Genomic DNA, 144,179 nt, shown 5'->3' on the forward strand with positions numbered 1-144,179 from the left:
GTGCCAAGGACAGATTCCTGCCATCTTGTCATTATTTTAACTTTCTTTTTCTCAGTGGGGAGGGAGGCTCGGTCTGTAATAAGTGCATGTGTGTGCATAAATGTGCGTATGTTAGCCCTGGCCGGTTGGCTCAGAGGTAGAGTGTTGACCCTGTGTGTGGAAGTCCTGGGTTCGATTCCAGGTCAGGGTGTGGAAGAGGTGACCATCTGCTTCTCTTTCTCTCTACCTCCCCCTTTTCTCTCTCTCTATGCCCCTCCCATAGCCATGGCTCGATTAATTTGAGCACATTGGACTCGGGCACTAAGGATGGCTCTGTGGAGCCTCTATGTAAGGCACTAAAAATAGCTCAGTTGTTAGCATGACCCCAGGTGGGCAGAGCATCGGCCCAAGATGGGGGTTGCTGGGTGGGTCCTGGTCAGGATGCATGCTGAAATCTATCCCCGCTACTCTCACTTAAAAAAATGTGTGTGCGCACACACACAAACGCACACTCTCAAACAGATATACACAAGTGTTCCTGTCCCTCTGTCCTTACCACACATGCACATACATTCTGCAGGATGACTTTTCTCTTATATGATTCTTTGGGGTAGTAACCAAAAACTCAAATTCATTTATTCATTTGGCAAATGTCTGAGCTCCTAATATGTACCACTAGGGTTGGACCCAAGGTGCATGGGAAAGTATTTTTGCAGGGTGCCTATCTACAGAAACAATGTGAGTCACCCCAAATCAGGGCTATTGGGTCTTCAGTGGGAGTAGCAGGGCCACGGGGCAGGCCTGGTTGCCAGACTCCTCCTGTGGGTGTCAGAGCCAGGGAAGGCGCACGACACAGAAGGGCCTGGTCAGCCTGCAAGTCCACTTGTGATGACTGCAGGTGGATATCTCCCCATTGTTCTCACAACTGACCACTAAGACCAGTCCTCAGAACTTGTCCAGAACTGAATCCAGATGGTGGGTACCTCTGCCATCTCTCCCCGACAATGAGGGTTGTATCCCGCTCCAGCCTCCAGGCTCTAGTGTGGCTGAGCCCCACTGTTCTGCCCCAGATACCCCAGAGCGCCTGCAGCCCAGGCCTGCCTCGCCACTGCACCTGCCAACCCTCTTTCCACACACCCTGAGCTCTCACGCCAACCTGCTCGTCCTGGCCATGGAGCCTTTGTCACACTGTCCTCTGGTATGGATGCTGCCTGGTTCAATGCATTGAGCAACCAATGGGACTCGGAGATGCCTCCTCCAGAAAGCAAGTCACAAAGGCTGTGGCTCCCAACTTTCTGGAGGGTGCTCATTTCACCTCCTCCTGATGCCCACTGGTCTTTTAGAGGTGACTCTGGAGCTGGCCTCAGGCTCTCTTGTTGCAGGTTCCCAGATGCCTTGTGTTACCTTAAGCAAAGCAGGAGCACACATCACAATAATCCTTTATTCACTGGTTTTCCCACTGACATGACCTCCAAGGGGATAAGCAGCAAGGCTCCTGACTTTCCGAGTCACATTGAAGGAACAAGGGAGGAGGGCAGGGCAGGAGGGCAGGGGTCAGGGTGGTCCTACTGCAAAGGCCAGGCCCTGCTGTCATTTGACCCTGAGGCCATGAGGAAGGCCTGGCTTTGGCAGAGAAGGGTAGCCCAAGGGACCAGCACATGTGGGAGGGTACCAGGTGTTTTTATTTTTATTTTTTGTGTGTGACAGAGACAGGGAGAGAAGCAGAGAGAGGGACAGATAGGGACAGAAAGACAGGAAGGGAGAGAGATGAGAAGTATCAGTTCTTTGTTGTGGCTCCTTAGTCTCCTTAGTTGTTCATTGATTGCATTCTCATATGTGCCTTGATTGGGGGGCTCCAGCAAATCTAGTGACCCCTTGCTCAAGCCAGCGACCCTGGGCTCAAGCCAGCAATCTTGGGCTTCCAGCCAGCAACCTTTGGGCTCAAGCCAGTGACCATGGGGTCATATCTATGAGCCCACACTCAAGCCGGAAGAGCCCATGCTCAAGCCGGCGACTTTGGGGTTTCGAACTTGGGTCCTCTGCGTCCCAGTCCGACGCTCTATCCACTGTGCCACCGCCTGGCCACTGTGCCACCGCCTGGTCAGGCACCACCAGGCGCTTTTATTTATTTACTTATTTATTTTTTAATTTTTATTTATTTTTTTATTTTTCTGAAGTTGGAAACGGAGACAGACTCCCGGATACGCCCGACCAGGATCCACCTGGCATGCCCACCAGGGGGCGATGCTCTGCCCCTCTGGGGCGTTGCTCTGTTGCAACCAGAGCCATTCTAGCGCCTGAGGCAGAGGCCATGGAGCCATCCTCAGCACCCGGGCCAACTTTGCTCCAGTGGAGCCTTGGCTGTGGGAGGGGAAGAAAGAGACAGAGAGGAAGGAGAGGGTGGAGAAGCAGATGGGCGCTTCTCCTGTGTGCCCTGGCCGGGAATCAAACCCGGGACTCCTGCACACCAGGCCTACATTCTACCACTGAGCCAACCGGCCAGGGCCCACCAGGTGCTTTTAAAAGAAAAAGTAGGCACATGTGGGAGAGAATTTTTTTCCTACTTAAGGGTGTGAAAGTTTGGGAAATGCAGCTCTCAGAAGAAATGGAACATCTCACAGCTCAAAAATGGATTCTGCAAGGATAGGGAGTAATGTGCTGGGACTCACCAAGAGTGTGTGAACACTCTGAGAAAAAGAAATAATCAGATTATGCAACGCCCTTTAAGGTCAGTTCTTAAGAGTGGAGGCTCTTTGGCAGGCCATTTTATCCCTAGAGGGGAGATGGATGGAGCCCATAGCCCTGGGAAGCACTGAGGAGTCGGAGTCTAAACACAGGTGGGGGGCTCTGAGCGACAGTTTAGTAGGTGTGCCCCTCAAATCTTGACCATGAACAAGCTGGGGTTGGGTCTCTCTTTGTGGGTTCCATGCCACCCAGAAAGTCCCCAATGCTTGTCTCTAAAACAGGCAGGAAGAAAAGTACAGCTCTCTCTCTTGCAAGAGACACCCTCAAACGCGCTGAGTCAACTCAGCTCCTTTTCTCATCTGTGAGTTAAAAGCTCAATTCCCACTTCTCTGTAAATGGGCAGCAGGCTGAGGTATGTTTGTGTCCCGTGTGGACTTCGTGTTGTCTACAATGTGACTGAGCTGCCTCAGGTCCTTGCCTCCCCGCACAGCACCAGCGTCCCCTTATAGCTCACAAACATAGGACACGCAAGTGCCTTGCGCTCCCAGCAGTGGCTTGACATTTAATGCTGAATTTACATGGAGGAACGCATCACATCACACTGGGCAAGTGCTCTGGATTCAGCTGTGAAAAAGCACATGTCTTTGCCCCTTGGCTGGGTGGCTCAGTGGATAGAGTGTCGTCCTAGTGTGACGAGGCCAGGAGTTACATCCTGGGTCAGGTCACATGTGAGAAGCAACAAATGAGTGTACAAGTAAATGGAACAACAATGTGAAACAATGAGTTGATGTTTCTCTCTTTCTCTCCCTTCCCCTCTTCTCTTCCTTCCCTTCTCTCTCTCAAATCAATAGAAACAAGTAATATATATATATATATATATATATAAAGCACAGTGTCCTTGCCTCCACATGAGAATGATGAGAATGAGGGAAGATTTCTGGGGTTTATCAGACACACTACTCCACCAAAGAAAAAGTACAGTACCCATTTCTGTATAAGAATATATTATTTAAAAGACAGTTTAAAAATAAAAATTTTGTACAGCATCATGAATTCCTTCTTTTTTTTCTATCAGTGGACAAAACGGTTCTTAGAAAACGTGGTCGTGTGGTGCCAGGTGGTCAGGATCAGCAGATCCGTGCATGGAGGACTCTCCTGCCCAGTTGGCCTGGTCCAGAATACCCGTGGAGGCTCCTGCTTCTTTCAGGCACAGTCTGCTCGGGACAGAAAATGACTACCAGTTTGTTTTTGTTGGGATTGAAATGTGCAGGCGATATTGCAAATGTCACAAGATGAGACACAGAGTATGTTTGAAAAAATGAGGGCATCGGACATATTTGTTGAACATGTTTAGGCAAAATAAAACAGTTTCGATCCCTATCCTGAGCCATTCAGAAATGTGATCTAACTTCAAAATGAAAAGCCAGCATTTACCGGAAACTTCTTAGTTGCCAGCAATCTGCTTGGTTAATTGCTCAAACAATAGTTATGGTATTATCCCCTTTACTTTAGAGATGTGGGCTCTGAGACTCAGAGTGTTTGAGATGCCTGCACACACCACTCAGCTTGTAATGAGCAAAACCTGGATCCAAAGCCATGGCCTCTATTCCTCATAAAAACCAAACCCAGGCCTTAGCTGGTTGGCTCAGTGGATAGAGTATTGGCCTGGCCTGCGGAGGTCCTGGGTTCAATCACCAGTCAGGGCACACATGAGATGCAATCATTTGCTTTTCTTCCCCTCCCTCTCCCCTTTCTCTCCCTCTTCCCTTCTTGCAGCCAGTGGCTTGATTGGTTCAAGCGTCAGCCTTGGGAGCTGAGGATAACTCGGTTGATTTGAGCATCACTCCCAAATGGGGGTTGCTGAGTAGATCCCGGTGGGGGTGCATGCAGGAGTCTGTCTCTCTGTCTCTCCTCTTCTCACTTAAAAAACAAGAAAACAAAATAAAAACCCAAACCCAGGCCCAGCACCTTGAATGCTTTATAACAGAGACTCTTAAATGATTTTTTAAGATACATTTGTGGTGTAACCTGATTATTCAGGCCGAGTAGGCTGGTGTGCATTCTGCATGGACCAAATGAATGGCTAATGTCCACAAGTGCATGGGGAATGATCATAGTAATGCTGGCAAGTACTTGCTGTGTGGAAAGTTCTAAAGAAAGTGTTTTCCCTTAGAAGGGGTACACATGCTAATTACTGGCCTTTTCCTGTTAACTAAAGCATGCCTCCTTCCTTCAAAGCTTAATTCTAATTACTACAAGCAAGGAATGAATGTTTCACTTATTGAAAAATATTTGGTATTCATGATGGCCTCCCTCCATCCCTTCTTCCCTCGCTCCTTCCTACCCCAGGTTCCAACCCTGGTTGCATTTTTGTGGGAATTACGGAGAAACAACGTGGGAGGGCATTACCTTCACTTTTTTTCACATCTCTGCTCTTCTCTCTTGACTTGTTGGTGTGCCCACCTGTTGCGCTGTCTGTCTTCTTCTGTAACCAGGACAGAGCACAGAGAAGGCACAAGTCAGGCTCTGGGAAACAGTTAGTGAGCACTTGTCTGCTTGAGAGCTCCCTGTTGACCAAAGATACTAAAATGTGAAATGGAGACTAGCGTCTATAACCTCATTCTGCCACAAACATGCATGGATGAGCTTTTCAGACAGAGGTCTGTGCACGAACCACTGTCTGGCTTGTGGACAAGCTCACACTGGCTGCAATATACACAGCTTCACGGACTGGTCGTGGTGAGTGCGGAGTCCATGGCCCTTTCACCTCCTTTGCAGGTCTGTCCTTTATGGAGGCAGAAAGGCACCTCAGACAGTCCCAGTGGTCCCCATGGGGCAGCTGGGGCCGAGACTTGGAAACTCAAGGCCTTCATCGAGATGGCTTGAGGATAACCCAGGAGAGTCAGGAGCCTGTAGCTCCCCTGCAGGGGGCCTGGGCAAGGTGACACCTCTTCTTACATTTGTTCTCTGCATCATTTGCTCTTAAGTTTCTGAAGTTGCAGGGGTGCCTGCCTGTGACCTTCTGTTAGAATCCAACCAGAGAGACCAAGATGGCTGGTCTGTCAGTGGGCCTGTAAGCACTTCCTGGGCACTGACCTCATGCCCAGCATTGCACCAAGCAGGCGGAGAGAGACAAGAGCAACACAGGACGAGCCTCAGCAGGACGTGGTGGGAGTTCCCAGAGGCTAAGGTAGGTGGAGGAAGCCTAATTGGGGAGGCCCTGGCTAAGGTGAGCACTGGAGAAGAATTGGTACCGAGCCAGGGTTGGGGGCACTGGCAAAGTGGTGTGGGGCGAGGCCAGTGGGAGACAAGGCATGAGGCAGCAGGGAGACTATTCCAGCTGCATTGGGGCCCCTGGGGAGAGGGCAGGCCACATTTTGGTGGCTGGAGGTCAGGTGAGGAGGTCCTTGAATGGTCCCAAAAGGCAGGGGGCCCTGACACAGAGATTTGCACACCTTAGGGACCTACTTGGCCAGACCAGCTCGTGGGGTTTTGTCGAGAACCTTTAACCCAGCCTGTGAACTGGACTTTCCCTGAAAACAGTATCAATCCCCACAGCTCCCTAAAGCCAGGCCCTGTCTCCCTGACCCCTGGGAGAGGCTGAGCTGCCCCATGTGAGAGTCCATGGCCTAGAGCCGGGACATGGGTGGTGGTTTTTTCTGTGCCAGGAGAAGTGTCTCTTTCTACCGTCCTCTCACTGAACAAGGTCAGCCCTGGGGCAGGAGGAGAGTAGGAGGACAGGGTTGGAGGGGAGGAGGGGGACTGGGCACTGTGTAGAGGGCGAAGACGCTGTGGATGCTGACCCTCAGCCGCATCCTGGATGCGCAGCACTAACACGTAAGTAATTCCCTGGTTTGACGGACCCAGCTTTCCTTTGGGTGGGAGTGCCTGTCCAGAGGGCCGCCCCAAGGGCATGGCCCGAACCCGAGTTATGTGCCAGCCCGGGGAAGCCATGTTTACCTCTGTCCTGGCATCGTCTATTTGCTTCAGCGCCTCATACCGGTCTCTGGATTCCCACAGGGGCTGCAGCATGCTGTCCTCCACAACGGGGAAGAGCTGGAGGGAGACAGACTCAATCAGCTGTCCACTGCGAAGGTGCAGAAAACGTTTGGGAAAAACAAGTGGCAGGTCCTGTGTTTCAGTGGATCACACAGAAAATCTGCCTCCAACCAAGTGGCACTTCTGGAGCCCCCAGGGGGTGAGGCCTGCTACAGAATCCAAGGTGACTGAGGTTCAGTCAATGGCCCTGGAGCCTCTCGTGCCTGCCACCTGCCCACCTATTTCCAGGGTTCTTGCTGTCTTCTGCTCTTCTTCATGGGGACCTGCTAGAAGCCACTCCCTTCCCTCTGCCTCCCCCACCCTCCTGACTGTCCATGCTGCGGTTTCCCAGCTTCCAATGCCAACCTTACCTACTAGGCCCTGACAGCCCCAGGGCCTGGAGCAGACTGCTTGCATCCACCCTCCAGCCGGACTAAGCAGCTCTGTCCTCCTGTTTGTCCACCTGGTGGACAGTCATTATTTTCTGAGACTCAGTGCAGAGTAGCCCCACCCCCCAGAGCCTGGGGACACAGCTCTCTGCCTGGATGCTTCTGTGCTTCACCAGTCACACCGCTGCTTAACTGTCACACCACTGCAGCCCGGGGACTACCTCTGCTGGCCTGCCGAGGAGGCGCCAGCTTGTGGAGAGAATACCATATATAAGAAGGCAGCTCCTAGAGAAGTGACAGTGCTATGGGGTTTAAGGAAGGACGCACTGAGGAAGTTCTGAAAGGTTGGCAGGAACAGCATGGGGTTGAGGCTGGGGAGCCCCATGTGAAGGAAGGATGGACTTAGAGGTAAAGGCTGGAAGAAAGGTGAGGTCTGGGAGCTGTGGGCCATCCTGCAAGACAGAAGTGCTAGGGAGGGCAGGTAACCATGGTCTGGTATTGGGGCAGTGGGGAGCCATGGAAGGTTCAGGAGAGAGGTGGAGGTAGTCTCCTTCCTGGGGACAGCTGTGGGTTGGGTGGAGTGGGGTGAGATGGAGGTGGGGACTGGTTAGGAGGTTCTTCTGAGGGTGAAGGTGAGAGAAGCTGACACAGGCTGGTGTCCTGGGAGTGGAGGGCATGGGTGGCTCCGAGAGACACTGTGGAGAAAGTCTCCATGGGAGCTGGCAGGCGGGCCATGGTGGCTGAGAAAGGGGAAGCCAGGAGGCTGTGGTTTTGCTGCTGGGTGACAGGTCGGGGGAGCAGAAGGCAGGAGAGACGAATGAGGATGTGAGAGGATGAGTTTTGGGCATGCTGTTGTTAAGGTTGGGGGAAACGCCAGGTGGGGTGTTAGGCAGGCAGTTACAGCTTACATGCATTTGTGCACGTGTGCGTGCACGTGTGCGTGCATCTGTGAGTGTGGGTGTGTATGCAGGCATGTGCACAGTGTGTGTGCGCGCAGGTGTGTATGCATGTGTGTGCAGTGTGTGTGCGGGTGTGTATGCAGGCATGTGCACTATGTGTGTGCGCAGGTGTGTATGCAGGTGTGTGCAGTGTGTATGCGGGTCTGTATGTAGGCATGTGCACAGTTTGTGTGTGCAGGTGTGTGCAGTGTGTGTGCAGGTGTGTATGCAGGCATGTGCACAGTGTGTGTGTGCAGTGTGTATGCAGGTGTGTGTGGGTGTGTATGCAGGCATTGCACAGTGTGTGTGTGCAGGTGTGTATGCAGGTGTGTGTGCAGTATGTCCATGCATGGCTGTGCACGCATGTGCTTCTTACTGTTGTGTCATCTAGCACGTGGTGATAGTCGCTCACCTTGGTTACTGTTTCAAACATTGGGATTAGGACAAACTTGATGAACCCAATTTGGGCCGTGGCTTTTGTCACTTTGTCCCGGTCCATGAAAGGGGCCACGGGAAGGCCTTCTGACTTCTCACGGTCACTCTGGGGAGTGCAATAGACAGTAACATTAAAGAAAGAAGTATCCATGGATCATGCTCTCCGAGGAAGAGAACAATGAGTTAGTATGCCACAACCAATCCAACCTCTCTGCATTGTTGAATTAGTAATAACAATGACTAACTATAGAAAAGATGATAAAATCCTGAGTGCTAATAGGGCATTCCTGGGCATGTAGAGCTGTGCTATGAGGACTGAGGGGAGAGGACAGTCAGAGGCTAATTAAGTAGGTCACAAGAATGCTCAGTGGCAGAGGTAGACCACCCCTCCCCGTATTCTCTTGGGGTTCATCAAGCTATTGCAGTCAGTGGCTTATCCTTTCCAGCATTTTCCATGTTGGGGTGGCCTGGCTTTCTGTGTCAGAGTTTCCCTAGGCACCACCCCACACACACCCGGGGGGGGCACTCCTGCCTTTGCAGTTCTTCCTGGTTCAGGTCTCCCTGACCTTCCGGCTCTTGGACATGCTCACCCTAAAAGCAGCTCAATTAGTGGTAATAGGTGGCAGTTTTACATGAGCTTTTTCCAGGCTGTCACTGTCTTTCATGTGTCAAATTACAATCTATTTCCTAGTTAATGTGTGCCTGCTGGGAAGGCTTTCTGGAGGCTGGAGAAATGTCCTCTGCCCTGCCCCCTCCACTAATCCACTGTGGCACATCCATCACAGTTCAAACATGGACCCTGTTTATGGGCCTAAAAGAAGTGATAGGAGGCTTGACTACTATGCATAAAATATTCACAGAAAATACTTTTACCTGCATAAAATATTCTTCTAATAGGCAGTCCACCCAAGGCTCTGCAACTTCTATTGGACGCACCTCGTTCGAAATATCACAGCATTTTATCAAAATCATCTTCAGCTGGAAGGAGAGAGTTGGTGTTAGGTAATGGCACACAGACCAGAACCCAGCACTGTTTGGGCTGGACTCGCCCCAGGAGAGAAGCCAGCAGGCAGGCGGTGCTGGCTGAGGGGGCCAAGCTTTGTGCCCCCTTGAGGGCTCGGCCAGGTCACCTGCAGTGGGTGACCTGGAGGTCTGCATCTAGACTCTCAGCCTCAACTGGGGAGAATGGGGGCATCAATGCACCCTCACAAGATCAGCATGTATTCCTGAGGGACCTTGAGGGGCAGAATAGCCCATTTCATACAAGGATGCTGTGTTTATGAATATACATTGTAAAGTACAAAAGTGTCTTCTTGATTATTGAGGATACAGAAAAAGTGCAGAGTGGCATCATTAGTGATGATTAATGGAGCTGCTGCAGTCAAGCTGCTACATTATTAAACTCACATTGCCTAAGGCATAAGGAGATAATTCTGTTCTTGTTCTAACCAGCCTTGGAACTTACACTTGAACTCTCCAGTCCCCTGTCAATGCCTGAACATACACGAGACCTCCAGATAACCCCCTGATTACTTCTGAAGGACTAAGGAAAGAATGTTCATGTATCCAGACCACTGGACATGACCAGACCTTCTGGGGTCCATCCTTCCAGACAACCTGATATCCAACTGATAACCATTCTGGACTAATCCTAGGGCTAAGAGTGCAGGACTGATTCTTCTCAAGAATGTACTTTTTGCTATAAGAACTTAGCTTTTCTTTCTTCTTCAGGAGACTTCTGGGTTTTTGCCTAGCTGTGTTTATGGTTTGCAAATCCTAAGACCCTTGAATAAATTTTGATCATTTATTTCTAGCTAGAGCTTCCAGATGCTTTTTGAATTCATTTGACAATAAGAAGCAGAGGGTAAAGGAATAATAAAAGTGGATAGTGCTGGGACCCCTGAGTGACAAAGTGGCACATTAGAAATATAGGGTGAAGGGGACTTTCATGTAAAAGAAGGAGGGCTTCGGCTCCCCAACCCCTGAATTGGAGCAGCAACTTCAGTGCTGCCTGTTGACCCCATGGACATCCACCAGGCAGAACCTGATTCCTCCTGCTCCCTCCAGCCCAGAGTTAGGAAAATGGTACAAATGTCAGAGGTAGCATTAGCTTCTGCCCTCTGCTCCCAAGCCCGGTGCCTTCCTTGTGTCAGCCTGGGCTCTCTGCCCGCCCGGGAGCCCTGGCCCAGGCTGCTGTCCTGCAGATGCCTCCTCTCCCCTGCTGCATCCTTCCAGGTCCTGCTCTGGCCCTACTCTCCAGCCCCTGATTGTGGCCCCTGCAGCACAGCCTGGTGTCCAGCCATATCTTGTTTGTGCTGTTCTCCAGGTGGGTATGTTTCTGGCCCTTCCAGGAGACCAGTTCCCTCTGAGCCTGGTGAGGTCTGCTCCCGCAGTGGGTCCCTCAGAGGGAGACGTTGTCAGGCCGAAGGCTTCAGTCAGAGTGTTTCTACCTGAACCAGCTAGATGAGTGCCTTCAGGATGGGCTGCAGCATAAAGGATTTGCTCCAGGCCCAGATGACTGTCACCTGGAATTGCCAGTGTTTGGGGTTAAAGTGTTGGGTGCCACTCAGGGTCTGAGGCTGATTTAGCATAAATGTTCACCTGGGCTGTGGGCCCTGAATCTGCCTGGCTGGTCTTCCAGGAGGGGCACCTGGGGAACTTGGCAAAGGACGGCTGCCTTTAGCTCACTGGTTGGTGAAATTTCAGCTGAACCTGGAGGTGAGCACCACCCCTTAGCCCTTCTCTCGTACCTCCGTAGCCCGGCCCTATGGCTTCCTGGAAACTGATCCAGGCCTTTCTTGTTTCCCCTGTGAGAAGACAGGCCGCAGGCCGCAGGCAATTCAGGGCCCTGCTCAGCAGGCCTCTGGGGAGATGCTGACCTTGACACCAGGCCTGGGCCAGCCCGGGCAGGGCCGTCCCGGAGGGAGCTGAATCAAGGCCTCAGGCTTGGCCACTGGGTCTCCAAGTTGGCCTCCCAGAGGCTGGTATTCAGCATGTTTTCTGGGCTGTGCCTTTGTGGGAGAGCCAACTTTGTTCTCAAACATCAGACTAGATGAATTGCCTTCACCCACTTCAAATCAGGATGAGATGAGGGATGTAAAAATGTCCCTTTTCACTGGAGAGCTTTCCCGGGAGAGGTTCCCGCCAGGCAGCTTTCCCTGGTAAGACGAGGGCCTTTGAAAGCCAGCTTTATTGACACCTCACTCCAAGAGGAGGTTAAGAATTTTGGTGTTTTGGTTTTCAGTGTGAGCTGGAGGAGAGGACTCATTCACCAGCCACCTCTAAAAGAGGTAAAACAAGCCTACTTACAAGGGTCATGTGCTCCTCATTGCTGTAGTCAAAATTCTCCATTTTTTCTTTGAAAGAGTCCATGATCTCCGCATGCCTTGCCATGTCAGTGGCCAAGATTAACGTGATCATCCCCTGAATAGTGAGAGCAGAGCGTTAACACCAGGCGTGACCCCAGCGTGTCCTCAACGAGTGCTGACTGTGGACTGAAGCCCCTGCACACATGAAGCCATTATGTCCTCATGCCAACTCTACGAGTGTGTCTAAGAATTCCTGTCCTCACTTTTAAATTTGGAAACTGAGCCTTGGAGAGACTGAGGCACCTGCCCAGGCAGCAGCTGGAGATGAAAGGCTGGGGTTCAAGCCAAAGAGAGAGCTGACGTCTCTGGTGCTGCATCTGCGAGCTATCAGCAGCCACGCCTCCCAGGACGAGTCAGTTTTGGATGGCAGGCTTAGCCAAGGACAAATGCTTATCACTCGGTTTAGTAATCTTGTCCCTTTCAGATCTTGTTAGAGGTCAATGACCGATTTCCCAAGGGTGTTTTTTTTCCTATAATCTAATCTGTATGTGATTATTTGTATGCTTATTGCTTGGGAAAGATCATAGTCTGATTGTACAGAATGGTGTTCTCTTAGAAACAAGTTTGTAAATGAGGATGGAATGAGTTTTTAATATAAATATTTTATTATCCTGCCCTGTTAATCAAATATTGGTTTAGAAACAACATAATTAAAAACCATGACCATCTGACCATCCATTAATCCATCCATCCAATCCACTCATCCATTGATCAATTTATCCACCTAATTTGTCGGTTGGTTCGTCCATCCATCCATTCATCCATCCATCCATCCACCCACCCACCACCTACTCATCCCACAGTATGTACAAGTACAACCCTGTACTGAGTACGGTGTGCTACTTTTTCAAGAAAATAAAACCACAAGCATCAAATGCAGAAATCAAATCAGCCAATATATATGATCTCAGATGTGTTTTGGAGGAAGGGGGGCACCACTGGCATTTTGAATGTTGCAATTTCCCTGTAAAGATTTAATTGTGCAAGACTAAAAGATCTACATCTGTGAGGAGTTAGCCCTCAAAATATACAATGACAAAATGTCATTAAAAATTGAAACAGGCCCTGGCTGGTTGGCTCAGTGGCAGAGCGTCGGCCTGGCGTGCAGAGGTCCCGGGTTCGATTCCCGGCCAGGGCACACAGGAGAGGCACCCATCTGCTTCTCCACCCCTCCCCCTCTCCTTCCTCTCTGTCTCTCTCTTCCCCTCCTGCAGCGAGGCTCCATTGGAGCAAGGATGGCCCGGGTGCTGGGGATGGCTCCTTGGCCTCTGCCCCAGGCGCTGGAGTGGCTCTGGTCGCGACAGAGCGACACCTCGGAGGGGCAGAGCATCGCCCCCTGGTGGGCAGAGCGTCGCCCCCTGGTGGGCATGTTGGGTGGATCCCGGTCGGGCGCATGCAGGAGTCTGTCTGACTGTCTCTCCCCATTTCCAGCTTCGGAAAAAAAAAAATTGAAACAAATCTCAGAAAAAGTCTGGTTGGAACATCAGTAGAGTGTTTGAGATGGGACTACCCTGTGTGTGTGTCCCCAAGGCAGACAGCATAAGAAATATCCCGGCTGTGGGGTACACGCTTCCTCCAGTCAAGCACCGTCTTCCCAGGGTGGGGGGGTATGCTGAGTCTCGCACAAACAGGGTGTTCAGGTGCTTTGATTCTCCAGGCCGTGTGTGTTCCAGGTTGCTGGGCAGCCATGGGGGCGGCAGCCAAGGTAGTGCTGTCTCCAGGATTTGCTCTTCTACCTGCTTCAGAGAAGGCTTTCCCAGGGTTTGGTAATGGTGGCACATAACTTGCTAGGTGGTTCCACAAACATAGAATAGAGGCCAGAATGCCCAGAGATAGGGAGCGAATTGCACTGGGAATCCGTGAGGCAATGACGACTGTGATTAAGCACTGTAGTTAGCTCTGAACTTTCTGGAAGCGGGGACAAGTGGGGAAACAATGGTTTATGAAGCTGTTTTCTGATGGAGTGAACCTTGTCAGTTCTCCAGAAGGGAGGTGAGTGTTTTCTTAGCACTGGATTCTAGATTATTTATCAGGTGCTCCTTCAAGAAGGCCACAGGGACATCAAATGGCTGGGGTTTTCGTCTGTGGAATGTTAGAGTACGGCTCCTCCAGACACTGATGATGGCTCCTGTACAGTGAGTGTCCCGAGGCTGCCATGTACACAGATCAGGTGACTGAGAAGAAAAATAAGTGTTCTTTCACAGCTATGGAAGCTAGAAGTCTGAAACCAAGGTGTCAGCAGGGTTCTCCTCCTTTTGAGGGCTCAAGGAGAAGACCCTTCCTGCGTCTTCCAGCTCCTGGCAGACACAGATGTTCCTTGGCTTGTGTCCACATCACTCCAGCCTCTGTCTCTGTCACCTCATAGCCTTTTCGTTCATGTACCTGTGTCTTCTGTCTCAATGACACTTGTCATTGGATTTAGGGCCCACATGGATAGTCCAAGCTAATCTTATCTAGAGATCCTAATGTAAATTATAACAGTGAAGATCCTTTTCCCAAATAGGGTTACATTCACAAGGTCCGAAAATCAGGAGGTGAACATAGTGTTTATGTGGCAGGGGTCTGGCTACCACTCAACCCACTATATTCATCCAAGAGAATCACCCTGCACAATTCCCTCTCCTACAAGCATCAGAGGGTGGAACACAGAGGTGTGGTCAGTGGGAAATCCTATGTGAAGGGGGTATTATTTGTGGTGAGTTGGAAGTGTCTGTCTCCAGACAGCTGGCATTCTTTCTCTCCTCCCAAACTACCCTTCACCCTGCAGTCAGAGTGCCCTCCCCACCCCGTGCACCTGTCGGATCTGCTTGAATCCGTCCGCCTGCACGTTGGAGAAGATGTTGCACTCGGGCTGGGCAAGGATCTGGAAGGCCACGGCACAGTGGTGGTTCTCCAGGGGTGAGATGTCATTGTAGCGGACGGCCAACTCTGTGCGGGCATTGATCTGGTACCTAGAGTTGGGGGTGAGGGGAAAGGAGCCTGCATTTGGAGGCACCTCTAAGTCAGGGCAACATGCCAAGGAGTATAAACTGTGCCTGTAGGGGCTGAAAGACACTTTCAAAGGGGCTGATGAAGTGAATTGCCTTCAGCACATGCCAGAAATTCCCTTCTCTTGGATCCCCTGACTCTCTGCTGCCCCTTTAGTGAGATAACCCCAAGTTTTTTGTTTTTTGTTTTTGAGAGAGAGAGAGAGAAACACTGATTTGTTGTTCCACTTATTTATGCATTCATTAGTTGTTTCCTGTATGTGCCTTGACCAGGGATCAAACCTATAACCTTGGTGTATTGGGACAATACTCTAACCAACTGAGCTACCTGGGTAGGGATATCCCCAAATTTTTATAGTCTTAACAGGTAGACACCCCCAGAAATCCCAATTTCTCTGTTATGGTACCCCGAAGGTGACCAGGGGCACCATATTTCCATCGTGCAAAAGGCAGACATTTGGAAGAAGCAACCAGTGCTGTGGACCAGGCCCTATGCTGGCCTATCACTGGGAGTGGGCAATGAGGGAGGGAATGCCCATGGAGTTCCACACCTTGGAATCCACTCTGGCCCTGAGAGATGGTGGCAAGGCTCTTGGACACATTTGAGGTTATCATGCATACGATAGAACTCAATATACAAACACAGCAATTTGATAGAAAGGAGTGATGTGTCACTATGACACTGTGGTCTGGACTTTGGTAGTTAGATGGGGAGGAATTCTGCCTTCACCTCGCAGAGCCAGCAGTGGATCAATGTTTTAGCAAACCCTCAGGTCTAGCTGTGGACTCCTCCCACCCCTCGCTCGTCCGCACTCCTCAGCTCAGTCCTCGCCCTCGTCCTCATCCCTGTCCCTGTGGAAACAGGCTGGGAGGCTGCTTTGGGGGGAGTAAGGTCCAGAGAACAGGGTATTCTGTCCATTTGTGGGCATCATGCCCTGCTTCAGGGGAAGGAGGTTCTGGTACTGCCAGAGGTTCTGGTACTGCCCTAGGCTCTAGGTCCATGCAGGAGTGTAGCCTGGACAGCAAAAGGGTGTGGCAACCTTTTAGGCTTTGGTAACCTTGAAAGGTCCTCCTGTCCCAGGGAAGCCCAGGGTCTTGGGAAAAGTGCCAAAGTTGGAGCTGTGTCCTATGGAACTGGCACTGGGGCCTCGGAGGCCTCCACTGACATCTCCAACTTGGGACTGGTCTGAGTATTGAGCTGAACCGAGTACCCTTATAAATTTTATTTTTTTTTATTTATTCATTTTAGAGAGGAGAGGGAGGGAGAGAGAGAGAGAGAGAGAGAGAGAGAGAGAGAGAGAAGGGGGGGAGGAGCTGGAAGCATCAACTCCCATATGTGCCTTGACCAGGCAAGCCCAGGGTTTCGAACCGGTGACCTCAGCATTTCCAGGTCGACGCTTTATCCACTGCGCCACCACAGGTCAGGCCACCGAGTACCCTTTTAAAGGAAAGGCACCCTGCACATACGTGTTGTTGTATCCTGGGTGGTCCAGATCATGGCAGATGGCTGCGGTCATCAGGATTAAGATATCCATTTGGGAAAACTTCTCCTGGATTAGAGAGACGTAGGAGGGGTAGAACGGGGTGGGAAACGAGTGCTATGGGCAGGATGCAGCCCCCCTCTGCTGCTAGCCGGTGGAAGAGGACCTGCCTACTCTCTGGTGTTGGTGGGGAGGAGGACTGACTTGTTCACTGAATTGGAGGAGCCTTGCTTAGGAGGGCACTGACATCGATGGGCCGGGTGGTTTTCCTGAGAGGGTGGAGAAGCCTCTGGGGAGCCCCAAGGCTGTTCCCTTTGAGTGGGGGCCTGGTCCCTGAGCAGAGCGCAGCCCCCCTTGAAAGGGGCTCCCCCTAGAGACCCACCTGGAGCCCGCAGAGACAGATCATGCTGTACATCATCTGAGCCACGCAGAAGCAGTGTCGGAAGTTGTGGAAAGGGTTGTTCCTGTAGTTGTCATGCACGCAGAGCTGCGAGGGGGGGGGGGTGTCCTGATCACCCTGCGCCTGCTGCCCACCCTCCTCCCTAAGGGCCTTTGTAGGCTATTTTTGTCACTCCTTGCCCAATCCTCATCTAAACCTGAGGCCACCAGTTTTCCTATGTTTACAAGGTCAGGACGAGGCAGCCCACAGAGGACAGCTGGGAAATGGATCTCCCCTAAGTTTTCACCCTGGGCTCGAGGACTCGGTGTCACAGAGGGGGTCTGAGGAGCCCCATGGGGCATGAGGCTAAGGGTGAAGGGCCCTGGCTCCCCAGTCACCACGAGACCTCTATCAAGCCTTTCATACTTCGTTCTGGCAATATTTTCTTTATAAAAGGTCTGTGGCTAACACATTCATATATGAACACTCACACACATACATACGCACACTCATAACACAAAGGCACACTCACACATACACGCACATACTCAGACACATTTACACATGCACACTCACACATGCTCTACCCATAGGCACTCATAACACACACATTCTCATACACACACTTCCAGACACACATGCAAACACTTGCACATGTGCACATTCACACATCCACTTTCCCACAAACATGCACTCAGTTAGACATTTTCACACAGTCACACACACTTGTACACACAAATGTACTCCACACGCCCCTGCTTTAGAACACACTGCTGCACTTGTCCGCCCGGTCCTCACTGTTTTCTTGCTCACTGGAGCAGAAGCTCAGGGAAGAGTGTGCAGCGAGGACACAGAGCCTGGCTAAATGTTCTGACAACTCTCATGGGTGCCCCGCCCCGTGCCATCAGGAAGGTGCCCAGATGGTCAATCCCGTGTAACTTGATGAATCTGTGTTCAAGAGGGGCTGGAGGGAGTTGCCACTTACCAGCCACCTCTTGAGTGTAATGGGGTTGATGCTGAAGTCTCTAACCAGGCCGAGGTCATGGTACATGTGCTCTAAGCAGCTCAGCATCTACGGGCACAGGAGGAGCAGAGGACAGTCAACAGCCCGCAGGCCACCTGGCTCCCATCCTCTCGGGAGACGTCTGCAGGGCAAGCAGGAAGTTTCTCCAGTCCTGTCCCAGGGGTGAACCCTCCCTTCTCCAGGTGCCCTGAGAGTGAACCCTGTTGATTACAGGGTTCAGAATACCCCAGAAGGGATGTGGGATTTGAAAGAGAAGTCAGGGTTCATCGGTCAGCAAAATTCTATGCAAGAAGGAACAGCAGTGATTGGATGAGAGGGAGCATGCTACCTGCAAAGGACTGCATCAGAGGTACTTTTATTTATTTCCACACACACGAGACACAATCTCAGTGGGTCACCATCACAGTCTGAGGATCTGGGACACGGCTCCCTCTAACGCAGACCTGAAAGCGGTGCCTCACAGACAGAAGGGCCCTTCACCTGCCTGAGTGGGGTGAGGAGTTGGGGGCTGATACTTACATCCCAACCACGCCTCACTGTTCCCCCCTGGGGCCTGCTGGGACCAAAGTCATTTTTTTCATGTGTTAATTGTAGGGTCTGGAAGGTGAGCCTGTTCTGTAAGTGTTCCCTCCCAAGCCTTACTTCACTGACTGTCTTCTAAAGAAATCCTTATTCAAGTTGAAATAGATTTTGCTTTTAGTCCCAAAGAGGATTTATTGTCACTGTTATATCCTATTTAAATATTGCTCAGAGTTTTGGAGCTAATTAAGCGAGGGAAGACAGATTAAATTATTTTTAATAAGTGAAAGTTTGACAAACTGGGCTTTGCCTTCTGGGAAAGCAAGTCTTGGATGGAGAACCCAGTGAGATAGAGAGCTGCAAACCACAGGCAATTAGGATGTCACCCGGGGAGGTGGGGGGTCAGAACATGACACCAGTGAGTGCGCTTCTGCCCAGGGTCACACACCTGTGCCCTGTCTCCGCCACATCTGTCAGCTGCTACGGTGCCTGCACAGGACTGAGGGCTGTAGAACGATACCCCTCGCCTCCCCACCCCTGCCCGTGTGCTGCTCCAGGCAACCCTGAGGAGCTGGATGAAATGTTTGCCGTGAAATCAGAGTCAAGAGCTGGAGATGACAGGCAGACAAAACTGTCTGGCGTTACTTCTGTGGTGTCTGTGATGGGTCTGGAGCGGGAGTGACATGGTTGCGCATCTGTGACCAAGCTGGTAGCTGGGCCACTGCAGTGGGTTCTGTGGTCAGACAGCTGTACGATGGGGAGTGTAGAGGACTCAGGAGATGACCAGGGGGCCCAGCCTGTAAGCCCAGCACTCAGTAGAGGCAGCCACGCTGCTCTCCCTAGCCCTGGGCAGTTCTGACAGCAGCGTGTGAAGTCATGGACTCCTGGTTTGTGACAGGGGAATGCTGGGCTGGGCCCATGTGATGCTGAGCATGGCGTTGCTTCTCCTTTGAAGGGAGAGTGAACCACTGCTGTTGTGGGCGCTGACATTCTCAGGGAGTGAGCTCCTTTGTGGCTGGCTAGGTGCAGTTTTAGGGTGCCAGGTGGGTTGTTGAAGTTTACAGGTGTGACCCTTCAGGTGTTCATCTTTGCCGCCCACGGTCCAAAATTTATTGTGTCCCCAGATTTGCCAGAGGTGGGGGGTCCTGTCTTTGGGCATCTCTAGTTTGTCACTGCAGGCAGATGTATACTTTCTGGAAGCACTAGAACCCCTCACCAGTCTCCCAGTGCCGTTTAAGTGTGCCGGTGGAAGCCCCAGGTCAAGGCTGAGCCCACCTGCTGGGAGCTGCCTGGCACCTCTCACCCCAGCCCTGATGGCTGCTATACAAACACCCTGTGCTTCAGAGGACAGGGAGATGGCCGTCCCATCATGGATGTGTGAGTCCTTCAACCTCTCAATGTGAGGGTGAGTCCCCTTTCTGGTCACACAGCCCTGTGCGCAGAGGAGAGAGAAACGGCGGCGAGGGCCCTCACCGGTGCTTTGCTACCGGGGCCCAGGCTTCACCCTTGCTTCTGGCGGGCTGCAGCCAAAATGACTTTGGGGACTGTGATTGTCCTAGATGTGTCTAGTAGTGGTGCTTGTGACCTGCTGGAAGCAGGCATCTGCATGTTCTAGGCCAGTGGTCGGAAAACTCATTAGTCAACAGAGACAAATATCACAGTACAATGATTGAAATTTCTTTTGAGAGCCAAATTTTTTAAACTTAAACTATATAGGTAGGTACATTCCTTATCAATGTGCCCATACGTGGTGTTTTGTGGAAGAGCCACACTCAAGGGGCCAAAGAGCCGCATGAAGCTCACGAGCCGCAGTTTGCTGACAAGGGTTCTAGGCTATTTGTTGTGTCCACTTGCCCAAGGACCAGCCAGCCTGGGTCCCCTGTTCAGTGGGAGCCATTGAAACAAGAGATCCTCATATTTCTCCCATCTTCTCAGGTCCTGTGGCCTCTCATACCCAGCCCATTTCTGATGGCATGCTGATAAGGCAGGTGATGCACACACTTAAAATGCCTCCTACTCTTTAATCCACACCTACCATCCTGCACGCTACTTGGTGTTTAGATGTTTTAGAGCACATGTGTCATCTGGCTCAGTGTTTGCTATGGGACAATCCCTTAAACCCAGGTTGGTTTTTCTCAGGGTGGGTAGAATGGCTAGGGCAGCATCTGTGGGTATCTGGCTGGGACGCTGAGGCTTGCTTCCTCTTTGCTGGAAGAGGAGTGAGAGCAGAAATGAATGCGGCCCACTCAGGAGAGGCTTGGGCGCATAGTCCCCTTTCCCTGTGATCTGCAGGGCTGTGGCCACTGCTGCTCTGGTCCAGTGGGCAGTTTGCTGGGGGCAGCCCTTTTGCATGTCTTTGTTGAGAGAAAGCTGGAAAGAGTCCATAGGTTTTGGTGGCCAGATGTCCATAATGAGGGACTGTTTGTGTTTTTGAGGTTAGGAAAGGGTATGATTGACAGGATTAGGTAACTAGACCAAACAAGGAAAATCTCCATTTTTGGTGTTTTTTCAACAAAAGGAAAATTTACAGATATACCTTGCTTCAAGAAGTGCCTCTCCTTCCCAGTTCCTGCACTCATGCATGTCTGGGCGCCACAGCTGCCTGCGTCAACACCTCCCCCGCACACTCCTCCCACGGAAGCCCGTTCTTGGGGAGGTATTTCCCCACGGCGTGGGAGCTCTGTGGGCAGCAGCCGGCCAGCCGACAGGGTGTTTGTGGGGTCAGAAGATAGCCTCTGGGGACTGACAACGATGCCACAAAAATGCTAATACCATGGGGGGGTTAGCACCTGCAGTCAGTACCCTGGGGTTTTAGGCCTCTTCACTTGACCGCCTGCCCCTCTGTCTGACTCCCCTTTCCTGAGTTCTGTCTCCAGGACCCCATGAGCCTACCAAGCATCAGTTTAACTAAAACCTGGCGAATCAAGTTAAAAACACTGAAAAGAAGAGAGAGGAGAATGGCAAAGGGGAGGCAAGGGGGAGGAGTGACAGTGATGTTCCCATCCAGCCCTGGAAGGCTCTCTCACTCACCTCGTTGGGCTCCCAAAGCCAGACGTCGAAGGTCGGCTTGCGCAGGGCATCTATGGTCTCTGGGGAAAGCAGGTACTGGGAAGGGCAGGAGAGAGCATCAGCCTGGGCTGAGACAAAGGCCGGCCACCTCTGGTGGACAGTGGATAATTTGCCCTGTGCCCCTCTCAAGGACATCTGCATATAGACTTAAAGGCTATATTGTACAAGAATTCTGGGACAGGCAAACTCGAGGGACAGGAATCCTATCAGTGGCTTCCGAGGCAGGGCCAGAACGCCAGGCACAACCACACGAGCAGGAAAGACTGTCTACGGTGACCACCCCTTGACTGTAATGGACGATACGTGATGACACAAGTTTGTCAAAATTCACAATACTCTGCACCTACAGAAGATAAACTCACTGCACTGAAGCTACAGCTCAATAACGCTAACTTGAAAAATACAATAAAGTGAAATCAAGGGAAAAACAAATTATTTGGCATAAGTTCAAATACTGGCAAAGAAGCTATTTAAAGTTTCTTTTCTGGGGAAGCCTGTCCCTAGTTTAGCTGTGGGCTAAAGCAGGTTCTATGCGACACCAGAATTGGGGTTCAATCGTCACAGGAAACAGAAACTGTGATTTTAGATATAAGACAGTCATGGTGTTTTGGGATTAGATAGTGTGGTCTCCCAGGTTTGGGGGATTTTCTATCTATCTATCTATCTATCTATCTATCTATCTATCTATCTATCTATCTATCTATCATTAAGGAACTGCAATAGAGCACTTTATTTTTGACCCAGGATGGGCCACATGACTCCCTGGGGCTGGCACATGAGATATTTGGGTCACATTTTCCTATGGGAAAGACACTAATGTCCATCTGAAAAACCACAGATGACCTATAGTAACTCGGCCCCTACAAGCAAGTAGGAGCCAGAATATTAGCTCAAGAAGGTGCTGACAATCAGCAGGGCCCGAGGCCTGTTCACTCAGCGTACGGCAATGCTGGGGTGGGGGAAATATCCTGAGACCCCTCTCCTGTCCTTGTTTGCAGAACTATCTCCCTTATTCCCAGGGCATTGCTACTTTAACAAGGGCCCGGGGTCTCTTTTAACGAAGAAATCTTTTGTGACAGAAAAGCAAAACTTCTCAAAATAACAATGTATTTATTGTTCAGGGACAGGAGATCCAATAAGGCAGATGTTTAAACATTTACTTAAAAATTTAGCTTTACCTCCTGGAACAGTAAGCCATGGTCTGGGGCCACTTTTGCTAAGCAAATGTCACTGAGAAAAATAACTCTGCCTAAGAATAATAGGTGTGTTCTGCAGCTCAGGGCTGGGGCAGTGGCTGTTTTTGTAAATATGCAGACATCAGAGGCACAGTCAGGAAGCCAGGGTGGCTGAGGGTGGGGGGCCCTGTGCCTTGGGGCTGAGGACACAGAGCGTGTTTCTTCTTACCTTGGGATAAGCAGGGACATCTCGCTGAGGTGTCAACTTCTTGTTGTTATCCAAAAAACTATACTTACAGGGACAGCTGGTCCTACAGGGGAAACGCGAAGATTAGTTTCAGCACAGTCGCTTTAGTCATGCTGTTCACATGAGCAATGGACAGCGAGGACTTCTTCAGAGCAAAAACAACCCCCCCCCCAAACCAAAAGCAAGCCCCACAACCCCCTGTGGTCTTATTTGTTGTGGGAGAATAAGTCATCACTATAGTGACGTCTCATTGCTGACCCCGTGGGACCATGCTGGACCCTCACAGGTAATGTTGGGCTTTTGGAAACATGCCATCTTCAATCCTGATAAGCTTCTAAAATTTTTTTTAGAGGATGAAAGCAAAACACAAAAAATTCAAATAAACAGAAGTAGATAAAGTAAAAAAAGTAAAAATCTAAGTGCCCACTTCACCAACTTCTTTCCTCTTCTATCTCATATCCTGGAAATCCCTCCTGTTGTCTGGGGGCATCCTTCCGGAATACCCAGACATGGATACACACAGACATCCCCTTGTGTTTTTTAAACAAAGAATTGTACAAATTTACTCTTTGTCAACTAGTTTTTTGCTCACTGAACACACGGCAAATTGATTGGGTGTCGCCTCACAGAGCTCAACTTCATTAAAAGCAAACCCTTCTCTGGTGCCTCCAGGTGTGGCCATACTTACTACATGTTATCAATCCAGCCCCCGTGACGAATTTCCAGGACGTCTCCAATATTTCCCATTATATACATGTTGACAGATGCCTCTGCTATCTGGCTCTATTTCCTTCATTACTCAATGTCAAGGCATCCCACATAAGAATAGAACAAAAGGAGCCAGGTGTATTTTGGGCAGAAGGTCACCCTCTGATATTGGGAAGAGTGTGCTGGCCTGTGGGGTCACACCAGGGGCTGGATGTGGAGGTGAGCCCAGAAGATCTGGCTGCTCTGTGCCCCCTACAGGAACCCTAACTTTTTTGGATGTGAACATGTTCTCCATCTTCTTGCTGATGGGGAGCATGGGGGAGGGTTCACACCCCCTGGTTTGAGATTCCCAGGCTGGTGGGCAGAGGGCAGCACATCAATGTAAAATAGCAGCAGCTTGTGCAGTTTGTAAATAAAGTTCCACCTTCTGGGAGAGCCATTTAATGCTGTACAGTAAGAGCAATGAAGACATTCACATCCTTTAAGCTGTAGTTTACTCTGGGGAATCTCTCTTCAGAGAAGAATAAGACGAAAGCAAACATCTCTGTGCACAAAGGTTTTCATCACCATGTTATCTGTTGTTACAAAAACACTGAACCAAAGGAGAAGCTACCTAAATGGCCCCAAATGGAAACTAACTTAAACCATTATGATACAACAACAAGATGGGTTGTTGTGTGATCTTTAAGACAATTAAGAAAATGACGTCAAGTGAGGGAATTTGGGGTGAAAAGGGAAAAAGAAACACTGTATATAGTATGTACTGGATGGGCATGCCGAAATATTCACCAAGGTACGAGGAGGCTAGAACACAGTGGTGAGTGAGTGGACAGTAAGTCTGCACTGTACTTCTGGAAGAGTGCATGAGCTGGATGTGGGTTAAAATTTGACCTATTTATTGCTCACAATGTTGTAAGTGAAAAAAGATTGTGACATTATATTCTTGTTTTTCAAAACTAGATGTCTATACATATACACAAAAAAATCTGAGAAATCAGTGTCTGGATTTCAATTGGGGACATTGTGGCTGCTGCCATTTTGGTGACATCCCCCCCAATCAGTATAGTCTGATGGTTTTACAAGGAGGCTATGCTGCTTGTAAACTCAGAATATAAATCTATTTTCTTTTTAAAAAAAAGAGCCTTAGGTATTATTTTTTTGGCATGATGCTATTCCTCCCCTCACAAAAGCTGTCAGGGTTGCTGTGACAGCTTCCTGTGTAGAGGGGATTTAATAAAAGAGTAATAAAATGAACCAATAAAAGGTACTAATCAAATGATTTCCATTGTCACTCTATAAAGGAGGAATACCATTTACACATTTTTGAGTGGTGATGAACTTGGTCTGTGCAGTTAAGAAACCAGATAGCATCACTGTTCTGTTCTGTTTGTTTTGCTTTTAACAACTCTTTTGTATAAATATCCACACATGTGCACCTAGGTAAGTCGTGTGCATTTCCCAGGAGGGCTGTGGATGCTTCACCAAGCAAGGTGCCTGAACTGCTGGAATCCAGTTGCTTCTTCGAAAATCTCAGCATAGGAAGTGTCTTCTGGGTGCCAGGCAACTTGTGCCATGGCCTCCTCACCTTGCCAGGAGGCCCTGCCTGCTCCCTCTGCACCCTGTTGCCTTGGGAACCAGCATCCTCCAGTTGACAGAGCAGCTGGCATGGTGCCTTTTCTTTTCATCCTATTTGGGGCATATTTTTACTTTCATTTTCTGGGCTTTCAGCCTCCTCTCTCCCGGGGATCAGTCCATTAGTCAAGGCCATTTGTTAGGGATGAAGTGGAGATTATAGACCTCCAGAGCCTGCAGATGCCTCCATGTTCCTGCCAGGGGTCAACCATCAAACTCCACTCTGTGTCCTAAATTCAAGCAGACAATTGGACCTCTTTCCTTGTGGGGGAAAAAAACAAGGGAACCCCCCAGGTGTGTGTCTCCAGGGAGTGCAGCCTGTTCTGGGGGTGTCTGTGAGCTTGCCCACCACCTGACTGCTATCTGCTACCCCCCGAGAGGAAAAGCAGGTCTGGTGCATACAGCTCCTGGCCCTGAGGCCCTGGCAGAGGTGCTGTGTGTGGGTAGGTGGGTGTAGGTCAGCACTTCAAGCTCATTAGGCACTGGTACATGGGTACAGGGTGGGGCTCTAATGGTTGGGTGCCATGTTCTCTCTGCCCTCCTAGTGAGGCAGGGCTGGGTTGACATCGCGGGAAAGAGCTTCTCAGAGGTTCCATTTCTCCCCAGTGCTGTAGGGGAAGTCACATTTAACAAACCTGGTCCAAGGGATGCTGAAATGCTACACGGAACCCCTGCATGATTAAAATGGAGCCCTGCCATCAACAAAGACAGAAGAGAGAGTGCAAACTCCATGTTGTTTTGCTTCTAAGTTTGTTTCCCTGTGAAGAAAAGGAAAGGGCTGTTTTCTGGCATGGTAGAGGCTGCGGGGCTCCTGGCCCAGGGCCTGGAGTGGGTACTGCTGCTGTGGACTCGACCTGAGCCCAGGACACTGGATCTCTTTGTTCTAAACATGTCAGTGATGTTTGAGATCACCTCCCCCCCACCGCCCCCATTCTGTTCTAGACCGAGAGGTCACATTTATCCATCTCTGTGTCTCACTTATGTGGGATGCTGTGAAAACTGTCTGCTCAGAATGTCGCCTTTGGAAAAGGTTAGAATACTGGAGGCCTTCTCTTTAGATTACGGAGCTGTGAGCTCTGGAATGTGGCTCTTGGGAGGGGGAAGCACAGAAGACCCCCCAGGAGCAGCATACCCTCCCTGATCCCACCCTGCTTCTACAGAGGGGAGGGTGCCTGGGACATGGCAAGGGCAAGACCAACAAGGCTGGGGCTCAGGACTCGCTCTGGCTGCTTAGAGCTGGTGACATTTAGTCATTTGAGATGGGATGAGGCTGCAGAACATCTAGTGCTCTGTGGGCTCTGTGGACAAAGCCTGTCTGTGGGGGAGGTGATGCTTACGGAGGTAGGAAGAATCACAAGGGGACACCATTACAGCTCAAGAGACATACCCTCTGGACAGGAGGTTTGTTAGCCCATTGTACAGACAAGGGGCTGAAGCCAGGAGGCCGTGCTCAGGGAGCCTTTAGTGTCAGGCTGATGGCCAGAACTCAAGTTTTAATCCTCTTTTTTCCAGTGCTGCCAGACAAAACTGGAAAAGCCACCTGTGTTGGACACACATTCCCTTTTGAGGCAACCTACCCTACCTGGTCCTGGGCAGAGGACAGCTGTGCCAGGTGGCTCCTCCTAATGGGCAGCAGAGAGTCACTGCCTTTTTGCCACAGTAGATGCGGCACTTGGCCATGGCAGCTAGTCTGAGTCCCACCAGAGAGGGGTTGGGGCTAAGCATGGCCGACAGGGTCTGGCTAATTGGGCAATAGGACTGACCACAGTATGGAGGTCTGGCATGTGGCAATTGGGGCACATGGGCAGCCAGAAGGCTAAGCTGAGCCATGTGAGTCCTGAGCCAAGGGTGACATGTCAGGTCTGAGTGTCCTTCCAGCTGCCAAGCCGGGTTCCAGCCCCAGGGGCTCAGCTTGAGGTTCCCTGAGCAACTCCAGGGCTCTCACTAGGTCATATGAAGTTCTGTTTCCCATCTCCTAAAGAAACTTCCACTGCGGGATGGTTAGGATGAATTATTCATGCACAGTTTTCTGTAGTCACAGATTCCTCTGCCTCGACTTCCTTCAAACCAAATGAAATGAGGCAGCCTGAAATTCAAATTAGCTGCCAAGTGCGTGTGATATAAATGTGACTTGGTCCCTGTAGGACACATACCAAGAGGGCTCTGAGCCATCAGGCTACTCCTGAGCCCAGACTGAGGCTGGCCAGCCTTGCCAGACTATGATGGGACCAAGCTGCGGCTATCCGGTATTCCTTCACTTCTGGTCCCTGGAAACCCTTCAACACACTCACACTCCCTCACTAAGCAGGCTGCACTCAATGTTTTAAAACCAGGGAGAGGCCCTGACCAGGTGGTTTGGTGGATAGAGAATTATCCTGGTACACGTAAGTTGCGGTTTCAAGCCCCAGTCAGGGCATATGCGAGAAGCAACCAATGAGTGCACAACTAAATGGAACTAAGTGGAACAATGAGTTGATGTTTCGCTCTCTCTTTCCATCCTTTCAAGCTCCTCTATCTCCCTTCCTTTCACTCTCTCAAATCAATGGAATTTTTTTTTAAAAGAAAGAACAATGAGCATCTTTAAATAAAATAAAATAAAACCAGGGAAAGCTCTCCAAACTGTTAGGCGATTCTTTGTAAGACAGCTGGGTGCATTTGCAGGGCTGTTCTTGGGTTAATTAGTTTCCATTAAATCCTGTAGAGGCCCTGTATAACCTCAGCAGTACCTGGCGGCAGTGGCGTGGTGTTCTGGGGGTGATGGGCCACGTTATAACCTTGCGGTCTGCTGGCTGGGAACTGGGTGTGAGGGGAATCCTGCAGGACAGGCTGGTCCTGGAGAGCACAGCCCTCAGCACTCACTGTTGAGCATCTCTGGTGTGCATCTGGGGTGACTCTGGTTCTGGTAGAGGGTTCTACTGTACAAAACAACCCACTTTCGAGGGTGGTGTAATGAAGACTTGGGTCTTTTTCTAATGAATTTTGGCTCCCTAGGGACACGTGTGGGTGGACCCCTGGTTTTGCAGGACAAGTGACTTCTGTGTCCAGAACAGTTAGTGACCTTTCTTGCCTGGCTGGCTGCTCTGTAAGTGGGACTTCCGGGGCACCAGAACACTTGTCCCCTGTAAGCCAAGAGCCTTTTCTTTCTGTTGTTCCCTTTCTTTAAAAATTGGTGTCAATTTCTTTCAATCTGGGTTAAATTAATCCTAACACTTTGATCCAGAGGATTATTCCCCTCTACATGCAGTCAGCCTCCCAGCCTCCACCCCATGAATTCTCTTTTAGGATAAGAAAGCTCTGTAATTGAAAAGCAAATCCCTAGAGGAGCAGGGTGCTCCCCCAGCCAGAGCTGGATCAGATGCTCCAGCCCAGCATGCTTTTGGGAAAGCAAAGAGCAGAGCCCCCCTATCCCCACCCCCAATCCACACAGAGCCCTTCCCTCACCCCCCAACCCTCTGCCCAGCGCAGACCTTACCTGTTGTTTCGGGCTGCCAGCTCCTCCCTCATCTTCTTAATATCACTCTTGCATTTCTCAATCTCCACCACTTTTAGACCTTCCACTGGAGACAAAGAGAAACAAGGGGGTTACCATGGATACACAGGGAGGCTCTTGCAAGGCTGGTAAGTGGGGGCTGCCTGCCTGTGTCCCTGGGAAGAAAGCTGACTCAGTGCAGTGGTTTCCACTCCTGCCCCACTGCTAATACATTTGGGTCTCGTCTCCCCACACACCTCCCTCCCCAGTCAGCTCAGCTACAACTGACTGTGATATCGTGGGCCTGTTCCATGGCCAAGTGTGGGCTGTCACTTTCATCTGTGGGTTTCCATAGGACGGAAGTCCTTCCTTCCCACTCTCAGAATCTTGACTTTTCGTGTACCCACGTCTAGCTTTCTCTCTCCATAGCCCTAAAGCATGAGCTGAGGACCCTGACAAAGAAGTTTCTTATCCAAAAGAGAAGAAAAGGGGGGTAATGTGGCTCCCTGGCAGTAAAATGTCATGAGGGCTCAATGAGCAAGACCATAGGTATCCCAGCAAGGATTACTATTTCATGAAGATTAAAACTCTGCAATGGAAGGTCCTCACTGGAAGCAGTTAATCAGAACTTAAAATGGCTGAGGAATTAACATGCCATGTTAACAAGGAGGAGCAGACCCTGGGCTGGATGGCATCCCTGGAATTGCATGGCAGAGGTGTGTCTGAAAAGCCTGGACGGAGTTTTCATCAAAGAATAAGCTGGGGGTTGGGCCTCCAAGCCTGTGTTCAATTTCCAGACATTCACTTTGCGGGGCTGCTCAGGAGCTGGAAATGCTGCCGGGAGGCAGGCTGCTTTGGAAAGGCTTTTTAGATTAGATTGGCAAGAAACAGAAAAGATTGGCTTTGTTACTTTGTAATCATACCTCAATTTTTATGCAAAAAGACATGAACCACGCTGCTACTCTATTCCCCTTTTCATCAAGTGTGGCTCTGAATATGGCTAAAAATAAAACACTGATTTAGAAGGAAAACAAAGTGACTTCAGCAGTTCCTCCTACCCCCAAGGAAGCACTTTAGCCCTAGAGCTGGAATCACAGGCTCTCAAGCAGGTTTTCTAAACATTCCCAGGGGCAGGGGCCAAGTGAGAGCAAGGCAATGTGAAAACATTGCTTCTTTCTGCTTAAAGTGACCAGAATCTGGAGGATCTGATACTCAAATCTGGTCCTGGTGCCTTGCTTCTGTGCCACACCTGGGACACTGTCCCTCCTCTACCAGGACATGGGACCACAGCCTGGGGCTATAAATGCAAGTGGTTCAAACCAGTGAGGTGACTGCCTTGGCGGCCTATGCCGGACATGTTGCCACAGAGCAAACGTAGGGAACTTGGCGTTGGGTATGTCTCTGTTCACTCACTAAGCACACAACCTCCCTTTGGAGTGGGATTGTTCTTAGCTCTTCTGCACCACAGACCTGGTTAGGAAGTCAATGAAAGCCACGGGTCCTCTTGCAAGAAAAGACACAACACACACCTTTCCTGGTTTGCGTTTGGACAGGGGGGGCGCTGTGGGTGGCACTTCCAGACCTTGGACCACACTGTAGGATGATCACCCCGCAGAGGAGAGAACCACAATGGAGCTGTGTCTGTGGGTGCACCAGGAGGACACTGACGTCAGCAAATGGTAGATTCAATGTCAGTGGCAAGAAGGGCCTTGGTCTTACTGACACAGAGAGGGCAGAAAACTCCAGGAAGTGAATAGATTTGGAGAAGAGACCTGGCATGGGGGTGTAGACTTTGATCCGGGACATGAACGGATATGGAAAAGAAATGAGGCTGGCCGTGTAGAGCCTGGGGGCAGCTGCGCCCTGCCAGTCAAGGTCCATGTTTATATTATATTTCAAACATTATTTTATAAAATAATGTGGTGATTGTAGAAAAAAATTTTATAAAAAGTGTGGTGATTGTAGAAAACGGGACATACAGAACATCTCAAAAAGTATTTTAAAATTTATTTATGATCTTACTGGGCAAAACACAGCCCATTTAATAATATACATATTGACATGTATCTTTCTAAGAATTTCTCCCCACCGCCCTGACTCATGTATTCTAATTAGCTATCTGTCTATCTACTCTTACTTTTAAAACTACAAGATTGGGGTCATGCTATTTGTTCTGCTTTCTCATTTTCTTTTTCCCATTATCAGTAAGTCAAGGGTACTCCAGGTGTTAGCAGCTGCCTCCCAGCCCATGGCGTTTGGTGGGTGCGTGATGTTTGACTAGAGTGGATGTTGATCAGATTCCCTGGACATTTGTTGGGGATGATGTTAAAATTAAGCCTTGTGGGCCACACAGTATAGTATCACTACTTTGAATTCCACAGATCCAGCATTTAAGAGCCTAGTTGCCAAGGAAATTAATAGTGAGTAACCAGATAGCAAAAGTCGTGCATTAATCAATGCAAGAGAAAAACAACTAGTCATGGGATTAAAGAGCGGAACAGGGGGGGAGTGGGCTGAGATGCTTCCACAGCTCCTGACTGGCCAGACACTGCTGATCAGGCTCTTGCCTCCCAGTCCTTTCCCAGATACCAGGCTGTCCTTGGAGGATTGCACAGCCTATCTCCTGGACCCAATCCAGCCTTGCTTGTCCCCTGCCCAGCGGAGAGAGAAGGCCCACCAGAGGAGCTGGGCTTCCCCCCTGAAGAGTCCTGTATAGACTCGTGTGAGACTTGAGTTGAGACTCTATGTCAGTTTCATACATGTGGCCCCACTCATCCATTAAACTCAAACCTTAAACAGAGGTGAGCACAGACCAGAAACCCAAACTAAAGCAGAGGCACCCCAGCCTCTTCCAGCACTGGAGGCTGCACTTCTTTCTCCCCCATCAGGCCCAGGCAGGCTGGCAGGATGAGTATACCTGGAAACCCGGCTGTCCTCATGCGGACTTTAAAGGTGGTTCCCTGGGCAAGTCAGAGGCTGCCATCGTGGTGGGGGAACCTTTAAGGATGTTTCTAAGAGAAATGCTGGCTTTCGGGACAGGAACTCAGCAGGCAGGAGAAGCAGAACAGGCCACGGAGGCGGCTCTGTTCTACGCTGGTCTCCATTGGCCTCACTGGGCTCGGAGAAGAGGCCCCTGGGGGCGGCAAAGCCCTCCTTCAGCTGCAGGGCTAGTGAAAGCTGTTTAAAGCCACGTGAGCCATGTTTCAACATTTCCTCCAAAGACTTTTACTAAAGAATTCACATAAAGCACATTTCCCAAGTGATGAGAAAAGCAAGATCTGGTTTTGACTTTGAGTCTCTTGGACTGTTGGCACGATCTGCATGGCCCATGGTTAGATTTTGGTCCAGGCCCTGGGCACAGGGCTGCCCTGTGCACATCTGCAGGGACCCCGGCACAGAGGCCCGTGTCCAGCAAACAAGGAAGGAAGTGAAGTCCCTGTGATGAACCAGGAAGCAAGGTGAGGACATGAGTGTCCTCTGTTTACAAAATATTCTCTAAGCTAAGTAGGACCCCAGACTCCTTGAAAAAGGCAAACATTTTACAGAGACAGAGAGAGTCAGAGAGAGGGACAGACAGGAAGGGAGAGAGATGAGAAACATAAATTCCTCGTTGCAACTCCTTAGGTGTTCATTGATTGCTTTCTCATATGTGCCTTGACTGTGGGACCACAGCAGACCGAGTAAGCCCTTGCTCAAGCCAGCGACCTTAGGCTCAAGCTGGTGAGCCTTGCTGAAACCAGATGAGCCCGTGCTCAAGCTGGTGACCTTGGGGTCTCGAACCTGGGTCCTCCATGTCCCAGTCCGACACTCTATCCACTGCATCACTGCTTGGTCAGGCGAGAAGAAAACCTTTTTAACATGAATTAAGGCCATGGAGAAATTTACATGTGATTCAGGAGATTTATATGTTGAGAAGGTGGGAGAAAAAGCAGAAAATTCCATTTAAAACAAGTCAAACAATGTAATGTGGCCTATACAAGGCCCATGCTAGCTGGATGCCTCTTCGAACTTGAGAGGCAGTACAGCTAACAAGGGCTCTTACATACCAGATGAAGTGTGTGTGTTTATATGTGTATGTATGTGGGGGTGTGCAAGAATATGTGCCTGTGTGTTTACATGTGTGTGCATGTGGGGGTGTATATGCATATGAGTGCATGTGCCAGTGTCTCTCTGTGTGTTTAGATGTTCATATGTGTGTGAGAGAGTCTATATCTGGCTTGGGCCCAGTGGAGCTGGAACAGGCATGTTACGGGCAGTCATCTCAGGCCAGCGGCCCAGGCCAGCATGCTCTGTGCAGGGGCAGGAGTGATCTTCTGAGTAGCTTTGGGCAAAGGATGACCTTTTCCCCAAGTGATCTGCATGAAGGTCTAGCTATAGAACCCTCCCTTCAAAAGGACTCCTTTTTCCCCTTCTGGGCTATCTGCCATGGCCCAGTCAGCCACATCCTTGGGGTAAGGCCCTGCTTTCCTGGGAGGCTCCATGGAACTCATATCCTCTGGGGCTTAGCACAGACGAGACAACCCTGCCACCTCTGGGCTAGTGTGCAGGCTCTTGGAGCCCGGGAGGTGGCAGCCAGAAGCACGAGAAGACCAGCCCAAAGGCAGGTGGAATTCAAGGAGGTTGACAGCCCTTCGGAATTGGTGGCTATCTCCTGGGGGTGTGAACCTTCAGGCCATGTGCCTGATGAGAGGTGGGCAGCCAGGAGGAGGTGTGGAAGCCACTGGGTAGCAGAAGCAGAGGCTCCAAAGTGGGGCTGTAGGGGAGCTATGGCCAGCCTCACAGTTCCTAGACCATCCCCTCCTCCTCTCTACTCTTGAGAGAGGCCAGCTCCCTCCATCTCATTCCCTCATCCTGGGTCTTGGTGCTAGAAACAGCAGTAATTTCCACCTACAAGGCGAGCCTGAGTTCAGAGAAGTGGTGCCTCCTCTAGGTAATCATGTGAATTTGCAGGATTTCTGTGGTTTACCCAATGGCCCTGCAGGGAGATGCCTTCCTGCAGATGAATAAGCCAGTCCTGGAGAATTCAGGGGCTCAGACAGGCCAGGGGAGAAGGTCCTATAGGCTGTGCCCTTTAATGGTCCTTAATTTATGTGACATTTGAAGGCAAAATAAAAACTCTCCTTGGCCTGATCATTATCTCCACGGCCAGATGTTGGAAGCCACCCAAATTGATGTTAACATAGCAGCTCTCTGTAGAAGTTTTAAAAATTCCTTCATGGCCTTTTCAACTTGTCTGTTTTCAAGTAACAGTGGGGTTTGGAGCTGGCTTCTTTGTGGTGCATGGGAGATGGGCAGAGGGCAGGGGGAATCGGATGGAGCTGGAGGAGAGAAGGCAAAGCGGGTAATACCTGCTGCTCCTGGACATTTGCATGCCTGGTGGTGACTGTGACTTTCCCTTCTGTAGACGGGGACTTAGCAGCAAATGTTTTTCATTTCCCGTTCTTTGGCTGAATCCTTTCCCACGTCTGGAGAGCTCCCTGCTCTGTGGGGCTTGGTGAGCTCACTTCCCATTTCAGAACGTGGAAATGCCAACCGCCACTCTAGTGACTTGTACTGTGTCCTCCTGCCAAAGATGTGCTCACACCCTAAATCCCAAAACCTGTGAATGGGCCCTTATTTAGAAAAAGGTTCTTGGCAGATTTGTCAAGATAAGATCATCCTGGATTCAGATGGTTCCTATTGTAAATCCAAAGACAGGTGTCTTTATAAGAGACAAGCAGAAGGGACTTCAGACACAGAGACGCAGGGAAGAGAGGCCCTACAGAAAGAGTTTAGAGTGATTTGGCCATAAGCCAAGGTAGCTGGCAGCCACTAGAAGCTAGATGAGGCCTGGAACAGAACCTCCAGAAAAAACCAACCCTGAAGACTCCCTGATTTGGACTTCTGGCCCCCAGAACTATTGGGGAATCCATTGCTGTTGTTTTAAGCCTCCCAGTTTGTGGTACTTTGTCATGACAGCCCCAGAACACTAATGCACTTTCTCTGGCTTCTCTTTCAGGTAGGTTGTGGGCACACAGTCCCCCTCTGTCCTGATTTAGAGTCTGTAGACCAGGGGTCCCCAAACTACAGCCCCCTGAGGCCATTTATCCAGCCCCCGCTGCACTTCCGGAAGGGGCACCTCTTTCACTGGTGGTCAGTGAGAGGAGCAAAGCACAGTGTCACTCACGTACAGTACTACTTCTGGTGACGTGGGATGCACAGGTCAGGGCTCTGGAAGCGCGTCATATCACTTGTTACAGCTAGCAGTGACAAATATGGAACCGGACATTGACCATCTCATTAGCCAAAAGCAGGCCCATAGTTCCCATTGAAATACTGGTCAGTTTGTTGATTAAATTTACTTGTTCTTTATTTTAAATATTGTATTTTTCCCGTTTTGCTTTTTTTTACTTTAAAATAAGATATGTGCAGTGTGCATAGGGGTTTGTTCATAGTTTTTTTATAGTCCGGCCCTCCAACGGTCTGAGGGGCAGTGAACTGGCCCCCTGTGTAAAAAGTTTGGGGACCCCTGCTATAGATAGTACATGGAGAAGCAGCCTGACATCTATAGCAGGGGCCATGGGGGCCGTGGGTGGCTGAGAACAGAGTGTGGTGCTGGGGTAGGCCTCATACACAGGGGCTCAGATCCAGCATCTCAGCATTCCCACAGGGTCAGCTCTGCTGGGATTTGGGGCATCCTTCCTGCTGCATAGCCCAACCCTGTTCTTGGGCCCTCCTGGTGACCATGAGAACTCCCCAAAATCCTTTTGAAAAAAAACCCTTTTCTGTTCAAAGCAGCCACAACCAGTGTTGGTGGCTGGTTGGTGGCTGCAGCTGCAAGGCCCGGCTGCCTGCAGCCTGCTTCCTAACCTAACTTCCCAGGCCTCCTTGTGGGGGACCCCAGCTAGGAGTGGAGGAAAGAGACATATCACTGAAGGACAAGCAACAGGCAGCTAGAGCAGCCCTGCCTGGACCCTGGTGCTGGTCCCAGGTTTATTTACTTTTCTTATTTGCTGAGTGAACTTGAGCAAATCACTTATATGTGGCTTCTCCATCATCAATGGAGAAAATAAAACTGTTTTGAAGTTTGAATGGCAAAAAATATTTAGAAAATGTCAATGCACTTTGTAAAGTGTGACTGTGACATGTTACAGGTTACTTAGATGAACTGGTTTTTGCACTATCCTGAATTTCTTTTCTTGAAAAACACCCCAAGCAATTCATACAAGATAATGAGAAGTGACATTCAGCCAAGTCTTATGAATATGAATCAGCCGCACAGTGTCTGATGCCGCCACAACCCTAATGGCCTCAGGTCTGAATTTTGTTTGGTTCTCCCCGAAGTTAATAAATACAGTGCCTTAAACTGTTACCCTTTGCCCTGACATTGACAAAGAGCCTTCTGTGTTGGGAGTTGGATAGGGAGTCGTGAGATTCGAGTACAGCTCCTTATTTATGGATTAAGACACAGAGGATATGTGACTTGAGGCTGTTTTCCTTCCAGAATTTTAGCTGTTTGGTCACTGAATCAAGACTTGAATTGACTCTCCTTGCGTACTAGCAGGTTTTCTGCTTTCTTTTATGGTGACAAGGAACGGAGAGGTAATGATAGTAGATATATTCCTCCAGAACTGGCAACCAGAGAGAGTGTGTGGGCGTGTCCTCAGTCTTGTAAAAAGAGACACAAGATAATCCTGTGAAGCTCCTCTCCAGAGAAGTCTAAATGAAGGGCTTCCTGTTTTCATGCTGTTCTATTCTGCATGGAAGGAGTGCTTTGTTTATAAGTTGTTACTGTAACATGTAACAGGCTACCCTGTACTTGTTACTTTTGTTTTAAAAATTAGTTTGATTTTATAGAGAGGAAGGGGGAGAGAGAGAAAGAAACATTGATTCATTGCTCCACCTGTTCATGCACTCATTGTTTGATTCCTGCATGCGTCCCAATTGGGGATCAAACCCACAACCCTGGTGCATAGGGACAACGCTCTAACCAACTGAGCTAGGGCTGTACTTTCTACTTTTAAAATGCTTGGATTAGTCACTGGACAAGCCTTTGTTAACATTAATTTTTAAGCATCAGAAAGAATAGACATCACAATTTCCTTGACCTCTCCCCACTGGTTTACGAGGTTAATTTAAATAAGAGGTTAAAAGACAGATAAGTGAAAAGGAAACAAAAGCCCCACTCACATTCCACTCGTTTCTCTAGCACTGCCAAGTGATTTGCAACTTCAGCTTTGAGTTCGTTGATTTTAAATGCTCTAGACATGAAAAAAAAAAAGAGAAGACAAGACATAAGACTCTTGGCGTTAAAATGGGTTATCAAACAGCTGTTGAACACTGCCAGGGGGGAGGCGTGCAGGTACACAGGTGAAGGGTGGGCACAAAGATACTAGGAGTTGCTTTTAAGGGACTTGTTGTGCTGTTTGAGGGTAGAGGGGAGGAAAGAGAGACACCCTCAGACTATCTGGAGGGTATATTCCCCAGGTGGGAACACACAGCAGTACCATGCTGGTGGGGATGTTCCCTTCCTATACCTGGGAGTGAGCACATGCTCTGGGAAGGGGGTGCTCTGCTTTCAGCTGGGATGGATGGCCTCACCCTGCTCCTTTCCCCCGGGCACAGACAACCTTCAGGGGACCTGGTGTGTCCCTTCCAGGCTCCAACCCAGTCAGTCAAACAGTTCTTGGGCTTTAAGAAACTACCACCCATATGCCCTTTTCCGTTTGCATTCCCCTGGGGCAGTGGGAGGCCATCATGAAATAACTGAGAAACGGCAAGTCAGCAAGTCGTGAGTCTACCACTGGCGGGATAACCCAGAATGAGAAGGACCCATGTCTATGCAGAATCTCCATGAGAAAACCTATTTTAAAAACATTGTTCATTCTTGTAGGCTGAACTTCAAGTCTCAGAAGAACCAGTCGAGAAAATTCTTGCCAACCTGAGCTCTCATTCTCAAAGTGCCCATCTCACACGGTCTTTGCTATAAGGCGCATGCTTCCTGGATCCCACCCAACTGGCTTAGTTGTAGAAATCACAGAAGAATTGAACTTGGAAGGCAGCTCCTCCAGGTAAGTGTCTGCTGGCTGAGACAGCCTCAGGAAAGGCCACAGACACCATTAAAAGAACAAGCATACATCTTTGGAGATTACGGATTTAAAGAGTCTGTACCTTGAGAACTGTTCTGCAGCCTGGGTCAGCACGCTCTGGATTAACTCTTCTTTTTCTACAGACCAAAAAAGAAAGACAGATGGACAAAGGATAGGGTCTGTGTACCAGCATGGCCCGAACTGCTGGCATGAGGAGGAGCTGCCTGCCTTACTTGGACAGAAGCTCTGGCACCCTGCCAGCACCCCAAGACTTCTCCTGTCTACCTCCAAATGCTCTTTCCTTCTTGGACTGCTCTGGGCCACAAACCTGTCTTTTAATGGCCTCTTAGCAGAGTGGCCAGGGCTGTGACCCTCCCATCGTCGGCACCAGCTATCAAATGCAGGCAGGACTGAGTCTCAAATAGGGGATGTTTTCACTTGGTGCCCTGATTCATTTTATGAGGGCAATTACTATGACAAAGCAAGCTCAAGGCATATTTCCAGTGCAACACACGGTGTTCTTGTGGAGGATCCTGAGAGCGGAAGCAGGAGAAAGTCTGTCCCTTTGTTACTTGGCCTGCAAAAGCAGGCTGGGTGATTGGTTTTACAAGGCTCAGGTCCCAAGCTGAATATAACCTGCTTGGTTTCCTGTTTCCTGACTGGCCCAATGCCAGATACTTCACCGGAAGTTGTAGATGCTCACAGACCTGTCTTTTCTAGCAAGTCTATGCTCCTGGGAAGGAGTGATCGTTCCTTGGCTCCAGCTCGCCATCAGTTCATGTCCTAAATCACTGACAGCCTACATGAAGCTTAGTCCCGAATTCATTGTGTTGACTCTATGCCTAACTTTTCACTAAAAACAAAAGAAACCTGTCCAAACAAACAAACAAATCCTAATAATCCAATTGGGCAAGGGGGCTCAAAAGTTAATAATGTTCATACGCTCTGATGTAGTGTCTCCATTTCTGTTTCTAGGAAATCATCATGTATGTGCACAGAGATATCCATCAGTGTTATTTCACATAACGAAAAATGTGGCAACCTGTATATCCATCGACTGGACTGGACATTAAGTAAATGATGACATAGCTGTACTGTGTAATCATATTCTGCTATTAGAAATAACATCTTGGAAAATATTCAAGTCTATTTTTTTTTTTTTTGAGAGAGAGAAACAGGAAGGGAGAGAGATGAGAAGCATTAACTTATAGTTATGGCACCTTAGTTGTTCATTGACTGCTTCTCATTCACACCTATCGCTAAAACAACAACAAAATATTGTAGAACAGTGTGATCCTATTTTTGAAGACATTGGGAGGATACATTCTAAAACAATAATAATGGCTATAGTTTGGTTATTAGATTACACACAAATTTTATTTCTTATTTTTATATCTTATTTCTATATCATATATTTCTATAATAAATTTTTTAATTTTATTAAAAAACTAAAAAATCAATCAAATTGAACTCTGGATAAAAGGGTGTACCAGATGACTCAAGGCTCCCTATGGCTTAAGTATTCTATGACTTGAGAAGAAAAATTACATTTTGTTGTATCTGTTCAGACTCTAAAAGTAAACATGTCAGCTAGAAAACTTTCATAGAGCCATCTGTGGAGCTGCTGGCTGATCCAAGCCCCTAGGCTTCTGAGATACTCACACCTAACCAGGGAAGAAAATTGGTGAGTCCAATGATGAGAACCACCCATGAGAAGGCTTCACAAGCCTCCTTGATGAATCAGCAGGATTTCAGATCACTTATTCTAAAATCTTTGGCAGAAGTAATACATCACATAATCTTCCAGAGTTAATGATCTCAAAGTCTTGAGATAAATTTAGAAGGTCATCAAACAATCGACATTTATAGACTACTCCACCTAACAATAGTGGATCACACACATACACTTTTCAGGTGCCTACAAAGCATGTGCCAAGATAGACCACATCCTGGACCGTAAAGAAAACTTCAATTAATTTAAAAGAACTGAAACCATATAAAGTATGTTCTTTGACCATAAGAAATCAAACTAGAAATCAATGACCGAAATGATAGCAGGAAAACCTTCAAGCACTTGAAAAAGAAACAGTACATATCTAAGAAATCCATGGATCAAAGAGGAAGTCTAGGGAAATTTAAAAGGGCATTAAGCCAAATGAAAATGAAAACCCAACACATCAAAATTAAGCCACAAGATATACTTAAAGCAGTGCCAAGAGGGACATGGACAGCACCAAAAACTTACATTAAAAGAGAGGAAAAATCTCCACTCAATAATCTAAAAGCCCCGGAAAAAGAGGAGCAAAATAAATCTACAACAATAGCAGAAGGAAGAAAAGTAATAACAAAGAGCAGAAATCAATGAAATAGAAAACGGAAATGCAATGTAGAAAATCAATGAAAGGAAGAGCTGATTATTTAAAAATACCAACAAACTGACAAATCTCTAGGAAGACTGACAGAGGGACACAGAGAGAAGACATAGATCACCAAAATCAGAATGAAAACCAGAAGGTCACTACAGACCCTCCAGACATCAGAAGGGAACATTACGGACAGCTTTATGTACATACATTTGACATTTAAGATGAAAATGAACCAGTTCCTGGAAAAGCAGGAACCACCACACTCACCCAAAATAGACTGTTCACAGGTAATGTGAAAAGTCTATAACTATTAATGAAATTAAATTTAGAATTTAAAAACTCTTCCACAAGAAATTTCCAGGTACAGATGGTTTCACTAGAGAATTGTATCAAACTTCTGAAGAAGAAGTAACACAGATCTTAACAATTTTTTTCCAGAAAACAAGATTCATTTCATGAAACTAGTATGAATTTGATAACCAAATCCAGACAAAGGTAACTAAAAAGATAACTACAGACCAATATCCTTCATGAGTACTGATGTAAAAGTCCTTAAAAATATTAGCAAATAGGGCCCTGGCCGGTTGGCTCAGTGGTAGAGCGTCGGCCTGGCATGCAAAGATCCCGGGTTCGATTCCCGGCCAGGGCACACAGGAGAGGCGCCCATCTGCCTCTCCACCCCTCCCCCTCTCCTTCCTCTCTGTCTCTCTCTTCCCCTCCCGCAGCTAGGGCTCCATTGGAGCAAAGATGGCCCGGGCGCTGGGGATGGCTCCTTGGCCTCTGCCCCAGGGGCTAGAGTGGCTCTGGTTGCAGAGCATCGCCACCCGGCGTGCCGGGTGGATCCCGGTCGGGTGCATACGGGAGTCTGTCTGACTGTCTCTCCCCGTTTCCAGCTTCAGAAAAATACAAAAAAAAAAAAAATTAGCAAATAGGCTTCAGCAATATATAAAAATAATTATCCATAGAGACCAAGTAAGGTTTATTTCAGGGAGAGAAGGCCGGATCAATATTCAAAAATCTATCAACGTCATCGACTATATTAACAGGCTAAAGAAGAAAAAAAATATGGTTCTATCAACTAATTCATAAAAAGCACCTGAAGAAATTCAATACCTGTTCATGATAAAGCCCTTAGAAAAAAACAGGAAAAGAGGGGAACTCCTTCAAGCTGATAAAGAGAACCGACAAAAAACCTCCAGTGAGCATTGATGGTGAAACTGACTATTTCTTGCCCGGGACTGTGACAAAGGTAAGAACTGCAACAAGTTCATACAACTATCAATTTATTCTTGCCCAAGGACGTGCTCTTGAGATCCTCATTCCGCGCTGTGCTGGCAGGGCCAGCCAGTGCAGCAAGGCAAGAAAAAGAAGTAAAAGGCATGCAGATCAGACAGGAAGAGATTCACTTGTCCCTGTTTGCTGATGACATAACTGTCTACACAGAAAATGCCTAAGGGATCTGCCAAAAAAGCCTCTGAGGATGAATGAGTTCAGTAAGGTGACAGGACAGAAGATGAACATATACAATCGGTTGTATTTACCTATATTAGCAATGACCATACAGGCACTAACCTTAAACTGCAATACCATTTATGAACACTTAAAAAACAACAACTTAGGTGCAAATTTAACTAAGCATATGCAGAAGATGGGTGCCTAAAAGCACAAAATTCCCATGAAAGAAATCAGAGGGGCTATAAATAAATGAGGAGATCTACCTGGAAGCTTCAACATAGTAAAGGTGTCAATTCTCTGCAAGTTGATAGACAAGTTTAACACAATTTCTATCAAAACCCCAGCAGGATTTCTTTTTTGTAGAAATAGACAAGTTTTCCCAACATTTATATGGAAATAAAAAGGAAGTAGAATAGCTAAAACAATTTTGAAAAAGAAGATAAAACGGGAGAAATTGCCAACCTATTTTTAAGACCTATAATACAGCTACAGTAATTGTGTGATATTAGGAAAGATACTCAGGGATAGACACAAAGATCAGCGGAGCAGGACCAAGGACCCAGGATCATACCCACAAATTTGCACAACTGATTTTTTTTTTTTTTGTATTTTTCTGAAGCTGGAAACGGGGAGAGACAGTCAGACTCCCGCATGCGCCTGACCGGGATCCACCCGGCACGCCCACCAGGGGCGACGCTCTGCCCACCAGGGAGCGATGCTCTGCCCCTCCGGGGCATCACTCTGCTGCGACCAGAGCCACTCTAGCGCCTGGGGCAGAGGCCAAGGAGCCATCCCCAGCGCCCGGGCCATCTTTGCTCCAATGGAGCCTTGGCTGCGGGAGGGGAAGAGAGAGACAGAGAGGAAGGAGGGGGGGGGTGTGGAGAAGCAAATGGGCGCTTTTCCTATGTGCCCTGGCCGGGAATCGAACCCGGGTTCCCCGCATGCCAGGCCGACGCTCTACCGCTGAGCCAACCGGCCAGGGCCTGCACAACTGATTTTGACCATTGTGCAAAAGCAGTTCATTGGAAGGGAGAGTCTTTTCAATAGCTGGTGCTGAAGCAATGGAATATTCACAGGCAGAAAAGCAAGCCTCCACCTAAATCTCACATTTTATATAAAAATTAATGCTAAATGAACCACAAGTGTAAAATATAAAACTGAAACACTTTTAGAAAAAAACGGGAGAAAAGCCTTCAAGATCTTGGGTGATGCAGGGAATTCTTAGACTTGACACAAAAACCACAGTCCATAAAAACAAAAATTGGAAAACTGTACTGCATCAAAATGAAAACTTGTGTTCTGAGGAAGACTGTGTTCAGAGGATGAGGAAACAAATACTGGTCTTGGAGAAAATATTTGAAAATTACACATCCAAAAAAGACTTGAATGTAGAATATGAAGACAATAGTCCTAATTCAACAGTAAAAACCAAAACAACTCAATGTGAAATGGGCAAGAAACACCAGTATACATTCTACTGAAGAGCATATACAGATGGAGAATAAGGTCATGAAAAGATACTGAGCGTCTTTAACCATTAGGAAATGCAAATCAAAACCACAGAGAGATTCACTGCACATTTATCAAAAAAGGCTTACATAAAAAATAGTAACCACCCCGAATGCTGGTTGAGATGTGGAGAAACGGGATCACACACATTGCCTGTGGGGATGGAAAATGGTACAGCCACTCTGGGAAATGGTTTGTCAGCTTCTTAAAAGTCCTAAAGATGCGCCTGACCAGGCAGTGGTGCAGTGGATAGAGTGTTGGACTGGATGTGGAGGACCCAGGTTTGAGACCCCGAGGTCACCAGCTTGAGCGCGGGCTCATCTGGTTTGAGCAAAAGCTCACCAGCTTGGACCCAAGGTTGCTGGCTCAAGCAAAGGGTTACTAGGTTTGTTGAAGGCCCATGGTCAAGGCACATATGAGAAAGAAATCAATGAACAACTAAGGTGTTGCAACAAAAAACTGATGATTGATGCTTCTCATCTCTCTCCGTTCCTGTCTGTCTGTCTCCATCTATCCCTCTCTCTGACACTCTCTCTGTCTCTGTAAAAAAAATTAAAAAAATAAAAAAGTCCTAAATATACAACTACCATATGACTTAGCAACTGCACCCCGGAGCAGAGACATGAAGATTTATATTTACACAAAGACCTGTATGTGATGTTCTGAGCTTTGTAATGGTCCAAACTAGGGAAAACCCATAGGCCTTTCAGTGGGTGAATAAACAAACTGTAGTCTACCTGGAACACAGCTGAGCAGTAAAAAGGGCTGGCCTATCGATACACACAACCTCAATGAATTTCCAGAGAATGGTGCTGAGTGAAGAAAGCCAATCTCAAAGTCATTTATTGAATGGCTGCATTTATAGAACATTCTTGAAATGACAAAATGATAGAAATTGAGAACAAATTAGGGATTGCCAGGGGGGATGAGGAGCTGATGGGGAATGGAAGGGATCTAGGTGTGGCTGCAAGAGAGCAGTGTGTGGGACCCTTGTGGGAGGGAGCATTCTGTATCTGGACTGTACAAGCATCAACAGCCTGACTGGGACATCTCCCTGCAGCTAGCAAAGACATTAACATTGTGGGATAGTGGGTAAAAGCTGCATGCTGTGTATTTTTCTTACAACTGTGTGTGCATATCTTTATTTTAAAATAAAAAGTTTAATAAAACATTTTATAGAGAGAATGGAGGAAAGAAGTTAAGGAGATATTTTCCTTTGGACTTTTGAGGTGGGATCCTTTGAGCATTACAGGATTTTAATGCTTAAATTTCATTTCCAAGTAATAATATTGCTTTTTGTCACTTCATCTCATACCTTCTCTCCTTATGGCACAGGCTAAAGGGCAGACATTCATATTCTGGTGCAGGTAAGACCTACACCTCAGCTGGTGTGTCCCCCCATGCCAACATCTCAGCTGTTTGCAGAAAGGGTCCGGGTTGTGTGCTCACACTGATTGGAGATGTGAGGGCTTCTCTTTAGACGATGCACGGTCTGCATTCTTTTGCACCAGGAAAGGAGCAAAAATGTCTCTGAGCACAAGGGACCCCCCACCCCCCACACATCCATACACAGAGTCCCAATCAGGAAATGGAGGCCTTCCCTCCCACCCCGCTCATCGCAATTCCGGCAGTGGCCACTGTTTCCTCCCAGTGGATTCCAGGACTTACAAACAAACTGTGATTTAATGTGTGTAGAGTATGCCAAACAAGGACTGTGATGAGTGCTGTTTGTATTAGCTGCTGTTGTTAATATTAAATCACTAAATGTTGCTGTCAGCTACAGCTCTTATTATATCATTAAGGGTTGCTGAGAGCCACAGGTGTTATTACATCACTAAGCGTTACTGATAGCTCTTTCTTGCCTTCCCCGGGTGAGTTCCCATTCCCTGGGGATGACAGGCTGAGTCCCGGAGCACCACCTCCAGGTTGAGAAATGACAGCACCCTGCTGCAGTGTCTGGAATGTGCCCTTCAGCCCCCCCCCCCCCCCCCCGTACCTCTGGAACCCTCGGAGTAGGTTTCAATAGCAAAGGTTAGTCATTCCCAACCACTGTGGTCAAACTATGTCCTATCAGAAAAATCCTGACATTATATAGGACCCCCCTCCCCATGCTGCATGGCATATATGTAATTTTAAAAATTAATTTTGCTTTGAGAATTTCTTAATAGCTTTAAGAATAGCCAGCAAAAGCCAGGGGTGCCGGCAATTCAGGGTTGGACGTAATTGGGTCTGTGGGGTCCATCTGGACCTGGAAGTTTTTGGGAAACTGGGAGAATGGAAATGAGATTCTGAGAGATGGGACATCAGCATGGACTAATGCAGAGCCACACAGCTGGAGGCCAAGGGAGGGCCACTCACATGTTCTCCAGAGGAAACTGCTCCTGGAAACAGCTAGCATATTATCCAGACATGTCCCCAAGTCTGGGCATAGAGCAGACTGCAAGGGCACTGCTGCAAGCTCACTATGAAGGACTGGTAGGCACCGATGGCTTCATGAAGGCTAAATATTCAGACCACCAAACAACAGAAGTTTGAATGGGCTCATTGTCAGCTTCTTCAAGTCTGGGCTGCTGTTCGCCTGCTTACACCTGGACTGGCCTAAATTAGCTTGTCTGGCTGGCCTCTTAGGTGACAGGCACCGATAGGCACATGCTGGGGCTGGTAGAGTGTCTCACACATTAGAGTTTAGTTTAATTTCATTCCAGGCTAATCGTGCAAACTGGCAGAGGCTGGGCCCAGTTTTTAGGATGCTGCCGAATCAGCCCAGCTTCAGGCCATGCGTCTGCACAGTCACCTCAGGACCTGACCCCCAGAACAGAACCAAGGGGACTGGAGCCACCTAACCCCTGGAGATGACTGCGGAGTTGCTCTTGGGGTTCTTGAGGTTCATGGGCAGGATGGGCCCCTTCCCTGTGGTATTTACTCACCTGTTCTCATGAGTGCCCAGGGCAGAGTCTACTGGAGTCCTGCACTTCCCGAAGCCTGGAGGCTGAGGCCCAGACTCCGCCTTGGGCTGCTGCAGACAGTTCAAGAAACCCGGCTCTGCCTCTCCCACCCCTTCCAGGAATTGTTTACTTGTTTCAGAGAATACCGTCTCCCCAGCACAGAATGACATGAAAATCTGCTTTAAATGATCCACAGAACAGCACAACCTATAATTCCTGGTCTAAAGATTAGTTTAACATGACGCACTAATTCAGCTGGCCAGCCCGCTAACTGGCATATCGCTTCATCCTGTGCTGCATAGAACAATCAATGACCACCATTCTTTCATCCTCCAAACACCTGAGCTGGCGGGGATGCCTACGTTTCTCTCCCTGGGCAAATGAACGCAAACCTGGCCCAATCTGCTGGCCATCAACCTGCACAGAGGAAAGCGCACAGATGTCAGCACGGGCATTTGAACCCCAGTTTTGACCTTTAAGGATGGGATGAACAACACCCATGGGCATATGTGAGGCACCCTGGAATTTACCATTGGTCCCATCCCTCTTGATATGTAGGCAATGGTGGCTCACACACTGTTGTGTTTTGATGCTGTTAATATGATGAAATGAGCCATCAGTCTCATATGAAGCGATGGAGTGAGCTGTTGAGCATCCTCCAAGAAGTAACTACGTTAACAGATACTCGCCCAAAGCATGAAAAACAAAACACTGCTCTCCCTTCAGGAAGGGTGTTTTACTTTGCATGACGGAAAATAACTCACACCGCTTGGCCCCAAAGAGAGAGGCTCCCGAGGCCCTGATCGGGGTGTGTGTGTGTGTGTGTGTGTGTGTGTGTGCATTTATTTCTGTTCTTTCCAAGGCTCTGCCTAGGGAGGGCTTGGAGGGGGGCTCCCTGTTTGCCCCTCTCTGCTCCTTCATGAGGTGTCACCACCCTCTTCCAGGAGAGCAAGAAGGGCCAAACTCACCTGTTCCATTCTTGCTCTCCCGGCTCCTCCAGCCGGTCGAGGATGTCCTGGCCCAGGGCACAGTCATCGGCAATTCACTGTTTATGAATGTCATAAAATAGATGTGTAGAATGAAGACGTTTCCTTTATAACCCAGGAGCACAATAAAGTTATATGGTTAACAGTGACCTCGCCTCGCTTCTTAAAGGCACAGGATCCCTTTCTATGATCTGTCCTACTGAGAAATCATTCATGTTTATCAGCAGCCAAATGGACAGATGTTCCTGATGATTGGTGTGACTTTGACTAGATGCTGTCAGCCATTCCTATGTGACAAAGGAAGCAAAGTAGAAGAAGGACCCTGATGAGCACATCTGCGATTTTGGAGGGTGTTTTGCACCTGTCTAGGCTGCTCCTCAGGGGATGAAATTGAATGGAGTTTTCCCCTTTCAGTTTTGGAGAGTAAAACTTTGATTTCAGATGTTTGGGTATAATTCTCCCCATGTCCTCTCCTTCTCAGGCTTAGTCTGCAAGCAGAAAAATGTCTGAAAGGGGAGTAGTCTCTGGGACAGCTGGCAATGCAATTTTCCTTTATTGTTTTGCAGATTGTGACAACCATACAATCTTTATTGGGCTTTTATTACGTTCCAGGTACTGTTCTAAGTGGTTTGTATGCGTTGATCATTTAATTCTCCTAATAATCCAAAGTGGCTGTGTGATCTAGAGACAAGGCCAAGTCACAACATGGCCAAGTCATGTTCCCATTTAGGGCTGCAAAGATGTGCAGCCCTGGCTGGGTAGCTCAGTTTGTTAGTGTCATCCTGACATGCCAAAGTTGCAGGTTCCATCCCCGGTCAGGGCACATACAAGAATCAACCAATAGATGCATAAATAAATGGAACAACAGATTGATATTTTTTTCTCTCTTTCCCTTCCCTCTCTAAAAATTAATTAAAAAAGAAAAGATGGGGCAGCAGCACAATTACCCTGGGGAAAGGTCTGCACATACTCCTCCTCCCTCTGAACAAGCCCCGCTATCGTGTGATGAAGGCAATTTTGAGGGAGAAGGACGGGGTATGACATTCTCTTGAGAATGCCCTCAGATGAGTTTGCATTTGAGGACAAGCAGCTGACTGCACATGCTGGCAGGACTTTGTCCATTCTGTGATAACCAGTGTATATCACTGTGACAAGACATCCGTGGGAAAGTTTAATTATTGTGAAGTCAAAGAGGGTCAATTCTGGTTCACCACGTCTGGGCTTTGACAGTACATCCAGTGACCCCACAAGACTAGATTCAAGAAAAATTCTGGTCAGGGTAAACTCTGATCCAATAAACAAATCGATTATGGTACTAATGACAAGACTTTTGCTAAAATCTATTAAAGACTGAGCCTTTTTTGCAGAGCAAAGGTCTTACTCCATCTGTGGACTTTAATGTGTTACACATAATTGTAGAGGCTCTAGCAAGATAAATGAAAAACAAACAAACAAAAAACAAAACAAACCCTAAATGACAAAGACATTGAAATTAGCAGATTGAGCCTCTAATGCCACAATTTAGTCCAAGGACTAAAAAAAAAAAGATGCTAGTAAACAGTAAACAAGTGGGGAATCTCAAGAGAGAAATCTATGAATAACAGTCAAATAATAAATTAGAATTTAAAAATATATCTGAAATAAAAATATTCATTATGGGGCTTAGAGCTGTTTGGCATCAGCAGAAGAGTCAGGGAAATTGAGGACAAATCAATAAAAACTATCCAATCTAGACAGTAGAAAGAAAAAAGATGAAAAAAAAATAACAAAGCTAATCAGTTAAAGGACCTTACCAAAATTTCTAACACATCTGTTAGAGTCTCAGGAGAGGTGAGATAGAATGGTGCATAAAATATATTTGAAGAAATAATAGCTGAAAATTTTGTGAATTTGGTGAAAACCCAAATTCATGGACCATAGAAGCTCAGTCAATACCAAGCAGAATAAACAAAAAGAAAACTAGGGCCACAAATGTCAGGGTCAAACTGCTGAAACCAATCATAAAGGAAAAACATCTTGAAAGCAGTCAGAGGAAAAGGACACATTCCCTGCTAGGAGATAATGATAAAATAAAAGCTGACTTCTCATCAGAAATCATGCAAGACAGAAAAAAACAAAAACAAAACAAAAAAAACGAGTCAATACCTTTAAATATCTTTGAAAAGACAAAACGGTGAATGCAGAATTTTATACCCTGAAAAATTATCTTTCAAAAGGAAGGCAAAATAGACATGCTCAGAGAAGCAAAAGCTAAGTAATTAGTCATCAGCAGTTGTGCAGACAAAAAATGTTAAAATAGAAAAGAAATTCTCCAGGCTGAAGGGGTATAACACCAGTTAGAAGTTGGGATCTACAGGAAGAAATAAAAGTACCAAGAAATGGAAAGCTTGTATTAACTATAAAAAATTATCTTGAAGTTTGTTTTCATAATTTCTTTAAAAGACAACTGGCTGTTTAAAACAAAAATCATAATATTGTATTATGGTGCTTAGAATGTCTGTAGATGGTCAGTTTGAACTTCCTTTCAGTTTGAGCTGCTCTACCAGAAACCATAGACTGGTTTATGAACAACAGACAATTATTTCTCAGTTCTAGATGCTGGAAATCCAAGAGCAAAGTGCCTGCAGATTCAGTGTCTGGTGAGGACCCACTTCTTGATTCATAGATGCTGTCTTTTCACCGTGTCCTCATATGATGACGGGCGAAGGCGTTCTCTGGGGTCTCCTTTATTAGGGCACTAATCCCATTCATGAGGGTAGAACCCTTCAAATCCTACCTTCTGAAGCCCAGCCTCAATACCATTGCACTGGGGATTAGGATTTCAACAGATGAATTTGGGAGGACAACAAACATTCAGTCTATAGCATATATGTAAAAATGTATGGGAGAAATAGCTCAAAGGTTGTGGGGAGGGGGCTCAGTAAAATTATACTGCTGTAAAGTCTTTACTTTTAATGTGAACTGGTACAAAATTAATTATGATTTAAAAACAGGCAAAAGATCTTAAAGGACACTTCAATAAAGGAAGATACACAGATGGCAAGTAAGTGTATGAAAAGATGCTTAACATCCTGTCATTAGAGAAATGAAAATTTGCCTGACCTGTGGTGGCGCAGTGGATAAAGCATCAACCTGGAAATGCTGAGGTCGCCGGTTCAAAACCCTGGGCTTGCCTGGTCAAGGCACATATGGGAGTTGATGCTTCCAGCTCCTCCCCCCTTCTCTCTCTCTGTTTCTCTCTCTCCCTCTCTCTCTCCTCTCCAAAAATGAATAAATAAAATTTAAAAAAAAAATAAAAAAAAATAGAGAAATGAAAATTTAAAAAACAATGAGACACCACTGCATACCTGTTAGAATGGTGAAAATCCCAAACAGTGACAACACCAAACACTGATGAGGATGTGGAGCAACAATGAACTCTCCTTCACTGCTGGTGGGAATGCAAAATGGTGCCGCCACTTTGGAAGACAGTGTGGCAGTTTCTTACAAAACTAATTATATTCCAACCATACTATCCAGCAGTTTTGTTCCTTGGTATTTACCCAAAGAAGCTGAAAATGTACCTCTACACATAAACCTGCACAAAGATGTTTATAGCAGCTTTATTCATCACTGCCAAAACTTTGAAGCAATAAGATGTCCTTCAGTAGGTGAACAGAGAAACTGCTCCATCCAGACAATGGAATATTATTCAACACTAAAAGGGAAGGAGTTATGAAGCCATGAAAAGGAATTAAGGAAACTTAAATATGTACTACTAAGTGAATCAAGTCAATATATACTGTATAATTCCAATATATGACATGCTGGAAAAGGCAAAATTATAGAGACAGTGAAAAGATCAGTGTTGTCAGGAATTTGTGGGGGGAGGGATGAACGGGTAGAACACAGGATTTTTAGGGCAGTGAAACTACTCTGTATGATATTATGGTGGCGGATATGGATAGATGTCATTATGCAGAACATACTATTCAAAGTGTGACCTCTAATGTAAACTACGGACTTTGGTTGATAATGATGTGTCAATGTTGGCTCATTGATTATAACAAATGTATACTAAGTGGACTTCCCCTGAGGCTGGGATGACAGAATGTCTGCTTCCTTCCATTTAACTGTTTTGGAGGTTCAACTAGTTCAGCAAGATTAATAAAAGAAAAAAAAAAGATTAGGATGCAAGAAGTAAAACTGCCTTTATTATCAGAAGATATGATGACATCTATGGAAAATCCTGGAATCTATAAAATAAATACCAAAACTAACAAATGAATGTCAGAAGAAACTATGCCAGCACACAAAAATCTGTTGTGTTTTTATAAACTAGTAGCAAACAAATGGGAAATTAAATTAAGATCACATTTACCATAAGACCAGAAGACAGAAAATGCTGAGGAATATATTTAACAGAAGATAGGCAGGACCTTCATCCTGAAAGCTATAGAGCTTAGCTGAGTGGAGGGATGTACCATGTTCACGGACTGGAATACTTCATAGTGTTAAGATGTTATTGTTAAAAAAAAAATGATGTTATTGTTCCAAAATTAAGTAAATTAAATATATGCAATTCCAGTAAAAAGTTATTTTAGCATTAAGAATTAAGTTATCAATTTATTCTAAAATTTGTAGGAAAAAGGAAAGAACCCACGTAACCAAAGCAACTGAAAATGAAGCACAAAGGTGGAAGACTACCTGATTTCAAGCTCTAGTAATTAAGCCAGTTTGGTACTGGTGACAGATAGTTCAGTGAAACAGAAGAGAGTCCACAAAGATCCCCTTCCATAGAGAAACAAATAATGTTCAATAAAGGTGCCAAAGTGATTCAGTGGGAAAGTACAGTTTTGTTTTTTTTTAACAAGTGGAGCTGTTAACAAGTGGATAACTATGCAGAAAAGAAGGCTGTCAACCCCTTCCTCACAGCACATACAAAAGTAATTTAAAATGGATCATAGATTACAGTATAACGCTATGACTCTAAATCTCCTAAAAATTGATCTTAATGACCTTGGGGTAGAAAAAGGGCTCTTGAAGAAGGCAATACAAAATGGAAAATACAAAACATAAAAAAGAAACTTGTTAAATTAGACTTCATCATATCAAAAATTCTGTCAAAAGTCCTCATTAAGAAAATGAAAAAGGCATGTCACAAACTGGGAAACAACATTTGCCAAACATATATGTGACCAATGAAATATATCCAAAATATACAGAATTTTCTATAAACCAATGGTAAAAAAAAAATACAAGCTAGTTTAAACAATGAACAAAATACTTAGAACAGACACTTCCCCAAATGGGATATCAAAGTAACCATTAAAATATGTTGAACAATAATTGTCACATTAAAAACATAATAAACTATGCTTTTATGTCGACTTGAACATCTCAAATTAAAATCACTGAACACGCCTGGTGCTGGGCTAGCTGTGGGACACCTGGATCACCCACACACTGCTGGCAGTAGTGTGGGATGGTACAGCCACTCATCAGGAAGACAGTTCTTGTCACAGGAACCAGCAACATCCCTCCTATGTGTCACCCAAGATAATTGACATGACCACAAGAAGACTCATGGAATGCTTACAGCAGCTTAGCCCCAAACTGGAAATTACCCAAATGTCCATCACCAAGAGAGTTAGAGAATGAGCTGTGGATACTCACGAAATGGAATGCTACTCAGCAACAAGGAAGTGAGGAACTAGAGGCATGAATCTTAAGAACCTGACTCTGAGTGCAAGATCCTACTCATGCAGGAGCATATACCATTCAATTCCTTCTTGTGAAACTTGAGAAGAGGGAGAAGGAACCTGTGTTAACAGAAGTCAGGACAGTGATCTGTGATGGTGTATGTGGGCTGACTTTAAAAGAAGCACAGGGAGGCCACTGAGCAGTGGTAGAGCGTCAGCCTGGTGTGTAGAAATCCCGGGTTAGATATCCAGCCAGGGCACACAGGAGAGGTGCCCATTTGCTTCCCTACCCTTCTCCCTCTCCTTTCTCTCTCTCTCTCTCTCTTCCCCTCCAGCAGCCAAGGCTCCATTGGAACAAAGTTGGCCCAGGGGTTGAGGATGGCTCCATGGTCTTCACCTCAGGTGCTAGAATGGTTCCAGTTGCAATGGAGCAACTCCCCAGATGGGCAGAGCATCGCCCCCTGGTGGGCTTGCTGGGTGGATCCCGGTTGGGTGCATGCAGGAATCTGTCTCTCTGCCTTCCCGCTTCTCACTTCAGAAAAATACAAAAAAAGAAAAGAGGCACAGGGAACTTTCCCGGGGTGATGGAAATGTCTTTTGTCTTGATTGGGGTGTGGTTACATGCATGTGTACTATTATCAGAATCCATTGCAGGTCTGTGTGTCTCACCGTACAGTTATGTAGGACAAGGATGTGTATGGGTTTTGCTTGGTCCCTGTAAATGCCTAGAGATAAGGGGACTGCTTTGCTTGCTTGCGTCCTTCAGGTGCTTGCAGTAACATTCAAATGTCATTGTTTTTATTACACTAGGTTCTAGAATCATGACAAGTGGATTCTGGTGTTATTGTTGGCCACTCACACTTATGACTGTGAGGGTGTTCTAAGTGATGCTGTCTTTGTTGGCTAAGCCACCCCAAAGGGAGCATGAACACACAACTCCACAAAGCTATAGAAGATGGAAGTAGAGTAAGCACCCAGGCATCACCGGAGGGCAGTTAGTTTTCATTTTATACACTGCACTATTTTTGTTTTAAAAATAATGCAAGTCAGGATGGCTAAGACTATGATTATAAAGCTGTTTGCAATGCAATGGCACTAAAAGTAGAAAATATTATTAAGAAGCTGTACTGTTCCCTGGCTGGTTGGCTCAGCGGTAGAGCGTCGGCCTAGCGTGCGGAGAACCCGGGTTCGATTCCCGGCCAGGGAACACAGGAGAAGCGTCCATTTGCTTCTCCACCCCTCTGCCGCGCTTTCCTCTCTGTCTCTCTCTTTCCCTCCCGCAGCCAGGGCTCCATTGGAGCAAAGATGGCCCGGGCGCTGGGGTTGGCTCCTTGGCCTCTGCCTCAGGCGCTAGAGTGGCTCTGGTCGCAACATGGCGACGCCCAGGATGGGCAGAGCATCGCCCCCTGGTGGGCAGAGCGTCGCCCCATGGTGGGCGTGCTGGGTGGATCCCGGTTGGGCGCATGCGGGAGTCTGTCTGACTGTCTCTCCCTGTTTCCAGCTTCAGAAAAAAAAAAAGAAAAAGAAGCTGTACTGTTTCTCACAAAAAAACATGTTTCTGTTCAAATTTCAAGCATGAACTTCAGCAGCAGTACATGGATGGTTTTAGCCTTAGGAAGCATTTCTGTTCTATTAAAACCTAGCAGTTCCAGAGACACAGAACTTTAACCATTCAAAAATGCCCTGTAGGTCATTGTGTCTTATTTATTTATTATTTTGAAGAAAATTCTTTCAATTTTTAAATTGGTTTTAGAGAGAGAGAATGGAAAAGAGAAAGAGATTCATTGTTCCCGCCATTCATATATTCATTGGTTGATTCTTGTCTGTGCTCTGACTGGGGATCAAACCTGTAACCTTGGTATATTAGGATGACATTCTAACCAACTGAGCTACCTGGCTAGGGTTAGGTCATTTTAAATTATAGCTACCATTTATTGAGCTCTTACTAAGGGGCAGACACTATGCTAAGCGTTTTGCATAAATGATTTCATTTATCCTCATAAGAACCATGTAAGGTGGGTGTCCTAATTCCTATTCTGGGTGGGAGGAGACTGAAGTGCAGTGGGGTTAGGAGCTTTCCTGAGGTCATTTCACCCACTGATAGTGAGAGCAGATGGGTGGCTCTTTGCCCTTATTCTCCCATTCCCCCAGTCTACGGCCCTTAAGTTGGGTCCCTCAAAAGCAGACCGGAGACAAGGAGCTGGGTGGCAGGAGTGTGTTTGGAGGAGGTCCCAGGAAACCCCTGTAGGATGTGGGAATTGAGGCAAAAAAGAAAGCAAGCCCACAGAGGGGAAGTCAATGAGAGGGTTACTGCTGGCACAGCTGCTTCTCATGGCTCTGGGGTCCCTTTGAGCAATTGCATAGACAACACTGGAGAATAAACTGTCCCACCACAGGGAAAGGAAGCCAGCATTTGTCCATCAGCTCCCTCTCACACCAGGAGGACTGTCCTGGGCAAAGCCCTCCGTACTCCGTCCTCGCAGAGGAAGCCCACAGGCAGGCGGAGGATTCCTTCGGGCACATTTAGAACAAATGCTCTTTATTGTCCCTTCACTCAAAACCTCATGATGCTGAGATGCTACTGTGACTCTTTGTGCTTTGCAGTACAGTTTGTTCTCAAACTTCTTTGTGGCTCCTAAGATTCCAGGTTTGAGAAAGATTGAAACTCGCCTGCTTACCCCCACAACCATCTGCTGGGTGTCCCATGAGGATGTCAAAACCCAGCCCTTCACCCCAAGTCCTGCAGAAGGCAGAGCTCAGTCCTTAAGACAGCCAGTTCTACTCACACAGGCTCTAGCTTTTGGTAAGTTCTTTCCCTTATGGAGCCTCCAATCTATTTCCCAGTGGTCCTAGTTGGGCTCCAAAGTCATACAAAATCCCTTTCATTCTTCCTCCAGTGACAATCTTGTGAACACATCTGAGCATGGATGCTATGCCCTCAGGTCTTCTTTTCCTAAAGCTCATCTCTGTTGTATACACCTGTCAAGCAAGGGCTTCCTTGTCTCTGGTCCTGTGTCCTGGATAGTGTCGAGTTGTCAATGTCCTTCTTCCTTCTTTTGTAATAATGTCCTGGAGTCTCAGGGCTCAGCCCTTACTTCCTCCTGCTTCCTCCTCCCTCCTTGGTGAGCTCATCAAGCCCCATGGCTACAAACATGTCACAACCCCATCTGAGGGGCAGCTCCAGGCTCCTCTCAACATGTCTCTTCAACATTGATGCCCAACAGCCTAACTATGCCTAATACACCCCAAACTGAGCTCCTCTCTCCTCCCTGTACCTGCACCAACCTCAGCTTCCACCCTCGTGGGGAGGGGGGGTGCCATTCCACCTTTCCTGTCTCACCACCACTCAGGAAATAACCTTGGCTCTTCCTTCAGAACATACCAGGATCTGACCATTTCTCACTACCTCCACTGCCCCCTTCCTACTTCCGTGGCCTCTATGTGGCCCTTCCAGGTCACACACAATTACCCAGAAAGCCCCCAACCTCATATTCAAATGTTTGAACTCTTAGAAGCCAGAGTAGAGAATGCTTGGTGGTCAGCCAGAAGTCCAGGAGGACCCCAGAGGGACTACACCTTAGCAGTAGGACTGAACTATGCCTGGAGTAACAGTCCTCTCCAACCGTCCTCACAAACCTTAAAAATGGGTCTCAAGGCATCAGACTGACTGGCAAGTTACCTAACTGCCTGCCAGGACAGAGCCCACACTGTTTAATGAGAGTTTAAACATAATCCAGATGATTAACATTGTAATAAAAAATGCAAACCTGGATCTATACAAAGAAATAAAGAAAAAACACACCTGACTGCAGAAAGCAAGAAATGGTAACAGTGTATAAGAGTGTATTATAAATTTTTCTCAAGTAGCACAAAAAATGAGGTGGGAGAAATGAAAGCACAGGGCTGTGAGATTTTCACACTGCTGAGAAGTGGTGTACTATAATTTAAAGACTGATAATTTGATGATACACATTGTAAAACCAAGAAATACAGTAAAGAAGTATAGACTATAAACTGAGTGGAGAGAAAATGGGATTAAAACACACCATCGGCCCTGGCCGGTTGGCTCAGTGGTAGAGCGTCCGCCTGGCGTGCAGAAGTCCCGGGTTCGATTCCCGGCCAGGGCACACAGGAGAAGCGCCCATCTGCTTCTCCACCTCTCCCTCTCTCCTTCCTCTCTGTCTCTCTCTTCCCCTCCTGCAGCCAAGGCTCCATTGGAGCAAAGATGGCCCGGGCGCTGGGGATGGCTCCTTGGCCCTCTGCCCCAGGCATTAGAGTGGCTCTGGTTCCGGCAGAGCGACGCCCAGGATGGGCAGAGCATCACCCCCTGGTGGGCAGAGCATCGCCCCTGGTGGGCGTGCTGGGTGGATCCCAGTCGGGCGCATGCGGGAGTCTGTCTGACTGTCTCTCCCTGTTTCTAGCTTCAGAAAAATACAAAAAAACCCAAAAACAAAACAAAACAAAAAACCCCCACACTATCAAAAAGATGTAGTAAAAGAGAGAAAAATATTTTAAAAGAATGGACAAGTAGAAAATGAGTAACAAGGTAGTAGATTTGAACACAGCCATATGCATAATTACATTTAATGTAAATGGGTTGAAAACTCAAATTAAAAATTGAAATTTACAGAATTCTACCTGTAAGAAACCCACTTAAAATATAAAGACACAAATGTATTGAAAGTAAAAACATGGAAAGGAATATAACATGAGAATGACATATAGGACAGCTGGAGTGGCTCTATTAACACGACATAAAGAAGACTTTAAAACAAGGAATAGTACCAAGGATAAAGGGCACATTTCATAAGGATAAAAGGGTAGCTTCATCAAGAAGACACAACAATCCTAAATAAGTATGTACCCAATAACAGAAGTTGAAAATGTGTGAAGCCAAAACCGAGAGAACTGAGAAAAGAAATAAACATCCACATATAGTGGCTATTTCAATCTCATCTTTCAGTAATCAGTAGAACAAGCAGACAAAAAAGAGTAAAGGTTTAGGAAACTTGATCTATATGATCAACTAAAAACTTGACCTGACATTTCTAGAATAGTCCACCCAATAAAAGCACAATTTACATTCTTTTCCAGAGTACCTAGAACAGTCACCAAGATAAGCCATGTACCTCAATAAATTTTTAAAAAGACTAAAGTTATACAGGTTTTGCTTTTTTAAAAATTAAGTGAGAGGCAGGGAGGAAGAGACAGACTTCCACATGTGCCTCGACCGGGATCCACCTGACAAGCCCCTTACCAGGCAATGCTCTGCCCATCTGGGGATGTTGCTCCATTGCTTGGCAACCGAGCTGTTTTTAGCACTTAAGGTGAGGTTATTGAGCCATCCTCAGCACCTGGGGCCAACTTTGCTTGAACCATTCGAGCTATGGCTGTGGGAGAGAAAGAGAGAGAGAGAGAGAGAGAGAGAGAGAGGAAAAAAGAGAGAGATGGGGGAGGGGTAGAGAAGCAGATGGTCGCGTCTCCTGTGTGCCCTGACTGGGAATCGAACTCGGGATATCTACATGCTGGGCTGATGCTCTACCACTGAGCCAGCTGGCCAGGGCCTAGGGTTTACTTTTGTTCACAATAAAATTAACAGAGATCAACAGCAGAAAGATAACTGAAAAGTACCCAAATACAGTGGTACCTTGAGATACGAACAGCCCAACATACAAATTTCTTTTTTATAATAATTTTATTTTTTTAATGGGGTGACATCAATAAATCAGGATACATATATTCAAAGATAACAAGTCCAGGTTATCTTGTCGTTCAATTATGTTGCATACCCATCACCCAAAGTCAGATTGTCCTCTGTCACCTTCTATCTTGTTTTCTTTGTGCCCCTCCCCCTTTCCCTCTCCCATTCCCCCCTCCCCCCCCGTAACCACCACACTTATCAATGTCTCTTAGTTTCACTTTTATGTCCCACCTATGTATGGAATAATGCAGTTCCTGGTTTTTTCTGATTTACTTATTTCGCTTCGTATCATGTTATCAAGATCCCACCATTTTGCTGTAAATGTTCCGATGTCATCATTTCTTATGGCTGAGTAGTATTCCATAGTGTATCTGTGCCACATCTTCTTTATCCAGTCATCTATTGATGGGCTTTTTTGTTGTTTCCATGTCCTGGCCACTGTGAACAATGCTGCAATAAACATGGGGCTGCATGTGTCTTTACATATCAATGTTTCTGAGTTTTGGGGGTATATACCCAGTAGAGGGATTGCTGGGTCATAAGGTAGTTCTATTTTCAGTTTTTTGAGGAAACACCATACTTTCTTCCATAATGGTTGTACTACTTTACATTCCCACCAACAGTGTATGAGTGTTCCTTTTTCTCCACAGCCTCTCCAACATTTGCTATTACCTGTCTTGCTAATAATAGCTAATCGAACAGGTGTGAGGTGGTATCTCATTGTCGTTTTGATTTGCATTTCTCTAATAGCTAAAGAAGATGAGCATCTTTTCATATATCTGTTGGCCATTTGTATTTCTTCCTGGGAGAAATGTCTGTTCATATCCTCTTCCCATTTTTTTATTGGATTGTTTGTTTGTTTGTTGTTGAGTTTTATGAGTTCTTTGTATATTTTGGATATTAGGCCCTTATCTGAGCTGTTGTTTGAAAATATCATTTCCCATTTAGTTGGCTTTCTGTTTATTTTGTTATCAGTTTCTCTTGCTGAGCAAAAACTTCTTAGTCTGATGTAGTCCCATTCATTAATTTTTGCCTTCACTTCTCTTGCCTGTGGAGTCAAATTCATAAAATGCTCTTTAAAACCCAGGTCCATGAGTTGAGTACCTATGTCTTCTTCTATGTACTTAATTGTTTCAGGTCTTATGTTTAGATCATTGATCCATTTTGAGTTAATTTTTGTACAGGGGGACAAACTGTAGTCCAGTTTCATTCTTTTGCAGTTTCATTCTTTCCAGTTTTCCCAGCACCATTTATTGAAGAGGCTTTCTTTTCTCCATTGTGTGTTGTTGGCCCCTTTATCAAAAATTATTTGACAATATATATGTGGTTTTATTTCTGGACTTTCTATTCTGTTCCATTGGTCTGAGTGTCTATTTTTCTGCCAATACCATGCTGTTTTGATTGTCGTGGCCCTATAATAGAGTTTGAAGTCAGGTATTGTAATGCCCCCAGCTTCATTCTTTTTCTTTAGGATTGCTTTGGCTATTCGGGTTTTTTTATAGTTCCATATAAATCTGATGATTTTTTGCTCTATTTCTTTAAAAAACGTCATTGGAAGTTTGATGGGAATTGCATTAAATTTGTATATTGCTTTGGGTAATATAGCCATCTTGATTATATTCATTCTTCCTAGCCAAGAACAAGGTATATTCTTCCATCTCATTATATCTTTTTCGATTTCCCTTAACAATGGTTTATAGTTTTCATTATATAAGTCCTTTACATTCTTTGTTATGTTTATTCCTAAGTATTTTATTTTTTTTGTTGCAATCGTGAAGGGGATTATTCTTTTGAGTTCCTTCTCAATTGTTTCATTGTTGGCATATAGAAAGGCTATTGACTTCTGTATGTTAATTTTGTATCCTGCGACCTTACTGTATTGGCTTATTGTTTCTAGTAGTCTTTTTGTGGATTCTTTGGGGTTTTCGATGTATAGGATCATATCATCTGCAAAAAGTGATACCTTTACTTCTTCTTTTCTGATATGGATGCCTTTTATTTCTTTGTCTTGTCTGATTGCTGTGTCGAGAACCTCTAGTACCACATTAAATAAGAGTGGAGAGAGTGGACAACCCTGTCTTGTTCCTGATTTAAGGGGGAAAGCCTTCAGTTTAGTGCCATTTAATATGATGTTAGCTGATGGTTTATCATATATGGCCTTTATCATGTTGAGATATTTTCCTTCTATACCCATTTTGTTGAGAGTCTTAAACATAAAATTGTGTTGTATTTTATTGAAAGCCTTTTCTGCATCTATTGATAAGATCATGTGGTTTTTGTTCTTCGTTTTGTTGATATGGTGTATTACGTTAACCGTTTTACGTATGTTGAACCATCCTTCAGATTCTGGGATGAATCCCACTTGATCATGTTGTATTCGATTTGCTAGTATTTTGTTTAGTATTTTAGCATCTGTATTCATTAGAGATATTGGTCTGTAGTTTTCTTTTTTTGTGCCATCCTTGTCTGGTTTTGGTATGAGGGTTATGTTGGCCTCATAAAATGTGTTTGGAAGTATTGCTTCTTCTTCAATTTTTTGGAAGACTTTGAGTAGAATAGGAACCAAGTCTTCTTTGAATGTTTGATAAAATTCGCTGGTATAGCCATCAGGGCCTGGACTTTTATTTTTGGGGAGGTTTTTAATGGTTTTTTCTATTTCTTCTCTACTGATAGGTCTGTTTAGGCTTTCTGCTTCTTCTTGACTCAGTCTAGGAAGGTTGTATTGTTCTAGGAATTTATTCATTTCTTCTAGGTTGTTGAATTTAGTGGCATAAAGTTTTTCATAGTATTCTACAATAATTCTTTGTATATCTACGGTGTCCGTGGTGATTTCTCCTCTTTCATTTTGGATTTTGTTTATATGAGTTCTTTCTCTTTTTTCCTTGGTAAGTCTTACCAAGGGTTTGTCAATTTTGTTGATCTTTTCAAAGAACCAGCTCCTTGTTCTATTAATTTTTTCTATAGTTTTTCTGTTCTCTAATTCATTTATTTCTGCTCTGATTTTTATTATCTCCTTTCTTCGGCTGGTTTTGGGTTGTCTTTGTTCTTCTTTTTCTAGTTCCTTAAGGTGGGAAGTTAAGTGGTTCACTTGGGCTCTCTCTTGTTTGTTCATATATACCTGAAGTGATATGAACTTCCCTCTTATCACTGCTTTTGCTGCATCCCATAGATTCTGATATGTCGTATTGTCATTTTCATTAGTCTGTATATATCTTTTGATCTCTGCACTTATTTCTTCTTTGACCCACTCATTTTTTAAAAGTATGTTGTTTAGTTTCCACATTTTTGTGGGATTTTTTCCCTCTTTTTTGCAGTTGAATTCTAGTTTCAAGGCTTTATGATCAGAAAATATGCTTGGTACAACTTCAATTTTTCTGAATTTGCTGATGTTGTTTTTGTGGCCCAACAGATGGTCAATTCTTGAGAATGATCCATATACACTGGAGAAAAATGTATACTCAGTCACTTTGGGATGAAATGTCCTGTAGATGTATATCATATCCAGGTGCTCTATTGTTTTGTTTAAGGCCACTATGTCTTTGTTGATTCTCTGTTTGGATGACCGATCTAGAGCCATCAGCGGTGTATTGAGGTCTCCAAGTATGATTGTATTTTTGTCAGTTTTTGTTTTAAGATCAATAAGTAGCTGTCTTATATATTTTGGTGCTCCTTGGTTTGGTGCATATATATTAAGAATTGTTATATCTTCTTGATTCAGTGTCCCCTTAGGCATTATGAAATGGCCATTTTTGTCTCTGAGTACTTTTCCTGTCTTGTAGTCAGCATTATCCGATATGAGTATTGCTACACCTGCTTTTTTTTTGGATGTTATTTGCTTGGAGTATTGTTTTCCAGCCTTTCACTTTGAATTTGTTTTTATCCTTGTTACTTAGATGAGTTTCCTGTAGGCAGCATACAGTTGGATTTTCTTTTTAAATCCATTCTGCTACTCTGTGCCTTTTTATTGGTGAGTTTAATCCGTTTACATTTAGTGTAATTATTGATACTTGTGAGTTCCCTATTGCCATTTTATATCTTGCTTTCTGTTAGTTTTGTGTCTTGTTTGATCCTTCTCTTTCGTTTTTCTATCTTTTGTTTTTATTTGGTTGTATTCCATACATCTTTCCTCTGTTGCTATCTTTTTTATCTCATGTGCTTCTGTGGTGGTTTTTTCAATGGTGGTTACCTTTGAGTAATGAAAAGGGTTCCTACCCTGTTCATTGTAGCGAACTATTTTGTGAGTACTTTTGTACTCCATCGTCCTTTGCTACTGTTAATCTCCATCTTCTCCCCCTCTTTCTTTTTGTTGTTGTCACAGTTTCAATTTGGTTTTATTGTGTTCTTCTTGGAGCTTTTACTTGTGGTTCTGGTTTTTTTTTGTTCTTTGTATCTGATTGGAGAACCCCCTTTAGTAATTCCTGGAGTGGGGGTTTTCTGATGATAAATTCCCTCATCTTTTCTGTATCTGTGAATGTTTTTATTTCTCCTTCGTATTTGAAGGATAGCTTTGATGGGTATAGTATTCGTGGCTGAAAGTTCCTCTCTTTCAGGACTTTAAATATTGGGGTCCACTCTCTTCTAGCTTGTAGAGTTTCTGCTGAGAAATCTGATGATAATCTAATGGGCCTTCCTTTATATGTTGTATTCTTCTTTTCCCTGGCTGCCTTGAGAATTTTTTCTTTGCTGTTGGTTTGTGTCAATTTCATTATGATATGCCTTGGAGTAGGTTTGTTGGAGTTAAGAAAACTCGCAGTTCTGTTTGCTTCTTGAACTTGAGGCTTTAGTTCTTTCCACAGGCTTGGGAAGTTCTCATCTATTATTTGTTTGAGTATGTTCTCCATTCCATTTTTTCTCTCTTCTCCCTCTAATATACCTATTATTCTTATGTTATTCTTTTTGAAGGAGTCAGATAATTCTTGTAGGGCTATCTCATTTTTTTTTAATTTTTGAGTCTCTTTCGTCTTCTCTCTGTTGTGCCTCAAGTTGCTTGACTTCTATTTCACTAATCCTCTCTTCTATCTGACCTGTTGTATTAGCTAAGCTTGTTACTTCGTTTTTCAGCTCGTGAATTGAGTTTTTCATCTCTGTTTGATTTGTTTTTATAGTTTCAATTTCCTTGGACATATATTCTTTGTGTTCATTGAGTTGTTTTCTGAGCTCCCTAAATTGCCTTTCTGTGTTTTCTTGTATATCTCGGAGGATTTTTAGGATTTCTATCTTGAATTCTCTGTCATTTAGCTCCAAGGTTTCCAATATATTAAATTTTTTCTCCATAGATTTTTCCTCATCTAGCTGTGTTACCTCTCTTTCTTTTGTAGCAGTTTTGTTTTTTGTTTTTTTTACAGAGACAGAGAGTGAGTCAGAGAGAGGAATAGACAGGGACAGACAGCCAGGAACAGAGAGATGAGAAGCATCAATCATTAGTTTTTTCATTGCATGTTTCAACACCTTAGTTGTTCATTGATTGCTTTCTCATATGTGCCTTGACCGCGGGCCTTCAACAGACTGAGTAGCCCCTTGCTGGAGCCAGCGACCTTGGGTTCAAACTGGTGGGCTTTTTTGCTCAAATCAGATGAGCCCACGCTCAAGCTGGTGACCTCGGGGTCTCGAACCTGGGTCCTCTGCATCCCAGTCTGACGCTCTATCCACTGTGCCACCGCCTGGTCAGGCCCTCTCTTTCTTTTGTATCCATGATATTTGATTTTCTCTTCCTTAATGGCATCTGAGGGTGGTTTTGTTGATAGTATTAATGAGATTTAATAAAGAATAAAAAGTTTAAAAAAATAAAAAATAAAAAATCAGAGTTGTTTTTTTTTTAAAAAATTAATAATGAAATAAAGCAAAATAAAATAAAATAAAAATTAAAAAAAGGAAATTATTACCCCCCTCCTTTTTTCCTCTCCTCTCCTCTCCTCTCCTCTCCCCTCTTTCTTGAGAAAATCTTGTGGTGAACTGTGAATTATAACAAACAATGCCTGTGATGGAGGGCCTGAATTGGGGAAAAGTAATAAAGGGGCAAAAAAAGAAAAAAAAAAGGGGGGTATGGACCCACAAAAAGCAAATAAGGAAAAAATTTGGGTCAAGAATAAAATGATTTGCTTTTAGGTGTTGGTTGTCTAAGAGTTATGATGAGAGGAATAAGAGGAAAACAGAAAAATGGGGGGACAAATTAAAAAAATACTATTGTATTTAGTGGAACAAGAACTAGATAAAATGGAGAGCCAGGGATGGGAGCACTGCTAGTGAGTTAAAAAGGTGAAGTAAAACCCCCCCAAAATGCCACAAACATGAGTTTGAGTCCCAGATAAGATAATTTGTTTGTTATTGAGGTTTGAATGAGAGGAGATGTAAAGGAGAAAGGAAGAAACTAATATAGAGGGAGAAAAGAAAGAGAGAGAGAGAAAAAATGAGGGAACCACTAAAAGAAGAAAAAAGAAAGGATAGAGAGAGAGAGAGAGAGTTAAGGGTTTTGGAGTGCAACCCTCATAGAGAGAAAGGAAGAGGAGAGAAAAGATAATGGGAGATGTAACACTTATGGGTAGTGTAGTTCAAGGAGAGGAGAGAGTAAGACCGGCAGAGAGTTAATCGGCCAAATTGGAGGAGGAAAAAAAGTATCAAGAATGAAGATAAGAGAAACAAATGAACAAATATAATAAAATGGGATAGGTTATAAAGTCTGCAGATTATTCTTGATTTTGAGAGGTTATCTTCTTGCTTTTTCTTTTCTCTCCCTCTTCCTGGTCGGTGACTCTGTACCCCGGGTTCTGCCCCTTTGGCATGCTCAGGTAGAGGTTTGCAGTTGATAAGTCTCTATGGCAATGTCATGTATTGTGCTTTAGTCTCGTTGGCAGTCGAGGCTCATTAGCATTTATAGGCTCCGACAGTGAGAGAGTCCGTGTTCCTGGAGCCTTTCTCCTAGTCTTTCCTTCCTCAATTAGTAGCCTGATAATCCAGCTATGGGGTTGCTGCTGCCTCTGCCTGGATAGTAAGAGGCTCAAAGAGCTGGCAACTCCCCACTCTATTTCCACTCAGCACAGGGCTCTGGGTAAGGCTTAGTCAGAGCTGCTAGCATAATCAGGCGGGCTTTCCACCCACTCACAGACCTCTGGCTCTGCCACTCTGTCTGGTAACACAGGCAGGCGCCCACTTCCGGGGCGCTTAGAGGAAACTCTCGCTCAGTATCTGCGTGCACAGACCAGGATATCCGGCCAGCAGTCTCACGCTCTGAGTGAAACCCCCAACCTCATGGAAAAGTTGCAGCGTTGGAATTGGCTCTCGCTCCGTCCCCGTGCGCGGCTTTTGCAAGGCACTGGGGCAGCCCGAGATTCCGCTTTGGCCCACACAAAGGCCCCTGACTCTGCCCCTCTGTGCGATAACATGGGCGTGCACTGCCGAGGCACTCGGAGGAATCTCTCACTCACTGTCTTCGCGCGCATACCAGGATATGAGGCCAGCGCGTTTCCCTCTGAGTGAAACCCCCACCAACACGGAAAATTTCCACCATTGGAATTAGTTCTTGCTCCCTCCCGTGCACGGCTTTCCCAGGGCGCTGGGGCTGCCCAGAGATTCTGCTTTCGGCCCACAGAAAGGCTTCTGACTCTGCCTCTCTGTGGGGTAACACAGGCACCCACTCCTGGGGCTTAGGAAGAAATCTCTTGCCCACTAACTGCGCACCGACCAGGAGATCGGGTAAAATGGCTGCCCCGCTTGTCTGTCTTTGTTTGGGTTTGGCGCGAGTGTTAGCTTGTATTGCCTGGGTTGCCACAGGATCAGTTTTTCCTCGGCTTGGATCTCCGTGCCACAGCCTGGTTCGGCCGTTTGTGCCGCGGCCTGGATCTATTCACTCCCTTTGCCCGCCTCAGTTTCTATATTCACAGTTACCAGAGAAAGCCGCCCTGTTTAGGTTAGTGAGGAAGGCGGAGCATTTCTTACTCCCTATTTCCTTTGGGGTTTGGTTATATATTTAGCCAATTTTTCACTCGACCATACCTTCGGGTGTATTGCGAAGCATCTGGAGGCTCCAAGTATAGGTTTTTCTGTTTCTGGTTGAAGATCTTGTTGAATTTTGGGGGAGATTTATCGGTATCGCTTCCTACCCCGCCATTACTCTGACGTCATCTCCTTTTTGATACAAGCTGTTACTCAGTCCGTATTTTTGTTTGAGATCCGAGCAAAATTCTGAGATACAAGTCATGATTTGGGAAGCTGCCACTAGTTGGCACGTTGGTGCACGGGTCCAGTATCAGCAGCACAACACCAGCATCTCGTTCTTTCTCATGTGTTACCTGCAGAATCAAGTCGAATTTCGTGCGCTGTACTTGTTCTTGCATCATTTTTGCATTTTTTACTAACTTTTTTTGTGTGCTATCATGGGGCTGAAGAAAGTGAGTGTAAAGGACAGTGGTGAGAAGAAGAAGAGAATGATGTCGATAGAAGTAAAGCAAGAAATAATAGAAAAACATGAGCGTGGTGTATGAGTGATTGAACTGCCAAGGCAATACATCTACAACTTGTACCACCCTTAAACAAAAGGATGCCATCAAAAGCACAAATCCAGCGAAAGGAACTACAATTTCTTTCCCAATTAAGGACAAATATCCATGAAGAAATGGAGAAGCTTCTGCTGGTGTGGGTGAAAGAGAAAGAACTGGCAGGAGATACAGTGACAGAGACTGTAATATGCAAAAAGGCCTGTATTAATTGCAGCGACTTGAAGAAGAAAGAACCATCAACCTCAAAAGAGGCAGCAGAAAATACGTTTAAGGCAAGTCACAGCTGGTTTGAAAATTTCAAGAAGAGATCTGGCATCCACTCGGTGGTGAGGCATGGTGAAGCTGTGAGTGCTGACGTTAAGGCAGCTGAGGAGTACATAGCACGTTTTGCTGCGCTTAATGCAAAGGAAGGCTACATCCCCCAACAAGTGTTCAACTGTGACGAAACAGGATTGTTTTGGAAAAAGATGCCCTGGAGGACTTTCATCACCGCAGAGGAGAAGAAGCTGCCAGGCCATAAACCCATGAAGGACCATCTTACCCTTGCACTGAGTGCAAATGCTAGTGGTGACTGTAAAGTAAAGCCACTGCTAGTGTATCATTCTGAAAATCCTCAAGCCTTTAAGACTCACAAGATTCTTTTATTTATTTATTTATTTATTTATTTATTTATTTATTTTACAGAGACAGAGAGTGAGTCAGAGAGAGGGATAGACAGGGACAGACAGACAGGAACGGAGAGAGATGAGAAGCATCAATCATCAGTTTCTCGTTGCGCGTTGCGACTTCTTAGTTGTTCATTGATTGCTTTCTCACATGTGCCTTGACCATGGGCCTTCAGCAGACCGAGTAACCCCCTGCTGGAGCCAGGGACCTTGGGTCCAAGCTGGTGAGCTCTTTGCTCAAGCCAGATGAGCCGGCGCTCAAGCTGGCGACCTCGGGGTCTCGAACCTGGGTCCTTCCGCATCCCAGTCCGACGCTCTATCCACTGCGCCACCACCTGGTCAGGCAAGACTCACAAGATTCTTAAAGAAAAACTGCAGGTTATGCGGCACACCAATGCTGGGACATAGGTTACACGGCAGTTTTTTATTGAATGGGTAAATCTTGTCTTTGATCCTGCAGTGAAGAAATATCTTCAAGAAAATAAACTCCCAATGAAAGCATTACTAATCCTTGATAATGCTCCAGCCCACCCACCTGGTCTTGAAGATGACATTCTTGATGAGTTCAAAATAGTGAAAATCCTCTACCTTCCACCCAACACGACTTCAATCTTGTAACCTATAGATCAGCAGGTCATTTCCAACTTTAAAAAGTTTTACATAAAGCACTTGTTCCACTGCTGCTTTGAGGTGACTGAGAATACAATTCTTACCCTTCGAGAGTTTTGGAAAGATCACTAGACCATCATGATATATTTATGCATTATTGACATGGCACAGTAAGAAGTTACAAGAAGAACCTTGAACTCGGCAAGAACCTTGAAAAAGTTATGGCCTGATGTTGTTGCAGACAGGGGACTTTGAAGGATTCGAACCAGAGACCGATACTGAGTAGAACTGTTGGAGGAGATTGTGTCCCTTGGAAAGTCGATGGGTCTGGAGGTAGATGAGGGTGACGTAAACGAGCTTGTTGAGGAACATGAGGAGGAACTCTCAACTGAGGAGTTGAAGGAGCTACAGATGATGCAACATACTTAGCTTCTGCAAGAGATTAGTAGTGAGGAGGAGGTAGAGTCGGAGGAATTGATTTCTATGAGTGAAATTAAAGACATGCTGGCAATGTGGGAGAAGCTTTCAAGTTTCATTGAAAAGAAACACCCAGAAAAAGTTTCATCTGGTTGTGCTTCAGCACTTTTTAATGACACTTGTTTGTCACATTTCTGTAACATTTTAAAAGGCAGGCGAAAGCAAACCTCTTTGGATAGATTTTTATTCAAAAGTCCTGCAAGTGAAAGTGCTGAAAATGCAGCCAAAAAGGCAAAAACAGGTGATGATTAAATGAAAAATACGTACTATTAAACTTAGGTTAAGTTTAAAGTTTAAAAAGGTACATTTTTTTTTTACAATTAAGTGTTTGTGGTTTCATTTTAAGTAAAGAAAGTGCAGTTTTAGTTTTGTTTAAAGTAAAGAAATGCAGTTTTAGTTTACATTTAGTGTTAAGAAAGTGCAGTTTTAGTTTATGTGTCTACAGTGCCCGCATCCCTTCCTCTCTCCCTCCCTCCCCTTCCACCATTCACCTCCGTTAGCTGCACTCGTCTGTCTCCAAGATAAGAATACAGTACTAAATAACACTTTTTTCTTTTATTTCATATATTTTGTTATGCATTGGTAAAGTATACATGTGTGTTTCTTAATTAAAAACGTCTTTTTTCATAATTTAGGATGGTTTGGGGATGTTTCACAGGGCTGGAACTGATTAAATCTATTTCAGTTATTTTAAATGGGAGAAATTTGTTTGATATATGAGTTGACTGCCTTAAGAGCTCGGTTACAGAACGAATTAAACTCATCTCAAGGTACCACTGTATTTAAAAATTATATAATATACTTCTAAGTAACAAAAGGAGCAGAGAAAGAACCACAAGGTAAATCAGAAAATATTTTGAGCTGAGTAAAATTGAAAATACAACACTCCAAAATTTATGAGTGACAGCTGAAGGAAACATAGAGGGAAAGCTCTGGCTTTAAAAGTAAAAGATCTAAAATTGATGATCTAAGCATCCATTTTATTTTAGGTAGAAAAAGAAGAGCAAAGTAGACCTGGAGTAAATTAGAAGAAACAAAATAATAAAGACAACAGGAGAAATCAATAAGGTAGAAAACATAAAATAAAGACAACTAATGAAACCTGAAGCTGGCTCTTTAAAAAAAAATCAATAAAATTTATAAATCTCTAGACTAATTAACTTGAAAAAGGGGAAGATAAAAATTACTAATATCTCGGGTGAAAGTGAGGATTTCATTACAATTTTATGCACATAAAAAGAACCACATAAAAATAATCAAACTATGTCATAACAATAAATTCTTAGAAAAGACAGCCCTAACCCCTTAAAATGAGTCCCCAAATAAGTACAAAACAGAGTCCCTGGAACACTTCCAACTTGTTTTATGAGGCCAGATGAATATATTATAGGAAAAGAAAACTATGGACCAATATCCCTCATAAACCTCACAAAATATTTGCAATTTGAACCCAGAACAAAAAATAGATATACCACAGCCAAATGAAGTTTGAACTAGGAATGCAAGATTAACTTAACAATTTAAAACCAATCAGTAAAATTTACTATTAAGGAGATGGAGGGGGAAAAAGTCATGATCTTTTCAATAGAAGTAGAAAAAGCATTTGACAAAATTAAAAAAAATCAATTTATAGTTAAAACTCTCAACAAATTAGAAATAGAAAGAAAATAAGAACCTCTCAACATGAGAAAGGACATTTAAAGAAAATTATAGCTAATGTCATGTTGATGGTGAAAGACTCCATTATCTGTCCTTCACACTTTCCAGTCTTCTATTGTACTAGATATCCTAACCTAGTACAATAAAGCAAAACAAAGAAAGAAAAGGCATCCAGATTTAAAAACATGAAGCAGTTCTCTATATGCGGATGTAGAGAAAAATCTACAAAAAGGTATTGGACCTAGTAAGTGACAGTTTCGTTAGGTCATTATACAATAGCAATTATATTTCTATAAAGTAAAAACTATTGGAAATTAAAAAATTTAGAAATCCATTGATAATACCATAAAACTATGAAATACTTAGTAATTTATCAACACATATTTAAGACACTGACACTGACAACTATACCATATTATTGAGCAACATTAACAGGGACCTAAGTGACAGATATACCACAGGCATGAATCAGAAGACTGAACATTAAGACAGTAATTCTTCCCAAATGGTTCAATAGATTTAATATAATTTCCATTAAGATCCCAGTAGACTTTTTTTTTTGGTAGCAATTGACAAAATGATTCTAAAATTTATTTGAAAATAAAAGAACCCTGGAATAAGCAAAACATTTTTGAAAAAAGAAGAGAAACCCTTGGATTTGCATTTTCTGAACTTAAGACTTAGTACAAATCTATAGTAATCAAGATAGCAGGGCATTGCCTGACCTGTGGTGGCGCAGTGGATAAAGCGTCGACCTGGAAATACTGAGGTCGCCGGTTCAAAACCCTGGGCTTGCCTGGTCAAGGCACATATGGGAATTGATGCTTCCTGCTCCTCCTCCCTGTCTCTCTCTCTCTCTCCCTCTCTCTCTCCTCTCTAAAATGAATAAAATAAAAATTAAAATACTTAAAAAAAAAGATAGCAGGGTATTAATTTAAGGACAGGCATGTATATTAATGCAACGGGATAGTGAGTCCTGAAAAAGACTCACACATACATTGGCCAACCGAGTTTTGACAAAGGTGTCATGATAATTCAATGGGGAAAAGGATGGTCTTTTCAGCAAACATTCTAGAGCACATGGGTATTTGTAGTGACAGAAAAGGACCCTCAATTCTTTTCTCCCCCACTTAAAGGTGGGCTAGGCTTAGGGACTTGCTTCTAAAGAAGAGAGGAAGTAAAGTGTAAAAGAGTCACTTCACAGTGGGTGCATCTGGACAGCACAGACCCCAGGTAGGCCTTTCAAAAATCCACACTCCCAGGCTGATCATGAGAATAACATTGGACAAAGCCAGCTTGGGGGACGTTCTGCAGACTCCTCAAGAATGCCAGCGCCCTACCCAACAAGCAGAAAAGCCTGGGGAGATGGATGACTAAATGCAACGTGGGAACATGCGTTGTCACCGAACAAGCATGTCAGGAAAGAAGTGGTGAAACCCAAATAAAGTACAGTTAATGAGAATATTAAAAAAAAATTATGATTAAGTCAAGAGACTAATGCGCTTTTTATGTATGTTTGTAGTAGAAAAGGTATTTTTGCAATAGAAAAAGTTAGAATTCATTTTTATTCTAGCATTTACTATTGAGAGAACTGAATTGTTTATGAAATTCATAAAGAGTTACTCAAGCACAAAAGTGATTTAGAGCTGCCAGTGCCCATGTGTTGTGCAAACATTGTCACCTTAAAGACAGAAACGGAGGAACAGAGACATCATTGCCTCGCACGCACCATCTAGCTCGATATGGGGGGGGGGGCTTCAAAAGTCTATTCTGTAACCATCCATCCTGCACAAATTAAAATTAACACTGCACCTTGAAAGGGAAAATAAACTTCAGCTCTTGCCTCATACCACACACACAAATGAACTCAAAATGGATCACGGACTTATATGAAAAAGCTGAAACTACAGAACAGCTAAAAGAAAACATTGGAGAAAACTCCATTAAATAGGGGTTAAACTAAGACTTCTTAGGACATAAAAAGCACAAACCAGAAAAGAACAAAGTTGATAAATTAGGCCTAATACAAAATTAAAATTTCTGGTCATTAAGAGTCACTAATAAGACAATGAAAAGGCAAGTTACAGACTGGGTGAAAATATTTATAACATATATCTGACAAAGGGTGTGCATCCCAAATACATTGGGAACACTCACAACTCAGTAATAAGAAGGAAGGAACTCTTAACAACACCAAATCAGGATGGGTTTGAACAGATGCTTCATAAAAGAATAATTATGAATTGCCAGTAGATACTCACTGTCATTAATCACTAGGGAAACACAAAGTGCAATTGCAACCACACACCCATTAGAATGAATAACAGAAGAAAGACCGCCACTACCAAGGGTTGGTGGCGAGGTGGAACAACTGGGAATCCAAAATGGTGTAGGCACCTTGAAAATACTGATACATAATTTTTAAATAAAATGGAACATGTACCTAACCCTTTGACCCAGAAATCCCATTCAATAGAAATGAAAATGTACGTCCCTACATATATGCTCATAGCAGCCCTATTCACAAAGCCCCAAACTGGAGGCAGCCTTGATGTTCTTCAGCAGGTGATTGGATAAACAGGCAGTGGTCTTTTCCGCCATGGAAGACGACTCACTCATAAATAAGGACTGACTACTGATATGCTCAATACACGGGTGAGTCTCAAAAGCATCAGGTTGAATCAAGAAGAGCACCCATATGATTTAATTTCTTTTATCTGATACTTTTGAAAGAACATCGCATCTCCAGTGTCAAGAAGCAGGGCCGTTGCTGACGGAGACCAGGAGTAGAGTGAGGGGGTTTATGGGAGAGGGCACAGGAGAACTTTTTCAGGTGATATAAATGTTGTGTCTATTGGTTTTGGTGCTGCTTACAGTTACATTTTCCAAAGCTCATCAAAATACACACTCCAGTAGGAACATTTTATTACGCATAAAGCATACATAAGTAAGAGTGATAGAAGGTGTGAGAGGAAACTGAATTTTAACGGAACAGCACCCCTGACTGAGACATCTTGAGGGCTGTGGCTTGCAGGTGGCTCACAATCTCATGGGCAGCACAGGCACTGAGTGCAGGAGGACAGGAGTGGACTGCTGCCCAGTGCCTGTTAAGTCCTTGGGGAGAGGGTGGGGGCGGTCCCTGAGGAGCTGTCATGGGCAGAGTGCAAGGATGTCTCTGCCTGTACATGGGCTTTAGATGCTGATGTGTAACTAATATATATGCATCTCATCTCACGGGTAGCCTGGAGCTGTTTTCCTTTCAATTTTTAAAATGATAGAAGGGCCTTACCTGAAAGTTGCTTGATGGCCACAGGCCTCACTTTGTAGGGAGTGCTGCAAGAAAGAAGACAAGTCACTGTGAGATGCTGTCAAAGATGGTCCTAGCACATCTGTCCCAGAGATAAGCACTCTGGTGAATTAGAATTCAGTGGATTAGGTTTGTTTTGTTTTGTTTTGACATTAGTTCCTTTGGCTGTTCTTATCTTCCTCATTCAGAAGAATTCTAAGTAGTTTAGGTATATGATTTCAATGATTAACTTCCCTATATAACGTTCCTATTTGGTCAATAAAACAAATTTTGCCACTGTTGCTGCTCAGGTATAGAGTCCAGCAGGGATGGCAAAATTTCTGCCAGAACTGCCCACGCCCATCCCAGCTCCTGGTTGCTGTAGGCAGGCTCTCTCTCCTTTGCTTGGTCTGAGCTCCAGGTGGCTGCATCTCCCAAGTGTGTAAGAGAGGGTGGTGTTAATGACTAAGTCGAAAATACACTGGCATCTTGGTGATGCCACCCCAGGAATCATGATACACAGACAGAATGGAGACAGAATACTGGTGATGCTTAGGACTGATGAAAGCTTGGTCTGTCAAAGGGGTAAGAAAAGATGAGCCAGTTGAAAGTAGGAAAACAACAGGAATAGGCAATAGCCAATAATAGTGAAAAGAAGGGAGGGAGGGAGAGAGGAAAGGAGGAAGGGAGAGAGGGAAGAAGGCAGGAAGGCAGGAAGGAAGGCAGGAAGGCAGGCAGGCAGGAAAGAAGGAAGGAAGGAAGGAAGGAAGGAAGGAAGGAAGGAAGGAAGGAAGGAAGGAAGGAAGGAAGGAAGGAAGGAAGGAAAGCTAACCTCAGGAGGAGCTGCTGTAAGAGTGCAGGGAAATGGGCTATCACATGTTGCTGGTGGGAGTGGACTGCCACGCCCTTGGGGAAGCCGGCTAGCAACACCAATTAGAATTTAAAATACATAATCCTCTGTGGGTCCTAGAGCAAATGAAGTCTGAAACATGGCTGGAGGCAAAATGACAAAGTGGAAGTTGTCCTATTTTGGGCACATCACAGAGCCAGAGTTCTTTGGAAAAGATAATAGTACTGGGGAAACAGAAGACAGTAGGGAAAGAAGGAGACCAAAGATGAGATGGAATGCCTCCATGAAAGAAGCCACAGGCTGTCCACAGGAGCTGGACTGGCCTATTAAGGACAGGACAGTGTGGATGTTACCCATTCCCAGGGTTGCCAGGAGCCAGAGCTGACTCCGTGGCTCATAACAGCAACAATCCTTTGTCTCAGTGCTGAAGTTGGGAACAAATGAAATGTTAGTACATAGGGACATCTGTAGATGTCATTTTTTCATGGCATTCATGTGGTCATTTCTTCTTTCCGTGCATTTTTCACCGAGTACTCACTGTGAGCAGGTCCTGGGTATGGAATGGTGAAAACCACAAACACGCTCCCGCCCTCCTGGGACTGCCTTCCATGTTCAAGTGCATGTTGAAAGGATGTGCCTTACCACTGGCATTAGAAGAAATACTGTGGGCCCTATCCACAGGGGACAGATGACACAGTAGCTGTCCTGTGGAGGGTCATTCAGTGGGTAAAGATGACCTGGGCAAATGCCACAGGGAACAGGTTGTGCCCATACAGGTGCAGCAGGAATGGGGAGAGACAGAGACATGTGTCCTAGCAACTCCCCCATCAGAAGCACTGATGACAGACACCCTGTGGACTGGACCCAGGGGCGAGCTTATGAAGAGACCTTCCATCGCCACATGATCCTGAACAAAGCCTAACTCTCCCGGTAAAGCCCGTCTCAGCTGAGAAAGAGCACAGAGGGGGACCTCTCAGGGTTGAACTGGGGAAGGAGAACCCCCACTTTGTCACTGAAGCAAAAGTGGGTTTGGGACTGAACACTGAGACTCAGTGTGCCAAGCAGTTGTAGGAACTTTCCAGGCTTTTGAGACAAAGATGCCTGGGTTGAGTTTCTGGCCCTTCAAGATTTATCTTGGCTCTTTGATCCTTCATCCTGACTCTGAACAGTGAGCTGTTCACGTTGCTGTCATGACCGAATTAGCTCCTGGCTTGGTCTCTGTCTAGCTGTCTGTCATCATTCTCTTCCCCAATGACAAAACTGATACAAACTACTCTTGGAATAAACTTGTCTTGAACATTTATTGTATTTGTCTTTTTCAAAAACATTACTGCTGGGTCCCCTCTTTTCCAACATGCTTAGTGGGGCAAAGAGCCCCACTGGGACCTAGGAAGCCTGGCTCATAGGCTGAGGGACGGCTGAGCATGCCACCCTCGCTGGCACACTGTCCCTTCATCCACTAGAACGTTGTGTGTGTGACAACTTGGCTGGAGTGGGGAACCACAGGAGCGCTTATGTGATGACACAGCACCATGTTGCTCTGGCCCCTCCTCTCTCCATGTGTCCTGTCACATGCCCCATTTTTTTCTCACGCTCTGTGAATGTCTGTTTCTCTCTTCCAATGAGGATCCTGAAACAGTTGTGGTAGAAACAGAGGAATGGTATTATCAAGAAGCAACACCTTTGTCAGCTGGACACCATGGGATCCAGAATGGTTTCCTATCCAGAAAGGAGTGTTGGATCAGGAGGCTCAAGGTCCCTCTGAGCATTATCTGAACAAAACTGAGAAGTGTCTATTCATAATTGTTGGGCATTGGGGATAAGGACTGCCTGGGAATCAATCACCTTCCTAAGCAGCTCCAAGTGAGTGTGGAAGCCATTCAGCCCACTGTTAAATTAGAGCCCCTGACTTGTGTCGTTATGTTGCAGGTTATTTGAAATGCTGATCTGGACACTGTTTGACCAGATGGAATAGCAGGAGGCCTGGGGCGGGTGAGGGGACGCTCAGTGGGTCCTTGCCCGGCCGGGGTGGGGGTGAGGGGGAAGAGCAGGAATTTAGCAAAGGGGAGGGAAGTGCCCAGGTATCTATAGAAGGGGAGTGCCATGGGTGCTGGGCTGGGCACTCAAATGTCATGTACATATACACTGGTGTTTTAAGGAGGATTTGAGCCATTCTGATGGAGTCTGGACAATATCCTGTGGCTAACAGGCTCCACTACATGCTGGGTTGTGGTGCACAAAAGCCATGTCAGAGACCTAATTTTCTAGAAGATGGACAGGACTCGACTGAGGGATAACTAGAGGCATAAACCAGGAGTCTTCATGGGGAACCCCTGTGAAATGGTAGGAAATGTGCATGCTCACAGGGCTCCTGCTGGCAACTGAATGGGGAGCCCTGGGAAGGCTCCTGGCACGATTATAATCGTTACCATCTTGGTAAGTGATTAGTCCTGCAAAGGAACCAGCCAAATGAAGCCTCCGTCACTGCCCCCCCTTCCTGCCATTCCGGGTTTAAGTTCAGATTTCTTTTTTTTTTTTCTTTTTTTTGTATTTTTCTGAAGCTGGAAACGGGGAGAGACAGTCAGACAGTCTCCCGCATGCGCCCGACCGGGATCCACCTGGCACGCCCACCAGGGGCGATGCTCTGCCCACCAGGGGGCGATGCTCTGCCCCTCCGGGGCGTCGCTCTGCCGCAACCAGAGCCACTCTAGCGCCTGGGGCAGAGGCCAAGGAGCCATCCCCAGCGCCCGGGCCATCTTTGCTCCAATGGGGTCTTGGTTGTGGGAGGTGAAGAGAGAGACAGAGAGGAAGGACGGGGTGGGAGGTGTGGAGAAGCAAATGGGCGCTTCTCCTATGTGCCCTGGCCGGGAATTGAACCCGGGTCCCCCACACGCCAGGCCGATTCTCTACCGCTGAGCCAACCGGCCAGGGCCTAGTTCAGATTTCTATAGCAGTAAACTAGGAAGACAACCACAGAGGCCCTCATGTGGGTGTGGAGCAGTGTTAGAGACACCACCGGAATAGGACCGAACAGAGGCGCCAGCCACTTACCGTTCAGAATTTGCAGGCATGGTGGGGTCGATGGAGACCATGGCGTCATCTGTGGTGAGCAGGGAGATGGTCGTGTTCCTGGAAGACACGTCCAGTTAGTGCTTCACCTGTGACAGTCTCCCTAGGGCATGCCCTTGAATGGGCCTCGCGTGACAAAGGAGCCCAGAACACAACAGCACAAAACCCATCCAAGGCTGAGGACTCATCCTTCAGACAGGACCCTCCATTTGTAAATAAAATGGGATTGCCAAGTAATCCTAAGAGCTCTGTAGACTTTAAAGTAGAGTCGTCCCTCGCCATATTGTGGTTCACTTTTCATGGTTTCACTGTATTGTGGATTTTTAAATTGTATATATCTAATTTTGTATCGTGGATTTTTTGCTATACAGTGGGATTTTGTGGTGTATAGATATTTTTATATATTATTTTAATTATATTTGCAGTAAAATAAGCAAAATAAGTGTAGGAAAAGTTAATAACAGTGTGGGAAAGGTTTATAAGAGTGTAGGGGTTTATAAAGCCTTAAAATATATATAAATAATAAAATAAATATAAGGTGTCTACCTCACGGATTTCCGCCTATCGCGGGGGTTCTGGAACCTAACCCCTGTGATAGTCGAGGGACCACTGTAATTTAAAATGGCAATTGGAGAAAGTCTTATTTATTGAATTGGAAGATTAAATAAAAGTGGAGTATACTGGAAATAAATAAATCAGCCTTCCTACTTCATTCCTTTGGGAGTCCAACTAAACAGGCACAAATCTCTCCTATAAAACAATTTTAAGTGTATAAATTGAGTCTTCCTCCAACCTCTAATCCTGGGGGCCTCCCATGGGTGGTGTTGCCTAGACCATGTTATGTAAACTGGTCCTTCAGTTGTATATTTTTAAAGATCTGTGAAGTGGGGGTCCTGGGGGTAGCTCAACTGGTTAGAGCATCGTCCCAATACGCCGGGTTGTCGGGTTTGATCCCCCCATCTCATCAGGACACATATAACAATCAACCAATGACGGCATGAATGAATGGAACATGTCAAGGTCTCTCTCTCGCTCCCTCCTTTCCTCTGTCTCTAAAAATCAATAAAAAAAATTAAAATCTGTACAATGGAGGTGACATGTAAATCTCAGGGTTGTTCTCAAGAATAATGTATATATCCCCTATTTCCCCATGTAGAAAGTTTTGGGGTCTAAAACTGGGTGTGTCTTGTACAATGGTTGTAGATTTTTGGGGTTTTTTGTTTGTTTGGGTTTTTTTTTTTTGTATTTTTCTGAAGCTGGAAACAGGGAGGCAGTCAGACAGACTCCTGCATGCGCCTGACCAGGATCCACCTGGAATGCCCACCAGGGAGCGATGCTTTGCCCATCTGGGGTGTTGCTCTGTTGCAACCAGGGCCATTCTAGCACCTGAGGCAGAGGCCATGGAGCCATCCTCAGCGCCTGGGACAACTTTGCTCTAATGGAGCCTTGGCTGCGGGAGGGGAAGAGAGAGACAGAGAGGAAGGAGAGGGGGAGGGGTGGAGAAGCAGATGGGCGTTTCTCCTGTGTGCCCTGGCCGGGAATCGAACCTGGGACTCCTGCAATCCATGCCAATGCTCTACCACTGAGCCAACCGGCCAGGGCCTTAGATTTTTTTACTTTCATTTCCTGCTTTTTTGCACTTGTTTTTGCATTCATTGTTGAAGACAGTGACTCGTCATCAGACACAGACAAGGACAAGCTAATAGATGGGAGTTTAGATAGTGATGAGGAGTTGTATGAATTTTATGATGAATAAAACTTGAGTTCTATAGCTTTATGTAATACATTTTTTTCCCCAAAATTCATGCCTTATACATGGGAGCATCTTATACAAGAGGCAATAATGGTATATATTTCTTAGCACAGTGCTTAATAAAAGATGCCCCAATCTTTGCCGCTACAAACTGCCCACCATTTGCTGTAATTTCAGCTCTTTCCTCACTTGTCTGTGAAAAGACTCTCATGGTCCTTCTGGCTCACTGTCCTTGACCTGGATCCTGACTTTAAAGGCAAACTGTCCTGCCAAAGTTACTGTGGATCACTCTGTAATCAAAAAGTTACAGTGGAAAATCCACTTACTCTAATAAACTGTTGAATTTGGAATTCTGACTTTATAAGGGTAGATAACTGGTCTTTTCAACTTATTTCCGAAGTCAGTCTTTTCCAAAATACTGACCTATGATGATCCGCCTGAAATAGAAGAGGAACCTGCTACATGGACAATTTGGGGTTGAGGAACCAAAGACAAACACAGCCAGCTTCCTTCATTCTTTCTCCAAAAGCATATGAATAAATGAAGGAAAAAGAAAACTCTTGATGGTACTTTCTGCCTAATTTCACCCAAAGGTTTCCTCTGTGCAGACAAGGTGGTGCCTGTGGGCACCTGCAGGCAGGCTGTGGCTGAAGCCTCCAGGGCTGCATTCAAAGATTTGAAAGAGCTCCTGGGGCCAGGTGGGCCTGCTGGCCCTTCCACTCCTTGTCCCTCCTCCTTGGCGACCCACCCTCCCCGGGTACGTCCCTGTCCAGGTGAACTGGAAGATGCAGAGGCATACTGGTGCAATTCTGCAGGGTGAGGATGGACCACTCACCGAGGCAGGCCAGTGGCAATGCAGAAGAGGTCCATGATGTCGCTGGAGTTGCAATACTTGCTAAAGACCACCTACAAGACAGAGCAACAGGCCGTGAGGAGCAGCAGGCGCAGGGCGACCGGCTTCCATGCTGATGTCAGAGTCCTTGAGCTTCCTCTCTGGCTCCAACTATAGGTTTATTTTAAAAAGGACAAGAATGGAACCTTAGCACTGGAATGTTCACATAATATATATATATATATGTCATGTAGTGCATTTAGAGAGGTTGTGACAAACTTCATTCCTTTGTCACTGAAAAGTGTTGTAAAGACCCCTGGTCAGGGCACATACAGAAACAGATAGATGTTTCTGTCTGTCTCTCTCCCTTTCTCTCTCTCTAATATCAATAAATTATAAAACAACAACAAAAAATCCCCCAAAACTACTGCCCATCTAAACACCCCCGCAGGTGAAACTGCTGCCACATACCCATCATTGGAGGCATTTGACTCACGGAAGACAACTTTGGCTTAATGCTGTCTCATCGCAGGGAGTTCCCTATGACCCCATGAGGGCCATTATGTTGAAAAAAAAATAAGGCCTTTTGCTTTAAAAAATTTTTCTTTTAAAATTTGGGAGGGGAGATTCTGAGTAACTTCAAGAGGAAATCACAATGAGAAGGAATGTGATGTGAACCACAGTCACAAGGTGCACACTGACTGGGTGTCCACCTGCCCTGACCGGGGAGAATGTGTTGGCATCAGCACTCTTTGTCCAAGGGGTCCCGAGTCCCTCCCTGAGGCACTTCAAGTATAGTGAGGGAGATATTCTTCAAGGCTAGACAGCACATGGGACAGCCACACCAAAGCCCTATTTTCATCACAACAAATGTTTTCCTTTAGCATTTCCCTGACTGGATCCAGTGTGCTCACCAGCGTGAGCCTGGGCTAGGCAGAGAAGCAAGCATGAGTGGGGTGGTGATTTTTCAGTGCCCAGGGCCCCATTTTTCAGCTAAAATTAGTTTGTATCTTCCTTTATTGGAAACAGTTAAGTACAATAAGCAGATACAGTATTTCCCCCCATAAGTTTAACCTTTCTGTGACTAACACTACTTCCTGTGTGCTGATGGCCTGGCAACAATAAAACAAAGCCACTGTCCTCGATGGTGTCACTGTCTACCTTGCAGCGCTGTCCTGGCTCAGCTCTGGACCCTTGTAACACCCAACCCCTGCATTGGTCCTGCTCCCTGCTTCTAGTCTTGCCCCAATGCCCAGCCTCGGTTTCTAGAACTCGAGTCCAAATCAGGTGTTGCTGGTTGTGGGAATCCAGCCCACACAGCACACGTGGGTGGGTGGTTTGGGAAGAACCTCCCCACCCCCGTACTGCCGCCCCACACACCCTTGTCAGAAGGGCACAAAGCTTTTTGTCCACATGTTAAATCAGTTTGCAAATCCTTTATCCAGAAACAAAGAGCACCAAAAAAGTGTGTGTGTGGGGGTTGTTGTTAAAATGAAGTTTAAAAATTAGATGCCCAACAGGCAGTAAGATAGACAGAAAAACAGTTTGTACTGCTGTCCAGCTTGAGGCAAATCGGGACTGTAGTTCATGAGTGAGCAGGCAGGTCACCTCAAAGACTTTTGTGTGATTTGATTGGCAGCCCGTGATATTAAAACAAGACCAGAGAAATAAAGAAGAACTCAGAGGCCTCTCGTGCCTTGGATACTGATCTTTCCTGGTATCCAGTGGGCCTGTGAATGTCAGAGGAAACTTCAGTGTAGGAACTCTCCCGCTGCCTGCATCACGGAGTAACTGACACTCGAGTGTGAACCACAGGTCAAACCCTGTGCTAAGGGATCTTCACAAGGAAACTGAGGCACACGGAGCCACAGGAGGCTCCCACGCACCCAGCTAATGAGTGGCAGTCAGGATTGCACGCCAGGCCTCTGCTGTCCAGTGTTCACATTTGAACACAACATCCACGCCGCCAGGCTCTGCATGTCTTTTGACACTTATGCTTAAACTAGTCTCCTAGCAGTGGTGCTGTGGCAGGAGCCGTGGGCTCAGTGCTTGTTCCCACAACTACTCCTTTTGTCTCCCCACTGCACCCACAGGCAAGACCATAACCACTTGGAGCTTCAGTATTCCCTACTGTAAATGGGGTTGATTATATCAGCTCTGCCTGCCTCTCAGGGCTGTGATGAGAAATATGGGAGAAAACATGTTTAAAAGGAATCACTCAGAACACCTACTGCTCAAACACAATGTTTAATGTCATACCCTCAGGGGCCCATGAATCTCATGGTCTCTGGTGATTTTAAATCCCTGGTTCTGGACGCAAGTCTTCAAGTATGTCCGAAAAGCCAAATGCATCCGGAACGACATCTGGCCACATTTTTTGGGGAAGCCAATTTTATTTTCTTTTAGTAGGATTCGATCTGCAGAATTTCCAGAGCTTGAAAAAGTCTAACACAGTTCTTCTGTTTCCTGTGTTTCTAGGGGAAGGAGCTGCCTATGACTTTGTAAAGTCAGGGACGAAGGCCTGAGAGCCCCACCCCAAGCTGCACTTATGCTCACAGCTGGGAGGTTCTCTGCTTTGTTGGGACTGGGCAACAGCTAATAAAGATGAGGAAGAGAGGTGTCACTGGAACACCAAGGTTGACAGGACTTTCTGGCTCAGCTCAGGGTTGGGACCAGCCTTGACCCATCTGTGTTAGATGGCCCAAAAGGTGGGGCCTTGTGCTCTGGTCAGGGTTGTACCCAGCTGGCAGGGTGAGCACCTTTCTGACAGACACCTCTATGCCTATCCTTACAGGTGGGGACTTCGGAGTGAGACCCAGGGGACCACAGCTGCCAGTCCATACACATCACAGCATGAGGCACCCCTACCAGTTGGCACTCCAGCACACTCCCAACAGCCCTGGATGAGCAGTCTTGGCTCTGGGTGATCTGGCCCCATCCCTATGGCCTGACCTATTATTGGGCAATTGTACGACTGGCCATTACCCAAAGCCTTTTCCTCACTAGAACTTCTACTAAGTGATTCGGAGCTGGTGGTAATTGGAGTGAATGCAGGGTCATGGGGAGTCTGTCCTCGGCTGACCACACCAGCCTTCCAGATGAATAAGGAGCAGCAGTCCCTGGAGAAGGGAAGGAGGTTCCGATCACAGAGGGCAGAGAGAGGGAAGCAGAGAGTCCAGGAGCCTCCAGGCTTCCTGGCAGCCCAGAGCCTGAGGCTTTTTCTGGGGATAGTAGCTCTTGAGGAGCCCCACCACCACCACCACACATACAACCCAGGCCTTCTTGACCTGGCATAATAAAGTTTCTGTTTCTTGGTATCAAAAGCAGCTTGACCAATACACTAAAAAACAGGATTGGTAATTGTGGAGCAGATGGCCACAGGGCTGCCAAACCCACATCAGGGTGGCCTCTGGGTTAAAGAGACAGGACAGGGCCGTTTCTGAAAGCCGGGGAGCTTCTCCATGCTGAGCCCAGAGGCCTCTTCCTGAGACTTAACTCTACTGATAGAGCACCAGAGGGTCTGTGTTTCCCTCTCCCCCTGGACACCCATGCGGGGCTCAGTGAGGGGAGGATGCAGGAAGGTGCCCGTTTTCTGGCCACACGCTGTGCTGTTCTGTGACAGAGGCAGGACGAGATGAGTCTCCAGACTGCCAGACAGGTCCAGATCATCACATGTGCCCATTTCGAGGTTAGGCAGTGAAGAGCTCCTTGGAAACTTTCCACCAGGAAATGTAGCTGTGTCTTTCAGTGTGAGATGCATAGTGAGGGTTGGAAGGGCATCACGAAGGGAGAGAAGGTGGAGTGAACAAGAAGCCGGTGGAAGGTTCTGCAGTGAAAACCAGATTCTGATGATGTGAGCACCAAACAGGAAATAGGATACAGCAATGCTAGCAGTGATATGGGGGTCTGGGAGGTGGGTTCCAGGCTTCATCAAGACCAAGAGAAGCGATGAGGCATTGGCCCACAGGCTGGGGTAATCCCACCTTTGCCAGACCTTTTCCAGAAGGTTCTTCCACTTACTGAGAGAAGCTTGGCATTGGGGCTTTCTCACCCTTGGCCTGTAAGGAGAAACCAGGGCTCGTTTTTGTCACCTTCCAATTCAGGCTGTGACCTCCTGGCCTGGATCTCTCCTGGCTTGCTGTGTGGTGTTTCGGGAATATGAAAGGTGTTGTAATAAAGCCTCATTTTCCAGTTGGGAGAACCTAGTCCAGGAAGACCCCTCTGGTGACCAGTCCTTTAATTTAGCAGCAGATTCCACCATAGGGAAACTGCCCAGACTGTGATGCACACAGGTTTTATGAAGCACAGGCTCTGACCCTGGCACTTGGGAGGGAGGGGAGGTATGTACCACCACTGGGGCCACCCTGACTGCATGCCCAGCTCTTGTCTGTGCATTCTCGACCGTGGAACGCGGCAGGTCCGGCACCTGCTTTCACGCCCACCGCGGGCCTGACCACAGATGGTCATGGCTGCCACACCATCTGTTTTCAGACGTGGAGGCCGTGTTTGTCCGTGTGCTGAGAGCCGGGGTAGGGGCTGCCCAGCAGGTGTTGTATTCCATTTTGGCCAGATATCAGGTCTGCTTTTTGGAGCGTGTACTTAAGGATGTACATGTTCCCGTATATATGTGACTTAAACTTACATATGAATTCACCCTTGTGAAAACATTTTTAAAGAAAGCACTAAGAAAAGCTGGTCTTCCGAGATCAGACGAGATCGGACACGTTCAGGGTGGTATGGCTATAGACAAGAAAACTGGTCTTAATGTCCATCATCTGCTCTCCTTTTTCTTCTTGCCTTTGCCTTTTTAGGGCATTTGGCCAAGGAGCTGTGGAGGGTGCACAGGTCAGAGGGGGGCCTCTGTGGTCCCAGGTGCACAGGAAGAGCCTGGCTGCTGGGGAGAGGGAAGCCCGAAGGGGGCTCCAGTGACAGAGCTACTGGGCAGGAAGGCACGGGTGTGGCATCCCTTTATCTGGGCTCCACACATAAAGATGACTCATCATCGTCCCTGCCTCATTTACCCTCATTGTTTAGGCATCTGTTCAGTCCAAACACTGCCGTGGCTGCTGAGGAAGTTATTTCTTCTGAGCAATGAGATGCTGGGGCAGGAGGAGGGTAACGGCAGAGGGACCTGGAGGCAGAAGAGAAGCTACACCCCTCACCCAGGGCCCCCCAGCTCTTATATTCTTCTATATCTTCTGCATTGGATGCGGGGGGTAGAGAAGACCCCCCCCCCCCCACGCTTTAGTTTCCTATTTCTATTTGAATAGAAATTCCTTGCAGCTGCTGAGGACATTTCTTGCTGGATTGTTGAATTCTAGTTTGGATTGGCACTAAGTCAACAACCACTAGAAATTGTGGTTTCTCACATGGATATTTGTGGGGTTACGTTATGAAATGATCCCAACCCAGGATAAATATGATAACTGTATGGCAATTTTGGTTTGGGCTGAGTTCTGCAGGCTGGGAAAAACAAAAACCACCACTACCACAGGAGGAAAGTTCAAGTCTGTGGGGCCCGGCAGGATGGGGAAAGGTGAGATGAATAGTAGCCCCCAGAATTTCTCTGCGAAGCCAGATACAAGTTTTCTACCCCAGGGACGATCTCACCAAGTAGGTGTGACGTTAGTTCCCTTTCAAAATCACAGAAAACAAACTGTATTACCTTTCAAAATTGTGAAAAACTATCTGTGTCAGGTAAGTCATGCTTTTGGGGTTGGTTTTGTAAAACATGCAATTAGGTTCATTGTCTCGCTGAAACGGCTCACACCAACTGTGAAATTTTCTCTTCAATTGCCTTAGCAACAATTTTCACAGCACTCCTTTGAAGTTGGAGTAAGGACTCTAGAGCAAAATTTCCCACCTTAAAATTCTTCTACAGTTTCTCCAAGTAACTTTAAATGGCTACAGCTGAAGGTGAGACCGGCAGACGCCATAATGCTGGGTCCTAGAGGGAGCAGGGAAGAAAGGGACAATTCCATTTCCATAAGTGGCCTTCCCGTGGAGCATGCTGGAGCTCTGTTTCTCCTTCCTCCATATCCTCAACTGGCTTTTGATCTCACACCCCTGCCTGGCACCTTAAATCTAAGCATAACACTTCATCATTGTTTATTTACTCTTATAACTCGAAGATGGCATTGATTCATTATGAGTGTGACACTGACATCACAAATCTCCACCCAACCCAAATAAGGACAATGACTTCTAGAAATAGCTACACTGGCCTCTAAGAAATTGAATCATTTAATCAAATTGGGCCATAATGAAAAAAGGGGTGGATTGCCAAAAATCTGGAGGCAACCTAGAAGACATCCTCCAACAGGTGAATGTTAAACTGTGGTCTGTGCACACCACGCAACACTACCTAGCAATGAAAATGAATTACTGATCCACACAACTACAAGGGGTCTCAAGGTAGTTAAGCTGAGTGAATAAAAGTCCTAAAAGTTACACATTGTGTAGTTTCATTTATATGACATTTTTGAAATGACTGAACAGTAGCAATAGAGAACAGAGTAGTGTCAGCTGAAAATCAGGGATGAAGGTGATTGGCACAAGTGGTATAGGGGGTGGGGGAGGAGCTGCTGTGGTTCTAAAAAAGATGGAACTTCTCTGTATCATGGCTGTGGTGGAGGACATAAGGACCTACACATGTGATGAAGTTGTATAGCACTGAATACACATTCTCTAATGAGCACAACAGAGAGGAGATCTGAATGACATGGGGGACTACCTCACTGTCAGTATCCTGGTGGGGGTGCTGTACAAAAACTTTGCAAGACATCACCACTGGGAGAACCTGAGTGAAGGGTACATAGAGCTCTCCATAGTCTTTCTAACAACTGCACGTAAATCTACAATGATCCACAAGAGCCTATCTGAAATATGGAGACAGCACCAACTCTGTCTAGGCTGGTGAGGTGGACACCCTTAGAGGAATGTGTGTCCACATGGTGGGGGAAATGGATTGACAATATTTTGGCCTTTTGACTCAGAATCACATTTCTAGAAATTGCTCTTAAGGAAACAATGACAGCAAATAAAAGAAGAAAAGCATTTTTAAAGCATCAGGCACAGTTCAGGGTGCCTTTTACGAATCAGCCTATCATCACCGTGAGTCAGTCACCTCCCAGGTACATGCCCAAACCACTGTGTCTTATTTATCACATGGAATTAAGCTAAATATCTTATAAACGATGAAGCAATGATGTTTTAGTAGTCTCCATGATGGGACATTATGGAGGCATGAAAGTCATGTTTTTCAAGACTACTTAATGCTATCCCAGAAATGCAGCTGGTGTGGTGCTGAGTTAAAAGGGTCAGGATAAAAAATCAAGGAAAAGAAAGATACACATGTGTGTGCACGCAGGCACGCAAGCTCGCAGGAGAGAACACCAGTGGGAGAGGTTCTGAGCTGGTAGCAATCTCCCCTGTCTGATGCAATAATGGGTTATTTCACTTTCTTTTTACACCGTTCTTCATTTTTCAAATATTCTACAATGAATATGCAGGGCTTTTGTAACCAAAAAAAAAAAAAAAGTTATCTGGTTCTAGCAGCGGAGGTTAGGAACTGATAACAGAACTAGCTTATGAACATTCCCTCCTAATAGTGTGCTGCATTGCACTTACATAAAATTCTTATGAGAGAAAAAAGGTCTTTACCATTTTTATTTGGAAAGAATACTCTTCGGCATTAAGGCAAGTGGATGAGAAAATTAAAATGACAGTGAACCAGAGGACAAAAACCAGCATTTAAATAGCATTCTGCTGGGAGTGGGAGAGCTGGTGCATGTGAGGGAGGCCCCCAGAGAGGCTCAGAGAAGTGGGAGAGGGGCAGAGATGCTGTGGGGGCGGGAGCACCAGATCACTAGTGAGGACCAAGCCGGCGCCTCTGGGACAGAACTGGGAGAAGGTTCCATGGTTCTGTGCTGGCTGCGGGTATGCAGCCCAAGCAACTGAACGAAGACCAGGGGAACATGAGAACATGCAGATGGAAAAGAGTGAGGGGACAGTGGTCCCACCCCTCACAGTCACTCCAGGTCCTGAGATGCAGCCCACAGCCAGGCCTCACTCACCATGGGGTTAAAATGCTCCTCCTAAAGGATGTCTACAACTCTGCACTTTACCCTCGGATCCATGCATTTTCAAGATCTCACTGAAGTGAGGTTTTTGGTGGCTAGCAGGGGTGTGGACTGTCTTCTGAGGGAACTGTAGGGAGCTGTGGGGAGCCTGGGTGGAGTTTCCACATGGTTCAGACAGGAGGTGGGCTGAGACCAGCTCAGGTAGAGAAGCCCTGCCCGACTTCCAACGGGGCTCTTCTAGCAACCAGTGCTGCTCTGGGGCAGAGTGGGGTGGTGGGAGGAGAGGCTGGTAGTAGTAGTGGATTTGGACTTCCTGTCTTTAAATAGGTCTACTTAAACACCTTTGGACACTAATGACAAAGCAAGCACTCAGCTATAATAACCTAAGTATCAACACATTTGAGGACGGACATGTTATTTTAGGGTCAGGTCCACCCACAAGGCACGATGGCTGTCCTGAGACCCTAGTGTCTCATGGACGGCTGCTGGCTGGGGCATGGTAGGGCCACACTGCCCAGGCATTCAGGCCTGTCCACGTCCTCAGAAGGGTGCTGGCCGGGAGTCACCTCTGGCAGCGTTTTGGGGGCCAGCAGAACAAACTGATGCTGAAGCCAATGTGAGCTTGCAGCTGCCATCCTGGACCCCCAATTCCAAAGACAATGTTCACACAAGGACACTCTCTGTTCCCATGCCTTCTCTAGTGGGCGCTCTAGGTTTGAATATGTAGAATAAATGGGTCCTGATACAGGTCACTTAACTGTTCACATAAGTTTTATGTATTAGAATTGCATGTTAAACTTTGAGGGAAGAAAAAACGGTTCAGTTGTTAAAATTGTGCAAATCACTGACTGCACTCATTGTGGTCACTGGGGCAGAGTGGGGCCTGGCAGTGAGGACAGTCAGCAGAGTGACCTCGGTGAGTGGCTGCCCTTGGTTGGCTCTGTGACTGGATGGCCCCTGGGTTGGCTGGAGCCCATGCCCTTCCCACTGTTTCACATCCCCAGGGTCACCCCTGGCCAGAAGAACCTTCTAAGCTTGGTGTCATCATCCTCACCATCACAGATGAGGACCCTGGGCCACAAAGAGAGAAGAAGCTGCCTGGCCTGGTCTGTGTGGCCCAGGACAGAAACTCGGACACACCTGACTCTAAGCCCAGAGATCTGTGCTGCGCCTGAAATCAGACACTCCATGCAGGTCTGCACGGGAAGTAGAGGTGGTCTCTTGGCCTTTGTCCTTGTCACCGTCCTTTAATGGCGTGTATATTCTCTGTTTGCCTTGTTCTCAAATTGCTGCTATTTCCGGGTGCGTAATTGGAGTGACTATTGATTTAGAGTAGGGGTCCCCAAACTTTTTACACAGGGGGCCAGTTCACTGTCCCTCAGACCATTGGAGGGCTGGACTATAAAAAAACTATGAACAAATCCCTATGCACACTGCACATATCTTAAAGTAAAAAAACAAAAACGGGAACAAATACAATATTTAAAATAAAGAACAAGTAAATTTAAATCAACAAACTGACCATTATTTCAATGGGAACTATGCTCCTCTCACTGACCGCCAATGAAAGAGGTGCCCCTTCCAGAAGTTCGGTGGGGCTGGATAAATGGCCTCAGGGGGCTGCATGCGGCCCGCGGGCCATAGTTTGGGGGCCTCTGATTTAGAGCTCCCTCCCAGAGGAAAACAAACCAATTCAAATTGCATTCCTTTTGTCTATCAGACCATGATTCACTTTTTATAGCTTTTATAAACGATTAAGCTTTTATACAAGCTTCTAGAAGGCTTTGTCTCCCCTCAAAGCAAATCAGAGCATTTCAGTCTGGCTCCCAGACTTCATGTTCCAGCTCTAGGGATTAGAACCCAGCCAGACCAGCCCATGCAACAGCCAAACGCCAACCCAATGTGCGTTTGCAACTTTTCTATCTTTGGGGGAGTAAACAGGGAAGTTCCATTGTCTTTTGTGTGTGTGTGTGTGTGCGCGTGTGTGTGTTTTGTTTGGGGTTTTTTTTGTATTTTTCTGAAGTTGGAAACGGGGAGGCAGTCAGACAGACTCCCGCATGCACTCGACCGGGATCCACCCAGCATGTCCACCAGGGGACGATGCTCTGCCCATCTGGGGCATAGCTTTGTTTGCGACCAGAGCCATTCTAGTGTCTGAGGCAGAGGCCACAGAGCCATCCTCAGCGCCTGGGCCAATTTTGCTCCAATGGAGCCTCGGCTGCAGGAGGGGAAGAGAGAGACAGAGAGGAAGGAGAAGGGGAGGGGTGGAGAAGCAGATGGGTGCTTCTCCTGTGTGCCTTGGCCGGGAATCGAACCCAGGACTGCTGCACGCCAGGCCGATGCTCTACCACTGAGCCAACCAGCCAGGGCCCCATTGTCTTTTAAGTGCTCAAGAATTACAAGTGTTTAAACTACAAAACAAACAAGCTAAAAAGAGATCAAAACCAAAAGAGACCAAGACCAAAAAATCCCACATATATGTTCATTGAGAAAAGGCTTTAGTATGCCTATCTATCCAGCCACCCATCATCTATCCATCTATCCCTCCATCCATGTATACCTGCAATTCACCTCTAATTATGTTACAGATAAAATTGTTCATTCTGTGTTACCTGTTGTTTTTAGAGCACTTGACAATATCACCATTGGAATGAACTGCATTTCACTACCAAGCATTTTGTTGCTAAAATAAATTCTGTATTAGGCCTTACTTCTTTTCCAATTCAGAAGGCAGGTTTCTGGTCATTGCATTTGAAAAGAATATGAAACAATAACAGAAACTACCGTTTGTTACCATGAGCAGACATACGGCATACATTCACTTAAAAAAAATAAAAGTTAACTTTTGCATAATGGAAATGCTTAAACAGGTACAAAATCAGAAGATGTGGCTCAGTGCAGCCTCCCTCCCCACCTCCCAGCTTCAAAGGTTATCTACATGAGACCCATACTGTTTCGTCTATACCCTGTCTCCCCTGCTGGGGTTAAAGCTCATTGTAGACATCATATTGTATCATCTGTATGTATTTCAGTGTGGATCTTTAAAATATAAGATCTCTTTCTTACAGTTTAAAGATGGCCACAATGAGATTATCACATGGAAAGAAAATTAACCATTTTCCTTAACTTCTCAAGTTGTCATAGATGTCTATGTATAAGGCATGCTTTAAGGATCAGAAGTAATTTGTGTTCTTCAGCAAATAAATGACAAGGAATGAAAATGGGACAAAATATATGGATAGAAAGAGACTTAAGAAGACAGTAAACCCATGCAATGTGTGAGCCTTATTCAACAAGTGTGAGTATGCGTGCTTGTGTGTGTGAACACGCGCGTGTGACATATGGTCCCTTTTCTTGCCCTTTGGTGAAGAACACACATTATTTTTTACTCTTACAGTATGCTGTAAAGGCAGGCATTGTTATTCTTATTTTGTAGCTATTAAGGCTGAGAGAGTTAAGGGACAGTTCCACAGTCATACTGCAAAGCAGTGAAAATGAAAAGGAAGGGTGACTGCAGGGGGTGATGGGCATCACAGGGGAGGAGCGATGAGCTGGCGGCTCCCTGGGATACAGTGCTGTTAGATGATGAAGGCCATGTGTGGACAAAGGCCGGAATTACCGACAAAGCTCAGATGTGGCACACTTACACAGCCTCTACAAAATACTTACAACAATATCTGGTATGTGGTGAGCACCATACAAAAGTTTGCTAGACAGATACTATCTCCATTTTATAGATGTGGAAACTGAGGCCCAAGATCATACAACTTGCAAGTAGCATTGATTGATGCAAACCCCCGTCTGCTGATTCCAGCAGATGGATAAGCGACCAAGGTGGTGACAACCAAGGGGGTGGCAGTGGTGGTGGTGGTGATTGTGGTGGGGCTGGGGTTTCGAGGCTCGTGTTCTGAAGAACACCACCGCCTCCCAAGATTCATCTGTTTATCATCTACCTTCTCTGGAGTCCAGCGCACAGGAGGCCCTCAATAAATGCCCATTAGCTGAAAGGATATGAAAGGCACATTTGCTTAACACAAGTTAATTTAACCAAAATGTACAGCAAAATCCAGCAGGGAGCAGAGAGCTAAGATCCTGAATGTGATATTGCAGCCTGCCGACAGGAGAGGCAGTACTGTCAAAAGCCCCCGCAAAAATAAAAGTTGATAGGTACTGTGCAAGAGGGCTCACCTTGAGGGGTGGGGAGGCCACCAGGAGCAGGGTGGCATAAGGCAGGAGGTGAAGAGAAGATATAGTTCTCTAACTCTGCCGACCCACACTCCAGACCAACAATCCTCCTGGGTCCTAGGGCTCAGCCATTCTATGATCCTTAATCATACAGCCTCTGGGGCCAACGTGTGAGCTGGGGTTAGAAACCTATTTACAATCCAATGGCCGAGAGCCCTGTAGCCTCTGAATAATGCCCCACCTCCTGAACATACACATACCCTAACTCCAGAGACCTATGACTATCACCTTGCAATCTCCAAAGTCTCTGCAGGTGTGATCTTGAGATGAGATTATCCCAGATTATCCAGGTGGGCTCTAAGTGACATCACAAGATCACAAGGGAGGCAGAGGGAGAGTTGAGAACACACAGAGAGAAGGCTGGGATCTTTTTTGCAGGTATTGGGCCCTTTAAGCTGTGTGAGGTATGGCGTGTGTATATGACTAGGCCAAACTTCAGGAGGGGAGCAGGGGAAGATGGATTAGAGAGAAGAGATGCAGAAGGCTGAGGAGCAGATCCAATGCTTTTCCCACCCCCCACCCCAAGAGCTGATGTGGGCCTGGGTAAGAGCTGGGAGGCAGGGAGGCTGGCAGGAACACTGGAAATTTGTGAGAACTTCTGTCCTGGTTGAGAATGTGCTTTGGCAGGACACAGCTCCCCAGGCTGTCTGCACACCCCTTCCAGCTCTGGCACAGGGCTGAGTGGGCTTCAGGGCCCACTGCCTAAGCCCACGTCTGCGGCGGTGTCGGGTCTCCTGTGCACCGAACCCATTTGTCATGACTGATCCGATCACCGCTTCTGTCATCCTTCTGGGCTGCTTTGTTTTGTTTTTTTCTCTTCTGGTGTCTGAGGCCAATCTCTATTGTCATAAATAATGGATCACAGGGGGCTGAAAACGCAGAAGCCGAGGAGCCAAGAGAATGAGAAGTGTGTGAGCTGGCACTCAGAGGACTGTGTTATGGGGTGGGGCAGTCTGAGGGTGTCTTGCTGGTTTCAGTCTGCTTTTACACCTTGAGCTCAGATGCAAAGAGGCAACTGTGGATGGAGGCATGATCCTTGCATTCTCCCCTCACGGGGCCCCACCCTGCTCCTCTGTCCACTTTTGCCCTGCGCCTGACCCAACTCTGTTGTATCAGTACTCCAGTGTGGTCCATGCGACCTATTTCTGGGATCAGGGCTCCATGGCATTCCTGGGCTGAGGGAGGAGCGAGGAGGAGGTGCTGGGGAGGGCCTGGGGACCACAGCTCCTTGGGGACCGTCCATGGAGAGCCCTCTCCCAACCTGCAGCCCTGTCTCAAGGTGGGATATGAGATTGGTGCTAGTCATATGAGGGGGCAAAGACATAGAAGGAGCCGTGTGAAAGTGACACATAAGACCAGGAGGCAGAAAGACCACCACCCCAACTTAGATCCGGAGAGCTCTGCTGTCCTGGTAATCAAATGTCATCCAGATGGAACCGGAGGCCCTCACAAGGTACCCCGAGAACGGTGGCTGAGTGCATCGCAACCAGAGGCGTCGGAGGACGGCCGTGTGGATGGGAGGAACCCGAGGAGCTGCCCTCTGCAATGTGGAGACAGCCTTCCCTCCTCTCTTCCTTGCCTCCTCTTTCTTCTTTCCTTTATATTACTTGAGATTTCATTTAAAAACCCTAGCATGGTTTTCCTGCCAGAAAAGAAATGTCTAAGAGTGTGGGTAAAAGGGACCTCAAGATGGTCCAACTTGGCTCCACACCTGCCGCCACTGTGGCTGGAGTTACCTCTCCACCCTCCTGCTTCGTATCCGTGCAGAAGCTGACCTGCATCCACCAGGCTGCAAACCTTGTCCGAGCCTCCTCTGCTACGGTACTCCTGAAGATCAGGGTTTCTGCTGTTGGGCCTTTGTGACATAATACCAGTGTCTTCTGGACCACACTGAGACCAGCATCTTACTGTTGCCATGCCTACGTTACCTAGCACCCATGTCACTCAGTTTGTCATCCACTGTTGCCCATGGCACCTTCTGTGTTGAACCAAAGAATCACTCAGGACTCACTCTGTTTAGTTTGATGCCTGGGGCTCACAGCTATTGGCTGAGAGCTGTTAATCCCCTGACTCCCAGAAGCCAAGTCTGGCACTTCAGAGGGACAGGTGGGAGCCAACTGTCACCTGGAGGTGCGCAATGGGCCTTCCAGGAGGCCTGGCATCCAGTGGTGGCCCGGCTGTTCCAGCACCAACACCTGGAGACTTGGGGTTCCCAGTCCCCAGAGAGGCCTGGGCTTCAGAGAAGGACCTGGGAGGGGAGATGCTGGGTGAAAGACTGGTTGTTAAACATGGGGTATGGGACTTGGCACTCTGTGTCATGTTATGGGTGATATGTTGGGGTGCAGGGAGTGAGGGTGGCCAGGTATAAGGAGGTCCTGACCTGTCTATAGCTCAGAATATCAGCTTGTATCTGCTAGCACGCTCACCACACCTTCCAGGCTCATTCACACAACCTCTTAGAATAGGGGATGATTACAAGGGCTAACACTTTTGGTGGCTGGGGAGGCAGGTCTGACTCTGCGAGATCCCTTCGCCTGTGCCTCCCACCAGGTGTCTCATCACAACTCCTCCATCATCCAAGCATCACCTGCACACGTATGTCCACTCAGCTCCCTGAGACCGAGACCCAGCTCAGCCACCTTTGCAGCCCGGTACCACCCAACACTGTTTGGAGGAACATTTGCAGAGGAAACTCACTGCTCCTATACTTCCCCCATTTACAATGTCATCACAGGAACTCCTCTCCTGACCCTCACTTCTTGGAATATTCCAGGCTATCTTTGCCAGGCAGGCACAGATGCCACATCCCATTTCTGCTGTTTGGGGCTCAACCTTTCAAACACCACATACAAAAAGGGACTCAAACACATGTGAGGACCACAGCTGCACATCCTGGGGTCTCAGGGGAACGTCTTAAGTCCTCTGGATTCCAGATGGCATGTGGTTACTGGCCACCTCTAGAGTCACATTTCCCAGCACTGCTGGTATATGTCCTAGGCTTTGGATATTCTGCGGTCAACTGTGGCAGCAAGACGTTCTAGGGCAGGGGTCCCCAAACTATGGCCCGCGGGCCGCATGCGGCCCCCTGAGGCCATTTATCTGGCCCCCACTGAAATTCTGGAATGGGCACCTCTTTCATTGGTGGTCAGTGAGAGAAGCACATTGACCATCTCATTAGCCAAAAGCAGGCCCATAGTTCCCATTGAAATACTGGTCAGTTTGTTGATTTAAATTTACTTGTTCTTTATTTTAAATATTGTATTTGTTCCCGTTTTGTTTTTTTACTTTAAAATAAGATACGTGCAATGTGCATAGGGATTTATTCATAGTTTTTTTATAGTCCGGCCCTCCAACAGTCTGAGGGGCAGTGAACTGGCCCCCTGTGTAAAAAGTTTGGGGACCCCTGTTCTAGGGAGTTTTACATAAGATGCTTCGTTGGGAGAGTTCAGCGCATGTATGACCATTAATCTTGAACCTTTAACCACCACTCACATTGTAACTTTTCCCTGTGTGAAACATAACCCCGAGTGAAAACATTTGGGAGCTGTTCTCCAAAGCACTTCTGAAACAGTGGGATCAACAGACCTGCGGCAGACTCTAAACAGACTACTGCCTCCAGCCACACTCAGCTGCTTCTGCTGACAGTCAACAGCCAGCTGTTAGGGAAGATCTGGCTTACTAAATTCTATCAGATAAAAATTCTAGGTAGAGAGATTACTGAAGATCTCTAGATGATAATGTCAAACGTGTTGCCTCCTTTTTGGTTATTTGTAAGGTTACAAAAGTTAAAAAAAAAAGAATCCCAAAGGGAGAAGCAGTGAGGCTAAGGACAGCTTGAGTCACTCACTGGGCTGCTCTGCTTACAAAGTCAAGTCAGCACAGTGTGCAAATGGCCCCAGGGATGACCGAATCCCACCTGGACAGATGGCACCCTGGTTACCCCATACCTGCCATTTAGCGATGGTGATCGGAGGAGGCCAGGGTGGCAATTTTTCCTGATAGCAATGTTCTGGGCTAAACCCAGAAGAGCTTGACTGTGACAAATTCTGCCAACTCCAGCCATTCTACAGTGGGCTCTGACTTTGTTTCCCTGAAACTCCTCTCTGTCTTCCAGGGCTGAGCAGCTCTCCCAGGCTGCACAAGGCAGGCTGAGAGCCTGTGGGGGAGGTGTGGCCAGCAACCAAGTGATGAAGACAGCAGAGTGCTCTGGAGCTACTAGGATGACTAGCCAAGCACTCTCCAAACATTACCTTCCCCTCCAGAAAAACAAATGAACCCAAACCCTGGGGACCATGCCTGCACTGAGTGGTCAACCTCCCTTCCTCTCTTTTTCCCTCCATCTCCTCACTGCATCCTCGATGGAGTCCCACATCTGAAAGGGCAAGAGGAGACATGAAAGGCATTTGTAGTCCTTTCCTTGGTGGGAAGGATGGGAATTGGAGGGTGGATTTAGGGCTAATCTAGGAAGCACTGACACACAGTACCATTGAGCTGGAAGCCCCCTAGGGCTAGCTGGCCCTTCATTTCATGGAGTGCACCAGGACACATAGCCCTGCACTGGAACAATGGTGGATACCTGGGGGCTACTCACCAACCTGGGGGCATGAGATTAGGGATCTGGATAAAGCTCCCCCAGACAGACAGAGAGATTGGCTGCCGTGCATCCACAACATAAAAACATAAATAATAGCTAAACAAAAATCACCATGCTTTTATGTAGCACTCATCATAACAAACCATTTCACAGATGGAGGTACATAAGTAACTTGCACATACACTACTGGGTTCAAACACAGACAAGCTTGCCCCAGAATCCATGTTCTTGACCATGACATCATGTTGCTGGTAAATGGACTGAGTGTAACTGAATCCGAAAAGCATCTGCCTTCCCTGGATAGTTCACCCTTCTCCCCACTGGAAACATGTCACAGACTGAACCCTCCTAGATAAACAGCTATGACTGGGAAATGGGGGGTGTTTCAGGGAATACAAACCTTTTCATAAGACACAATATACATCACTGCAATAGGCCTACGCTTTGCAAACCAAGAAAATCAGCATGAAAATGATCGAGGTTTAAAAAAGCATCAAGCAGATTCATGACAGATGAATAGATAAATAGCACGTGTATGTACACATACTGGGGTATTATTTAGACTTAAAACAGAAGGACATTCTGACACATTCTCTGACATGGAGGAAACTCAAGGCCATCATGCTCAGCAAAATAAGTCAGTCACAAAAGGACAACTACTGCCCCTGTCCTGTGGTGGTGCAGTGGATAAAACATCAACCTGGAACGCTGAGGTCACTGGTTCGGAACCCCAGGCTGGCCTGGTCAAGGCACATACAACAAGCAATCAACAAACAACTAAAGTGAAGCAACTAGAAGTTGATGCTTCTTGCACCCTGTCTCTAAAATCAACAAATAAAATATTTTTTAAATGACAAATGCTGTGTGATTCCACTTATATGAGGTTCCTGGAGCAGTCAGAGTCACAAAGACAGAAAGTAGAAGGGTGGGTGACCGAAGCTGGGGAGGGGGTGGGGAGTTAGTGTTTAATGGGGACACAGTTTCAGTTTGGGAAGATGAGAAAGTTCCAGAGATGGATGGTGGCAATGGTGATGGTTATATAACAATGTGAATGTACTTAATGCTATGGAACTATACACTTAGACGTGGTGAAGATGGTAAAATTTTATGTTATGTGTATTTTTCTACAATTTTTTTAAAATGAAAAAAAAATGTTAACAAGGAATCTAAAGCCAACTGAATACAATGTTCTGGCTCTTCTTTAATTGTGTCTAGACCTAGTTTCCAGGGGCGCTGTCAGTGCTGGGCAAATGCTTTTGCCAGGTGACCAGCTTTGGGAATAGTGGTAACTACCATGGCTGGGGTGAGGGGAAACAGGCACACAGGAGAAGATAAGGCAAATAACCCACACTGTCTAGTGCAGGGATGGTTTTTGAGCTTGAAAATGCCTGAAGCCATCTCCACAGCGGCTGAGTGTATGTGCACAGTACCCACCACAGGACCCTCTGTAGGACTGTGAGCAGAGATGCACGCATTTTTATAGTCTGCCAGGTGGATCTTTAGGTCTTCTCTATCTTAGGATTTTGTTTTCAAAATGATTCACAACCTTGGGAATGCAGAACCTCAACCACAAAATCAGGAGGCATCAGCCCAGTGAGCTGAGCAAGAGGCTTTAAACCCCTTTTGAACTGAGCCACTAACTTGCAAACTGCAATGGCTGCATGCCACCTTCCTGGCTGAAGCTTCTGCTCTTGGAAGGAGCAATGCTGTGTCCAGGCGTGTCTGTTCCCTTAAACACCTCCTGGCAGACCACTCTCATCTCACCATCTGTCTGGCCGAGGGGGCAGAATGCGGAGTAAGAGGAACTCCTTCCCCGGGGTAGGGCCAGCTGGTGAGCTGCTGCTGTCATGTCAAGGTAAACACTTGAGGTCTCTCTGTCCTCTGGGGACTCTCTTAAATCTCACTGCCATAAACTTCCCCGGCCCCCAGGAATGTTACCTGCTGGGCCACCCACAGCTGGGGAGCAGGGGGCTGAATGGAGATGGTTCAGCTTATGGTGGGAGAGATGGGGAAGGGGCATACCAGCTACATCCCCAGGAAGTAGACCCAGGACAGGATGCAGGAACCCAGGCTGCAGTGACCCAAGGTGACCTGTTGGCCAGTCCCTGCAGCTCCCCTGAGGCTTGCTGGCACTGAGACCAGCCTCCTGGCCACATCCCTGCTTTGCTCTCGTTGCATGTTGCTCACATGAGTGGTCTGATGTGAACACCGTGCCCCGCCTCTGCCCTGGCTTTTCTTTCCTGATGACCAGAGTGTACTCTGCACAGTCAGAAGCCAGGTCACCCCTCAGCCCATAGTGGCTCTGGTGAGGCCCCCTTGGCTCAGGGTGCGAAGTACCCTGTTTCCAATATGAGTAGCCTCTGCAAAATTGGAGACAAAAGTGCCACGGGTAGTGGGATCTGGGGTCTTGGAGTCCTTGACACTGTCTCCCTCTTTGTAATTCAGATTCACAGGGGCTCACAGAGGTACAAAGCAAATGACAAGAAAGCACCTGTTATGGCTTCTTCCCGAGTCTCCCAAGTCCAAGGGCTGAGGACTGGGGAGGGGCCATACTGTGCCCTGGTCAGAGGATGAGACAGGTTTACTAAGCTTCTCCATGTGACCAGACCTTTATTGCGATTAGCCAGTGCCATCTTCAGTCTCCCCACAGGAGGCACCACCACTGCACCCACTTCACCAAAGACAAGGTGACTTCCCAGCTGACAAGAAGCAGAGCCGGGCTGTCTGTCCTAGGACAGGTCTCCACCCCTCTGAGTAACTAACACAAGCAGCTCCAACCCCTTCAAGCCAGGGCACACTGCATTTAGTGTGAAAGGTCTCCATGTAATTAACCACCAGCCCTGATGACATTAGTAGGGTTCAAGCCTCCATTCATCCCTTTCCTGGGGCCTCCAGGAAACGGAGATGCCTGGTTCAAGTGGCCTTCAGACCACGGCAACTGGGAAGGAGGAGGGAGGCCAGCAGCTCCCTGACTTCACAGCATCCTAGGGCTAGAATTTAAGGACCATTTTCCAAAAGTTCTTTATGGACAGCACCTGGTGCAGCATCACAGGCAGTTGGGCTGATTTACTTCAATGGCTGATATACTTGTTGGGAAAGAGACTGAAAATCGAGACAGTCATTAATTTCCACAGCCCAGCTCTTATGCAGCTGGAGAAAGAGAGAGTCATCATAACTCGGGGTCGGGCTGGGAATCAAGTGGCCCTACTCCTTTGTCCCGTCACCACCGGGCCCATTTCTGTTTTGCACTGAAAATCCAAAAGGGAGGGTGATCACCCCTTTCTCTAACCTCCCTTGGCTGCAACGAGCTTATGTTGCCATACCAGTATCTGCTAAAAGATCTTAAGTTATAAACATTTAGAGCAGGGGTCGGGAACCTTTTTAGCTGAGAGAGCCATGAATGCCACATATTTTAAAATGTAATTCTGTGAGAGCCATACAATGACCTGTGTACGTTACGCATTATCCAATAAAAATTTGGTGTTGTCCTGGAGGACAGCTGTGATTGCCTCCAGCCACCTGCAACCATGAACATGAGCGGTAGGAAATGAATGGATTATAATACATGAGAATGTTTTATATTTTTAATGTTATTATTATTATTTTTTTTACAGAGACAGAGAGAGAGTCAGAGAGAGAGGAATAGATATGGACAGACAGACAGAAACGGAGAGAGATGAGAAGCATCAATCATCAGTTTTTCGTTGTGACATCTTAGTTGTTCATTGATTGCTTTCTCATCATATGTGCCTTGACCGTGGGGCTACAGCAGACCGAGTAACCCCTTGCTCGAGCCAGCAACCTTGGGTCCAAGCTGGTGAGCTTTGGTCAAACCAGATGAGCCGCACTCAAGCTGGCAACCTCGAGGTCTCGAACCCGGGTCCTTTCGCATCCCAGTCCGACGCTCTATCCACCACGCCACCGCCTGGTCAGGCTAACGTTATTTTTTTTATTAAAGATATGTCTGTGAGCCAGGTGCAGCCATCAAAAGAGCCACATCTGGCTAGCGAGCCATAGGTTCCTGATCCCTGATTTAGAGGAATATAAATGGTCTTTGCTGGAACCGCTGACAATGGCCAAGGGGAGTCTACCTGGCAGGAACGAGGGGAGCAGACAGGTGCTGGGGAGCCCAGAGAACTCGGATAGGTCTGCCTAGCCCTGTACAAATGGGCAAGGATCCTGCCAGACCTCGGGAAAAGGATGCTCTGAGTAATGGGCCAAGCAGGTGCACAAGTGTTATGTATAGTGAAAGGAAATTTCCAGTGGGCTTCACCAGGTGGCAGGACAGACATACTCTAGCAGGGGAAAGGTGCCTGTAGAGAGAGACTCAAGGTGCTGAGCACACTGTGACAAGACTTGGGTCAGGTGTACCCTTTGATCAACAGAAGGCAGGACTGCCCTGAAGATGGGCAGCCAGTGGGAAATGCCAGCTATGTCTGTGACAAAGGCAAGAAACAAAGGCAGAGGAGCCTGAAGCCCCTAGGGTGGGGCAGGGCAGGGGACACAGGGAGAGACAGACAGGAGGGAGCAGGATTCCCTCCAGGCAGAGACAGCCAGCAGGGCATGCAGAAGTCTGGGCTCCAAGTGCAGGCAGGAGGGCTTCAGCCACAGAACTAGAACCTCAGGGAGGGGATGGTGGGTCAGGGCCCTGCAGTCCCACGGGGACTGAATGCTGGCTTCTGAGGAATCCAGGCGGCATGATCTAGGGTCCCTCCGAAGCCTCATTCTGCCTCATTCCAAAGGTCGACAAACCCATGCCTGGATGTGCCACCACGCAGGAGCCCTTAGGCTCCCCATGCCAAGTGCATTGTCCCATTGTGCCCTGAGCAGCCCAGGGAGACACCTTTCTTTGAACAGGGGTGAGAGGAAGGGGCAGGTGCGGAGGCCAGGGCCCCAGGTCAGAGGAAGCTGAGGAAGGAAAAAAGCAAACCCTCTAGGCAAAGGTAAGGAGCATCACTTTCTTGAGAGAAGTCCTCAGGGCAGGGTTCCCAGCTCTCCAGATCTGGGTTTTTGGCTTTCAATCCTTCTTCCTCCACCTGGTGCCAGGAGGTGCTGGTCCCACCTGTGCTTCCTGGCAAGTGGAGGAGCAGGAGATGGGGACAGTATGGAGGCACTGCTGGCTAATGAGGCTGCACTCCTGCCGCTCAACAGCTCTTAATTTGGGTCATCCCAAGGCTACCACACCAAGCTGGTCTTCTTGGAGAAAGAAAATCTACTTATTAGGCCCATAACATAGCCCTTCTCACCAACTAGCTCCTGCTGTGTCCTTCTGTTCATCATAGAATGCCCTGAACAGCTGCTTTAACTATTTGTGCCCTCTCATGGTTCAGGTCCAGTGCTTGGCACAGGCCAGAGGGGCCCATCACTCAGTGGGACTGAGTGTCATAAAAACCATGTTCACTCTGGACCCTAGCACTTAGCATGTAGTAGGTGCTCCATAATTTTGTTTGGATAATTGATTAAGTGATTGCCCTTGACCCACTGGATTCTTCCAATATGCAGCACTGCAGTATACCCATGTGACAGTTGAGAAACAGCAGTATGGAGATTAAGTGACTAACCCAGGGCTATGCCATGGAAGTGGAGACAATGGCTTTCCACCTGAAACTTTGCTGGGGCAGATAACACCTGCAGGAGCCACTGTTTGGGGAGAGCATGGAATGACAAGCAGTGGGGTAACTTGAGGGACAGAGAACAGAAAGAATGCAGGAGCCACAGGACAGATGATCAGACAGGACAACACATGTGCCACAATGTCCCACATGCCTTCTCTCCTCCTTCCATACCCTCTCCTTGGAAGCAACATGGGGTCTTTGTCCATGACCTTTCACAGACAGGATGGGATGGATAAAAGGGAGAGAGACACTGATGGTGTGCAGGGGAACTTCAGAGGTAATCCAGTGTTTGAGGCTTGAAGAAAACTCAGCCCTAAAATTATTGTGGCAAGAGCCCTCAGCCGAGAGAGACATCTGATGTCTGGACAGAGCTGCTGGTGTGAACTCCATGGGGCGTGTGAGGTGACCAGTTTCCAGCACATGCTTGGAAACCCCAAGTGATTCATCTTTCAACCAGCCTACAAGTCCAACTCTGAGTCTGCAATAGTGACAACAGCAAAGGGAGAGGCCACTGAACAAGGCCAAGAATGAGCAACACCCATTGCAGGGATGACAGAGGTTTAAAGACCCTGGCCCATCTCCTCCTCATGTAAGTTTAAAGGACATTTCTGGGACACAGAGAGAGTGCACAGTGCCATCATGTTTGGCAGAATCCCTGGCTATTTACATAAATTTGTTTACTTTTCATGACCATCTATAAAGGAGGTGTCACCCCACTTCACAGATGAGCAGGCCAGCTTAGAGCAGCCTAGGGACTTGCTCAAGATCACAGAAGTGGTAATGCCAGCCCAACATCAGATCCGTCCCCTCCCAAGGCTGTGGCCTTCCTCCTGAACACAGGTGCCCTACGTCTTCCAGAACCACCTGCTGGGCTTTCCTGGAGAGCACTCCAACCTCAGGTGTGTCACCTGCGAAAAACCACCCTTCCCACAGTGACAGCAGACCAGCCTGCCAGACTCAGCGCTCACCTCCCGCCCTCTGGAACAGCTTCCACTTTTACCCACTTCAATGGGCCTATCAGAAAGATCACTGGGAAGTTCTTGGGAAGGAGCTGTCACATCTGACCTGGTGACAGCGCTTCATCTAATCTCTTTCAAAGGATAAAAAAGGCTGATGTTTGATACTTCTCATCTGGTGGGACAGAAAAAGTGTGTGCTTGTGTATGTGTGTGCATGTTTGCCCATTTGCATGTGTGTGCTTTTGTATATGTGTTTTTGTGTGATACATGTATGTGTGTCTATGCATATGCATGTGTGCACATGTTGTCTGTAGATGTGTGTGCTGACTGGAGCAGGGAGGTTGGTTTTTTGGTGGAGGGCCATTTCCTTCTTTGGGAAGGCTGTTATAAATTCTTTTGTAGTCACAGGTGCCCGGTCATGGAAATCAGGGGACTTGGGTCTAGTGCTGTGTCTGCTTGTTGACCACCTGCCCTTGCAGATGCTTCCTGTTTCCCCTTATCTGATTCTGTTAAAATGGGCTATAGGAGGAGAAGGGGAGCCCGTACTTCTCATTTCAGGAGGATCAAGCTGGGAATGGGTGAGAATGAGGTGGCTTGTTAGCAAGTCTATCTATCAGTGTGAACTAGAGAGCCCCAGAGCCCTGATGCCTACTAGGTGCCTGGCTGGGCATAACCTCCTTGGCTTCCCTGCTGGGGTGCCCCTGAAGAAGAGCAAGGTGAGACCATGTGCAGCTGAGGTTCGGGGCAACTGCCTCACTACTGTTTCTCTCTGGGGGAATCTAGGGGGAGCTAAGAAAGCTCCCCTCCAAGCTAGCTCACTTATTGTCTCTCTCTGCTGCTCAGAAGCAGGAGTCAGGACTCTCTGGACCCAGGCTAGGGGCTTAGAAGAAGAAGGGCCACCAACAAAGGGGGCTTGCTCTAAATGCCTCTTGTAGGAGACTCAAGTTGGTTAGGGACATTGGACATTTGGAGGACTTCATATCTCCAGAGGACAGATGGACAGCAAAGCTGGTCCAGAGGGCCACCGAAGTCTCTGTGGTCCTAGAAGGTAGGGCAGCGCCAGTCGCCCCCTGTGCTGTCAGAGCTGACCGCCAGAGGGAAATGGGGACAGAGGATTCGGACAAGCAGCTGTGAGCAGCTCCTACTGTGCCCATTCTGCCACCTCCCTCCCCATCGGCCAGGAAGCCGCAGCCTGCGGCTTGCGGGAGCGCCCTCCAGTGCGCGAAGCCCTGACCCGCAGGTCTGCCTACAGGCTCCGGGGTGTCTGCTCTGGGGGTCGTTCCGCCGGAAATGAAGTGGGTTAATGTACCAGCCTCTGAACGTACAAACTCAGCCTAATCAGATATGTTACAAAGAAAGCTCTACCCATGAAATGGAAAAAATGCCTCCCTGCAAAGTCACCCCCTCCCACGGGGGTCCAGTTCGTGGGGAGACCAGCCCCACAGAGCCCTGCCGTCCCCGGCCGAAGTTGTCTGAGACCACAGCCCGGACTGACAGACAATCGGATCTGCAGACGGCTGTCCTCCACCGCTGCTGCCGCCGGCGCCACGACCCCTGCCGCTGTCATCCGGAGGGACCACCGCGGCAGGCTGGCAGGGCGGGTGGGGGCGCGCCTGGAGGGACTCTGCGACCACGTGGGGAGAGTGGGTAGTGGCTACCTTCTGAATGCGTCCATCGATGTCCAAATAGATGGCCTTGGGCCGGTAGCTGGAGGAGCCGGATCCCATCTTGTGCCGGCGGCTGCACTTGGACTTTTTACTGTACTTTCTCGACGCCAGCGCCGCGAGGAGGGCGGGGAGTAGGCGGGAGGAGAGGGCGGGCGGCGGAGGACGAGGAGATGAACCAATCAGAGTGCCGCCGCGCACCGGGCTGGCTCGGCCACCGCCTCCGGCTGGCTCGCGCTCCTCCTCTGGGCCACCCCCTCCCTCGTCCCTCCTCACTCCTCATATCTCCCTCTTCTTTCTCCCTCTTCCCTCTCTTCCTCCTCCCTCTCCTCCCCCTCTCTCCTCCCTTCTCTACCTTTCTCTTCGTCTCTCCTCCACCCTCCCTTTCCCTTCCCCTTCCCTTTCTCCCGCCTCCTTCTCCTCCCCCCTTCTCCCTCTTCCCTCTCCTTTTTCTTCATTTCCTTCTCCTCCCTTCTCACCTTAAGGCACACTCTCATCTTCTTCCGTTGGACTCCAGCTGCCTTGGGGACAGGGCCAAATGAGCACCCTGTCTCCATGTGCCCTCTTGATAACTGCCCATAGCTAGCGACACCTTCTGGCTTCAGGACTAGTCACCCCCCTTCCACCCCGCAGACAGTTGCCCCTAGCGACCTCCCCATGTGGACAGTCAATCCTCAGACAGCACCTGGCTGGCATGGGGCCCTGAGCTATTTGTGGTCATGACCCAAACCCAGGCACTACTTAGCACTAGGAAAATCCCCCTAGGTTCCCCTTGCCTGCTCATTTAATTTGAATAGGAAATGAGAAAACTTTCTTCTCATTCAGACACATCCTTCCCCTAAGTTTTCTGTACATACTTGAGAGTGACAGCCTCTTCTACCTGCCCCCAGAGCTGAAATGGCAATTTTATTTCTGTCCTTAATGTAGCCAGAGCCAGCATTACCCAGCCACCAGGTATTTGCTGGTTTCAGCAATGTTCTGTCCCTCCTCCGCCTTATTAACTGTCACAGGGAGTGTGGGGCAAATAGATGGGGAAGGAGGGATTTCAGGCAGATGTGACCAGCAGCTCACAGTGGGACTTCCTCTGTGGATCTCCAGACTATCTTGAGGCTCTTCCAGTGGGAACCAGTTGTGAGGAGGGCCGAGTGGCTCTCAGACCCTGTTGCTTTGGGAAATGGGTGTCCAACCAGCTGGAGAGTGCTCTTATTATTTCCTTCTAAGTGAGTCCCAAGCCACTGCCTTCCATCTGTAGAATGTCTGGGTTTTGCTGATTAAGAGAGTGTCTGCTGCACACAGGGGACTCTCCCTCCAGGCCTGCCCGAGCTAGGCAGACCACAGCCATGGTCATTGCCTTTCTTTTCCCTGGCCATCCAGCTTCTACCTGACACACGGTCACTGGCTTTCCAGATTCCTGGTCCAGTGCCACCTGGAGCGTAGGCTCCAGCCCTAGGGAAGGTGGGGCTCATCATCTTCAGGTGAAATTCCTTCCTCAGCCTTTGGACAGCCTAACATGTGTCCCTTTATGTCCCTTGCCTGCTCATGGGGGGTCTCAAAGAATAACGATGGTTTTGCCCTCACCTCCAGTGAAGTGAAGGGACTGCATCAGAGCCTGGGCACCATGAGGCTTACTTTTCAAGTGACTAGAAGTGAGAAAGGGGCAGCCAAGAGGCCTTTGAAGTGTGTGTGTGTGTGTGTGTGTGTGTGTGTGTGTGTGGTGAACCCAGTTGGGTGGTTACAGATAGCCACCTGACTCACTATTGTGATAATGTGTCCCCCCATAATTGAGCAGGCATTATGATTATGTTTAACTGTGTTGTTGAAGTTCAGATACTATTTGGGCTAATACAGCCACTGATTTGTGGGGCTGGTGTGTTGCCTGGCGTAGAAACCTCACCGCCCAGCAGATGGCTCATTCATGAGCTTGATGCTTGTTTATTCTCCAAGTGCTATCCATTGTCATCTGACCGAACCCTCTTGAATGATCTCCTAGCACCCTGAAAAGATGAGTGCTCACTGCTGACTGGAGGGTGCGGGTCTGTGACTGTGCACCTGGCACCACATGGGATGGGCCTCTTACTCTGCTTGGCCAATTCTGCATTCAGAGTAATCACTCCCATAAGTATCTGACTAATTAGACTGCTGTACAGATGTTCAGTCAATGAAATAGCGGTCCTGGCCTCAACCCCATCCCCGATGGAGCAGCAGTGACTCTTGCAGCCACCAGCACTGGTAGTGTCTACTGTGGGCTGATGCTGTTCTAGGCACTGAGCGCTCACTGGAGAATAGGAATCTAAGCCCTTTGGCCTGGGGGAGCCAGCATTTTAGTGAGAAACAGGCAGATGGGCTAATAAAGATGACACGTAGTCTGTTGAATAATAATTAGTGCAAAGAAGAGTCATGCAGAGAAGGAGCTATAAAATGTGGAAGTGGAGAGCAAGGAGAGGCATATATGGGAGGAAAGAACCTTTTTGCAAAGGGAGCCACCTCAGCCCAAGGTTCCTTATGCAGGAGGCCAGTGTGGCTGGAGGAGAGGGAGGGCAGGTGGAAGGGAACTCTAGTGGGGTGTGAGGTTATGAGATCAGAGAGGTAATATGGTGGCAGATGTAGAAGGGACTTAGCCCCACCCTGTCGGATGCATCTGACATCCACGAAGGAGGCTGAGCAGGGGTGGAAGTGGAGACTCATGTTCTAACAGGAGCATCCTGCTCTGGGTGGAGAATGCACTGGGGTGGGGGGAAGGGCTGTGGGTGGAGTGCAGAGCGCATTCCTAGCAGCTGTGGCTGATGCAATGCTGTGAGAATACTCCAGCTCCCAAAAGCCTCGTGGGCACACCCAGGAAGGAAGCTCACTCACTATAAGGAAGTGACTTAGCGCCAACCGCGCAGCTCCCTGATCTTTTCAGCCATTGGCTATGAAGGACACGCTGTAACACCCTATTGGCTGAACCCATGTATATAAGCTAGCTTGCTTTCTGAATAAAGTGGATCTGTGTCACTGAACCTGGTCCCCAGAGTTGGGTCTTTGGGTCTTCATCGTCCTCACCCCCCCCTTCCCGGGCAGGACTTGTCCACAACTGGCACCCAACATTGGGCAGGGACCTAACTGGCATCTAAGGGACGGGTGAGTGACCCTCTGCAGTGAGAAACCTTCTCCCCCACTCTCGAGCCCCGCAGGCTCAAGCCCTGCATGCACTATTGCAGAATAGGCGAGTTAAAGTTTGTGAAAAGGATCCCTGTAATTACTGGGAGATCCTCTCTGGCTTCAATCCCTGGATTAGGGACACACCTCTCTGGGACCCGGATACTTCGGCCCGAGCTCTCCAACGCATTTGTTCAGCCGATGTGCATGAGGGACGGGCCTTCCCTCTCGGCCTCACTCCTGCCTTACTGGCAATACGCGCCTGCTTGGCTGATGCTCCTGCTGAGGACCCTCTGCCGGTCCCTAAGGTCCTACAGGCTACTCCTCTCTCTGAGGAATCCCTACCTCCCTATTCGTCTCCCCCTGTAGAGGAAGAAAAGGGTTGGGACACTGAGTTTGATGGACTTGCAGCCGAGCATGCAGAAACAAAACTAGATACATTAGAAACCACACCATCAGCTCCTGCCATCAGCTCCCGAAGAATTGGAAGTCGCTACTTCTGCATTCCCTGCCGGGGTTCAATGCCCCACCCCAGCCTCTCCAACTGGGGCCAGCTTTAACTCCAACATGTGTTCCTGCTGCAGATCCATGGGCCAGCCTATATGCCCCCATGTGTCTTTTTTCTTTAGGTCTGTCTATTTTTCTGTATCTCTCGCTCTCTCTCTCTCTCCCCTGCCCCTCTCTCTGAAATGATGCTGGAAGATCCCAGCCACTGCACAGTGGCAGGGATCACACCCTCTTCTAATGCAAGGGAGAGGTTATGCTTGTGTTTTTCAGTCAATTTAGATCCCAGGAACCCCCCAACCTGCTTGATAGGGTTTCTTGGGCACTCACTGAATGGTTTAGTCTTCACCTGTCCAAAGCCACAGCCCTGGCCTTCTCCACACCTACTACACCTGAGGGGAGGAGGTCCTCAGCCTTCAAGAAGAAGACCTCGTGGCCAGCATGCACGCCCCATCACCTGGGGAGATGTGGAGGCAGCTCCCTGATCTTTTCAGCCATTGGCTATGAAGGACACATAACATCCTGTTGGCTGAACCCATGTATATAAGCTAGCTTACTTCCTGAATAAAGTGGATCTGCGTCACTGAACCTGGTCCCCAGAGTCGGGTCTTTGCGTCTCTGTCGTCCTCACCCCCGGGCAGGACTTGTCCACAAACGGCTACACCAGGAGACCAGTGACAAAGCAGGAAGGGGTGGGGTTTGGTATCCAATTTGGAGGCTGTTCGAATCTTCCATTTCTGCTCAGTTGTTAGGTTGATGTTATTCTGCTTTTTGCTCTCCTTCTCTTTTGTAGAATGTGGTTCTGCTTACACTTATGCTCCTTTGTCCTACAGGGCCCTCGGATCAGGCTCCAGGAGCCAGCCCTTTGGTGCCCATGACGTTAGCCTGGGATCTCCCCTTGCATCCGTGACCTGCATTTCTGATCCTGGCTTGTCCTCCAGGAATGCAACCAATGTAAGTTGCCAGAATCAAGATAAAAATGAATAAACCCTCTGCCTCTGCAGGTAGGCTGGGGGTGGGGATGGGGAGCCTAAGGGGAGCTGGAGGCCTGTGGTTCTGTGTGAACTTGATGACCCAGTTTACATAGTCCTGGAGACCTTACAGAGGTGGTGGGGGTAGGGGGAGAAGCTAATCTTGGGGAAGCTCCAGGGAGAGAAGTTTCCAACTGTCTGGGTCATGGGTATGGGATCTCACCCACCTGCATCTCATAGGGAAGGGTTGGAGATATAAAGCCACAAGGTTCCTGAGCCCTGATTTGGGTCTGGCGTCTGTCCCTCTTCCTCTATGTCCTGCAGTTTCTTCTGGTGCCATCTTGTCTGCACATGGACTTGTACCTGTGTACAGAGCTCACTCTTTAATTGCCATAAAGCTGTCACCAAAGGAGAATTTCTAAGTAAGGCATGAGATCTGGGGGTTGAGGTGAGAGCATGCATGAGCAGCCAGGCTTTGGGTCCCACTCTAGCTTTTTGTCCTTGGCAAGAAGCCATAATGAGGAGGAAGAAGAGGGTCTGTCCTGTGCCTGCAGAGTGGGAAGCTGCCAACAAGGATGCAGACACTCAGGAAAAGGCTGGAAGGTGAATCATGATGGAAGGAGCCATCCACCAATGTGTCTGGACAGCGCTAGGAAGAGTATCTTCTAGCAGCTTCTTGTACCTGCTTCCGGAGGCAGCCCTGGATTGGGTGGGCCGGGGAAGTGGGTCAGTGGGCTGCTGCTGGTTCAGCCCCGAGGGGATCCTCCTCCTGTTCTCTTTTGGGTCTAACTGGTGTTTTTAAATTGCTATTCTGGAAAGAATCCAATTGTTTTGTACACCAAGTCTTCCGAACCAAGGATGGAATGGGGTGACAAAATGAAATTTTCAAACAAGCAGAATGTATTGGTGTCTACTAAGTCCAAGGCATGGAGCAGGCCTTATAAAAGGGGGTTGGGGTGCTCAAGACTCTGGAGTCCCTGTGGGGGAGAATTAAAATTATAAACAGGTTGGTGTAAGGTGCATTACATTCTGGAGGCCTGACCATTGGCCTCTTAGAGAAGTCAGATTGTTTTGTACATATGTAGGAAACTGACCACATCCATAAACTATTCCGATGCTCTGAGAAGGCCATTGGCAAGGTGCACCAAGTATTCAAGACAGCGTCTGTGTGTCCTTAACCTTTCTGCCCTAAGTTTTAGCCCAAAGGAAGAAAATACTTGTACAAAGCTGACCACGGCAGTGTCCATTTTAGGAGCATTTTATTTATACACACTTCTTTCTATATATAGGTTTGGTAATTACAAAATTATTGCTAGTTGTAAATATTTCAATAATGTAGTAAAAAGTCAAAGTCCCATCCGTGTCAGAAGACGGAGATCTGCCCTCTTCATAGTCATCCCATGGGTCTCTGACCTTCAGGCTCTCTCATCTGTTTAGTTAAGATGCACTATGTCGTGGGTGTTGGCATTTCCCCAATACTTTTTTGTTATAAATGCTGTAAAAAATCACCCCACATGTATATCCTTTGGTAATTGTGCTGCTATTCTGTAAAACTAATTCTTAAAAGTAAGATTTCTGGATAATAGGGTATGCACATTTCAATTTTTGATTTTTTTCTGACCACCCATGTGTGGGTTCCCCACGCCAACAAGCAAGCAATTCTCTGACACCAGCTGGTGTCCTACAATTCAACTCAACTCTGATACCATCTACCTGGAGATAAAGTCAGATCCTATGGATGGGGGTTCAATCCCACAGGACTGCTCCTTACCACAGATGCCAATTGACAGTCCAGGTTGTCACCTGTGTTTCTGATTGACCACTGTAGGTCAGAGGATCTCGATTATATGCTAGAGTGGCTCACAGAACTCAGAGAACTATGCTACTTAACAGATCACAAGCTTATTATATCTTTATTATATGTGGCTTAAGTGTCTGTTTGTCCCCGATAGCTTATTGGTTGCTTGCATAACTGTACTAGCCAATGGGGTGAAGTTGCTACGGCTGAACGCAAATTGAGCGGGTCAGGGGGAAGGTGAACATTTGTTTGCATTGGCAATCATCTGCTTTTGAAACAATTTAAGGCTGAACACAAATTGAGCGTGTCAGGGGGAAGGTGAACATTTGTTTGCATTGGCAATCATCTGTTTTACATAAAAACTACGTCTTAACGTAATTTCTTTTAAGAATGCTTCCTAGAAAATACAGCATTGAAGAGGAGAGAAAAGGAGCTAAAGCTGCACAAAAATGGCTTTCTCGACATAAAGAAACCACTGAGCAGAGAAAGACAAGGCTTGCTTCAGTCGCAGAGCAAATGTGTCTTTCTCGGCAAAATGAGACTGATGAGCATAGAGAAACAAGGCTTGCCTCAGATGCAAGACAAAAAAGCCTGTCTCGACAAAATGAGTCCCTTGAACAAAGGCAGGAGAGAAATGCAAAAAAAAACCATAGAGTAATGCTGACCGAAACGCAACACCTTTATTTATTGAGCTAGTGGTGGCTCTTTAGAAATGTACCACCAGTGGTTTCCTTCATTGCACTCTACTTTAAGCAATTAAGCAAGTAGAAGGGAGAAACCCCATGGGGCACTAAGCAAAGGGGCATCCTCGCTGCCTGCCCTGGGTAATTCAGTTTGAATTAGCAGACACCTTTGCACAAATCATTTTAATTACAATTTATAATATCTAGAACAGCGGTCATTTCGTATGACTGCCGGGCTTTCTAGTAAGGGTATAACTCAGGAACAGGCAGCCAGAAGTGAAACATAGGGCAAGGTATGGGAAATGGTACAGCATTCCCATGCCCTCCCCGGGTGTCCTGCTCTCCTGAATGTCTGTGGGGAGCCAACCTGGCAGCTCCCTGAACCCCATCCTTTGAGTTTTTATGAAGTCTTTTTTACATTGACCTGATTGATGAAATCATTGGCCACTGGTGATTAATGCAGCCTCCAGCCACTCTCTCCTCTCCATAGATCAGGGGGGTGAGGTTCAAACTTCCAATCCTCTAATCATCGTGTTGGTTCTCCTGGCAACTTGCCTCGATCCTTAGATGACCTAAGAAGTGCTTTCCAAAAGTGACCTCATTAACAGACTCTCAGGTGACAGTGTAAGGAGTTTGTTATGAATATCAAGACAACTTTACTGCTGTTATCACTTAGGAAATTCCAGGGTTTTTAGGAGCTGTGTGTCAGAAATAGGGACAAAAAGAAAATATGCATTTCTTCTAATATATCACAATATCCCTCGGGGTTATACCTGTTTGTGCACCCAATGTCAGACAGTGAGAGTACCCTTTTACCACAATTTTAATAAAGTGAGATTTAGCTCTTGTTTATCTATTTATAAGTGAGATGAGACACTCTCTTGTTTATGGCAATTTCTATTTCTCCAGTGAATTCATATTCTTTGCCCTTTATTCTATTTTTAAATCTTTTAACTGTTGATTTAAACTAGCTATTTCTATACAAAAGATAGTAACCTTTGACTATCATGTATTTACAAATATTTTATCCTAGTTGGTGGCTGATCTTTTCACTGTGTTTATGGTATCTCCAAAATGTGGTTTTATGTGTTAGTAATCAAAACTCAACCATTTTTCCTGTAGGCGTTGTGGGTCACTTGTCAGATTAGCAAGGAGATGTCATTTAATACAGAGAAATTAAAAAAGAAAAAAAGGAAAAGAAAAAGTGACCTAAATTTATACTGATTGGGACTCACTAATTAAATCGTGGCACATTTACTGAAGGGAAAATCAAGGTTGATAATTATGATGAGTGTATAGAGGCCAAGAAAATTCCAGTACCTTCAGTGACAAAGTAAAGTCCCCAGAGGCATTTAGGCTCCCGCTGGCCGTTCTTCCCAGCGCATGACCTGGTTTGTCAGCCTGTGTCTGCCCCTGGCGTGGTGGCTGGCTGTGGGCAGATCTGCCCATGCTCTGGAGTTTGCACACTGGTGTGAAGCTCTGTGAAAACCAGCAGAGGGTTGAACCAACCAGGGAAGAAACTATGACATGGCTGTGTTGGGGTGGTGGGATTCTAGGGATATTTTCAAAACATTTTTCTAATGCTGCGATGTTATTTTTGCCATAAAATTGGGAAAGGAGAAGTTGTTAAAGTGATTAAATTAGTGTGGATGGAGCAGTCTCCTCCTACATTTATAGAGGTGGCTAGATAGGGAAGAATTATCTCTTTGCAAGTGTGGTGCTGCGACCCCTCAGGCCAAGCAGACATTCAGGTCACGTTATTGCTGTAGTTGGAGTTACCCTGCTCCAAGGGCCCTCAGTTGGCCTCCCTCATCCTCTTCCTGAGAACAGCGTCTAACTCTGTAGAAACTGATGAGTCACATCCTCCTCCTGTCTTGGTCCATTTTTGTGATGTCCTGTCTGGTCCCTGATCCTCTTGTCCTTCTCATGTGTGCGTCCCCAGATCTTCTTCCTGTGCTGATTTGCCCATGTTATTTCCCTGGATAGCCTTTTTTTTTTTTTTTTCTGAAGCTGGAAACAGGGAGAGACAGTCAGACAGACTCCCGCATGCGCCCGACCGGGATCCACCCGGCACGCCCACCATGGGGCGACGCTCTGCCCACCAGGGGGCAATGCTCTGCCCATCCTGGGCGTCGCCATGTTGCGACCAGAGCCACTCTAGCGCCTGGGGCCGAGGCCAAGGAGCCAACCCCAGCGCCCGGGCCATCTTTGCTCCAATGGAGCCTTGGCTGCGGGAGGGGAAGAGAGAGACAGAGAGGAAAGTGCGGCGGAGGGGTGGAGAAGCAAATGGGCGCTTCTCCTTTGTGCCCTGGCCGGGAATCGAACCCGGGTCCTCCGCATGCTAGGCCAACGCTCTACCACTGAGCCAACTGGCCAGGGCTGGATAGCCTTTTTGGGGATGGACTTTCTATGTCCTCCCAGTGTGGCACCCAGGAACCTATTGTCTTACCCTGTCCTTCTCTGTCCCCCTCACCCATTCTGCTGGACATCATTCACTGTCACATCCGTGGCTTTTTACCTTGCTTCATCCCAGAGAATGTCCCTCCTTCTCTCCTCACCTGATCACCTCTTCAAGATCCATTTAGGTGTGTCACCATATCGTGGTGTCATCTTCCCTGAACCACCAGCTCTCTGGAGTGGGGTGGGGAGTTTGTCTGCTGGGTCCTCGAAACCTGGAAACCACTGTGATCCCTGCGGTGTGGCCCTGGACAATTTATCAGTTGTCCCCAAGCCCCATATTCTTCATTGATGGAGTGGGGATGACACCAGGTGGCCCAGAGCATGCTGCAGGTTGGAGGGGAGCCTGAGATAATGTCTGATAATCCATGAGCCCTGGCACACGTGGGAGCACGAGGCTAATTGTGGTTGTTTCTGTTAGGGATGGCAGCATTGCTATCATTGCTATAACACTCGCCATGTGCGTTGTCACTCCCCCGTCCTCCTGTTAAATTATGACCTTTTGTGGGGAGATAGTCTGGGAGTCTTTTTTTTTTTTTTTAAATATTTCAATATCCTTTTTTATACTTGCTATTTCTTTATTTAGGTGTTTGTAATGACCATCCATTGTTGTTCTAAGATTCCTAAGCATTCTTACAATCATTATTTTGAACTCTACATCCAGAAGTTTGGTTATTTCCATATCACTCAGTTCATCTCCTGAAGGTTTCTCTTGTGGTTTCATTTGGATTGCACTTCTCAGTCTCCTCATTGTGTCTGTGTGTTTGGGTGTTTTGTTTGTAGAGCTGGTTGAGTCTAGGCTTGGTATTTTCTGCCTCCAGTTTTCAATTGTGTTATTTCTAGGTCTTCTTGGGTTGACATCAACTATTATTTGTAATCCACTTTTGGATTTGGGCGCTTTGAAGTCTTGATTTGTTTGTTTTCTTAACAGGTGATAGTCTTGTTGTCTTGTTTACTGATCTCAGCAGGGGGCTTATTTGAAACTGTATCCAGGAATGCTGTGGGTGTAACCTGAGACTCTGAAGGCCTCTTCTACCAGTTAATCTCTCTGGGGGCAGGGTGTTTTTTCAGCTTCAGTAGGGGGAGGTGTATCTCAGATCTCCATGGAGACCTGAGTTGCTGCCCCTCCTCCCCACTTCTTGTTTTCAGCTGTGTCTTGTTGCACTGATTGGAGCTGGAGAGATGTCTGGAGATCTGTGCCCCAGAAGCAATTTAGTCTTTTGTTTCGTGGAAGGATCAGCTCCTCCCCCAGCTATGGCCGCCTCCAGCACTGGATGAGTCAGCTTCTCAGGTCGTCCCCTGCATTCTTCTGCCCCTCACTGTTTGTCCCTCTCTCTCCCCTTTCCTCTTGGAAGACAAGCCGGCCCTTTCAACACACTTCGCTCCCTGGTCGCCAGGCAAGTGGCTGTGAGCAGTATTTTCTGCTCTTTTTCCTGGAGTGAGAGCCCCTCTGGGCTCTCAGCCTCCCCCCCACCTCCGTTCCTGTAAGCAGGGGAGATTCAGGAACCCCCTACCAGGTTTGTTGTGGCTTCTTCTTTGCTCCTTGGTTTTTGAGAGCTGTTCTTGTAGTCCAGAGTTGGTTTTTCACGCTGATTGTTCCTAAATTGATTTGTATTCCAGTTTGGTGGTGAGAGCTGGGAGTCTGTGCATCTGCCTACTCCACTGCCATCTTCAGGAATCCCTCAGTCTGGAAGTCTTCACAACAGGGGCTGGAACTGCACCTGAACCGTGTGGCCGTTAGTGTTCCATTAGCAAGTAACTTTATGTGATGTGGCAGCCAGTGGTCCTTTGTTTGAAGCTCTTGGCCTGTGCTGAATGTTTGACCTTGGCTTAATTAACATTCAAGCCAGTACCGAGTGCCAACTATACACTCCTTGTCCCTTCCAGCTGAAGTGTCTTTTTTTCCTGAGTTTCTGAGAGGAAAGGGTTGCCTCATGCTAACCTTGGGAGGCCTCTTTTCCCATCCAGCCCCATGAGGAATGTGTTTCCTGTCTGCCCACTCAGACTGGAGCCCCAGACACACTGTGGCAGAAGCACATGGAGGCCATATGGGCATGCTCAGTAGCTGGGCTCTAGTGCAGCCAAGTGATGGGACTTAGCCGGAGAGAATTCGGCTGGCCTATCTCAGTGTGCCAGGAAAGCAGGGAGCGGGGGGCTCTCTAAGGCTGGGCTTCACCTGTCCCTGCACACAGCAACACCTCAAACTCTCCAATATCTTCTGGAGGCTGGACATGCCTCTAATTCATCTTCCTCCATCTGTCACATAGGACACTGCTGACTGTGCTTGCTGTCACACTACTGGACCCTAGATGGGTTTGCAACTTGCAAAGGCTTTCAAGTGACCTCTGCTGGCCCTCAGGCCAATTCACCTGTTGGACACTCCAAGGTCGTATGTGAATGTGATGCCCTGGGCATGGGGGACTCAAAGCCCTTTAGCTGCAAAAGGGTACCAATTTTCTCCAGGCCCTGGTTACCTGTGATCAGAAGACAGGCAGAGTGGAAGCACTCACTTTGGTTCACAGAATTGGATTAATTGTAAGGTGAACAAAGAATGACATCATTGAGGACTGCAGGGGGCTCCAAATGTGACGAAGTGGGGTGCTGTGGAGGGATTTGACGACTTTGGGTCCAATGATCTGGGGAAGGAGTCTAAGACCTGTCACTGGAAGCAGCAACTTACCAACTAGCCCTCATTTCTATAGTCATCTCACATCCTCCATAAATTTTTTGGCAAGGGGGAAAATGGCCGCTCACCAGGTGCCAACCCAACAGGCTGGCTCCTTTTCATTTGGGCTCTGGGAAAGTACTGGGAGAGTATGGTGGGCGTCTGAGTCTGTCCTCAGCCTCCCTGCTGCAGGGGTTCCCAAGGTGACTGGGTGGAGACACTCTAGGATTCTCAGTCAGCATTGGGGTTGCACCAAGAACCCAAGTGACCTCCTGCCTAGGCTTGGCTCAGTAGTGAACCTGCCGTTGTCCCTGGAATCAACTGTACACCGATGACCTCATCTCCAGAAATAGGACACGAAGCCTAATTCATATGCAGACCTGTACCGGATGATTCACGAACAGCATGCATCCTGAGGTCCTAGCATTCCAACTTCATTACAAGCTTCCTAAAGGGGAGGGTTGTGAACCATTTATTTTGGTGGCCTCCACAGTGCTTGGAATGCTTTAAAAGTATACCAAATGCCAGTTTTAAGGGCCAGAGCAGGTACATATTTTAGTGAAAGAAATGTTTCTGTAAACTTAAAGTTTGATTGTGGCCATGACTCTTATAAATTTGTGATTGATTTCTTTAGCACCTGTTCATCCAAATGTACCAGAACGTCCCTGTCTTGCGTCCTGATAAGATTCTGTCACCCTCCCACATATCCCAAACCCCAAGGGTTTATGATGGTCAGGGGGAAGGGCCTCTAAATCCTTGTAGGTAGAGAGGGCAAGGCATTTCCTCTGTGGCATCCCACAAAACAAGTAAACAAACTCACAGTGCCCTTCCCCCAATATGTGTGACATAGTGTGTTTCATAAATTGCAGATGATAGAAAAGTGAGATCTAAACAGTAGGAAAATCCTATTCCTTTTTTTATTCTTTCTTAGCCATTGAACCATCACCAATATTTGTGCATTTAAATAATTTGGCTCTGAGAGTCACATGACATGGGTGATGCTCCAGTGCCATTATCATAACTTGGACATCCCTGACAGTGACTTTCAGAACCAGGGTTTCCGAAGACCCAGCTGTCATCCACCTGCCCTCAGAAAGGTCCCCCTTGTCTGTGACATTTATGACTAACTTGGTTGGGCTCACAACTGCTGAAGTCGGCTGTCCTCACAACTCACAGCTTCTGGGGTCTTCCTCCTACTTGTTCTTGCATTCACACTCTTGACTTGCTTCCCTGAGCTCCACCGAACTGCTGGACTTCCCTGTCATGTTCTTCCCCATGCTCCGGCCCCTGGGGAAAGGCTCTGAATTCAGTCCAGACACCACAGCCCTGGCCCCTGGGCCATGCCCACTCATACCACTTGATACCCTTTGACAGAGGCGAATTAAGGTTGGTTGAGGCCCTGGATGCAGAAGAAAATATTGGGCCCCTTACATTAGAAAAAAGTGTAAAGTTGGGGTTTTGCAGAGCTCTTCAGAAGTCAGGGCCCTGGGCGTGCACCTGGTGCCCCTGCTGTTAAATCGCCTCTGCCCTTTGATGAGGAAAAGCTCCCTTCTTGACCATTTGAGACCAGAAGAGATGGGAATTTTCCAAAGAAGTATCTACTAAGAAATCAGGTGAGGTGGGACATGAAAGGAATCAAAGAGGTGCTGGTGGTTGTCTCAGTGGATAGAGGATTGGCATAGCGTGCGGACATCCTGGGTTTGAGCCCTGGTCAGGGCATACATGAGTAGTGACCATCTGCTTTCTCTCCTCTTCCCTCTCCCCCTTATCTCCCTCTTCCCATCCCATAGTCGGTGGCTCTGTTGGTCCTAGCTTCAGTTGATTCAAACATTGGCTCCAGGGCGGGGGTTGTTGGGTGGATCCTGGTTGGGGCACATATGGGAGTCTATCTCCCCTCCACTCACAGAAAGAAAGAGAGAAAGAGAAAGAAAAGAAAGAAAAATAAATCTGCCAAAGTTCAGAAACATGAGCTTGTGATGGTCTGTTTCTGATCAGATTTCATGAAAACCAACCATGGAGCAGGTGGACTGGCAGAGCCCATCAGACTTCCCAACCTTTGGGCCAGCCCAAATTCAGGCAAGAGCAAACAAATGCTCACTGAGCAGAGGTTAGGTGAAACAGCGGGCCTGGAGCTGGGAGCTGGGTGGGGGCAAAGCTGTGTGCAGCTGGACCCTGCTCTCTGATGAGCTCCTAGGCAGACAGAGAAAAAGATATATAAATCCCCTCCACCCTGTACCCACCCCACCTCACACAAACACACAATAGTATAAGCATTATCTCTAGCACGGGTTTGCAAAAAGCTTTACCAATAAGCAAGACAGGCAACATTCCAATAACCTCGAAATTATATTCTGGTAGAAAGAGACAAAAAACACTGACTTGGAAATTATATTCTGGTGGGGAGATAGACAATAAACAAACCAAAAGTATATAATTTCAGGACCCTATAGGATTTATCCCTATAAAATCTATAAAGGAGAAAAAGCCAAGAAAGGACCATGGAAGATTTTTTTTGGCTACTATTTTGGATATTGTGGTCAGGGCAGGCATTGTGGAGGAGATGATATTTGAGCAGAGACATGAGTCAATTGAAGGAGGAGGCTTGTTCAGAAGAAGAGCTGTCCTGGTGGAGGAGGCAGTGGCAGGGAAGGCCAGAGGCAGCCAGCACGCTGGGGCAGGGTGATGAAGAGAAGAGGCAGCAGAGCAGCCAGGGACCAGAGTGGGCTGCATTTACAGAATTCAGGGTCTCATTCTAGGTTTGATGGAAGCCAGTGGTGGATCAAAAGCTATGGAGTGACCTGAGTTGACTTGGATGCAGGTGACGCGTGTATAAGGAAGCCAGGCTGATTGTTGTAGTGGCCGGACCAACAAGTCATGGGGTCAGGTCAGCTGGGATATATAAATCCACTCTTACTTGCTGGGCAATGCTAGATAAATTGCTTAACTGTCCCAAACCTCGATTTTCTGCTCTGTAAAATGGGCTACTAGGGTCTATGCAAGGCCGAAATCGTGGAAGGTATGTAAAGTACTTAGCCACCCACAGCATGCCTTTCTCCATGACTTTCCTCTTCTCCGAACTTGCCTCTCCTTTCTGCTTTCTAATGTATGAATAGACTTTGAAACCACTGTGTGAGAGCCCTGTGGTTTGCTCTCTGTGTAATAAGCACTAAATCACTGTTACCATGGCAGTTGTAATTTTTTTCCTCTTGGGAGCGTAGGTTTAAGAATTGCTGAAGAGGCCCCTTTAGAGCAAGTTGAACACTCTAAACAAAATTTCCGCTCCCACATCAGGGCAGGCGGCAGTTTCTCCCTGAAACAACTCCAAGTAATGGCTTCCAGCTGTTGGGAGGGGATGCCAGGGCAGCGTTGTCTTTAATGACAGTCACCTGGGGTATAATGTGACCTTCCAGGAATGTAGCCGGTCCTGCTGACCGCCAGACAAAATGTGGGCTGGTTTCCCTGTGTGCAAGCATCGAACTGTCTCTTTTCAAAGTCTGTGTCCCTGGTGACCAGCTAGCCACATTTATATGCCAGGAGTACAGGGTTATCATTGCTGTTGTTTAAACATCAGTTTCCTGCCCCTTCTCACAAACACAGTGGCAGGAATAGGTCTAACAGCTGGCCCGCAAAACTCTAAATTGTCATCTTAGCAGGTGTCAGCTACATGATAAGCAAAGTAAAAGGACCAGGGTGCCCTGCCACTGCATATAGGAAAGTTTGCTGCTTCAGAAGAAATTGATTTGAGCTCTGCATCTAGAAGGTGCCCAATACAATTTTTTTTTTTGCATTTTTCTGAAGCTGGAAACGGGGAGAGACAGTCAGACAGACTCCCGCATGCGCCCGACCGGGATCCACCCGGCACGCCCACCAGGGGCGATGCTCTGCCCACCAGGGGGCGATGCTCTGCCCATCCTGGGCGTCGCCCTGTCGCGACCAGAGCCACTCTAGCGCCTGAGGCAGAGGCCACAGAGCCATCCCCAGCGCCCGGGCCATCTTTGCTCCAATGGAGCCTTGGCTGTGGGAGAGGAAGAGAGAGACAGAGAGGAAGGCATGGCGGAGGGGTGGAGAAGCAAATGGGCGCTTCTCCTGTGTGCCCTGGCCGGGAATCGAACCCGGGTCCTCCGCACACTAGGCCGACGCTCTACCGCTGAGCCAACCGGCCAGGGCCCCCAATACAATTTTTTTTTGATGCTGCAAGACACAGTTCCCCAAATTTCTTTTCTGTCTAAAATAAGACCAGCCTACATCACTTCCATTCAGAGTGTGTTAGAACATTTTATACGCCAATGATGGAATTTTAACGCAAATGTAAGCAAAGGCAATGCTTTGACTCATAACTAAAAAGCCCAGAAGTAGATCTGGCATTAGATGCACTTGGACCCAGGGTCTCAATCTGTCTGTCTGTCCCCCCCTCCCTCCAATGGGCTCTCCCAATGGGGCCAGTGTCATGGCTGGCTGGCTTCCCAGAGCTCCCATCCCACCAGCCCTGTAACCCAAGTAGAAAGAGAGGCACTTCCTGAGAACTTGGAGAGAAAAGCTCTGCAGAGAACCCTGAGAGGCCAGACGGTATCCAGCATGAGTCACTGTAGCAGGGACCTGGGTGCCCTGATGAAGGCGCCTGGGCCACATCCTGAGCAATAATGTTCATGACTCACAAGCTTAATACACTCATTATATTTTTTAAAATAAAAATTTTATTTTAGAACAGTTTTAGCTTTGTAGAAAAATTGCAAATACAGTATACAGAGTTCTCATATATCCCACACACGTTTCTCCCATTATTGCCATCTTACTTGAGTGTGGTACACTTGTCACAATTGATGAACTCATATAGATACTTTGTTTTTAACTAAAGCCCATAGTTTATTCAGATTTTCTTGGTTTTCCCTGAATGTCCTTTTTTCTGTCCCACGAAACTAGAGGACATTCAGTCATCACATCTCCTTATAAGGCTCCTCTGGGCTGTGACAGTTCTCAGACTTCCCTGGTTTTTGATGACCCTGATGGCTTTGACAGTTTTGGGGCATGTAGATAGCTATTTCGTAGGATGCCCTTCAGTTGGGATTTGTCTGATGTTTTCCTCATGATTGTATTGGGTGTGGGTTTGGGGCAGGAAGATGGCAGAGGCGAGGTGCCATTTTTATCACGTCATATCCAGGTGCATGCCATCAACGTGACCTATCACCGTACACGTTGACCTTGATCATCTGGCAGGGGTAGAGTTTGTCAAGTTTCTCCTCTTTCCATACTGTCCCCTTTGGGAGGAAGTCTTCATGACCTCCCACACCTGAGGGGAGGGGAGGCATGCCTACCTCCTGGAGGGCAGAGTGTTTGCGTTAAGTTCTGAATTCTTCTGCTTGGGAAATTTGTCTCTTCTTCCCCATGTGTTTGTTTATTTAACCATTTGTTTATATCAGCATGGACTCATGGGTATTTATTTTATTCTTAGGCTATCATCCAATATTACTTTATTTATTTTGTTGCTCAAATTGTTCCAGCTTTGGCCATTGGGAGCTCTCTCAGTTGGCTTCTGTATCTCTTTGACATTCTCCCATGTGCTTCCCTTTTCTCATCCTATTTTTCTCTCTCTTTTTAGCACTTCCTTACTTTCTGGCACCACAAGATGTTCCAGGCTCATCTTGTGTATTTTCTGCTCCAGACCCCAAATCAGCCATTTCTCTGTTTAGTTCTTTTCCCTGGAGAATGAGATTAGAAGCCAACATCTGGGCCAGGTGTGTTCATTGACACTGGTGACATTGCTTCTAGACCTCTCAGCTGACAGTGCAAGAAAACATGTGCTTATACTGACCCCCAGGGCACTGGTGGTAGAACAGGCCAGGCCCACAGGGTTTGAGAAGTTAACCTTCTGCTGTAAAATTCACGGACAATCAAGCCTGGTCTCTGCAGAATGTTTGCTAAGGGGCCTGGACGGAAGCTTGTTCCCTCCCCGCAGCTTGGGCAGGGTGCCGGGACTGCAGACAGACAGAGGAAGGATGTTTTCATGAGCTCTTCATGTATGGGAAGTCCAGCCCTCTACAAGCCATCAAAGGCTGTGAGAGAATAAAGACCCTGGGAAGGGGCCTATCAGCTCAGTCCGGGAATCTTTTAGACCCAGGGAAGCTATACCAGGAATAAAGATTCTCCACTTGGTGACAGATATTCGTTTTAATTAAGTAGTGAGCCTCTTGATGGAGGCTCAAGGTTGAAACCTGACTTCAAAGCAGAAGGTTGAAAGGTAGCTCGAGTCTTACCCTTTATTCAAAGCGACCTGCTCCTTTGAGATGCCCCCAGCCTGGCCAGAAACTCAGGAGTAATGGCTTTATGAAAGTATGTGGCACAGGGTCTGCTCCTGGAAGAGCCCCTTCCTCCCCGGCACAGCCCTGAAGCCTTTCACGACACTTTGTCCTCCCAGAATGGATGGGTACGTGGGTTTGGGGCTGGCTACCTTGTCAGCTGAGGTCATCCCCCTGCGAGCTGCAGATGTAGCCAAGGGTCCCTCTGTCTATGTCTTGTGGATCAGAGAGCTGGCCTGAGTATTTTGTTCAAAAGTAGCCCAACATGAACCATCAGGAAGTGTGGGAAATTCCCATATAACCTGACCCTGACATCCATTTTCTGTTGACACATGAGCTATCATTTGTAGATTGCTAAGAGAGGGAAGAAGATGAAGTCCCCTGCATTCCCCTACACCTCTTTATATATAGCTGTACATGGGCTCATTACCACGTGTTCCCTTCCTTATTATGAGTTGTCACTTTTTATCAGAATTTACAAGTGAGATCACAGTGCTCAGCATGTAATGGTTCTAGGAAGGAGGTGTGGGCAATGAGAGGCTGCCTTCCTCATGTGGGCACGTGCATGTGTGTGCACATATCATGTCCTGTTCTTGAGTCCATTTAGCACCAATGGAAACTCAATGTGAATCTCTTGTGCATGTTGATTAATCTCATCCCACCTGCAAAACACATGCAGGCTCTGAGACCTGCTCCATGGAAACCTCATCATGGCAGCTTCAGAGAACACACAGTCCTTCAATATTTGAACAACACTCATTTGTATCATTTTGCAACCCAGATTAATGTTTTTAAGAGATGCTGTTACAAGGCACATGGGCTTGATTTAATTATGTGCATGGTAAAAATAACACCTGCCTCCCAGCTAATGCCATTATATGTCCTGTGTGATAGGTTGATTTTATCTACTGGCCTTCCACTCACTTTCCAGTGTTACAAAAGAGAATAGATTGGTGTACAAAATAGTAAAAAACTGGAAAAGGTGGACCTGCTTGGAAAATTATGCAAGGCTTCTTCAAAAATGCTCCTTAACTGAGTGTGGTGTTTGTACAGTGTTATTAATATGTTACACAATGGGACGTTATTATGATATTAGTATTACAGAACAGGAAAAGAATCATTTGCTTCAGTGAGAGAGTTAGGCGGATAGAGGATTTATCATTCTGGAATAAATATCTTGTCCTCTGACTGAATGTTAACCTTTCCAATGACTGATTTGATGTTCTGCAGGCAGGACTTTAATGAATCATTATTAAGTCTACTTAGCTGCCTCTCAGAGGAAGGGAAAAAAAGCTGTCTCTATGTAAACAAAATGAAAACCAGAGAATGTTCTCTGGAGTTCTTGGTGTTCTACTCTCTGCTTTAACTGATGAGCAAATAAGAAAAACTGCTACAATTAATTAGGGCTTTCCTGCTCACCTGCCTGTGGTTGATGTGAAAATGTTGACTTTGGGCTCTGGGTCAGGGAGGAGTTGCTTTGCATTGGTGAGGAGACAGGTCATGGTGACCCTGTAAGAAGCAGAGCTTTCTTGGTCCATGGCATTTGCAACTCAGTGTCCCTGTGTCCGTTTCTACATGCAACCTCCAAATAAAATGCCAGGGGAGGAATTAAAGATGAGGTTAATGTCATAAGCCACAGGCACCTGCTGGAGTGATGCTAGTGTTGAAAGGGTTAAGAGAATATATCTTATATGAATGAATGGATGATGGATGGATAGATGGATGGATGGACGGACAAATGAATCATGAATGCTTGGATGAATGCATGGGTGGATGGATAAATAGATACTTGGATGTATGTATGAATTTTTACATGGATGATGGATGCATAGATGCTTAGATGTATATTTTATATATATATAAATATATATGTATATATATACACAAAGGTGATGGATAGGTGCACAGATGTATGGATGAATTAATAAATAAATAAAAATGTTTGATTTGGGTTAGGCAAATATCAGCATATTCAATCATAGAAGTCCAGTAAGCAGGTGGATACACATTCACTGAGTACTTATTTTGAGACAAGCTCTGTTCCAGGTGTTAGGAGCACAATTCCTACCTGCCCGAGGTTCACCTTCTAGCCATGGAGACCTCTTTGTTTGGTAGAGGGTCAAGAAGGCCTCTCTGAGGGGATAGCACCTGACCTGAGCCTGAATGATCAGGAGTCAGGCTTGAGCAGGTAGGGGGCAGGGCTTTTCAGTAGAGGAAACAACTATGGCAGAAACAGCCTGGCAAGCTTGTGGGCTTCACAGAGGCCTGCTCTGAATAGTGTGTGTCCAGTTGCTTCCACAGATGCCTGTTAAAGGTAAACTTGGTTGAAGAGCTTCTTAGGCAATGGAAAAAAGACCACGCTTATTTCCTCTTACATGACCCTGACCTGCCCAGTCAGCTCCTGCCTTTTTCCTCATAATTTTACACATGCAGTTCAGGGTCCTAGCTCTTTCTCATTTCAGTGAATGTAGTCATGCACATTTAAGCATTTGCATAAAATTCTGTTTTGCTGCATGCTTCAGTAAAAGTATTTCATGAAAGCCAAAGTTCCCCATACAAGTTGGGAGAGTGGAACTTTCCATTCCCTCTGGGATGCCCAGAGGCGGAGGCAGTGGAAGCAAAGGCAGATGCATTTCCAGGGTTGTAGGGGCTGTGGGCAGAGGCAGGTCTGGTGTCCAGGGTGGCAGTGGCAGCAGCATCCTCAGCAGACCCTGTTAATGGTCCTGGTTTGTTTCTGCTCATGTTCCAAGACTGGTCCTGCTGTAGCCTCCCTGAAGATGAACTGAGCTGCCCAGCGTCCTCTCTAATCCCTTTTCTGACCAAATCAGCTGGAGTCTGCTAGACGCCTTCACAGACACACCTTAAATCATGTTTAACCAATTATCTGAGCACCCAGTGGCCCAGTGCAGTTGACATAAAATAACCATCACAGTGGCCTTGAAGCCCTTCCCAGTCAGTGGCTCAGTAGAGGACTCATCCACTCTGGCTTGCTGAGAACTGGGCACTAGTGTGCCCCACTCAGGAAGCGGGGCTGTAAGAGAACAGGTTGTGAGTCTCTGCTCTGAGCTGACCCACAATGGGCTGGGAGAAGATAGTGTGGGCCCCTCGCATCTTGGAATGGGCTCATGTCAATTTACAAATGTATCCATACGCCAGCATGGCCGTCAGACTGAGACAGACTTGTATGCCCATTGATGTTGCCCTTGAAAAGACACTTAGCATGGCTCAGGCTCAGGGTTCCAGTCTCAGCCATGGGCATCAATCAATGGCCACCACTTCTCAGTGTCCTGTAAGGATTTTCTAAGGTGAACTGGAATCCACCCCTGTGGCAGGCACCCTGGTGGCAGACACAACCTACTTGGATCTGCATAGCAAGGGGAAGAATGGGAGTGTGGATGGAGGTGGCATTCAGCCAGGCATAACTGTGACATATGAGCTTCACGAAGGAGTTAGGGTATCACTAAGGCACCATATGACTTGGATAATTTTAATGCTAGTACAGATGTCTCTTTTATACAAGATTTTACCTTTTATCTTGGTAGATATGAAAAACTGTTCATTCTTTTGGAAAAGAAATACTAGCTTCTTGGATGAAATAAGTTATGCTATTTCAAGAGTTTCAGAAGAGGTCAATATATTAATAAGCAAACAATGATGTTCTGAGGAATTGCTTCTGACCTGGGTGTACGCCAACTCCAGGCAAAGACAATGTTTTGTCTCCGGGTCCTCAAAGTAGAAAAGTTCTTCCAGCAGAGCAGGGTACTGTGGATGCCCATGGGTATGTGCTAGGAAGTATTGAAGAATACTGATACCTAGGCCCCAGCCTAGACCAAAGGAATCACGATCTCTGAGGGGGGTGGGACCTGGGAATCTATGGGGTATATTTTAGATGAGAGGAGGGAAGATAGTGAGGCATATTCCCACATGTGCCTCAACCGGAATCCACCTGGCAAGCCCATCAGGGGTCAATGCTCAAATTAACTGAAACTATTTTTAGTGCCTGAGGCTGACATGCTCAGACCAACTGAGCTATCCTCAGAGCCTGTGGCCACACTTGAATGAGCCATTGGTTGTGGGAGGAGAAGAGAGAGGGAAGGGGGAGAGAAAAGGGAGGAGAAGCAGATGGCCGCTTCTCCTGTGTGCCCTGGCCAGGGATTGAACCTAGGACATCCATATGCTGAGCCAGTGCTCTATCCCACTGAGCCACTGTCCAAGGCTGGAATCGGTGTTTTTAACAGAGTCCAGCCCTTCCAAGTCAGCCAATTGGGTGTCCAGAGTTTTGTGGCTGGGGTTATGGGGCTGGGCAAGGGCCAGGGACAGAGTGGGCATTGCTGGTGAGGGGTGGGGCACCCGTGACATGTGGGTCCCTGCGTCCACAGCAAGCCTTGTTAGGAAACTCCCATTCCCTCAGCCCTTCGATCAGAATTATCCTGGCTGTTAACAACCACATGAAAGGATGGTGATTGCTGTACATAGAGGTTATAAATTTGATGAGTATTCACTGGGCCGATCCCATCTCAACAGCATCCCAGGCTCTCATTAGTTCCTTTTCAATACAAGTCATTATCCAGCTGCCCCTAAATTAGGCCATGCATATCCACATGCGTTTCAGGAAAGCAGTGACTGACAGCTTGTCCCCAAATGGAAATGCAGATGATAGCCGCTTCATCAAAGTAGAATAAGCTGTATTTTCAAGACCCCACACTTTGAGGCACAGCTTGCGCTAGAAGTGAAGTTGACATGGCCTTGAATCAGAGTAAGTTGAGCTGTAAAAATGGGACTCAGCAGTACACAGGGAGAAGCTGGTAGCCCTAAACTTCTCTCTGGGGTGGTCCCCCTCTCTGATTAGATGTTACCCCCCAATGGACCTTAAACTCCCACAGGACTGTGTCTTCTTCATTGCAGTAATCTCCACAGCATCCAGCGTGATGTCATACATATAACAGGAATTTATTTTTAATAGAATGAGTGAATAAGGTCATCAATATCTGGGAGGTGGGAGATAAAACAGTCTCCACCAGGCTCAGGGAAGCTCCTTTCAATGGATGCTGAAAGATGCCTGCTGCCCCTGACCACAATGAAGACAGGTACTTGCCAGGTGACATTTCCAATGTGGCAGTGTACTGAGTTCCATCATGGGAATGTAGGAACAATGGAGTGGAGGGAATTCACATCTTCAAGTTCACTGGGGGTGGGGAGGCTCCTTATAGCAGCTAAGTCCTGAATTACAGATCTCCATGCAATGCCCCTGTGAGGAGTGATAGCAAACAGGTGAAGGTGCCATCTGTTCACTTGTTCTTTTGTTCAGCAACATTATTTTGGGTGTCAGCAGGTGTAGGGCACTGAGCTAGGCCAGGTTGAGTGACTACAGTGTGCCCTCATAAAGGTCACAGTCTAGTGTGGAGACAGACTTGGAGACACACAATTCCAACTCCATGGGAAGGACTGAGATGGTGCATAAGAGGCACAGGGACTGGAAGGATGATCACCAATCCTGCTGGGGAGGGGAGTGGCCCACATCCAGTGACCAAAAATGGGAGCACTCCTGCTCCCTGGCATTCTGACCACTTAACATTCTGGCTAGATGGTGCTGATTTTAGAAGGGTAGTAGGAAGAAGACTTGGGTGAGGGTGTGTGTGTGTGCATCTTTAGAGCTCCTACATATAACTGAAGACCATAGGATTGTCAGCTAAGAGTTTTGGACTCCTAGTTTATACAAAACAACTGAGAATGCTGCTAAACCACCAGTCTTGTATAAAACAGGTAGGCTTTGTTTGTTGTTTTTTTTTTTTTTCATAACTTTTTTTTTTTAAATTTTATTTATTCATTTTTAGAGAGGAGAGAGAGAGAGGGAGAGAGAGAGAGAGAGAGGGAGAGAGAGAGAAGGGGGGAGGAGCTGGAAGCATCAACTCCCATATGTGCCTTGACCAGGCAAGCCCAGGGTTTCGAACCGGTGACCTCAGCATTTCCAGGTCGATGCTTTATCCACTGCACCACCACAGGTCAGGCCTTTGTTTGGTTTCTGATAGTCACGTATAGTGAAAATTGCTTGAAGGTGGCAAGAAGACTTTTATGACTAACTTAGTCATCTTTACTATATAACCCATGTCTTGTTTACAAGTTCCCAGTAAATTTCTAGTGATTGATGGATGAGCTTAACACCCAAGCCTGCATGTGTCTTATGCAGGGGTAGTTGTGGTTGCCTTTGAAAATGTCTTGTTTTAATGGTAGACATTTGCTTAATTTTAGCTTTTAATTGTATGTTTTGCATACTAACACAAAAGAGGATGGTCTAAATTTTCAGCCATGCTTTATTTGAACTCACCTGAACGGAAGATGCATTCCTTGGAACAGGTGCTTTCACGTATTCTTGTCATTTGTTATTTCTACCCGTTCTCTGCTGTCAGAACCAGTGCTTTATAATATTTTGAAGTAGAGAGGTCGATAGACCTTACGTCCATTACACAGGACATAAAAGCACAGGAAAGAGGAAAAGCAGACTGACTCAGGGGCACAGCTGTGTCCTATGGCGTGATTTTCGGCGGGGGGGGGGCGGGGGTGTTGCGTGAACGCTTGTAGACTCAAGTTGACAATGACTCTGGGGAAACTATCCATCGTCACTGTTAGATGCCTTTGGACAAAGATGAGGGTGTCCTAGAAAGTCTGCTATGAATGCATCACATTCACATTGGGCATTTCCACCGCAGGACACCCTACTGTCACAACTGGTCATGTCTCAGGCTGTTCCTCTGAGAACAGTAGCTGGTGTGCCCTACTGGGGGTGGGGACTAGGTGAAGGGTCATTCCTCAGAGGCTCGTTAACAGAGTTTCCTGATATCAGAAACCTGAGTGAGTCAATGGGCCCATTAGACCTTTTTTGCTTATGAATACTCTTGAATCCCTCATGAGTTCCTATCTGGGTATGGGGCCCTGCCATTCTGAAGATGACCACTTAAAATAATTCAAAATGTTTGTTTTTTTGGCTGCACATGACAGGAAGTGAGCTGAGTAGAGTAAGGGCTTCCCGAGCATGGGAGACACCTTGATCCCCGTGGACAGATCTCACAGGCCCTGGAGACACTGCAAATGGGCTCACACTGGGGAAACCCACTTTAATTCACCACTTAAGTGTTTCAATCTCCTTTGTGAAAGTTCTTCAGGAGGCAATGTCTTGTGGAAAATATAAGCTTTTGTGCCAAGACACACTCTAAAAAGTAATGAGCTGCAGGGGAGTTGAGACACATGTGCACCACATGTAAAACAGGCGATAATTTGCGTGTGGACAGCAGGTCGGGACACAGTCTATTTCTCCCCCTTTTAATAGACAATGGCAGTCTCCCTGTTTTAGGTGAGAAAAACAATCAATCGCAAGAAGGCTCCTCTGTGACAAAAAAAAATCCCCTTAATAAATTCATGGGGGAGTAAAAGATATCAACCATGTCTTATGGTCGGGCTGCAACCCAGAAACAGAGCTTATTATTACGCATGTCACAGGACCATTTGTGGCTGTGAAGAATGTGTACACTCAGGTGGACCTGCCAGATGTTCCAATCATGGGTACTCACTTGTTTGGAAACAACAGGTACCAACTTCCACTGAATAAACAATTTGTCCAGGACTGAGGAGAAGATAGAGAACCAGACTGAGCAGAGCGCAGGGACCCAGGCAGGCCCAGCAGCTGGGGACAGTCAGATCATCCCTGGGAGGCTCTGTTACAATGCTCCGACCCTCGGACATTAGCCACCATGGCACAGCCATTGCAGGACACCCTGTCCTGAGGACACACTGCAGGGCACAACCACTGGCAGTTTTCCTCCTTACATCGCTCCTACAGTCAGCTGGGTCAGAGCCACAAGCCGCATCCTACTTTCAAGGAGCCACTCAGACTTATCCTCGGGGGTTACTGTCCCTCATCACACTGTATCTGTTGTTCTTGTCTATTTACCATGAAAACTGGTCATGGGAGAAGTGAGGGGGTGTGTATGGGTGCCAGGCACTCTTTCATTCCCTGACATATTGGCAGCCTTACACTTCCATGACGATCAGAATCAATTATTCCGGCCACCATGGTGTCTTTCTCTGCCCCTTGGTCTGTCTTGGGTGAGGAGCCTAAGTGTTGCTGCCACCTGGCCTGTCTCTCCAGGATCCTGTCCACATCCTCAGCCTCTTTCCTATTACTGCTATGGAGCTTGAGGCTGAAAGCACCACCCACCATCAGCCCTGTCCTGCAGAGGATGGCCACCACTGACCGTGGTAGCCCTCACAGGGCCATTTCTAGGACGCCTATAAAAAATATCACCGACAATGATGAAAAAACTTGTAAATATTTGAATGTATGCAATTTAAAGACATCTTTTAAATCACTAGATCCCCTAAACAGAGGCGCAGAGGCAGGGTGGAGGCCCAAAGCAGGGAGGAGGTGCGGATGCGGCAATGACCCTGTGAGAACACCGGGGGAGCCCTGGCATGCAGTCAAAGACAGTGTGACATCGTCCTTCACTTAACTGGCAGAGATTGAAGGGAAGTTTGCAGATTTTAAGTTTGTGGGTTGTCTACAAGGCCGCAGGCAGATTTTCCGACTCACCTTTCTGCCTGTGTTTCTGCTTCACAGAGTACTACTCTCTTTCCTTCACTTCCATCCTCTCGATTCTCTAACTTCCGCCCTTTAGGGAGAGTGGCTGCTTTTCATTCACAAAACAGTTTCATTTCATCTCTGTGCTCACAATGTATGGGGGCCAACGTTACCTTGTTATACTGCAGACCCACTTGGAAACAGAAGGGTAGGGAATGCGGTCTGGTCGGACTGATTAACATGGTGGAGCTAGAAAAATTATCAGTGACCAATGCAAAGTTGAACCTGGCCAATGGACCCTGTGTGTGCACACGCATGTGCATGTACCTGCATGCACACATGCACATGTGTGTGCGTGCATGTGCTGATGTAGGTGTGTGTGAGAGAGAAGGATGATGCCCAGCCCTGGGCCAGTGAGGCAGAGAGGAGACTGGGGGGGTGCCAGAATGCACCGCAGGAGTCTTCCCTGCTCCCAGCTGTCTTAGAGTTCTGTTCAAATCATTTAATCAGCTTTTGCACCTGAAGTCCCTAAAATACCTGTCAGCTCAGATCCTAGGTCCTGTGACCACAGAGTACAGATGAAGCCTGCCCCTTGTATGGTTCTGTGAGTCATGCTGGCTGGGCTGCACCCCAGGTGAGGCCCCGGGTTAGGAGTCATGGTGCAGTCATGACCATTTGGAAGCACAGGCACTGTCACTGCCTCACATGTCCTCTGTCCACATGACACCTTCCTGCTCCTGGAGACCCATGGACTTGCAGGTTGTGTTCAGAAACTAAACTGTCAGGGGGATAAATTCTGCCCAGACCTGCTGTGGGTCATAAATGTCAAATGTCCCCTTACTCATCCCTGTAAATCCTAAAGAAGTCCCTTTTAGAAAAAAAAATTCCAAAGTTCGGTTGTCCAGAAATAACCCCTTAGTGAATGCATTTTCTATTTTAGACACCTTGATCAGACAAACCCTGTTAACCATAGGACGGGGTTTCCCAGAGAAGGGCAAACAGTGCAGTGGAGCCTTGAGGCAGGGGTTGTCCTTGGGCCGGCAGCCTTGGGCTGGCCAACAGTGACCATGCAAGGACCCTGGCTTCCGTGAGCCTCATTTCTTCACCTGTGAAATGGGAAGAGCCACACTGGCGCGGGGACCAGGCTTGGCTCACAGTGGGAGCTGAGCCTGGGAGCTCATGACCCTCCTGTGGCTGCAGCAGACACGAAGCCTCTTTGCTTTACAGGAAAAGTGAGAACAGACTTGTCCGGGAGGGGAAGGCGTAGGCAGTCGAAGCCTGCCAGGAACGCAGACTTGACTTGGATTTGTTTTTCAACTGACAACAGAAAAAGAAACAGAAAAACAGCACATTGATGTATTTTATTCATATCTGAGGCAAAAAATGTAAAGTATATGACACTGGAGAACCTCAGGCTCACAGACGCCCATGTTATAAACACTTGTAAATACAAGTAGTCCAGATACCTAGGGCAGCCCTGCCCTGGCCTGTCCTCATTTCCCCTGTCACTGGTCACTCTGGATACAACACTGACACTGGTCCACCCCAGAGTCTATGGCAATACATGCAGACTGGGAACCCAAGAGTCCTAAGAGGCAGAGTTAGAAGAATAGAAGCTGGAGAAACGGGACCTAATGAAGGGAGCAAGTAAGAGAGACTCCTCAGTGACCTCTCTTCTGTCCCTCTCCAATCACTTCTAGAATTTGCCAGTGGGCTTTCTCCCCACTTGTTACCTCTGCTGCCTGAGATGACAGTCACCTGTTACAGCAGGTGCCACTGTAAACAGTGCAAACAAATGGGTAGGGGATGAGCATGACTCAATCATAGCAGCTTCCTCCCAAGCTCATCTCAGACTTTGAGATTTTATCATCACAGAGAACAATGAGGTGAATTAAAGTTATAGAGCACTTTGGGTGGGGGACAGGCCGGATGGGATCCTCCCATGGGAACAGTGAACCCAGGAAGACACAAGGTGCCTGGAAGCTGGTGCTCAGAACACAGAGAGAGGCAGACAAGTGCCACAGGCAGAGTGGGCCCTACTCGTGCTCCATAAAAAGGGAGCAAGCACATCATGTTTCACTTCCTGTCAGCACCCTCTATTCCACAACAGAATTCAGGCTACTGTTGTGGCCTCAGTGTTTCAGCCCACGATGGGGCTCTTGAGGGCTGGCCTGTCCCACATGGGAACACACACTCTGAACTCGAGACAAATCACTCACAAGTGAACTTGGGACACAATCTATTCAGTGTTAGGTCACTCTGGAGTCAAGATTTGAAACATTCGAGAAAGTTTGGCTGACTTTTTTCCCTGTGACAAAAATGCTGTAACTAAGGCTTACAAAAAATATAACCCTGTACTTCCCCCAAACTACGGTTCCTTATTTGCTAATTCAGTGTTTGCACAGACATTATAGAATGTAACTACTGCAAACAATGAGACTTGCCTCTTTTGTGGCAGGTTTGTAGTTTCTGTGCTGGGACCATTCTCTTAAAAATGCAGCTGGCTTCTGGCCTGTGGTGACACAGTGGATAAAGTGTCGACCTGGAACGCTAATGTCACCTGTTTGAAACCCTGGGCTTGCCCGGTCAAGCCACATACAACAAGCAATCAATGAACAACTAAAGTGAAGCAACTATGGGTTGATGCTTCTTGCTCCTTCCCTTCTCACTCTGCTCTCTGTAAAATTAATAAATAAAATCTTAATTAAAAAAATGCAACTGGCTTCTGGCCACAGTTATGGGAGAGAATGCCAGGCTTCTTGAGTTCACAGTTTAGATGGCAGGTCCCTGCTTGGTCATGTCTCGTGTCCTCTTGAAATGATTTACTGGTGTCTCCTGATCCAGCCAGAGGTTTTAGAAGTGGCGGTGAGTCTGGGCTTTATTTGTTTCTTGAAAATGGCTGGGTTTAGTCCTGGCAATTATTCCTCAGGTGCTGCTCAGTTTTGTTGCTTTGCTGCAGGTGTTGGAGAAGCAGCAGCTCCATTCTAACCCTGAGAGTCTCCACATTTGTTCATGCTCCCCTCCCTTTCATCCCTGCTCACCAGCCAGGTCGCTGTTTCCTGAGCTTATCTCTTCCTTATAATACCTTTCCAGCAGAACCCAACAGCAACCAACACATGCTCCTGAAATCTAGTTTCCAACCACATCCCCTGGAGCTACAATGTCCCAAGGTATAAGATCTGCTCCCGTGGATTCCCAGGTGACAGTTTTCCTCAGTGACTCACCACTGCCTACCTAGAGCTACCACTTCCCTGCCGCTGATAACAGTTTCCTCACTGCCTTCCCACCGGCCTTCTGTCTTAGAGGTTACATGACTGGGACTGTTGGGGACCTTTGGGACCTTCAGGGACGGTCAGGGGCTCTGCTTCACATCCAAGCCAGACTTACAGAGTAGCCAGCGCCTCAGAGATCACCAGTCACCATGGCAGAGGGAAAAGAGCTCTGTGGGGTCATGCTTAGGAGATTAAATGTTCCAGTTTAGAAATGATACATGACACCCCTAGTAACAATATGTTGGCCAAAAGAGGCGGGGGCTGGCTGTACCTTCACTGTGTGTGCTTATAAGGGGAATGATTTGGAAATATTTGGTAGAAAAATGCTATGACTACTACAGAGGACCAAAGAAACGAGAGGATTTGGGGGGAATTATAAGCCTGCTTGGTAGTATCCAGGGTCAGAGGAGATAAGCACTATAAACTGGGCTGGCCAAGGTGGTCAAGAGAGAGAACCCATTTGTTCTGTGGGCTGTCCCCGGCTCTGGCTAGTGCTGGTTACACACAGGATGGTGTCTGGGAGACAGCAAACCTTGGAACACATCTGGTCATCTACAAAAGCCTTTAGTGTTCCCTCTGCCACCCTCTGGAGTCCTAATTCTGGGAACAGGTCCTAGAGTTTTGTTCCAGCTTGACTTGGGAGCCCCAGAATTTCTGTATTTACTGCTCCTACCCCACATCTGCAAATGATTTGGGTAGCTTTGGAGGAGAGATGGGTCTGTCTTGGTGGGTGTCATTAACATAATCAATTTGTTCCTGAATTGAAGACCCTCCAGTGGTTTCCAGGCCTGATCAAATCCCATCCCCGCTGCTCTGAGTCACTGGTACTTGGATGGTTCTCTTGCATTTCATATAATTTGGAGGCATCAATTTATCATTTCTCCTAGTTGGTATTCCAGGGACATTCATTTCTCACTTCATCCTGCAGTTTCTATAAATAAAATTAGTGGTAACTTGAACGTCTTATTCATTTCTCTTCCCTTTCCACACCAGGTGACGCGTTTATAAAATCCTGCGCTGGGCAGTGAGTGAAGGGGCAAGCGCTCAGGTTCGCTCTTGCTGCTCAGGCCCACCCCTCTGTTTCTGTCCAGGTGGCACATGCATGACCACTGGCACAGGTGGGACGACCAAGGTGGAGCTGGCTCCTTTCGCTCATAGGTCAGGTTGCCAGGCAGGACCCCCATCCTGGGGCTCCCAGCTCTGATGATGGCCGGATGGCTGTATGGAGTTGCCTGACCCGTAGGGGCTTCAATGGCTTTGGATGGGGGCAAATAGCGTCTGACCTCTGCTCTCACAAAAGAAGAGGCTGAGCAGAAGATCTGGTTCAGGCAGGGAAGCTGAAGTACAGTGACAGGATTCTAAAATTCTCTTAAAAATACACATATGTTAAGAGGAAAATGAGAACAAAATGGCAGGTCAAGATGAAACAGCTAAGGGGCATTGTTGCTAACTGATGAATTTGGGTGATGGGCACAAGAAATGTAATATGCTTTCTTATCTATTTCTTTTCTTGTGACACAGAAAGAGAGCAAGAGACAGAGAGAGGGATAGATAGGGACAGACAGACGGGAAGGGAGAGAGATGAGAAAAATCAATTCTTTGTTGTGGCTTTTTAGTTGTTCATTGATTGCTTTCTCATATGTGCCTTGATAGGGGAGCTACAGCAGAACAAGTGACCCTTTGCTCAAGCCAGCGACCTTGGGCTCAAGCCAGTGACCATGGGGTCATGTACACAATCCCACGCTCAAGCCAGTGACTCCACACTCAAGCTGGTAAACCCGTGCTCAAGCTGGATAAGCCTGTGCTCAAGCAGGTGACCTCAGGGTTTCAAACCTGGGACTTCTGTGTCCCAGTCTGATGCTCTATCCACTGCACCACAGCCTGGTCAGGCTTCTTATCTATTTTTTTTCTTCTTTTATTTATTTTTTTAATCAAGTGAGACGCAGGGAGGCAGAGAGGCAGAGGGACAAACTTAGGAGGGGAAGAGAGAGAGAGAGAGAGAAAAGAGGGGAAGGGTGAAGAAACAGATGGTCTCCTGTGTGCCCTAACTGGGAATTGAACCTGGGACTTCCACACTTTGGGCCAATGCTCTACCGCTGAGCCAACTGGCCAGGGTCCTTTCTTGTCTATTTCTGTGATGCATGATAATTCCTATAAGAAGTGTAAAAAACCCATAAAACAAAATCACAAAAACCTGGCTTACTGCAGCAGAGTGGGTAATCCTGGGCCTCATGGCATGTCTGAGGAAGAGCAGACGGGATGGTGAGCTACAGACACGGGCCAATGCTGACCCTGGCTCAGCCACGAAGGGCCGCAGGAGCTGGAGCGTGGTAACTTCATTGGGCCTCAGTTCCTTCTTGTTTCTTTCTTTATTTTTATTAAAAGAAGATGACAGCATGGCTTCATAAGAGGCATTGGGAGGAACGGGCGGTGGCTGAATGTGAAAGGGTTTCCCTGTGCTGGATCTTGACACAGGTTGGGACTCATTCTTTCTCTGTGCTCAGCTGTCCCTGTTCCCCAGCTGCACCTTATCCCCACCTCCCATCACTTCTAAGCCTGTTGGCCTGCTGTCGGCTTGCCCAGGTGGCCATCTGATGCAGAGTGCCTGCCCTTTGGTTTCTTGGACCATGTTAAACGTGCCTCGAGAAGCGATCAGACCCTCTGACAGCCCAACCCTGATGGGGGAACTGGAGGAATCTGGGGGCGAGGTGCCCAGGCCTGTGGAGCTCTTTCCTGCAGAGAACGTCCTGGACGCTGGGCACTGTCCTTCCTGAGGTCCTTCTGTGAACCGGCTGTTGGGGGCCCTCTTGTGGCAGCAAAGGAATGTGGGTTATGTTAGAACAAAAGGAAACAAACAACAAAAAATAGGCCTCAGCATTTCTGACCTCCAAGCAGGAGCAGCTCAAAGTCCGAAGTTCACAGTACCAGTCCTGTGAAGTCACCATCTTCATGCTCTGGAACCCTTCCCCCAACCCCATCTCCAGTTTCTGTCAATGGCTGGGACTCTGGCACAGACCCTGTGGCACTACCACGTCCACCCTGGATCTTCAGCAATGGCTGCGGTCGTGGAGTGAGGATGAGCTCTGGGTTTGGGGGCCATGAGAGGCATTGTGGCTGCTAGAAGCACTGTGGAGACAAATGCCATCTCCAGGGCGCCTGGGGTAGAGGTCAGCTGGAGTCAGGGACTTACACTGGAGGGGACAAAAAGCACAGACCAGAGGCTGACACACCTGAGTCTGGTCTCCTTGGTGCCTCTCTCTTTCGGCCTCAGTTTTCTCAACTGTCAGGTGGCCTCTGAAATTGCTGTCAGTTCTGAAATTGTGATTATCTGTCCAAAATTGAACTCTTCCTCCCAGACCGGCTTTCCCTCTGGCCCCCCTGTTTCTGAATTTCCTTATTGTCTACTGTTCAGCAATTTCCCAACCTCACTTTCCCTTCACCCCACTCATTACTGTTGTCACACCCACCTCTGTCTGCCCAGCACCACCCCTCCAAACAGTCCCCGTCCCTGAGCTCATGTCACCGCCTTCAACTACCTTTGTGCCCACCCAGGATCCTGCTGGGCTCTCATGGCTTATACCTTCTCTGTGGTCCCTGCTTGTCTGGAAAAAACCTGTTAAAATCTCCAGGTCTGCAAGGGCTTCCCCTGCATGGTTTGCTCCATCATCCACTGCGTTCTCTGCTCAGCTATCTCTTCCTCGGACAACTGTCAGGTATAAAGTGCCATCTCCCCTCTCCGGACCCTCGTCCTGGTTTAGTTTCTTCCTAGAACTTGCCCCCTGAAATGGCCTGCTCACTTGCTTGCTTGTTGTGGTCTGTCGTCCCCACTGGAAGGTGACTCTATGAGGGCAGGGATGGCGCTCACCCTGTTTGGCACTGTCCCCATTGGGCCTCGTGATGAATGCATGAATGAGTGACACCAGTGTATCAGTCAGGTTTGACATCCTGAGTCCAGGCACTTGAGAGGTGTTCTCATGGGCCTTCAAGGACAGGTGACTCTGGAAGTAGGGCTTGTAGAGTTGGTGACATCTGAGGTCATTGAGGGTGTGGCAAGATGCTGAGCTCAACAGAGCTGCTACTGCATTATCTCTTGGGAAAATGTACTCAAAATGAAACCATCCCAGGAAACAATATCCTGCACAGAGTGTTTGCTTTCCAGTACTATCCCTATTTGAACAATGAACTCTATCACTTCTTCTGATTATAAAAATAAGACACAGTAGGACATGTAGACAATACGGGAAGGTATTTATAAGTCAGGGTTCTAACAGAGAAACAACCAGTAGGGGATCACATACACACACACACACACACACACACACACACACACACACACTCCATGGAACTGGTTTTGCAATTGCAGCTATTGGTAGGTCTGAAATTGGCAGGGCAGCCAAGTGGGCAGGCAACTCAGGGGCAGGAGCAGATCTTCGATCCACAGGCAGAATCTCTTTTTCCTCTGGAAAACCTTGGTTCTGCTGTTCAGGCCTCTGGACTAACTGAGTCAGGCCCATCAGGTTATCGAAGACTAAAGACGGCACCACATGGACCAGCCCAGCCAGGCTGAGAACTCACCATTGCAGACATGAACAAAGCTTAGAAGTTACTCTGCAAATAGAGAGAAAAGGACAAGCAGCCCAACAGGAAAAGGGGCCAAAGCTATAAAGAGGATGGCTAGAAGAGGAGCCCCATGTAGCCGACAGACATGTAGAAAGCTGCTCACCCCTCACTCACTGTGTTAAATGAAAGATATTAAGGTCAGAGTAATGTTTACTTCTAATGGCAGGAGGGCCCAGGGACCATTTCTGGAGTGCTGGCATTATTCTCTCTCTTGCCTTGGATACTGGTTACATGGCTGTGCTCTTGACGGTTACTGTACGTAGGGGCTGGGAGGAAGCTTCTGGGCCAGGGTCTGGTTCTCCATGGCAGGTGTAGATAATGCTATACCGACACCCAGTTTTGGGGTCAGACATGTTTACAGAGTAAATGTTGTCGTCCTTGCCCTTAGATGGGCTGCCTGCTTCTCGGGTGTCACCTGGGGTTTCTGGTGCAGACTCAGCCCATGTGTGGACCTCAGGCACATCCACTTCGAGGCAGAAAGACATGATTTGACTGGAATTACCTGCGTGTCTTAGGTCACAGGCTTAGTTGAACTCAAAGTAGTAAAGCTAGTCTGAATCGATTGTGTTTAATTCTGGTGGATCTGTGCATGCTGACATGCATGTAGGCTGTGTCCCTGCTGTGACCGAGTCATCGGGGGCCATCAGGAAATCACCAATGAACCAGTCTAGTGGGAAGAGGAAAGGTAAAAATGTTTACAGAGGCCTCTGGATTGAAAAGGGGGAATGAATATGAGAATATGAGCAAAACAGAAAGGCCATGAGGGTATTTCCAGCTTTGTTCGCCTGCACGCTTCTTCCTCCAGGCTTGTCACTGCCCTGACTTTGGTCAGCACGATGGCTCATCACTGGTCTGAGCATGTCTTCCTCTCGGTTGCTCCCTGAGATGTGAGGGGGGAGGAGGACCCTTCAAATGGGTGAAATGTCATCTTCCCAGCTTCACATGTCTGGGCCGTTTACTCCCGACATCTAGCTTTCCCCATCTGGCATAACCTGCGTGTATTACCGGAGCAAAAAGGTTCCGAGGATGGCAGACTTATATCAGCTTCTCCAGATCAAGCCCCTTCTGTGCTTCAGCCAGCAACTTGGCCTGTGACATTGGGGTTCCTACCATTTCCCAGGAAGTCTGAGTGCAGAGAAGGCACATGCCACAGTGGTGCCATCAACGTGCTGCATAACCATGCTGGTCCCATAACAATATAATGAAGTGGAAAGATTCTTGTTGCCTGGTGACATCGTAGCCATCGCAACATCATAGCACAAACGCATTGCTCCCCTGTGTATGGCGACACTAGCATAAGCAGACCTACTGTGCTGCCAGGCATGTAAAAGCACAGTACACACAATTGTGTAAAATACATGACACTGGACAATGACAATAGACGACTATGTTAGTGGTCTCTGTATTTATTAGGCTGTATTTATTATTGTTACTTTATGGTGTACTCTTTATACTTGTAAAATGAAGTTTGTCCTGCTGGCAGCAGCCTCATACATCTCGTGTTCCCCGTGTCTCCTGATTGCATTGTTTTTGTACATTCTTGATTCAATCCCATGTTTCATACGTGTAGCATGGCCTAAGTGCACAGTGTTCATAAAGTCTGCAGCAGTGTGCAGTCATGCCCTAGTAAGGTAATGTCAATGTAAGAAGCGGTAATTTCAGTCATTCAGCCCCAGAATTTTAATGCTAAAAGGTGTCCTGGAGCCGATCTCTCTGAAAACCCTCATTTGAAATGTGAAGGGCTTGGGGGAGGACGAGCATGATTACTGAGTGGGCTCAGGTGTTCCTCTGGGTGACGAGGGACGCCTGGGGCTGGACAGGTGGTGGTTGCACAATGCTGTGAATGCACCAATACCACCCAAGTGCACACTTCAAAATAGTGAAGTGTATGCTGTGCGCATTCCACCTCCATAAAGAAATAAAGTGCCAAGGATTTTCGGGGTGTGGGTGCCACATCAGAAGTCCCTGAGCCTCTCCATGACATGGGCACAGAGACTCCACAGAAGCGCATTCAATTTTTCCTCCTCCATGCAGTGAGCATTAACCTACAGTGTCTGTTAGAAGCAGACAAATAACAGAATATTCGATTTGGGCTCATGGTAGAACTTCCCAAAGAGATAGGGTCGCCTTGGTTACTGACAGGTCAGGGAAGAAGGTGACAGAAACCCAGGCTTTGCAATTCTCAGTCAGTTTTCCTTAATAGCCCCAAATAGTCATGGCATCCCCCTCATGGTCCTGCCCTGGCCAACAAATGAGCCCTTTCACTCCAGTTGTGACCACATGTGTGTCCTGGAGGAGGTTGGGGATCATTCCAAAGATTGGGCAGTTCTTGAAGGGCACTGAGTCCCTTCCTACCCTGAGACTTTTGAACAGAACAGTGCCACCCTGTCGGGAGCCAATCCACTAATGCTGGCTAACTAGGTCACAGCAGGAGAAGATCCACAACTGCTGGTTGACAAAGTCACAGCAAAAGAAGATAGAGTCACCGCAGTAAGACCAACAGCTGTGGGTTGACAAAGTCACCGCAAGGAAAGGCACAACGACACTTCCCCCTTTAATCTTTTGAATTAATCTGGCCTTATATTCCCCCCTTTTCTGGGTGTGTGCTATTATTTATGGCACAGGGATAATAGTACCGTGCTTTCCCTGTAGATTCGTAGTAATTTCTTTGGAAATGAGACAGAAGGTGTAAGTTCCACAGAAAAGCCTGTAAGCCCCTTGAACTGGGCTCATAAACATAAGAGGCTGGCCATGATATCCCTCATAAAGGGTTAAGTTTGTAGGAGAATTCTTCTTATTAATCATGTTAGAAAGAATATAGTTAGAACTTAGCTAGTATATGAATATAGTAAATAAATAAAGTTTAACTAGACATTAGAATCTTAGGTAAAGTGTAGTGGAGTAGCCTGTTGCGTGGCCTTGGATAGGAGTGCAGCTGGCTAGTAAAGAGTGTTTTGTTAAAAGATTTGTTTTGTCACTGAAGGCAGTTGCTGGGCTTTTCTCAGTAAAACATTCTCATGAGATTTTTGTATTTTCCAAGAATAGGAGAGGTATGTGGTGGGATTCATAGCAGCAATAGCAACTAATGCCTTCTGATATTATGTTGCTACTAGCTATCTTGCAGGTGCACTCTATATATCTCTAAGTAAAAATTACTCTTTATACTATGTTAGTTTCTTAATAGCAAGCCTTTTGTAGTCTTGTGAAAAAAGAATTAGGACACTACATGAACTCAAGGCTATTTGCCTGAGCAAGCGGTGGTCCTCTGCTAGTCCTTGATGATTTCGTCTGCTATCTCTTTCTGTGCCCTTGACTCACAACAAGAGTAAAATAGAGTTATTAATTAGTACTAATCTTTTAGAAGTTTGTACCAATATTATTATTATGATTGTATAACTGTACTTTGAATAACTTACCACCTGACTTGTAGCTTATAGATATGAATTAACTGTTATCTGGAAACATGTAACCATAGTGAAACAAAATACCATGTGACTGTAACTCAGTGTGTATGCATAAAAAGTAATGTTAGACCAGCCATTGAGAGAGATGCCTGGCAGTAAATGCTAACCAGAGAATAAAGAATTCGGCTCTCTCACTCGATTTCGCCGACGCCGTTTCCTCCTGTGGGACCCCTGGATCCTCCCCCCGGGGCTGGACCCCGGCACCACCCGGCTCAGTGCTATCCCAGGGGTTCCCAGTGGCTCACCTGCCCTCTGCCTGCTTTCTCAGCTGCTCTGCCCACAGCATCCCACCTGCTGTCACTCAGCAGGACCAGGACCCCTGTCAACAGTTCCACAGTACCCACCAAGCTGGCTCACAGCGACTTCTGAGGGTGATGCTCCTGCCCTGTCATGAGATAGTTTCAGTGGGGACTGTGCCTCCCTGGTTTCAGAGTCGAGCTTCCTGTCTGTCACACATGCCAGCTCCTGCATTCTGTTTTACACATCATGGAGTCTGGCTCCCTGCTGAAGGTTTCCACTGAGCCCAGGACCTCCTCCTGTGGGAACCTGGCCAAGTGGCTCTGCCTTGGTTAGCATCCCCCTTCAGTGGTTGGAAGGGATGGCCTAGGGATGGGGATGATAACAGTGTCAGCAGCCCTTAACTTATACTTCCCTATAAGC

The 144,179-nt window shown here is 47.0% G+C and overlaps 1 protein-coding gene across 9 annotated transcripts; it reads right to left on the reverse strand.

The window, feature by feature from the left end:
• Positions 1-1,406: 1,406 nt before the first annotated feature.
• PDE9A (phosphodiesterase 9A) lies at positions 1,407-105,190 on the reverse strand. Of its 9 annotated transcripts, none has more exons than XM_066259294.1 (20): positions 105,077-105,190; positions 79,929-79,999; positions 77,323-77,400; positions 73,425-73,468; positions 50,199-50,309; positions 37,673-37,727; positions 36,692-36,762; positions 28,526-28,610; positions 22,696-22,777; positions 21,253-21,327; positions 17,665-17,751; positions 16,683-16,787; positions 16,287-16,369; positions 14,627-14,783; positions 11,774-11,887; positions 9,338-9,442; positions 8,442-8,570; positions 6,625-6,720; positions 5,074-5,149; positions 1,407-3,878 (listed from the first exon to the last, which is right to left on the reverse strand). In XM_066259294.1, exons 1-20 carry the CDS (start codon positions 105,143-105,145, stop codon positions 3,868-3,870), a joined length of 1,704 nt encoding a protein of 567 aa, XP_066115391.1. In that variant the 5' UTR covers positions 105,146-105,190; the 3' UTR covers positions 1,407-3,867. The 9 variants fall into 9 exon arrangements, with proteins under 9 accessions (XP_066115391.1, XP_066115390.1, XP_066115392.1 ...); XM_066259293.1 differs by having other exon boundaries at positions 1,407-4,584; XM_066259295.1 differs by lacking the exon at positions 50,199-50,309 and having other exon boundaries at positions 1,407-4,584.
• Positions 105,191-144,179: the final 38,989 nt, after the last annotated feature.

The sequence above is a fragment of the Saccopteryx bilineata genome, chromosome 2 (assembly GCF_036850765.1).
Source record: "Saccopteryx bilineata isolate mSacBil1 chromosome 2, mSacBil1_pri_phased_curated, whole genome shotgun sequence".
NCBI classification, from domain to species: domain Eukaryota; kingdom Metazoa; phylum Chordata; class Mammalia; order Chiroptera; family Emballonuridae; genus Saccopteryx; species Saccopteryx bilineata.

Coding starts and splice junctions, on each gene's coding strand:
- PDE9A (XM_066259293.1), bottom strand. CDS start 105,145: ATGGGATCCGGCTCCTCCAGCTACCGGCCCAAGGCCATCTATTTGGAC. Junction 80,000..105,076: donor TCGATGGACGCATTCAGAAG/GTAGCCACTACC, acceptor TCTGTCTTGTAG/GTGGTCTTTAGCAAGTATTG. Junction 16,788..17,664: donor TTACACTCAAGAGGTGGCTG/GTAAGTGGCAAC, acceptor CCCCCCTCGCAG/CTCTGCGTGCATGACAACTA.